Here is a 137,476-nt window from a genome sequence, read left to right as displayed (position 1 = left end):
TATGGACTGATGGCTGGGCCCTCCGTCCACTAAAATCCGTTTGGTAGGATCCATTACGGATCCAAGGGGACGTTTTTTGCATTCAGATCTATCAATGGATTTGAACAGATTTGAACGGATTTATTGAACACTAGAATCCACAACGTGCTGAAGTGGACTTTTTGTACATTTGGATCCATCAATGGATTTTGAGAAACTCCAATATTTACGCTGATCCATCAATGGATTTTATTGAACCCATCAATGTACTATAATAGACTTCAAAACTTACCTGTACCGAACCTACAAAGATCAATTAACGGTTCCTAACTATTCTCCCGACGCAAAAAAGGGGTGTTATAAGTTTGACCGCTATGCGTGTCTGTCTGTGAGTTTACCTGTGTGTCTGTCCGTGACACCGTTGCTCCTAAATGGGTGAACGGATTGGGATGCGGTTTTGTTTGAAAGCTAGTTTTCCAGTGGTTGGTCTTAGACATGTTTCATCATAATCAGTTCAGCCGTTTTGAAGTTATCGGCTATTTTGACACATGCGTCTGGGGAGTTTTTTTTTAAATTTTACTTATTACCACACTTACCTACATACATGGATTTTGGTACGACGACCGCAAAAGGTGGCAAATTACTGGCGATTCAACCTGTCAGAATATTTTGGCCGTTTTTATACTAAGAATGATGAATTTTGTTGAATGCTTATATTTATGTGTACGACTGTATTTAGACTTTTTTACTCAATAAAATTCATTAATTGTGATGTTAAAAATTCATCACTTTCAACGTTTTACATTTTGTTACCTGTCAAATGTCACTTAATGTATTATTTATATGTCAAAACTCTTTCTTCACATGCGGATAAAAAGAGATTTTATCAATAGATAGAATAAACAATAAGGGCAATGAGGTGAAAAATTAATTTTATTTATAGTGTTGAAGCACTCGCTACGCTCAGGATTCTATTTTTGAACCGCTCACTACGCTCGTGGTCAATCATAGAATCATTTCGCTAAATCGTATTTCAAATGAACACTCGCAGGTAAAATACAACTTTCTTCCCTTGTATATAAGGATCGCTGGTTGTCAATAGTTTACATGAATCCATTGATGGATTTTAGGAAACTTTTTGGTTCAACATAATCTATTTGGACCCTAGTCCTCAATAAAGTCTACTCAAATCCATTGATAGATCTGAATGCACAAAACGTCCACTTGGATCCGTAATGGATCCTACCAAACGGATTTTAGTGGACGGAGGGATGGCTGGCTGGAGGGTAACACAGGTGAAATGCACGCACAGTTCAATTGCACTTTTAAACGTGCACTCTGACTGCATCGTTTAGTATTAGGACTTTCTTAATAGTATTTAATCAAATCGTTAAAAAAAATGTAATTTAAAGAAAAGGAGCCACACTTACCATATTTTTCGTCTTTTTTACATATTGAGCTGCGTTTCTTGGCAATAAGAGAGTCTCATCAGCGGAGGCAAGTTTTACACTTTGTAGGTATTTCATTTTAAAACTCACTTTTTGCCTTTGTTCATTATCAACATTCAAACAGCCAATAAATGTGTATTAATAATATGTGGAAACGTTGCACAAATTATAGGGAGCGTGCATGAACTGTAAGAGGCAGCACAGGAGCCGTCAGATTTTTGGCGCGAGGCGTAAATGTGATGTTTATTGTTGCGATGTAGCCCACAAGATGGCAGAATCTACTATGCACAAGAAAACACGTGACGTGTAAATGTACATGTTTATTGTTCCGATTCAGGCCACAAGATGGCAGACCCTCCAACGCGCACGGCCCCTATAAATTGGACAAATGTTATTTGTCACTGACGTTTCCTTTTTTTTATTATTCCATTTTACAAGTTGCCTTATTTTGCCATCAAAGAAAGTTCGGACGCCCCTAAGTGAAATCCCTGACGAAACTGAATAACTTTAGTGAAACTCACATGAAATCAAAAACAACTTTATTAATAATAACAAATTAAATACAGCATACTAATGTAGGTAATGATTTTTAGACGACTGAGGAGCTTCATCAACGCAAATGAAGTTCTTACTGGGTCGGAAGCTTATAAACAATTTTTTTTGACTCGCAAAACTTGGTAGTACACTTCTGGATTCTGAGAAAATCGCTAATGAACACTAAGAGGCTACTTCTAATTTTGGTCCAAGCCATCATAACCCTTGCTTATTACTAGGCGTAGAAATAACAACCCATTAAAGGTTTTATTTAAATAAAGGTTTCACAAAATTACTAACAAACTTTGAATAATAAAAATCTCACAAAATCGCAAACAACTTTATTGATTAAAACACACTAAGCACCACATACAACGGTAACACAATAATTCTTAAACAACAAAGGAGCTTCATCATCTGAGATGAAGTTCCTATCTGGGCGTACGCTAGCAAAACAATTATTTCTTGGTGCGCATAGGACATTGTAGCGCACTGTAGCGCATTCCTGGACCCTAAGAAGGTCACTGGTCAGCTCTGAAAGGGTGTAGGAGGTGATAGCTAAAGGAGATTTCAGCTTAAGGATGCAATTTATAGTGGCAGGCCAGGTGTCCTTCCCGTTGTATGCGGAAGAACGCTGGATGCTTGGGTTGAAGGCACAGACTGAAAAAAAATAATCCTACCTAAGTACAGGTATCAAGTGCAGAATAAAGACGTAGAAAATAAAAATGCTAGAAAGAAATGGAATAAGGTAGATTTCAAATTAAATGATCACGAGATACCCGTGAATCGAGATCACTTGAAGAAAAATGCTGGCCAATAAAGGTTAGTCATTGATTCATTATACTTACTATTCTTTGGGTTAGTCCGTAAGAGAGATGTTAGTTTTTATTAGTTTCAACATCGGTAGAATCTGTTTGGAAAGTTTCTTTCTTTAACACAAAAAACTCCAAAAAAAATGTACAAAGTTAATGAAAATACTTTTTATACATTAGATACGCAGAGATAGGACGCTTAGGGAATTCAATTTATAGGGATTTTGGAATTGTCCAATTCTATGTGCACATAGAGACTCGTATGGGACTGGACATTCGTGGAATTGGATAATCGAGGCCAGAAACGACTCGTATCACAATTATCACATTTATTTGTGGACTACCGCCCCTGGACGAGAAGACTGTCCCATAATTTGACGACCGGTTTGGCCTAGTGGGTAGTGACCCTGCCTACGACGCTGATGGTCCCGGGTTCAAATCCTGGTAAGGGCATTTATTCGTATGATGAGCATGAATATTTGTTCCTGAGTCATGGGTGTTTTCTATGTATTTAAGTATTTATAAAATATTTATATATTATACAGGGTGATTCATGAGACGTGAGCTGGACTAAGCCTACACAATCAGTAAATGTTAATGAATCGTTCACCATCATATTTAAGTAAAACAATCACGCTTTTTATCTGTTATTTAACTTTTTCTTAAGGACAAATTTGATTATCTACAATCATGGACACCCTACAACACTTAATTAACAAAGATAAAACCTCTTTAACCGTTATGACAGCACTTTGATTATGAAGAAAATAAAATGCCACACTTGAGTGAGATACGATTTTATAAAAGTAACCACACTCCGATGACACTCAATTTGTCACTTATTATGGATAAAACAAAGAGGGTGATCATAAATATCGTAAATAAAATAAAACTCTTTTTTTTGAACAGTAAAAATTAAATTAACGTTAATCTCACAAATACTGGTACGAAACAGTTGCTGATAATTTACCGAATATGCAGGCTTGATCCTGCTCACGTCTCCTGAATCATCCTGTATATATCGTTGTCTAAGTACCTACACTCAACACAAGCCTTATTGAGCTTACTGTGGGACTTAGTCAATTTGTGTAATAATGACCTATAATAATATATAATATAAGGCAGAAGGCGGTGATCTTGGACACGGCGCGGATAGTCCGGCGGTTCCTCTCTCTGCAGGCCTGACCACCGGCAGCTTAGGCCCTGCCCCGCTGCTGGCGGCACCCTAGGTTAGGTTTTTTACAATGTGTTTATATGTGTTTTGTATTTTTTTAATGTGTTTTTATATTTTACTTTTATATCCATATTGTAAAAAACCTAAGTCTAAGAAGTAAGAGAAATAAAGGTATAATATAATATAATTGATAAATATCAGGAAGGTAGATGCCTATTCTTAAAATAATGGAGAAGTCGTTGAGTTAGGAATTAAGAGTTACCCAAGTCAGGCACCGTGAAGTCATCGCTCGCCCAGAACTCATGGTAGGTTCGTTTGTCCTGGAAGCCGAATACTACTCGGCGTTTATTCCTTTGGCAGTTTTCGCAGTATCTGCAAAACAGTAAAATGCCCAAAGTAAAGAAACGCCCGCGAAGTAAAATAATCTCCCAGAACAGTTCCTGCTGCAGATTAGATGGATTAAGGTTTGGGCCTACCAGCACCACCCTCATCATCGACTTAGGGATCTGATGTAGGAGTTAAAACCTCCCACTTGTACAAATAAACTGATCTTACCGAGAAGATCCAATGGCGGTATTGGTAGGGTTGCGCCCTCACCATAGATGGTAGGATCGTATAGATGTGCTATACCGCGTGCACCCATGAGGGACAATATACGCGATGCGACAAAATTAAAAACCCGTTTTAACTTTCCTGTCAACATACCAAAAACAACCTACATAATTTGATTGGATTCATTGTTACTCACCATAAAAACAGTAGACAACAAAAAACGTCTACGTCACTTAAGACTCTTTAGAAGCACGCAGAAAGGACCAGTGAGACTATGACAAGGACAAACAATAATAGCACTTTCTCTGCTACTCCTACTGAAAGATACATACTGTTCCGATAGACTATTCCGTTCTGTCAGTTATCCCCACCACTCATGCCCGATCCATACTAAATACTAGATTCATGGCTCCCACCTACGCCACCCTTAGTTCCTCCACCAAAGGCAGTAAACACTACAGTACCTGCAACTTGTACAACTAACCTGATCTTCCCAAGCAGGTCCAGTGGCAAATTCGAAGGGTTCAGGTCCGGGCCTACCAGCACAACCTTAATTTCGTCTACGTTAGGCAGCAGGTGAAGCAGGAATACTTCCCACTTGTTAAGCACGTCGGCTTCGAACTGAAGCTCTGCACCCACAATGTGAAGAGTCAAAGTTTTCTGAAAAGTAAAACATTTTGATGCAAAAACATTTTTCAATTTGCTCCCACTTTACCACTTATTAGATTTAATAATATAACTGTATCGTCGGTTAAATTTGCAAAACTCTTAACTCCATTTGAAGGAGATAAGGAATATACGACCTAATTATGTCTGGTCTGCAATAGATAATGCAATAGGTATTATTGTGCGAAAGGAAGTGGCATCTACAGCATTTCCTAGCCTTACGTTTAATATTTAAGAAATCTACATACTCTTATTTTAACTTACAATCAAGAGACTAGAGCCAGTTTTAAATAACCAGCCCTAGGAACGCCATAAGGAGATGATGAAAAGTATCAAAATCTTGTAAAACCTTAGTGATTCCAGTAGCGGCGTTGGCCCTGTGCTGCAGACAAAAGAGCGCGGTGAGTGGCGCGGTCGCGAGCTGCGTCAACGCTGCATACTCTATATCGCTCATATCTGCAAAGTTAAAGGTGAACGTTAACGCAATCACTACCAGCAACCCGCCAAGCGGGCGCTCTGTCCGTAATCGCTTTTTGCTACATACCACACGTATTTTCCGCGATGTAGCGAAAAGCGCCTACGAAGCGCCTACGTGCAAGTCGATTTTCGTCACTTTAAAATTGGATAACTAGATTTTATATGGTGTAAAATTATCTAGTTTTTACGAGGTTTGATAAAAGTTAGGTTAGAATTATAGTTTGACACAGTGTCCGAGTCTGAGCCTGTAATATTGTGATTACTCCCATTCGATTCCGCATTATTTAGCTTATTTATATACCTAACGTCGCAGTATGGGGGCAACTGCATCAAAGCTATAATTTCTGTTTGGCACAGTGGTTGGCTGGTAGAGAATGCCTGAAGGCATTAAGTCCGCCCATTGTACTTTTTACTTATATTTTACTTATACTTTTTACTTATAAATACATTTTTAAAGTCGGATTGAGACATTTGTACTCGGCGCTCAAAACGCCTATTAATAAATGATAAGTAGGTACTTGCTTGTGAGGTCCAAGTTATACAACATTCTGTTTTTATTTAAAAGCAAGAAATTTCTAAATTTGTCTTGAAATGTTGCACTTAAGTATATAACTTTCATTTACTTTAGTTATCACGCTAATGTCTCGCATCACATGGTAATATTGATTTTAGGTTAGTACCTATTTAACTAATATGATCACGCGCCATATTGCGGAATTTCATTTGAACTACATTTTTCATACTAAACTGAACTGTCATCCAATACATAAGAATAACAGCGCCCTCTTGACAATAATCATATATTTCTGGTCGGGCTTTAGTGTTAAATCAACATATTATTTTACAACTAAAACACTTGAATATACAAATATTTGATGATTTGTTTGTTTTCCTCACCAATCTTCTGTTCATACATCGCTGCCAACACTTCATTGATGTTCTCCGGTAGAGGACTCATCTCCAGCACTCGCGTAGGCAGTTTTGGTTCCAGGCGGCCTTTCGTTTGTTGGTGCTTTACCAGCCCACGATACAGGTTATAGGACTTACACCAACGGGAGTGACTCTTAGAAAGATGGTCTGGATGTTCCGAGCAATACGATATCTGGAGAGATATTAGCGATTTTTACAAATACCGGATTTTATTAATGACATTATAATGATTATTCTCAGTGCATTGTATTGTGTACTTACATTGCGGTATAACAATGTCTGTAAACAAATAAAACAAGACGTTCGTATTTGTTGAGGTACTATAAAAGTTACATGATGCGTCCTCAAAAGACTAAACTTTAATTGGCATCATTGTTAGTTAGGCTACGTATTTGGACTTTAAAAAGATAACGCATTATGTTTTGATACTATTTGTATATAAATATATATGGATAAATACATGCTCTCATAACTCTAGAATTAAGAATAGTACATTATTGCAAAGGCCGGGAAAGGACAATTCGTGGACGAGTTTCGATTCAAAGAAGACGAATCCACGAATTGCTGATCCTGCCGAGCATATATACTTAAAATGCTTTTCTCCGAACATGAGAGCAAATAAGGTAAAATCATAATTTAAGCATCAACCATAACACAAATCGAACCTTCAAAATCAATTTCCCTCTTTAATTATTTAAAACAAGTTAAAGGCACAACTTTACTATTCAATATTCGTTCATTCAATATAATTGTGCGATATAAGCTGTATGTGAATTGTGCACGCATGAGATCCTTAAAAAAAATATGAAAGTTATTCAGTCTTTGATTTTATTAAGCAGTATTCGCACAGTCACACGATGGATTGTAGAACGAGACATGTAAGGTCGTTTATGTTGCTATCTCACTCTATTCTATAGCTTTGACCGGGTCGTGTTGACGCGGCCCGCGGCTATATTCATTGGCTGTTTGCGTTTTTCTTAGTGGATACATGTTTAAAAAGTTTTCGGCAAAAAATTCATTTTTGGTACAAGCTTTTATCGCTGCCTGTACCTTTTTTTCCACAGGCAACTAATACTCTTCAAGACAATTCTAAAAACCCCAAAGGTTGCGTTGTTTTATCACAGATTTCCTGTGACTACCTCCTGTCTCCACCATCACATCAGCTCGATGGTACCATAATATTGCATTGTCACCCGACTTACATATGTATGCAAATTTTCAGCTTCATTGGAAACCGAGATGGGTGGGTCAAATTTAACTTGCAAGATTTGATTACAGACAGACCACGGGACAGGTAAAACTAAATAAAAGCTTGTAAAAAAGGAAAAAAAAATTAAGTAATGAACTTCCCGTCCGTTAAAACACGACGATAATGGTTTGAATTTTTATAATTTGAGTTTGTCCATAATGAACAACTTCCCGTACTATTTTTGCTACAACAAGGTGAACATTTTGAATCATATTGGAGAAAAATGAATATTTCCTTATATGATAACATCCTAGTTAAGAAGAGTCAATCAATGAAGTCGGTTAAAAAGGGTGCAATGTCAACACCCTGTCACACCAAGTTTCCTGAAACTTATTTTTCATCACACTGGTGTACTGAAGGACAAAGGCCTATATTGTTTCCGCGGGAGTTATGGATTGTGAAAAAAAGCTAACTTTATTAATTATAGTGTCACTTATTCATACAAACCAAGTAGCATAATAGTACATTATGATACAAGTGTGCTAAGTTGGTTATTACACACGAGGCGATATTGTGCGCGCGAGCTGTAAGCGAGCGCGCAATAAGAAAGCCGATGTGGGTAATAAGTGAGTTAATAACCAATGCACACGCGTTTCATACGACGTTTTTCAACACACTTGCGAGGAAAAAACAAAACTAATAAATCAGATTTTTTTTCAATGCTTGAAAATGACATATTCGTCAATATATAATACACTAAAAACATGCAAAACTATTCCAATTTTATGACAAATACGGAAAATGGCTGGCGCGTTATTTTTTTGTACGCACGATTCCAATGCGCGCGCAAGGCAAAGGCGCGCACGAATTCGACAAACAGCCAATTAAAAAAACGTAAAAAAGCTAATATTTTCGTATTTCTTTTCGACGGATGGAAATCAAATGGATAAAATGTTATGTTTATTCATTAATGTAATTTACGAGTTAATTTAATCTATCAATTATGTTTGGTGTGATAAAACCTCTTTGAACTAACATTTGAAACCTAATAGTTGATTAGAAAAAAAATGTATTACTCGACCAAATTAAGAAGGCTCCGTTTACATGCATATTATTTGCAATCAGTTACCTTCTTCACTCAGTCGGATAATATAATGAAAAAGCCCAAGTGTTATAATATTCTGAAAAAGCACGGATTATGAGCCAAAAATCGGTGGAATAAAAACGTCGTTTTGAGCAAGTGTGTTGAAATAATACATTACGATACAAGTGCGAAAAATAGGAAATTTGAAACGAGTGGCGATAAATTAAAACACGACACGAAAAAAAATTAAAACAAAAAAAAAAATTTTTTAGGATTTTGTAAATAAGTTACAAACTTGTTTTTTTTTTTTTTTTTTTGAAAATGTATTGTTATTAGTGCCATGTATAATCCGAATTTCAAAGAAATCTAACCATTAGTTTAGCTTAGAAAAATTAAAATGGATTTTATTTATATATTTTTTTTTTATCCAAACTAAGGGGATTCCAGACCAAGACCAATTAACGCTTCTAAGAAAGGAGACATTTCAGCCAGGGGCAGTTTCACTATAGGATTGCGGCTAGACCCTTTAGTTTTTTCTTCGCAAGTGTGATGAAATAGCACATTGTGCAACGAGGGGGGTAAGTGAAATTCTAGATACGAGGGTGGTAATTAAAGACCCGAGTTTGCAATATTCTTACCCCTGGAGTTACACACAATGTTTTTCATCACACTTGCGAAGAAAAAACTAAATTTTAAGCGAAATAATTCTTAAACACGGTGACATATCAAACATTCGCCCGCCATTTTGTAATTTCTTGGCAGGAGAGGTATTGAAGGCACAGACCTATTCGGCATTCACGAGCCACGATTGAAAATTATGTAAAAATATTTTAAGCGGCTGTTAAATTAATCAAATTAAATAATTTTAAACATAAACAAAAATATTAAATTATAAACGCCAGTATTTTAGAAGTATAACTCATTTATGCTACTTGGTTTGTAGGAATAAGTGACATAAGTAAAAAAACCTATAACTCCCTAGGAAGTTACAGCTTTTTTTTTCATAATCCATAACTCCCGCGGGATCAAAATAGGCCTTTGTCCTTCAGCAAACCTGCATGAAATAAGATATTTTTCGAGCAAGTGTAATAAAAAACATTGTGTGTAACTCCGGGGGTAAGAACATTGCAAACTCGGGTCTTTTTTTACCACCCTGTTATCCCAAAATTTCATATGTACTATTATGTCGTTTGTTTTATCTTACCTGCCCGCACCCCTCACAATCCACCAGTTTCCCTTGTCTCCACTCCCTGCAACTAGCGAGAGCACACATCCTGGGGTACAACAGGGCTTCTTGCTCCCACGGTACTAGTCTGCGCTTAAGCACCTTCTCGCATGACACGATCATCTGCATGCGCAGCAGACGGTAGTTGTGACCAGTCACGTTGCGCGAGTCGGCGTAGATAAACTTTTGGTCTATAAATGGAAGACAATCCTTTGAAGTTTGTTGCTAAACATTTACACAAGATTAAGTAACATAAAATAATCAAATAGTTACCTTTCAAATGCACTATTGTCGAAACGGCAAAGCACAATGCTTGATGCTGAGAGTAGTCTTCGTCTTTATGTTTCTGGTTGCAATAGAAAATTAAATTGCAATAGCTACATGGAACTCTCGTCGCTTTCAAATCCTTTTTGCAGACGTGACACGCACATTGTAGAAACACTTTGCGAAAGCTGTACTTATAAATGTAATCTTCATTTTGATTAGTCACACTTATTGATTCATCGGGTTTTTTAAAGTTCAAGAGTTTACTTTTAGACTCTGCCTGAGACTCTTTAAATTTTTTCGGAATTTGTATTTCTACTTGATTTGCGTCTTTTATTTTAACTTTAGCTTGTGTGCAATTTGGCGTTTTATTCTTTTCTTTTTTATAGTCGGTTCTACTCGATGGCACAGGAATGTCGGGGTGGCCTAACAAGTTTTTTGGCGGCGAAATAGGATTTTGTTTTTCTTGTCTACTTTTTTTATCGTCCTCTTGTGGCGCTGTGACGTTGATCTCTGGATTGTTTTGAGTTTCATTCAATCTGGAATTAGCTTCGGTGGCAATAATTTCAAACGTTTTATTTACATCGTCAACACTGGAAGTCATTGCATCTTCAAAATTTTCAATAGGTTGGAATTCAATTTGATAATTTTTCCCAATATTTTCACTCACCATTAAATCGTCATCCTTATTACCTTTGGTTTCACTAGCCTGTTGCTTTTCTTTTCCTTGTGTATTACTAGATGATTGTTCTGTTTTATTAGCTTCTTCGTTTTTATTTTCAGGTTGTGATGACTTTTCAGTTGCCGTAGTATTCGTGGGTGACTGTGCTGATGTGCTTTGTATCGTCGATTCTTGTTTACTTTTCTTCTTAGATTTTCCTTTTCCTTTGTGGTCCTTCCTTGCAGGGCAAACAGGTTGTTTACATGTGGTTACTTCTTCTTCGGCATCTTTACAATCTTCTTTCCTTACCGCAAGCATTTCTAAAGCAGGCCGATTTTCAACTATAAATATTTCTTGCTTGAGATTAAAACTTTTAATCATTTCATCTTTTTCTTTATTCTGTTTTTCCACGTCCTTTTCAGCATCTTTATCACTTTTTTCTAATGATGTCAGTTCCGCTAATGACCTTTCAATAGACATTCTTAATTCCTCCATATCTTTATTTACTTCCAAGACTTTGGATTTAAGGTCAGTTTTTTCTTCAAGGGGTTTATTGTCAGATTCCGTACCTATCACTCTGATTCCGCTTGATACCAATTCTGGACTGCTGATATTAGTACTTTGTATAAACGGAGTTTCGGGTATTATGACAGGTACACTCAAATTCCCATCTGAATTTTGAATTTCTTGAATAACCATATTGTTGTTACTGTCAAGTTGCTCGCTTGAGCATCGTGGATGTTCTATAAAGTCAGGTGTGACTTCGTTAGGTGAAGGCAATGAATCGCTTTTTGGTGTCTCTAGCTCAACAGCAAAAGTTTCTGGTAATAAGTTCACATCTAGTGGCTTAGGAGTTACAGGCGTTTGTACTTCTCCCTGAGTTTCTAAAACGCAGTCTTTTTCAGTAGTACATTTCATTTCTTGTGTAAAAGCCTGTTGAGAAGGTTTAGGAGATTTTTTCCTCTTTTTAGGCTTTTCACATCCATGTTTAACATCTGCTTTTATAGTGTCATTTTTATCAGTGTTTTCTTCACTTGCGATAAAAGAGTCACTGAACTTTTGAGCCTTTTCTTCACTCACAACCTCAGCTTGAATAATTATGATATCATCGATATTTAAAGTATTTTTCTTCTGTTTTTGAGAGCTCTTAGAGCCCGAGGCAACGCTAATAGGTTTTGGTGACTTATTTCTTTTGTGATGCTTTAAATTATCAGGAGTATTAACGCGTCCCACTTCATCTTTCTCTGTCGCCTTTTTCTCATCTTGAACAACTTCGAAAAGCATTTCAGTTTGCATCCTAACTGTATCAAGGCTGGTTGCTGCTGGTAACATTGGCCCGCCGACAGGAGTTAATTCAGATTGTACAATATCTTCCTTTTTCGCAGAACTCGTTGCCTTCTCATCTTTACTTGATGTGTTTGTAGATTTATTTTTATCGTTACCAGAAACTTCTATCTTTCCAGATTCTATTAGTGACATCTTGGATTCATCTTGTTTTTCTTCGAATAAATCGCCTGTTTGTTCGAGCGACTTACTACTTATTTCTACAGATTTAGACATTGCACATAAGGTTGCAGCTGAGATGCCGATTTCTGGCACCCTTTCAATATGCGTTGTAGGTCTAGGAGATTTCTTTCTTTTATCCCTTTTTTTGTTTTCATCCTTGACTTCAATATTTTTCGATTTATTTTCTTGGTGGCCTACCTTTTCTTCTGAAGTATTAACAACTTTTAAGTCCGTATTCACGGCAGGTTTTTCTACTGTCGTCTCTGTAGAGGTGCTACTTATTTCGGATTCAGATTTACCATCAGATCTTATTGTTTCAGTTCTTCGCGAAGGTTTTGGAGAGGTTTTCCTATTTGTATTATTCTCGTGGCTTAGACATTCAAGTTCAAGATCTATTGTGTCATGTTTATCTTCACAGCCGATGACTGGTCCATTGCCTTCTTCTATTTTCACTTCTTCTTGCCAGTCTGGTGCAATATCCGTTAGAGGCACAAGTATTACATCATCTAATTCTTCTATTGGTAAAACGTCGGCAATTGTTGTTTCTTCTCTAGATTCCATTTGAGTAACTTTCACTTCTTCAATTACGACTTTTTCAATATTTTCATTACCTTTTTCTTGCTTCTTTTTTCCGACTGGTTTTGCAATTTTCGGTTTATTTTTTAAACTGTTTTTTTCACCTGCTGTAGAACAAGAGGGCATTGTTTCGTCACTTTCTTGATACTCTGGGGTTTCTTTTACAATTTTTTCACTACTCGTTTCAGAGACGTTACTTGAAATGACAACATTTTCTATTTCATGAGACTCTTGAGTGTTTGCATCAGGAACTGCATGTGGTTTTTTATCTTTTTTATTCTTTTTCTTGTTTTTGTTACCTTCATCTTTTTGCGGTGTTTCTTTTAAAACACTATCAGATGGTATAAAAGCCTGTGGTGATATTTCTACTTCCTTGATGGCAGCTTCTGGAACACTGGTGTCTTTTGTAATGGGTAGTGTGGTAGCTTCAACTTTTGCACTTTCAGACAATAACTTTTGGAATACAGACGTACAAGACACTTCTTCTGCTTTGTCGGATCTTTCAGAGTCATTGCGGCTTTTCTTCTTTTTATTCTTTTTCTTCGCTGACCTAATTTCTTGCTCTGGTTCCTCCTTTACTTTACTTTGTTCTAGATTCTTTGTCTGACCAATACTCTCATCAATTTGAGCATCCTTATCAACTTTAATTTCTTCTACTTTTTCTCCTTGGGTGGATGCCTGTCCCTTTTTATTTTTATTTTTCTTTTTACGCACAGTTGGGGCTATATTGGATTCATCTAATGACTCATTAACCGGTTGTATTTCAGTTCCTACGACAAGCTCTTCACTCTTAACTTCGTCTTCTTTAACACTCTTATCGTCATCAATTTTCTTTTTACCTCTGTTTCTTTTAGGCTTCTTAGGAGTTTCTTCAGTTTCTTTTACTTCTGCGGAAGCATTTTCACTTACAATATTAGGCACACGTTCTTCGACAACACTCTCAATTTCAGCATTTGTCACATCTAATGGACTCGAGGGTTCACTCAACTCTTGTTCCTGAGGAGGGATTGGATTAGGTGGTTTACTTTGACGGTTTTTATTCTTTTTCTTGCTATTCATTATTACAGTGGTTGCTAACTTTCAGGTGAAATTGGCACGTCCGAACAAATCTAAAATCAGTGAGAGTCTGACCGATTTGTGGACGGGACCGCTTTATTCCTGTCTCGAAACATTCGCATGTATTACATAAAATGTCAGTGTCTGTTTGTTCACCACATTATAGTTTTTAATCCCCAAGCGTAAAGTTGCATTTTCGTTGTCTATTTTTAAGTAGATATTTGCTTTGCACTCGCGCGAGACATGAGGAAGTGATGCTTGCCAAAACTGCAGTAATGCACACAGATACGGGTATATTTAGAACAAACGGCTCGAAAATGCAAATTGCATTGTAAAAAATATTGATTACTAAAATGCATTCATGTCATATCAGTTATAATTTACTATACCTAAATGGATACCTATATTATGTTTTGCGTGTAATAGAATATGATAATAATACTAACCAAATTTCAAGGCTCGGAACCGGTTTTTTCTTCATACAAAAAATACCGGTATTATTACGTTCTTTTTCGTTCTTTGGTTTATTATTTCATTTATAATAGGACTATCTAATAATGCGAAGTTGTTACCTAAATATATGATCTAGTCCTACGTAAAGAGTATACAATAAGTAATTAAAAATATTGGGCTATTTCGGGATTTAAAAATAAACCGGTTCCGAGCCCTGCCAAATCTTTTATCAAATGGCATTAAAAATTACAAGTAAATCGAAAATATTTCGAAATTTACTTTTTCAGCCATTGAACTGCGTCAGGAGTAAGTGAGAACAGGTCATCGGGACTTCCAAGATAGGCTCCGAGGGGGCACTCCTGTACCACGTGTTGGACAGTTTAAGATTCAGCGCCACAATCACATCTGGGCGAGTCGATCCGTCCACATAGATGTTTAAAACGTGCAGTACGGCCGAACCCTGTCCGCAATCTGTTAAGCTTGCACCATCCATGTCGCGGGAGGCCGAACTAACCAAATGAATATACCAGACATGGTTGCTATGAATGCAGGTTATATCTTAGTGCTATCACTAGGAGGCCTTACTTTAGTTTTTTTTTTCGTTATTTGCGTAAACTTAAGTAATTAACAATGCGACTTTAAAAATGTATGATCATATTTGAATGAAACAGTCAAAATTAATTGGGAATTATAATATTTATAAATATATTGTTGCGAAGTGCCGCAGATGTGCGTCTATAATTATTGGCAAGGGAAAATACATAATAGACTCAATTTATTACACTTACGAGTATTTAGACTGGCGTAGCAGCATTAAACTATGCATGGCATGACATAATGTCACTTTGCTTGTCGATTGAAATATTAAATTAAATTAAATAAAATTAAATAAACATTTATTTCAGAATTATTTCCATATTATATTATATTAGTAACTTATTAACTAATAAACTAAACCTATATTAATAACTATTTTATTTTATAATGTAATACACTAGCTCGATTATTTATTGATTAAAGTATACAGTTACCATGCTAGATACTCGATCAGATGTGCTCTGCTTTGCTATGCATAGACGTAAATACTAACTGCCATTGGAATAGTTATTCAATTGTTCATCGCATTTCCAATGGCTGTTGCTATGCAGTGCTGTAAAATGTAGTAGCAGAATGGTTCAGAAGTGCTACGTGTCAAACTGGAGGACGTAGCTTCGAATCCTTGCTCATGCACGTAGCAACGAGTAACGGTATCTCAGAAATTAAATAAAAATTGACGTCAGGCAATATTCACTACTGGCTTTCCGATGAAGGAACATTATATAGTCGGACTGAGCCAACTTTGCACTGACTTTGACGTGACAAAGTGTGGTATTGCCTTAATAAATATTATATTTCAAAGAAAGTTAACGTCTATGGTGACACTCCACAGTTTGTGCCGCTGCACAGTTAACTTGGTAGACTCTAGTGATCACCTCACTGCCACAGTCAAGGTCAGTCAAGGCTTGGTTGTGTTGATAAATGAAATGAAAGTCTGTTATGTAGGTAACTACTTATCTTCATGATCACTAATTATCAAATATATTTTAATTTACATTCACCAGCTACTATAATATTGCCCATTACAGAATAAATACATTAACATTATCCCTGAAGTTAAAAGGGGAAACAAACAAAAGTACTTTTGGAATACAATGGCAGCGTTATCTGACACGATCTGTCAAAATTCATGTTTCAAATGACCTAAATAAATCTTGCACGTCAAAATGGTCAGTCAAGCAACCCTATTTTATAATTTTTTCAGAGGGTTAGAATACCAATTTATATTTACTATCGACTAACAAATTCCTGTGCAAATTTGATCTTTAACCCCCTTAGTTAAGGTTTATTATAGGGCTGGATGGTAGCGATATTAGTGTGGTAAAAATTGGAGTGGGCCCAGTTTAAAAATGCTAATGTTAAAGGTTGTCACCCTTTCAGATATAGTACGGGAGGCGCAACCGGTTATTTTTTATTTTTCACGATTGACTTTTTTATTTTGCGAATTCGGGTCACTCGGAATGGTCGAGATGCGTCGGAAGCGTTGGAGTTATATTGAATGTCGACGGCATGAAAGAGTTCATTAAACGTTTTTCGCAAAATTTCCTTTCTGGTACAAGCTTTTATCGCTGACTGTACCTTTCTTTCCACAGGCAACTAATGCTCATCGAGACAATTCTAAAAACCCCAAACACAATTAGGTTGCGTTGTTTTTCACAGAGTTCCTGGGGCTACCTCCTATATCCATCATAAGATCAGCTCGATGGTACCATAATATTGCATTTTCACCCGACTTACATATTTATGCAAATTTTCAGCTTCATTGGAAACCGGGAAGTGGGTCAAATTTAACTTGCAAGATTTGATTACAGACCGACAGACAACGGGACAGGTGAAACTAAACAAAAGCTTGTAAAAATGTGGTCAAGTTTGGTTTTGTTATATACCATGAATCTTAATAAATTGCCGTCAAATCTGCCACAAGTTGAATTAAGATTACATTTTCATTTGTCATGTTCTGAAAGTGGATCATTGTTGTTCTACCAGGTGTGCAGAAAGTGATACGTTTCTGCCGTGGAGAATTTTACATTCAAAGTACGTTATTCAAAATTCGGTTTTAAATGGATTTGTTGGATAGTTTTCATTCTGATATTTAACTCCTCATTCCATAAATATTAATTTAAACTACCCTTAGGAGTATGTAGGTTTATACTTAGTCATATTTTTTTTTAATACACATGTATTTTACTTTCCTCGTATTCGAAATGAAAAGTAGAGTGTTCAACTCGGGTGCCTTTCATCCCTTGGTTAAGAATCTACTATTGTTCAAGAGAATTTTGTGGTTACCGGAAAATACAGTAGTTGTCAGTTTTAGTAGGCCTCAGGGTATATACCTATTTAACAAAATTGAAATCAGTTGCTTACCTAAAAACAAGCCATGAATTGGAATTAATATTACCTATCCTATCCTAAAGCCCATACTTGTTGATTTAAACAAATAGTTCTGTCAACTACTTCACGTAACTTTTTTTCCTATTTATTTGAATGTTGCTGAAAATGATGTCCATTCTCGCTACTTGTAGTCAGACTGCTGACCTATAAATCTGTTAAGTGCGAGCGGGACAGGAGACCCATTACTAATTATAAGTGTGCGTGTGCCGTTAACGAGGGGGCAAGATTTTGTGGAGAAGGATTAAGTTTATTTGGATCTGGTTTTGTATTCTACAAATTATATACCTAGAGCTACGATTTCAAATGATACAATGTATTTCTTTCCAATTTTTGATGTTGTTTTATTTAGATAATAAGAGAAAGGCTGGATTTATACCCGACAAACGAAGGCGTATATACCATTTTCTGCAAACAATACATTTTGCACAATACGCCCAAGTAACACAATCAACAACGATTGTTTTGGCAGTTTTTCGCTTACCTTTTTCCGGATAAAATCTCTTGGCGACGTGCCAACTCGTGTTCTCGGTTGATATATAACACAAGCTTGTTGTTGTGCGAGACTTCACGACACGAACGTAACAATCATCTGATACAGTATACAATAAACAGTTCTCAACGCTATGAATAGTTTGGGAAGCAGAAAATAGTCAGAAACTTTTCATAACTTAAGTAGGTAAGTAGGTACAAAACAATTTACCCGTGTACTCTAACTAAACTCCTTGTTTATATCCCATAGACATTAAGCAATTTTTATTGTTAAAAAATTCCTTTTTAAGACAAGGTTTTATCGTAGACGGCTAATCTAGGAAACCCAAATTTAATAATGTTTCGTTGTTTCATCACAAAGTTGACCAAGTCTGGTGGTGGTAACCTGGATTAGTTAAATGTTATTATCATAACATTGTATTGTCATTTTCACCGGTCTTTCATAACTTAAGTACCTATATAGGTATGCCAAATTTCAGCTCAATCGGATACCTACTCGTACCTAGAAGTGGTCGAAAAATGGGTTACAAGTTTTGAAGACAACTTATAAACAGTACTTACATAGTTAATTACCTACATTAGATCTTTACATACTTTATGTAGTTACATACGAACATTGCAAATTACCTACATAATACATAGCTTGTAAAAAAAAAAGAAAACTTAGTTGCCCTATCTGTGTAGTTATACAGGGTGTTTATTTAGTCACCTGCAATAATTTAAGGGGATGGGACCAACCCTAAAATTGCGAAAAAAAAATTGGCTGTTTCATACATTTTGGCTGTCTGACCTTGACATTTTCTATGGGAGAGTAAAAAAATTTTTTCGCGATTTTGGGGTTGGTCCCATAGTAAAAGTTGCTCAGTATTACCTATATATTCACCCCGTAAATTATTGCAGGTGACTAAATAAACATCCTGTATACTAACTTTGGAATTGCAGGCGTCCCTAGGGTACGGAGACGCTTACCATCAGGCGGGCCGTATGATTGTTTGCCACCGACGTAGTATTAAAAAAATGTCACATTTGTACCGGATATAAAAATTGTGTTTACACACAATAAAACACTTCTCCATGCTCGCCACCCGTGTCGTGTGCCGGCAGCGGCACATGCTTGGCGCGCGGCCCGTATAAGTAGTGCCATAGAGTAATACTCACCTTTGAACGGTTATTTGCAGTGGGTCGTTTTAAGTCGTACTTTGCTGCATATTCACTTAGGTACCGATTGAGACACTGGCATACCAGCCTGCTGCCTCTACCTGCTGCTATAATAATGTGTAAGTATTTTAGAAAGAGAAGAATGTATGGTGGTACTCATATCTATAATATATTGTGGCTGAACCAGTAGCTAGTTTCTTTTATTATAACCTAATTTATAGTCGTTATTTTAATAAGACATCAAATTAAATTTACAAAAATACCCTAAAACATCGGCCAAGAGCATGTCGGGCCATGCTCAGTGTAGGGTTCCGTAGTTACCATTCTGTCAGAATAGGCTAAACGGGAGCTCTCTATTAATATCATGTATATTACAAGCATATAAAGGAGTTCCTTCGTAGCGTTTTGTACGTCTTTTTACTATGAAGAGAAGATCTTTTGCAATAATTCAAAAACGGCTGGACCGATCATAATCGCTATAGTTTAATTGAAAGTATTTATTGAGCTCTTGTTTTACGAGTTTTTTTATGTTTTTTAGACCTACGGTTCAAAAGTTGAAGGGGGAGGGGGGACACATTTTTTTGCAGTTTTCTAGCACTAAGGACATGGCGAAAGTGGCGAAACTGTGAGGGTTCCTAGTTGACTACGGATCCCTAAAACCGAGGTCCAGCATGTTCTTGCGCTTTACATTTTATTTGTGTTGCACTTTTGATTTTAATAGTTGGTTATAGACAGTTCTTAATTGAATTTTAAATTAACAATATCTGTTTTGACGTCTCCGCTGGCTTGGCCATCTCGAAAGGATGGGTGACGATCGGGCAGTCAAGAGGGTTTACTTGGGTCGACCAACTGGACGCCGTCCTGTTGGCCATCCTAAATATCGTTGGGCGGATAGAGTGGAGGCAGACCTCCGTGAGCTCGGCGTCAGCGAAAGCTGGCGTGAGTTCGCTCTGGACCGAGAAAAGTGGCGTGCTCTTGTGTTGGAGGCCAAGACTCATTTTGGGTCATCGCGCCAGCCAAGTAACTAAGTATATTTTGACTAGTCAGGCAACTAGCCTATTGTTCTCCAAGCTCTGTCCTTAAACTACTCTGTATTACTTACTTGGAGTTGTAAAAAGGGTGATACAGACTGTTGAATTATTCGTACCTAGGGTGCACGGTCGGGGGACCGCGGCCCCTGCCTCGGTGGTCTGCCAGTTTTGGCCAGATCTGCCCTGCGGCGCGGCGCTCCGTCAATCTAATGCAAATTGGGTGCGGCTTTTACTAAACTGCGGCGAAACGACTATGCATTTAAAAGTAACATAATTATTATACTATTGTAGTTATTATTTACAGTTACCTAAAACATAATAACCAATCTAACCTCTTCTGTTTTATTCCTACTTATATAGAACACTACGCGGGGCTACGCTCGAATTTTAGCACTCTTCGCAGATATTGTAATCGTCGAATAGTAAAAGACAATTATTAATGTAAGTATTGTTAGAAAGTGTAACCCCATTCACCGATAATCACATCTACAATCAAGTTGTTGTAACTCCTGTACGTTGCATTTTCTCCACATACCAGGAAAAATTAGCTACAAGCTATTAAGTTAGCGGTTAAAGCGTCCTCAATAGTAAATGAATAAATAAATTCATGTAAGGGCCATAAATAAATAATTTCTTGTCGTTTTAAATTTTTTTTAGATTTTGATAAAATTTGGTGCATAAATAAAGTTCCTTATTATGTACAACATAAGCGCAATTTCGTCGTATGTCCTACAAAATCTTCCACTGAGTACCTAACGGAAAACGTATGGAATTTTCCGTAACTCGATGGAAATTTTCATACAATTTTTTGGACCCAAATTTAGATTTCAGGTTTATTCCGACCGTAATAAAGACTTTTCAAATCTACCAATTTTTATCACAAAGTTCACAAACTGGCAAAAAAAATGGCACGTATACATAGAACAATTAGTATACATCCTTAAATTACATGTGTCACTTATGACAGTTATGACACAGATTCATTGTCACGCGTAAAGCTACCGCCAAAGAGTACAGTAATACCGCTACTAAGCCTATATGCCTCTGTTTTTTTATCTATGTATTCTTTTTCAAAATTGGGTGATTCTGTAAACTTTCTATTATATTATTACTCTATCTAGGTCTGTGCGGAAAGAGCATAGGCAGGGCCCGTACATTTCATGCCGTTGACGTAAAAATCACGTAATTTCACATACAGGCAGTTTTTTTAATACATTATACATTTTGGTAACTAACCTATTGACGCGTAAATTGTTTCGTTAAATACACTGTTAAAAATCAAAATTTAATGAACTAACAATCTATTATTTAGTCGAGTGACAATAAGATGAAAGTCAGTTACCTAGACGTTTCTGTACTGATTGTCAAGTATCTATATCAGTTAATTAAACCCAGGCCCCCCGGAAGATCTGTTTAAATTAACACCAGACGCAATCTCGTGGCTTGAGACCCTGAATGTAGATTTATAATTATTTTATTTAGCTATATATTTTTGAAATGTTTATTTTAATACGCCATACGATTAAATAAAAAGTTAATTAAAGAGGTTAACGAATGATTAATTATTACGAAAATACTAATTGAAATCATACTCTATGTAGTGTGACGTAATTTTTCCGTCAACGGCATGACCAAAGCCCGGATGACTGGAGATAATATGTGTTGACGTCTCAATATTGCGAAGACACACATTTTATAAGTCGATGTCGATAAAAAAGCACAATGTACTGGACCACCGTTATGAAATTCAGAAATATTATAGTTGGAAACAAAATAAAAATTAACTGTATGTATTTTTTTAATATTTTATGTAATTTTCATAATATATAATTAACATTTTTTCTAAAATTTTCAATTTTAAACTCCTTCGCCTTGGTGATAAAATCCATTTCAGCCAACTAAAGGACCGTTCTAAATCTACTGTAGTAATCGGGGCAAATTTAAATAATTCATAGTGATTATAAATTACTTCTGTACTACGCAGTTCCACTTCTTTTCCTGATATCAAATTATTTAAGATTTTTAAAGCTGAAACTCCAAAGTTTTTCTTCAACACATTCGGATATTTATTGTGAATAACTTTACCTTGAGGATGTAATCTTAATCTTGACAAGTGCACTTTCAACTTTTGGACTATATTTAAACTGGCTTCCAGGCTTAAATTTTGGTTTTGTAATTGTTTTATGGTACTAGGTATTATTGGCATATTATTGTTTATCCATTTTAGTTCGCTCAATATATTTATATCGTTCATTGCACGTTTTGAGTTTGATCAATAATTTTCGGATTCAAAAATTGTTCGTATGGATGTCGTTAGAATAGTCGATATTTAATTAAGCACTAGGAAAAGTGCATTTTGGCTCCCGTCATCCGGGGTTTGGGCATGACATGTACGGGCCCTGGTCATAGGATTTGAGGGCGTGCCAGTACTATTTTATAGTTTTTGTTATGCTGACAAGACAACACTGTAACGTAGTACGACACTAAAGATCATGATACTTGAATCCCGTTATCCCGGATTTATACTATGAACTAGCACAGACACTAGTTTTCACTACAAGTTCACAAGTGACTGCCATTTCACCTTATTATACCTAGAGGTTAAACAGCAATTTTCATAGCTCAGACATCAGCAAATGTATACATATATATATCCGAAAATAAATAAATATTTGAATTGAAAAACTTTATTTAATTATATTCGAATTCTTAAATCTTATTATTCAATGTCACTTATGATTGAGCTAGCTTCGGTATAACCAGAGAGACTCATAAAAATATCTTCATCTGAATTGGATGTTCTCGAATCTGGTACCTAGATAATAAATTCTTGCATATCATTTGATATCTTTTACTAAATGGTATTATATTCTAGAAACTGTACTTTAAAATATATATAGAGTCTGGCTACCGAAATATTACACAAATCTTTGGCGGGAAATTAAAAAATTCTTGGGCTGGTCACACTTTGTGTAGTAGGAATTATAGTTTTAATACGAGAACATATTTTTGATTTTCTGTGCACACGTAAGGTACCTAAGGAAATCAGTTAAATATACGTTGACGTGCACTCAAGTCAGCTCACATAATTTGTACCACTATGTAAAACACAAAGACATATATAGACATGTTTCGCCAAGATATTTTTATATATTTTATATTGTTCAATCAAATTACTACTGACCAGTCACTTCACTCCACAGATTTCTTCTAAATATTGGTTTTCAGTAGCTCGTTACGTTCCAATGTTTGTAGTTTATTGATATTTTCCAGAACTTCTAGTTTATCCGTTTCTTTACACACTTGACCTGTTCATGAGATTCAGGTATTAATAAATTCACGTACTTAATTAAGGTTATAGGCAAATGTTAAACCTAGTACTTAAAGTGTCAAAATAGTAATAGAGCACCAACCTACTAAATTATTTACGACTTGTAAACATAGCAGTTTTTCGTTATACAACGCTTCACGTCAACTTCGCACATTGTCATAATTATTTACGAGTTTAAATAATAGTTTGCGGACTCCACTCGGTATAGTCATTATTAATATTATTTAAAATAAACCCCTTAAACAGCGAACAATTTGAATGAATGACATAAATTGACAACAGTCTTTAGGTTTTTTTTTAATCATAGACAATTGGTGATACAACAAGGAAAAATCTGTCAACAATATTTGGCTAGCCAGACTCTATGAACATATTATTCATAAAATGGCAAAGTATCAAAACTGTTTGTCAAATACTTTAAAGATCATGACCTGTATATTTATGAAAATAAATTCATTTTGTATGAATATACTTACTTATTTCGTGACGGATATTAATTACTTAGGGGGACAATTGAATAGGTAATATTTTTTTTATTAAATACAATATAAATACCCATCATAGCGGAAACACGATCTGTGACTTTTTGTAAGTTAATAGTGAAGCTTTTAGCCGCTTTTTCGCGCTGACAAAACCAAATAATATTAAACTGTAATTTCCCTTTTTCAACTATATAGGATTTTACCCTTTTATACATAAACCTTGCTGTTTTGTAAATAAAAATACACAATGACATTTAAACAACAGAAGTATGTTTACTTTTTATTAGACAGGTGTCTAATATTTGATTGCCATGTAAAATTGATAATGTTAGTCAAAGAGTAAACGTAAGTATATAGGAAATGTTAGTTCCCATTTCTGCCACGACTCTTCTCTTTCCGCACGCGCACATACTCTATGTATAAAAGTTATCTTGTCCTATTCTATTCGCAACGCTAAGAACGAGCTCATAAAGCTAATTCCAAAAATATACTTGAGCGGAGTTAACCAAAGACAAATATTAAACAAAACTTTTTAACTCAAATAATGACTCGTAGAAATGGGAAAAGTTTGGAGCTAAAACGTACTTGGCGAAATTATTTTCTGAGAAGCGAGATCTGCGTTCATGGACAATCCGTTCAATTCAAATACTTATTATATTAACGTTTGCACCCATAAAGCTCGTATTAAACTGAGTGAATACGACCTACCATCATGTCAACGTATGAAGGTAATAATTAAATTAAATTGTATGACGATAATTTGTGTACATTTGTATGGTATTTGTATAAGTTTCCTTTGTAATTAAATATTTTAAAATTCCTTGAATTGTGTTGTTGGAAGCTTTGAACTATAGAAAAAAACTTGGGAAATACAATAAAATACTTATACACACAATAAAACGTACAATTAATACATTCCAGTCCAGTTGATTTACCTTCGCGATGGCAATCAGAAAAAAAAACAAGCTGAAATTAGGTAACTAAAAATTAAAAGAGAACAACACTTATATATACATAAAGGTGGACAGTGGACTTAATTTGAGAGTTTGCCCTAAATTGTAAGTATCCAAGTGTATTTTAGATGAATTTCAGTATTTAGCTTCCAACTATAAAATAAAACCAGGAATAGCCATTAAAACAAGTTTCATTCAGTGCACCGGCGAAATGTACGAAAACGGTAGTAAGTGTAGAGCGCAACCTGCGAATGTAACCTGACCTATAGTGATATTTCCCGGGCCAGCTGATGTCGTTGACCCCCATCCCGTACCCTCGTTCGAGTGTCCACATTCATCCGATATTCGGTTTTGAACGCCCAATGTAAGTCCAGCTGTACGATACACAGGTTGTCCCAGTAAGAGACGATTACCCATTATTCGGTGACGGCTAGTATTCAGAATTTTCTGAGTTTTCCGGGCCCGTGTTACGTGTGAGACTACCACGAGAATACTACCTACGTACCTTATACATAATACAAAGCTTATAGATTTCATACTTGCTTATAACTCGTATCTTATAACTATAACGAAACAAACCCCGTAAGAAGTTGGTTGCAAACTGCATCGATATGATATAACCTACAAATTTGTTTTATTAAGTATATTAAATCGTTAGATAATAATATAATATACCTGATACTATAACACTAAATATAGTACGAATATCGTTTTTATATTAGAAAGTATTTGCCGATCATTAAAAATATATTCGTATATATTTTACAGTGCTTTCTCAAATATTCTATAATTAATTAATTAATGATTTCAAGTAAGAGCCATTCAAACATTATGAAAAATTCCAATCTATCTCTCCAACTCTAATCTGACTAACTCGAACCTCGATAAGACGAAATCCTCGCTAACACGAAATAAAACGCTATTCCCTTCCCGTCCCTACCCTCATTAAGACGAAGTAACCAATGGTGCATAACTCAAATTTGACCTGTAGGTATACTCTAAAATATAGACGTTATTCATACATATCACCTCTGTATCTCGAAATTATTTATCAACAAACCTGTGTAACTCGAAGAAAATAATAAGACCGTACTTTAAAGGAGTATTTATTTATTTTACCTCTGTAACTCGAAACCTCTTTACAAACTTCACGAACTTCTTGGCGTTGTTTCCCTTCAGATTTGTGCTATCGAGATTCCACAACCACATTGCTATTTAGCTTCAAACCCGTACTGTGGAAACAAACGAACCACCCTCGCCTGGGCTCAAAATGTACAACGCTACCCCTAATAAAGCCATTTCCATGCCAAAAACGACTTTTGCTCCTTCACTTTGAGTTCATTTTTCATGAGCAATTTACCAGCTCGCTCAAATTAAATTGAAACCCGCAATATCAAAATGTACCTTAGGGACTTTCGTTAAGGTTCTACTTTGTTTGGCTACTAGGTCTGTAGATGTAGGTGATACTTCCGTATACACTAGTGCAAGTGAAAAGAAGTCTTATTAACGCTATTTTAAGTTAGATTTTATAATAATGTTGATATGATTGTTCTTTTGCCAAATACACAATATTTTTTCTTCGCTGCGTACCCTAAAGTGCCTTGGAGCATCGTTATTTCTCACATCAACCCCGAGGTAACTGAGGGAAAGACAAGCCTTATACAACACTTAGGTAGGAAAACAATGTAAGCGCCGTTTTTCATGCATCTTTATGAGTCAAATTATCATTACACTAGGAGTACTATGTTTATGTTTAGAGCATTGTTTCCTTACAGGCCGGTACTGCGTCACTTATAACATTCTTCCTTAGCATACTTACATGCCATGTACGAAATTCGTAGCTAAGATATTTGGGGTAGAGTTCATTGAACCCAAGACTTGACCTTGTTATGCGAAACGTGAAAATGTTTGTTGTTTTCAGATATAAAGGGATCATACAAGATAAATATTTGATTTCCGCAAATTTACACATTCAAAATCTGTGAGGAAAATCTAAATAAATCAGTGTACGTTGCATCAAGTAATAATCAGCTCTATAATTCCATGGAGAATAGGGTTGTTTCCATCTACAAATCTTAGGGCAGAATTGTATCCCAATAAATTCTTTTGGATTATAAGAACATGTTAAATTACTTTTAGGGGACCTGTAATGACCATATTTTTGTAAATATTGAATCTAAAATATCTTTGACACTGTTGACAGTTAGGCGATAAACAACAAATGACAAATATCAGTTGACAGCTCGTATCTTCTACGTGTGTATGTAGTTATGTGTCAAGCCGTAAACTGTGACGTCACACAATTTTCAAAGAGCGTTTTGGGCGCGAAAGCATCCGTCAAAATATATTTTGTTAATTTAACATATTTAAAGCCGTTTTTAGTATAAAAGTCTAATTTTAGGGCAACTTTTAGTTAATATAGAACGTATTAACTATTGGAAGAGCGTTGGAACCTTAGCCATAGGGAGTCAGAAATCAGAAATGTTTATTTGCTTAGATTACTGTATCTAGGATGTTACATACATAATATTATTTATAGATGTACTGTGTATTCTGCCTGCATGCAAGCGTAGGTACAAATCAAATCAGTCTTAAATCCAATAATAAAAATAAATAATTGTCCCAATAGTCGATTCAGTGAACGGTCTCATAGCGAAGAGTCTCAACCAACACCTTGAAAGACTCTCGCTACGTGGTTGGATCGTAGGTCAGAGCAGAAGGCGATGATCTTGGACACGGCGCGGATAGTCCGGCGATTCCTCTCGCTACGGCCCTGACCAGCGGCTTGGGCGCTGCCCGCTGCAAGGCAAAGGCAAAAGTTTTAGTTTTTTAAAAAGTGGAACGCAACTGTCATACTTTTCTCGATTTTTAAAGCTCCATATCTCGGAGCCTTATTATCGCGAAAACAAAACGGCCAAGTTTGTCACTAACTTTTGCCGATGTGTGCTTTTCAGTTTAAATACTTGCCGACCGTGATCCCCAGAAAATTAAAATCATTCACGTCATCCACCATTTTATCATTATAATTTTTTTTTTATCCATCCAATGAATCCTGTAACTAGTTTATTATGTCGATTTCAAAAGTAGATCTATTATTACATTTAACTACGAGAATTGTGTCATCGGCGTACAATATTGTTTTTTCTGTAATCTCGCCTTCGACAGGTCGTTAATATAAACGAGAATCAAAAGTGGGCCTAGGATACTTCCCTGTGGGATTCTAATTTTGTTTGTTCTAAATTTAGACCAATAAGTTTTCGTTATAATTTTATTAGATACTGAAATCTATTTTCCAGATACGTTTCAATCCAAACAAGGGCCTTTCCTCTCACTCTCAAGCTTACCAAGGAGTATAGTATGGTTAACAAAATCAAAAGCCTTACCCATGTCTAGGAAGATAGCGGCTACTGGGGTGTTATTGTTCAAGCTTTCGGTGATGTATTTGATGAGATCGAAACATGCTAGTGTCGTTGATCTACCTTTTCGGAAGCCGCATTGCTTGGACCGAAGTATCCCATGCTTGGTCAAGAAATTAACCAATCTCACATACATACAATGCTTTCTCAAACACTTTAGATAATATGGGGATCAAGGTGATTGGCCTGTAGTTACTTGGGTCTAGTCTATCGCCACTCTTTAACAGGGACCTAACTATACACTGTTTTAGTTCTTGTAGGAAGTAACCTTCTAAATATGACAGATTCATAATGTGTGCAAGAGGCTGGCATACATACGTCACGCATAGTTTCAGAACCCTTGTAGTGATGCCCTGGTAACACCATTCCACTTCTAACTACAGTATTTGTAGCCTAGATTTAGTGATAACTATTAAAATCACACCACGACAGCGACACTTCTAATACAATTGCATATGCACTATATGTAGAGAGCCCATCGCCCCATTATCCCAACTGGCGCTACACTTTGTTACAGATAACAATCGAATTCGGAAACAACGGGGTAGCCTGCTATCCAGAGTTCGGAAGTGATGTTAGCGTTACCCATGCAGCTTCAATATTCTTATGTCATCTAAGTGCGACGGCGACGTCGCCAAGTGCCGACTATGTCATCCCTCGAAAGACATTCACTGCTGAACAGCCTCGTCCTACCTAAAATTACCACTAGGGGCTCTGTGACCTGTATACATATAGAGCTCGCGATAAGTTTAATAAATATACAAATTTAAAATACTTACTTTGAGACATTATCACAGCGAACTCACTATTAAGTTCCACAGACTATAGACCCTACTGGCGCTTAAGTCCTTTATACAATTTCCGCCATTTAGAACTTTTTCCAAAACACGAAACGACAGAATAATTGTATCTAACTACCGAACCTGCTCACAAAATTTCACAAGAATCGATTGAGAAATGTGACATGCAGAGAACATCCGGACATACGAAAGCATTTTTGACGAAGCTTAAACGGAAACCTTCGCTAACGCTCGGTCAGTTAGTGTTCCTGCGACGTCTCTAAGATACGTCTAAAGGTACGCGATCGCCACACAAGAACTTTTCTATCCCAGCGACCACAGGTTCTAAAAGCGAGGTAGATTTAGATTGCCATAGAATGTAAACAAGACTTCAATTAATTTGTCCGGGCAAAATATTTTCCGTGAGAGCTATCTTTCATCTTCGCATTTCGATATAAACCACCACGATAAAGCCTTTGCCGGTGGAATTAGCATTTAAATTGTTCCGCAGGGCTGTGACAAGCAAAAAAACATCTGCAAAGATAAAACGAGGTGCGATAACACAAATCAGAAGCTTTGTGGCAATGGAAAAATTGCTATCGCAAAAAAGTCTCCTTATTTAAGGTTCAGCTAGCAGAATTTTTGAAAAATTGTAGCGTTTGCTTAGATCAATATACAATTGTCAAACAATTTAATTTGCAATCTTAAGGCCTTTCTTTAACTTTATCGATTCGAGACCTGATACCGCAATATACATAATAATTTTAAAATTTTAGTTAAATTTCGAATTTTGAAGACAGTTTTGGAGCAAAGTAGGCACATTTTATGGTACCGGTTGCATTCCCTATTATTTTCAGCATCGTACTTTTGTTTGAATTGTAAACATCAATACATACATTAGGCGACCAAATAAATAAATGATAGTGTAGTGGTTCGCTTTTGTCAAATAATTCTTGGATATATTTTAATACAAATAGCTTCTGTGCAACGGCAGCCCTGGCCACCTGGGTGCAGGCTATTTACTTGCAAACCGTGGCAACCGCCTGCATACTGCATGAACTTCCTATTTTTACCCACGACGGTACGGTTAACGTCTAACGGTTGTTTGTGGGTATATATGCGCAAGAACGTTCCCATTTATTTCTAATACGCTTATTCGGGAAGCGTACAAAAAGATTATAGTTACTTTGTAATTCCAACGAAATGGAATTGATAAACGTGGAAGCTCTTCCATGAGGTACTTTTTTAAATTTCCTATCTTATAAAACCAACTGCTTAGTCACAACCTCTTTTTAGGATTTCGTAGTCACCTAGAAACCCATATAGTTTTGGCCATGTCCGTCTGTCCGTCCGTCCGCGGCTTTGCTCCGTGATTGTTAGTGCTAGAAAGCTGCAATTTGGCATGGATATTATAAATTATGCATGATGACAGAACGGTAACATAAAACCTACAAAAAAAAATTAAGGTACCTTCCAAACATAATCATATTTTTTTAATTTTGTTTTGCTTTGACCCAATAGTGTGGGGTATCGTTGAATAGGCCTTTTAAAACGAATAATGGTCTCCAAAAACTATTTTTTTAAAGTTTATATTTTCGGAAATATTCGCTCCGAAAGAAAAAAAATATGTGAAAACTTTTGAAACCCATGTCCAAAAATCGTGTTAAGCTTTTGTACCATTGGAATACGCAAGTAAGGAATCGTAGACATACAACGTGCTACGCCGTAGCTCGTAGCAAGCAGTAAGCGTTCCCGATTTAACTATTTGTTAAAGAAACGTATTCTGATTATTATAACTGGTTATAAATTTGATCTGGATTTGTTATTGATATAACGCTTATAGTCAAAAGTGACATTTCTTCTACCAGAAACGTTACTTTTGACACTGGAATGATATCCATAACAAATTCATAACCTATTATCCCAATCAAAATACGCCTCAAGGTTTGGATCTTAGTTATGATACAACCTAGGTCCTAGACGATAGCTCACGCTGATTAGTGCGTGCGCACGCGCTTATTGGAGTTCTCGTACGTAACGTACGTACGTACGTACTGCAAGTGTTTTAAATTGACACAATCGTCTCAATCGCAATATTTAAGTATTTTGACCAACTTATCCAACTGCCAGTATAAAATGTTTATGTTATTTAGGACTATATTATATTATTATTATTTATTTGTAATTTTCTTGTCAAGTTAATAGTTTAAGCGATAGAACCGAGGCGCCCATATAACGTTACCTCAGTAAAGTTTTCATTTCCACGCTACCGGCACTATTATGGCAATATTACCTTGTGCTTATTAACATAATAAATTTATAGTTTATATAAAAACACTAGAAAAACACGCTAATTATACGATATTCCATCATGGAATGCCAGTGCCTATCTTCCGGCTTCATCGTTATTACAAGACTTTTCTAACAAATCCAAACACAGCTATGATACAATGTTCCATCATCAAGTTCCAGTTCATATCTTCCGGCTCCATCATCATCAGCTCTACAGTACCATATTATTGTATTGTCATCAGAACTACATACAGCTGCCACTTCATGACGCTACGATCCTTGGAAGATGGTTAAATTAGTTACCTTAGATTTCATTACATAGTTACATACAGGTCGACCTAATAAAAGCGTTTTTAATCCGCGAACAATAATCGTTACATCGTTGACAGAAACTTACTTTTAGTCAATGAGGTTAAAGTGCAATAATTCAATGTTCTTCATCAGCATTTGGTATTTCCAATAGAAAATACACTGCATGTTATTATAAGAATATCCGAATCACTTTAGGTGTGCCTATATTTTTTAATGTAAGAATTTTCTCGACTTTTCATATATATATAAACAAAACCGAATACGAACGAAAACGAAATATATATACAAGTATTGCTCGTTTAAAGGTATAAGATTTCGATGAACTAAGAACCTCCTTTTTGAAGTTAGTGAAAAATATGTAAAAAAAAAAAACAAACTATATTGCCCACTGTTGAAAATTGTGTAAGTATAATTAGGACGCAATTTCAATTCTTGGAAAAAATTAAACAGTTAATAGTAATAAAATGTAAGTGCACCCTGGTAAAGCCTTTCTATGTATAATATGCACCTCGCTAACATTGAGAGGAAAATCCTACAATAAATCTGAGCTACACTGATGCGTGATGTTACCAAGATCTGAAATGAAACCCCTTCAATATACTCGTATGAATAATGCATGGCATAAAATTGCCGCGTGTTATGTGACATTTCGCTTTGCATATGGAAATTCAGAAATATTCCAGAGGATGGAAACTCGAGAGACAACGAGAGGTGTTTTCCTTCACACTCTTATTCTGCTATACGACTTTTAGAATGAATTTTGAGTAACATATATTCAGATTGTAAAGGATAATATTTAGATACATACTCACAGCACTATCGCTGCAGTTTTTAAGGACTTTACGTCTTATTTAAATCATAATACCAACTGGATTTAATACTGTGTAATACGCTTTCAATAGAATCTAATGGCTTATATTAACCCACTCCAGTGGTGGCTGGTTCAATTCTCTAAATCGTGAGACCTATAGGTACCTTTTTATAGCCCAAACAAGCAACGACGAAAAAAGCAACAGCGGGAATTGGAAAAAATCTTCATTGAAGTACAAAAGAACGAAAAGAGAGTTGAATTTGAATGAAGTCTCAACAGATGAATACGTTTGGCTTAGTTTCGAAGTGGAGAATATTTTTTTGTCGAAAAAGTGAAACAGTCAGCTGTGCCTGTCAGTGCGCCTATTTCGTTAATTTTCATCAAGTGGTTACAGAGCAAGGAAACATGTTTCTGTGCAATTGTCGAGAAAGATAGGTATACAAGGAATTTAACTTGATCTAGTATCGGAACTTAAGTAAGAGTTTTTGATAAGTTTTCTTGATTCACTAGGATGCTATCCAAACAGAATTTTTATGATTAGCCTGTTATAACGTACAAAATCCTATTTTACTACGTTCGTAGGTATTATTCATTCAAGTAAGTGTCAATGAAAGCAACTCGATAATGAATGTGAAGATGTACATCTTAATATTCGAAATAACGCCACTTCACGCCTAAAAACATGTTAAAGCCCATTGTTACAATATCAAAAAACAATAGGCAATGTGGAAGTCGAGGAAATTCGTGTAATGACAGTTATTGAGCGTTCCGGCAGCCGGCACGGCGCTAAGATGGAGGGCAGAGCGGAACCCGGTTAGGCCAGCATCCCGGGCGGGTCGATGCGGGGTGTATCTGGTTTTTTCGGACACTATACCAACCGGGAGAGGGGTGAACGAACGGCGTTACATAACGCGGTCGATACCAGCCTGCGCGGGTCTGCGCGGGCCACCCCTCGCAATACCGCTCGCGCGCGCTACCCATTCGGACGTACGCGTGTTATTTATTTTACCGCGTTTTTCGTTTCCCTTTCGTTCTTTACGTTTATGATTTGAGCCATCATGTCGAAAGGCGACAGCGAGCAACAGAATGGCTCCGGCGAGGAGTCCAAAACCAATCTCATCATCAACTACCTGCCCCAGAGCATGACTCAGGAGGAGATCCGGAGTCTGTTCTCCAGCATTGGTGAAGTGGAGAGTTGCAAGCTCATCCGGAATAAGGGAGCCGCGTTCCCCGATGCTCTGAACCATGCGCTACACGGCGGCGGCCAGTCGCTCGGCTATGCGTTCGTCAACTACCACCGTCCGGAGGATGCGGAGAAAGCCATCGCGACGCTCAATGGACTTCGCCTCCAGAACAAAACCATCAAAGTATCATACGCGCGACCAAGCAGTGAGGCCATCAAAGGCGCCAATCTCTACGTGTCCGGGCTTCCGAAAACTATGACTCAGAGTGAGTTGGAACGACTCTTCAGCCCTTACGGCCGCATCATCACATCCCGTATTTTGTGCGAAAATTCCGGCGGGCGGCCCTTTACTGGCGGAGAACAGGGTCTCTCTAAAGGCGTGGGATTCATTCGATTTGATCAACGCGTGGAGGCCGAAAGAGCCATTCAGGAACTGAATGGAACAGTGCCTAAGGGAGCGACCGAGCCTATCACAGTGAAGTTTGCGAACAACCCGTCCAACAATGGAAAAGCTCTGGCACCGTTAGCAGCGTACCTGCCGGCGGCGCTTCGATTCCCTGCGCCTCTCGGCCGCTTCAGCTCTGGCAAGTCTCTTCTGGCCATCAACAAGGGATTACAACGCTACAGCCCGCTGGCTGGGGAGCTCCTGGGCGGTGTCCTGCCAGGAGCCGTGGGCTCCGAGTGGTGCATCTTCGTGTACAACCTGGCGCCCGAGACCGAGGAGAACGTGCTCTGGCAACTCTTCGGCCCGTTCGGTGCCGTTCAGAGCGTCAAAGTCATAAGAGACCTGCAGACCAACAAGTGCAAAGGCTATGGGTTCATCACAATGACAAACTACGACGAGGCGGTGGTGGCCATCCAGTCACTGAACGGATACACGCTGGGCAATCGCGTGCTGCAGGTCAGCTTCAAGACCAACAAGATCAAGACGATCTAAGCGCCGCGGGCGCCGCGGCCGCTAGGACGGCACGCGCCAGGCGCGCACCCATACATACCGCGGATACCAGAACAACAAGAGTTAGACTGTCTTCCCGAATAGACCGGACGACGTCCGCATTTTCTACGTTTACTGTAAAGCGAAGGCACCGACCCTTTGTCCGAAGCCGCTCCGGTGACATATATACACGTACGTATGCCTATATACCGAACTGGGTTAAGTGTGTTTCAGGAAACAAAATGGCGGCTCGTACAGGGCGCGGTGCGCAGGTCCGGACTCAGTCCGACTGCACCGACTAGACACGACCTAGGCCGACTCGCATGTCACACGGCCTGACTAACCCATACATATTGGTAATAGTCAATAACAAAATAATGATATTAAACTTCGCTTATGAACGGTTGTGGTTAACGAGAAATAGTTTTCGAATATAATGAATAATTAGCAATAATAGCCTAAATTGTGTAATGCTCCTTTGTGGATTTTATACGCGATCATATCGTCTGTCGTATTGTGCGTGTCACGTCTCCAGCGGGGCGTCACGGCATCCGGGCGGCCCGGCACGGCACAGCCTGGCCCGGCCCGGCCCGGCGCCCGGTCCATGTTTGCCAAATATATATAATACATACATCATTCTGTCGCTCACACAACGTACCTAGCTGTTAGTATTATATCGGACCGGCCAAATGTAATGGAACGAAGCTCGCGCTTCTCAGGCACTTAATCGAAGTAAAATAGTGTTATATTGTTAAAGATTGGAAAATATATATTATCTATATGTATATTTTAATCATATATTAATCTAATTAAGGATGAAAACTAATCAAAAACTGTGATAGGTTTTGATAAAATTTTAAAAAATGATTGAGATCCGCGGAGATGAGTTGACGTCCCGGGCTCGCCCGGCGTGAAAGACGTGTAGGTTAGTTTTTTGAGAAAATTTTGATACGAGAAACTAGGAAGCGGGTTACGGTAGTAGATACCGGTAACGCACACTGACAAGGATCTGACACACTATGGCGTCACCTCCCACTGGGGGGTGGTCGAAGGCGCTCGGGGCCGCTCGGCCGGCGATCGATTGAGCCCGGCCGAGCGCGCCGTCTCGCTTGCGCGCGCTTCCTCGTAGCACGTGAGAGGGGGACAGCACGCGGAGCGACGGAGGACGACAGTCCACCGCGGAACTATGGTGCATACTCTAGTCTAACGATATCGTTTCCAATAATAATCGATGTCTAAACATATGATCGGTACCTGCTATAATAATAATGTATGGATGCGAACCTGCGTCTATTCGAAGTAGGCTTTAATTGTCTTAGTTTAAATGGAAATTTGTAAATAGGAAAAATGTTTAAATAATCCGCAGCGTCTGACACGCCTCAAAACCACTTCGACCCGACAAGACCTATTGAAGAACATCGAACTTGAATAGATTATATTATCGTGCCGTCCTAACGACCCTACGATTTTTGTAAAAAGAATATATACTTAATATTATGTAAAAACAGTTTTGTAACATTTCAGATATTAACTAATAGGTACTCATTACATACCAAAGATGGAGATTAAAATTTACAAGTATTTATATATTTATTATAAATGTAAAACGTGCAATAACTAATAGCCATTAATTTAATAAAAATATATTAACAAATGAGTGGAGGCGACGGGCTAGGCCGACCTGGCCGACCGCAGTTTGTTTGTCTATTTATTGTAATCGCGGCGAAGGCGATGGCCAGCGGCCGACTTAATATTTATTCATTTACTAATTTTTAAAAAAATCGCTTATTTTACATACAGCTTGACTTGCTTGAAATTCCAATTTTAGTCATAATTCGTTTCATTATTATTAGGGATACTGTATTAATTTAGAGAAATTGTGAGTTACCACTTTCGTTACTAGGCCTCGCGTCGGTAGTTGGTACTGGCCAGATGGCAAAAGAAAACACGTGGAGTTGTATGAACGATGGATTACCTAATATTTGTATGTAATTTTATAATTAAAAGTGCTTTACCGAAGCGAGGTGTAGATTTTCGGCGTAAAGTTTGATTATAATTTAAATGATGGTAATTATTAGGGATCGTACGGTTGGCAGCGGTGGAGGGTCGCGAGCACAACTTTTGCTAACCTACTGTACCTAACTATAATGTAGTCGTCTTTAGGTTATAGTGGTTGTTGTGTTTGTGTTGTTTTGCATCAGCATATAAATTTCAACTATTCTAGTTTTTACCCCTTCGCAGGGATTGTATTATTCATAATTGATAATTTATAAGGATAGTTGGAGTTAATGTTGATGATAATAACCGTAATGATAATTTCAAATTTTGTTAGATTTAATGACTCATTAATTTAGTGTACGTGCAATTATTGTATTTTACGTGTATATCTATTAGGTGTGCATTTAACTTATTTAATGTCTAATTTATATCGTAACTTCTCGGTAAGTTAAGCTTACTCAGACCGGCTTTCGCGAGCTTTTCACATGTTGAAGATGGCGGATATCTAACACAGAATACAGTAAATGATGTACCCGATAGGATTATAGATAAGTATCGATTTGCCGGTTTGAGTAATGCTTAAAACACTAAATTGATTTATTTATTAGGAAATTACTATAATGGGCGATTAATCGGGCTCAGGGAGGTAAAGTTTCATTAAATAAAACGTAAATAATTATTCTTTAGGGTAACTTAACCCTAATATGGTTTCAAGTTTGGGATTGCTTTTCGCGTAAATGTAAGATTTAAACTGTCGTTTGAATCGAAACGAAAACACCAAAGTATTCACTGAAAACTCATCGACTTTTTAGATAATAAATAATAATAATAATTGAAGTAAAATTTCAAAAGTATTTTGGAGCGGTTGTTCGTTAGGTATGCAAAGTGACTCACAGCGTGTATTAGTAGAATGTTTTGTGCGTCAACCCTTCTTTCGGTAATAATTAAACAAAATAATAAAAAAGATAATAATAAATTAATAATAGTGCTCAATAGCTTAGTGGGTCGGTAGTTCGTGAACATGAAAAGCAATAAAAGTATTGTGAGTTAAGCACGCTACGTTACACATAATGTTAACTTAATATTTTTATATGTATTTTAAAAATATACTGTAATTCATATCTTCATAGACGTAAGGCAGTCGGCAAAACGTTCTACTAATAGTGGTGTAGACACAGTCAATGTAGGTAACGAACCCAGCCTAGGGAGAAGCACCCTTATTATCAATACCATACGGCTACTTTTTGAACGGTGTTTTGAAACATTTTTTAATGAAAATAAGAAAATATATAAAATAAAGTAATTAATTGGCAACACAGAAACAATACTCTAAATACGCATAGGCTAATTGACATGAGGCTGTGAAATTAGCAAAAAAATAAAAGTAAATAAATACACGTGACGGTCGATCTTAAATTATATTAAAGATTAAGGGAGAGGGATGATGCAGTCGTAGGTTGATGGCCCATAATTAATAAGTAAATCAATTGACAAGAATGCAGCTAACATTAATGACTGTCCAGGAATCGGTGATAAATAGGAAGGCTAAATAGCATTTGTATGCATCAGCGTAGTCGGTAAGGAACCGACCTCGGGCAAGCACAAAGCAGAAATAATGCCAGAGGCCGGAACCGTAGTTAAGTCACAATGAAGAAATGAAATCTTCCATAGGACATAAATCTACATAAGTTAACTTCTCTGCGTGAAAATATTTCAATTATGACTGTGGCACTTAAGGCTGTATTTATTCTAGTCAAATGCTCAATAATTAAAAAAGTCGCAAGTGCCAAATGTGTATCGACAAAATACCATCGATAAATTGAAATATTTTGACGCCACAGAAAACTCGAGACATCGACTAAATGTGTTACTATTAACGTCATACGTCAAAAAGTTTGCACAACACCTACTTCAAAGCTGCAACGGCTATGTTATTGTAAAATTATAAAATCCATTTGCTCAGCCCATACTTCCTCTTTTGGATCTGTTTCTCTAGCATAGCTCTTAGGTACTCTCATCGTAATTTTATATAATATAGCCCGCGGCGTCTTGTCGCTTCCTTTTGCGCATTCGCATGATCATCGTCACCTGGGCGGAACACCGGCGCTGCGCCCGCTCGCGCCGCGAACCAGCGATAAACAACCGAAAGCAATATAATATGTCGATAAGGGACAATAAACTAAGCAATATTTTTAAAGGGATCCTTTTGATCTAAATTTCTGCATTTCACGAGTGATGACCTAGTCCTTATTACCTGAAATGCAGCGCTTTTTCACCAGTTGAACTAAGCTTTAATGGAGTATTTTAAATTTAAAGTTACTCTTATAGCCGTCTTACGCTGGTATTGGGTCGCCGAGCGCTGGCGGGAGTCAGGGAGAGCCGTGTGCTGCCGCACTGTAATTATCATTATAGACAGTGAAAGGCCGGAAAGACACTTGCGTTGAAAACCCCAGACTTCGTCGAACGACGAGTCGAATTTACGCTTAGAGCATTCGCTAAAAAGGTTGCAATAAATATGTAAATATAACAACGGTATCGGACCAGCTACGGAATGCGAATTGTGAATAAATTACCAATAGTTTCGAATTTAAATAAATAAAAAGTAATATCATGTAATATCAATTTCACTGTCTATTTATTAGAAGTTCGTTTTCGGTGTTGATTCCTCTATTAACTGCATAGCACAATGGTTCGTTCCCATTTTTCGGAGGCCGGGGAGCAGGCATGGGCCGGACTCGTGTCCACACACAAGACGCCTCGCGGCTGCCCCTCCGGCCCCATACATGTCAGGTTAAGTGATAGAATGGGGACAAACACAGAATCGTGCAGAGTAGCATGTGATACTCCTAGTACGTAACCGTAGGCAATATTCATTCATATTTCCATATTGTTAGAGACCTGAAAGTATGGACCGTATCATAGATACTTTTTGAGGTCTTTGCGAGTATTTAAAACACAGTAAATCATCCCGACTTCCAACAGACTCGACTAAGGATAGGAAATAATTAGAGCAAATGTGCATCGTAAGATAAGTGTCTCAAAATAAAGTATTGAATAAGTATTTTACCAACTTCAACGTTAAGGTGTACTAGGCAATGAAAGCAATGATATTTATAATTAAATGAGATTATGAAACAGTCAGCCATTTCCTCGTTCGCTAGCTGACTCCACTTTGATACAAATACGTATTTTATAAAACTAATAAAAAACTCGAAAAAAAATAATTAAAAAACACTTAAGATCTTCCGGTATTTAAAATCAATGTTGAAGTTTCTTTTCGTCTTTTTATGGTTACCTATATAAAAATTAAGAAGTAGGTGTCTGTGTTGATCGTATTAACCGATTTAGTTAATATTGTACCTAAAGGTTAGGTATTTCTATATACTTATTGTGTCGGTTTAATAATTACCTCTACTTCATTATAGCTTTTGTGGGGAGTTTGATTTGCACAAGAAATAGTAGATGGAATTAAGAAAACACTAAACCTGGCATCATGTCCCTGGCCGGTCTGCTGCCCGGAGCGGGCGGCGGCGCGCTGCGGCGGCTGCGGCCGCGGCTCCGGCTGGCGAACGGGCGAGGGGGTCGATTCAATTCCAAATATTGATTCAGTTTTAGTGTCTTAGAATTAAATGTTGTTCCCGATAATTTGTAAGATCGTTTAAGGATTTTTGAATTATTGTAAAGTTTTCCAAACACCAATAAGGAGCTTAAACGCTCGGTTCAGGGGACCGAAGCGGTTTTTGGAAAATTGCTACGCGACATCCTTCAAACGGGATAGAAATTTTTAAAATACTCATTCCTATTGTAAGCATTAATAACCAAATATTTACATCAGTAGTGGTTACTTGGCTGTTTTAAGTAATTTATTAATTAATATTTTCACGTAATTTATGTGTCTATAATTATTAATTTATGGGAATTAATTATAATTGAATAAAAAAATATGAAAAAATGTCACATTCTCTTCACTTTATACAATAGTTTTTACAATATGATATTTAATATCCTCAATGGTTGTAACTATACATTTCTTGTTCTAAATATATAAAAAACCCGATGGCAGTTGCTTTCATTTGCATTTTAACCCGAACCCATTAAGTATAAAGTATCGATAAAAACAAATCAGATCTAATTGACCTCACTAATTTCGGTTAAGAATTATAATATTTTTTTAAACAAGTTTACAATACTAAACACGTCTACGGAAAACATTATAGTATTATATTTTATCATCTTGTACTATAGTATTTTTCAAACAACATGGCTACGGTGACAGATGTCATTACAATACTATTTTGCGTTATAAGGTTAATATAAATTGTATTGAGATGACATCTGTCACCGTACCCATGCTGTTGAAAAATACTATAGTATTGGCATATATGTGGGACGCTAATCAAATTTTAATTTCATGTTTTTAATTAAACTGGCTAATACAAAGAAATGTACGAACAAACAAAAGCAACGTTCCTAAAATAAAATAATAATAGTTTGTCTAATTTTGTGCCACCTCCCTTCACTTAACCTCTACCCTTAAAGTTCTACCACCCACACCTCCCCCACAACCCCCGCCCACGAGCCTCAATCTATTTGCAGCGGCGCCACATACAAACGCGCGTATTTCATATTTCGGCAGATAACAATTTCCAATAAACGGCAGACGTTTTAGTCGTTTTCTCAACACCTCGTATCTATGACAATGGGACCCTCGTATTATTTTAGGAACAAGTGACAGTGCTGCCATTGTCGCCGTCCCCCGATCTAATGGTAGGTGCGACGTAGGGATACACGGTATAAATCAAATTTGTATTGTGTTGAAAGATTTTACTTTTGTAGTTTTTAATGGACATGTTGTATTAATTTTAGAGGGTTCCTACAAATATGTTTTTTTTTGGCAAATTTTCAATAGAATACGTCTAATTGAAGATTAAGGTATGACAGGGCCGGGTTTTTTCACGCATTTATCGCTTTTTTATTTTATTTTATTCTTATATACATTGTGTCGAATTCATGCATCATACACTACTACTACATTAAATACTTTAAATAGGATCATATTAAAAATAGTAAATTCACCGTTAAACAACATGACTTCTACAACAATAAGAATAATAAAATGATAATAATAATGTCAACAATTGATAGGTATGTCATTTACAATGTATAAAAGTAATTTAGTAAGTATATTAGTTTTATATAGACAAGTAAATTTTATAATTTAGTTAAACAATTAAAACCTTTCTGAAACATGTAAATTACTAGTAACCTTATTAAATGAATAAATAAAATAATCTTTATTGCAAATTTAAGTTATTACAAAACATTGGTACCTGGCTCTCAAAGTAGGTTTCCCTGTGTCTCAAGAGCCAGTTCCTTCCCGATTACAATGTTAGACATTTTATTATAATAAATTGGAGACAGATACAAACATGTGAAACTATGATGTCTATGTAGGCGCGCGTGTGTGAGTATTATGTGTGTCTACCCTATAATAGTGCTAAGGGTAATATCCCATGAAAACGGTGAAAAGTTTTAAAAACAAATTAAATCCTATTGCAACGTAATAAGGTGGCAAACACTGACCTATCACACATAGACAGTTACTCCTCATAAGGCTAATCTGCCAAAAGTGAAGCCGAAACTCGATCGATGTGTGCATGCGACGCTCGTGTCTTACGCTCAGCGACACACACATATATACAAAAACGGGTTGCCAGAGTTCATTTATTCCCCTTAAAGTAGATGGATTTTAACCACATCCTTATACTTGGCTATCAATCATTTGGGAGTGTGTATGTAGATATTAAATTTGTAGCAAAAGCTTTCAAGGTTTCTTTTAAGGACTTTGCATTTCCGTACTTTGTGAAATAATGTTTAAATAAAAAAACGTTTATTTTTTTTATTTTACAAATGTGCACAGATAATAGCTGGTAGAATTGACTTTGGAATAATGATTTTAAATGATAAATATTTAATGACGATCATTTGGATTTGATTTGGTTTGATTTTATTTGACTAATATTTTCTTCGGGTTAGTGTGGTGAAAAGTTTTGTGTTTCACTTGGGGCAAAATTTGTTTAACTCTCGTAACTTGAAACCCTCGCAACGCTCAAGATTCCATTTTTCGACATTTTGGATCTTTATTTAGCTCGAGTAGCAATATTAGCACGAGCGGTTAAACAACAACTTTTCCACTTGTAAAACAAATAACTATTTATCGTCAGTACTAGTAATTGTACCTGCAGGCCTAGCCAAGGTGGCAATCGCTATTGCTTCGAACAACGAAACGCTTTGTGTCTCTCTATCAGTCTTCCATATAAGTGCGACAGTGACAGTTGCGTTTCGTTTTTACAGACCTTAACTATAACACCTGTGTTCCACAAATAAAATTTACTTTACTTGCTCATCAAAATGGCGAGAGCATATTCGACTATGTTTAGTCGGTTTCCATATTGCATCGTTCCTATTTAATCTAATTTTTTCCGTCCATCTCGCAGACAGAAGCGGATCAGTCGGAAATCTAAAACGAATATCACACAAAATAAAAATATGAATTTAAACTGTAATTTTATAAAAGACAAAACATAATTTGAAATAAAAGAATGAAAAACTAAAAAAGAATATTTTCTATAGTCATACAAGGAACTTAAAGTAAGCATATTAATTTTATCAATGTAATCGTCATGCCTCATTTGGAGGAAAAAAGATTCATATCACCTGGCAACATTTATAAGTAATGGCGGCTGACGAAAATTTGGATTTTTGTATTTACAATTACGTAAAAATATCACATTAAACTGGATACTTACGCATGAAATGTTATATCAGGCGGTTTGTTTTTATTCACTGATGTGTTGTGACACCAATTCACCGCACAAACAACCATCTTTCTTGTATTTTTTAATTTATAACCGGGAGGTGTACACAAACCAACTCGACCTTGAGTACTGCGAGGGCCGATAAGTATATATGTGATTCCACTCTTTTTCTCTTACATGTCAAATGTGACTCGACTCACACATATTAAAAATTATACACATTTAACACAGTTATGTAATAGTACATTACGATACAAGTGCGAAAAATAGGAAATTCGAAACAAGTGGCGATAAATTAAAACACAACACAACATAAAATAAAGACACGAGTTGCGAATTACCTATTCGCACATGTATCGTACAACGTTTTACAGTACATATGGCCCTTTAAATGTTCGACACAGTAACGTAATGTGCTAATTTTCGCACTAGTGCGGTAAAGTTACTGTAAAATGTGTTTTATGAGCGAGTTGCAAAACTGCATGATTGCTTTATCAGACTTATGAATGAATTCGTTTATAAAGAGGCCATGCAATTTATAGAAAATTTTAATGTATGTTACTTTTAAACCCATAGGTACCCCAATGTCGGATACGGGAAATTCAATAAGTATATATTACAAAAGATAGCTGTTTACAAAAAGAGACCGTGCGTGTTGGAGGGTCTGTCATCTTGTGAGTTGTGACCTAAATCGAGAGCGAAAACCATGCGAAAACAATTTACGCTTCTAAGCAGGTGCTGCCCCCTACACTTAATGCTAGCTCTATTTCGCATAGTAAGTCTGCCATCTTTTTTTATACCACGACGGTGGCAAACAAGCATACGGCCCGCCTGATGCTAAGCAGTCACCGCAGCCTATACCGCCTGCAACTCCAGAGGTGTTACACGCGCGTTGCCGACCCTTCAAAAACTATCTACTGTCTTAAACCTAAAAACGGAAACTTGACATAATGCATCGCGCCATAAAGTTAATGCTAGCTCCCTATGGCGTATCTGCCCCACAAGCTATAACCGCCGTAACAACCATTGAAAACCCATATTATATTTTGAAACCGCGCAATTGCTTAACCATCATCCTGGGTAAGTTCCTAGACATCCGAATTTATTACTAAAATAGTCGCTACTTTGAAAAATCTTGTATCTTCATACTGCTATTCAACCACTCATATATAGTTACCACACTTTTCTTTTAATTGACAGAGTATCTAAGACTTTTTTCTAAAACAGTGAAAACATCCTAACAAAGTGAAAGGAAGAGCTAAAGGAAGGAAAATACTACCAAAAAAAAGGAAGATACTACCTATCTTGATAACAACAATTTTATTACAAAAATTTAGACTGAAAATGAACAATTTTAAATATTTTTGCCGCGAGTAGAGTTCGACCTAGCTATCTATAAAATACCTAAATTACCATAAACAATCATTAGTAAGTAGGTATTTTATTCGTATCCCAAACTTTCCCTGACAATGTTTTTTTCATTATAGAACACCCCAAAATCAGAGGTCAATGAACGCGGGGGTGAGGTCAATGAACTGTTGACGTCACGCGTCAAATTTGGGGTCCGATGGGGTGATATGACAGGGGATATGGATACTATGGGATACCAATAGAATAAGAGCGTATAGTTCACTGGATAAAGCTACTTGATTTATGACGTCGGAACAAAAATATACTAAAAACGCATCATGACTTTTAGTAAAGTTCTTTGATAGTCACTGAAGGGAAATCGACTTATAGTAAACGCTTTTGATTTCTATGTCATGTGGACTATTCCGTAAAACCTCCACAAGGAGGTTTTGAAAAGTCATAGCGCTTTTTTAGATCACAATATAGCTGCCAAAAATGTAATTAGCAATCTTGAGGCCTTTCTCGAAGGACTTGATTCGAATCCTGAGTTTTTTACTTTCGCACGATGAAAAAAAATCAGGTTTAAAATGCACTTTAAAAAATTTGGAAAGCTAAGATTATAAAAATTAAGAAAATGCTTCTTAAAATCGACAATATCATGTTCGAGGGAACTTATCGATTACTTTATTTATTTATTTAAGCGTACTAAAATTAAAAATTAAAAACATGATATCCGCGCTCCTGGGTACGCACATCCCTCTCGCTCACGCTTAATGTTCAATGAGAGTAAGAGAAGAACACGAACTTAGTGGGCCTTAATACGATTATAAAAGGACTCACGAACAAGCCACGATTTTGCAGTGATATTTGGGGGAAAAGTGTATTAAGGCGAAGTATGCCTAGTCCGATTTGTGGGTTTCATTTTCTATCCAGCGAACATTATGTACCTATTCTTGTACAGTCAGCAAAACTATTACCTTAGCACCCCTGCGTATAAAAAATATGAAGGGGTGCTAAGCTAATTGTTTTTGTGATTGACTGATTGTACATAAGTATCATCGCAATTTGCTACTCCCAACTATAACAGAACAATAACTAAACTATACGCGACGAAGTTATAATTTGGGGACAAATAAATAAATAAATATTTGGGGGCAATCTTACACAGATCGACCTAGCCCCAAACTAAGCAAAGCTTATGGGTACTCCGCGACAATATACATACTTAAATATATAAAATAGATAAATTCATACTTAGGTACATACATAGACTAACATACATAACTTGGAAACAAAAAGATATTTGTGATAAACACACAAATAAATTATGCCCTTACCGGGTTTCGAACCCGGAAACTCCTGCTTTGTAGGCAGGGTCAATACCGACAAGGCTAGCAGGCCGTTAATAATGGCGCCCATCTATCTAAAGACAAATGCTGGTGTATCATGACGCGATCCTATTTAAGCTATATTTTAAACCAATTTCGAAAAAAAAACAGTACCCCTAGTGTAAATTTATTCAATAGCGAAATTTGACGTACGCGTTTGCGTTAAGTCTCATTTTGTATGGGATTTTGAGTTTCCAAAACGTCCCACTTGGCGCGCTGTTTCTAAATCTCATACTAATGAGACTTAACGTTCGTTCGTTCGTTTCGAAAAGAAAACCAAATTATAACTCCACAGGTAATTAATCCAAATATAAATTCTTACCTAAAACCCATAAAACGAAGTCTTTAGTCATTCAGGACAATGTAATGACTGTAATAATGAGATTATACCATATGAACATGTATCGTAAAGCTTATTGCTAAACGTGAAATTATCATTTTCTCGTAACAAAATTGACAAGATGGGACACTTATGAGATCACCTTGATTTCTGTCTGTCATAGTTATTCATAAAAAGTACAATTTCAAAAATATACGTGCCCGAATTATTAAGTGATATCACATGACGTAGGTGCACTTTTATGAAGTAGTCGTTAATAGAGACCGTGCGCGTTGGAGGGTCTGCCATCTTGTGGTCTGAATCGGAACAATAAACATGTACATTTACACGTCACGTGTTTTCTTGTGCATTGTAGGTTCTGCCATCTTGTGGACTACATCGGAACAATAAACATCAAATTTACGCCTCGCGCCAAAAATCTGACGGCTCCTGTGCTGCCTCCTACAGTTCATGCACGCTCCCTATTGCTATTATAAGTTGTCATGTGGTTGTCATCTAAATGTAAGTATTTCGAATGTACTAATGTATCTGGTAATTAATTATGTATGATAGGTACTAATCAACAAATGTACCACATGGCGTTACATGTGTAATTACTGCACCCCTTGTTTGATCGCTCAAAATGAGGGGAGCAAAATATTGATTCGGCATTTGAAAAGTTTAATTGGATTAAATAAAACTTTTATTTTTTGCCGATTTCTAGAGATGACGACTTTTGTAATGTTGTAATAAAGCATAACGAAGTTTTGGAAAAACTAACGTAATAAATATTAGGGTTCCGTAGCCAAAATGGCAAGAACGGAACCCTTATAGTTTCGTCATGTCCGTCTCTCTGTCCGTATATCACTGGCATATATTTCAAAAAGTAAGTATTTCATGTAAAATTAGTGGCCAAAACTCACTAGCTTTCACTGTAAAAAAAGTTATCACATCTCAGCAAAAGCTATGCTCTGACTTTACTTACACTACACGTTGGCTTTAAAACTATGACTTGGCCGTTTTATAGATCTATAACAGAAGCATACTTTATTTGTTTCGTGGCAAGAGAAACCGTATGAGGAGGAATATCCTTCTATGTAAGAATTTTCAAGTTAATTACATTTATTCGTCAGTTTTATTTTTAATATTATCATTTAATTTAGTTTTAATTTTACCCCACCTAAACTTATGTTTGTTTCGTTTCAACCCCATTGTGTGAGATGACGTCATCAGAGAGATTTTTTTAAAATTATATACAGCTTTGGAAAATATATTTTTTCAGGTCACTGTATTTACGGTTCTATAAAGACGCTTAGGGCCTGTTTCACAATGTCCAAGTAAAGTATTAGATAGCTAATTCAGGACTTTACTTGGATATTGTGAAACAGGCCCTTAGTAGAAGAGAAACAGGAATTGAAAGACTAATTTTATTCAAAAAGGATTTTTTGTTATAAATTTTATGTATAACATCAATTTTAGGACAACATCAGTTTTTTGGCCTCCATGTTTAACCCTTTGAACTTCATATCATAAACACAAACATCACTCAAACGCCAAGCTCCCGGGCGCAAGGGAGCTAAAATAAACCTTACGAAAGTGTGAAGATTACTTTGACAACGTCCGCCATAACACCTATAGGTGTCCTTGACGCTGTGGGCACGACTAGTAACGACGTCCTAAAGGTTCTTGGCGTTCAAAAGGTTAACAACGAACATTATGTGACCAAACAGAGATTTTTTAAAGTACATAAGTACTTTCATACAGCAGCAATTTTTACTGAAGAGAATGGGCCATCTGCTTTTCAGGTCAATTCCACTGCACAAGAAATGTATTCTCGTTGTCATAAGGAGTTTAGAAAAACGATAGTAAAAAAAAGTTGCATAATTTAATACAGCTATTGACAATCTAAGAACTTTCAGTACGCCTTAACTGCCCTAAATATATTACTTATTCTGAATTTCAGAGTTTTTACTTAAGAATCTAAAGTAAAGCGGAACTTAATCGCGTATACAAATCTTTCAATGTCTCGAGAACGACATATCACTCGAGGTGATGATTAAATATGATGGAATAATACTACATGGACGCTAATAAAATATAATTAAAAAAACATACTGCTGTGGCACTTGTATATTTCGCTACGTGCTTGCTCGACTTTAGAGATAGCAATAGCATAAGTATCTTATCTAATTTTTGTAAGATATAATTTCGTTTCTTTTTACATCATGCATATAGCGGAACTTACAAGCCAAAGGAGATTCAAATATATAGTAGGTTCCTAAACAGTAAGAGTAATTATAAGGGTTTGTGTCCAGAAAAATAATATACATAATGAATCTGTTCAAAAATAGTTTTATTACACTAGGATCACTATAAGAATAATTTGCACTTACATATAGTATTGGGCAGTCACAGCAGCTACATACTAAAGGCATTTCTTATCACGCGGTTGCATGCTTCACATTGAAACTGCTCAAGACCTGAAAATGAACATATTATCAGATATTTATAATTACATACCTATGGAGTAAAAAAACATATCTTTATCAATCTATCACAATTTATTGAATCCATCACTGATTTTAAGTTTTATAAAGCTCTATCGTATCAGTATCGGTACCGTAAAGGTATAATTGGGAGAATCAACTTTTTAGCGTCACTCGTTGCCATGGTTACGATTAGTTGTCCAGGGGACAAAAGTTCATTGAAATACTGATTTTATGGTACTTAAATGCATTAAACTTGCGTTTTTGTGGTCGTTATAACCAATGTCCATAATGGGCCCCCTACTAAGCATGTTAATAGAACGGCATACAACGTCTCTTCAAACAAACTGTGCCACTGTTGTCCCTTGGACAACGGAACAGGATAACAAAACAAAAAAAGTTTATTCACCCAATTCCAATTATGAACGCACGCGGCGCAGTTTTTTTTATGTAGGCAGCAAACGAGCAGACGAGCCGCCTGATGGGAAGCAGTCATCACCGCCCATGGACATAAACAACATTGGAGGAGCCACTTATGCGTTGCCAACCATTGAGAACCCTAAATACCTGCTTCTTGAAGAACCCCATGTCATAGTGAAAGGGGGAGTTTTCAGCTGCACTCTAAATTGTACTGTAATTGTATAAGTAAAAGGCTCTATTTTAAGTTAATGGAGACGTGTCCATCAGTACCGGTATATGACAATTTATTGCACTAGCTCGTTTCAAAAACGCGTCGCAGTCACCAACAAAAATATCTGCACTAAACAATTGAGAGTAATCGAGAATATCTGAAAATCGTAGCAACAAGTCCTGCTAGGATATTTGTGAGCAAGTTATTCATCATCTTCCTCGCGTTGTCCCGGCATTTTTCCACGGCTCATGGGAGCCTGGGTTCCGCTTGACAACTAATCCCAAGATTTGGCGTAGGCACTAGTTTTTACGAAAGCGACTACCATCTGACCTTCCAACCCAAAGGGTAAACTAGGCCTTGTTAGGATTAGTCCGGTTTCCTCACGATGTTTTCCTTCGCCGAAAAGCGACTGGTAAATATCAAATGATATTTCGTACATAAGTTAAATCTTTGGTACCAGCCGGGGTTTGAACCCGCGACCTCCGGATTGCAAGTAGCATGCTCTTACCGCTAGGCCACCAGTGCTCGTTTGTGAGCAAGTTATTAATTTCAATATATTATGGCGACTGTGCTACACGTATTACGGTGCTTATATTAGGCTGTTTTGAGCTATACAACAGTATTGCTATAAAATGCTGCTGCTGCCTCACACTCTCCTTTCCTTCGCACTCGCCTTGCGGAAACAAATAGCTATGCTATGGATTTCGAGTAAATTATGTATGTAACAGCTTCTCTCGTCTGCACACGCATCAATGTGTGTAAGCTTAGTTGAAAATATTTTGGCGTAACCACGGTAATGTTGTAGAAAAAAAAAATTCACTTTACTTACTTGAAGAAAAAGAACAGAACGAGCGATTCAACGTGTGCAAAATTCATGCATGCCTTTCTGTCAAGATATCCCTCGCCGCTCACATATCAGCCCTTACCTTAATAAAGCGGGTAAACTGAATATGTCATACAGACGAATATTAAAGCTTGCGGCAATGGTATTTACGCTTAAACAATCTGGAATTCCACCCTATCTCGCGCGTAAACTTGAATGGACGCCTAACCGAAAGTTGAAAGGTTTGCTTGAGCAACAAGAGCGTATCTCCCTTCCACTATTTCGGCTTCAGTCATTTATAGGCAGTTTTCGCTATGCTGCGTCTAAATGCTGGAACAATTTGCCGCCGCCAGTAGTTAACAGTAAGTCCCTGGCGGTTTTCAAACTACGTTACAAGGCATATTTACTGGAGCTCCAAAAGAAAGTAACGTACACTTTTGGTTGAGTGACCTGCTCTATAGATATTTAAATTTAGTTAAGTTACTACTTTTTTATCCACTGCGCATTGTTCGGTTTTGCTATCCTGTCCTATATGTAATAGTGTAAATGTTTCTACTGTTCCTAGCTAAGGATAAAGATAGGATAATACAAATACGGCGGTGGCAGAATAACGCGTCCGTTGCTGGAAGTCTTTAGGGCCGCTGTGCCCCGAGGCCTTTTGGCGCAGACATTAGCTGAACCACTTTCCTTTTCAATTAGTTTGTAAGCATTACTGTGTACTTTTATTATGTACTTATGTTTAAACTTTTTGTATTATTATTAAATTGCCTAGCACCCATATATAATTCTGTCAATAGAATGTCAGCCTAGTGCCGCAGGGTGAGTTAATTCTATTTGGGATGGGGTGTAGCATTTCCGTTCTGTATGATAGTGATAATACTATTACTTATTCTTGACAGCGTTGATGGGTTCGAAATCACTTACTTTGGTGAGTGAGGACGTGTCTTCGGAGATCCCTGATACTAGACCACTTCTCATTGCAAATGCGACACTTGTAGTGGTACTCCACCACCTGTGGAACAAAGCGCAAATATTGTAAAGTGGACACGCAAATCGCCGATGGGCTAGCGGTAACACGTGTGATTCTAATTCAAGAGGTCAAAGGTTTGAAGGCCCGCTTGTACCAATGAGTTTCTTGCAACTGCTGTACGAAATACCATTTATTTATCAGTAACTTTTGGTGATGGAAAACACTGTGAGGAACCCTGCATACATCGCAAAGACAATCAAAATATGTATGTAAAATCCCTAACCTGTTTTGGGCCAGGATAAAGACTATAGCCCAATCCTTCGCTTGCTTGGGAGAAGGCCTGTCCCTAGTAGTGAAACGTATATTATTCGAATTTTCACTTCTAAGTATTTCTTTTTCTATCACTTAGAGTAAATGATAAGTTTTTTATCAACAATTTCATTTTTGGTACAAGCTTTTATCGCTGACTGTACTTTTCTTTCCACAGACAACTAACAAGTACTCATTGAGACAATTCTAACAACCCCAACACAGTTTGCGTTGTTATATCGCATGGTTCCCATAGTCACCTCCTGTCCCCATCATCAGCGGCGGTAGCATGGAATGATTTTTATCGCCTGCCACTATGCCTGTCACTTTCGCACTTACATACTTGTTAGAACGCGCCAGATGATAAAAATGTGACCATGCTAAAACCGCTGATCAACTCCATGTTATCATAATATTGCATTGTCAACCTATTTACATTATGTATGCAAAATTTCAGCTCAAACCCAAATCAGGAAATGGGTCAAATTTAACTTCCAAGATTCGACCCACACTAAATAACAAACATATATACTAACAGGGCAAGTTAAATAATAAGTTTTTGACAAAAAAAATTGTTGGTACCTTTTACCGCTGTCTATACTTTTCTTACCACAGGCAACGAATACTCATTGAGACAATTGGAAAAACCTCAAACACAATTAGGTTGCGTTGTTTCATCACAGAATTCCTCATCAGATCAGTTCGATTGTACGATAATATTGCATTGTCACATTGCATTGGTACATAATGTAAGCAAATTTTTAGCTCAATCAGAAACCAGGAAGTAAAGTTTAGCTTCCGAGATTTGACCCACACTAACATACATACTAACAGGGCAAGTTAAATAAAAGCTTGTAATAAAGGAAACAACTGTATAGTCGGTATATGCCTTGCTACTTACACTAGCCAGAGCCCTGGAGAGCGCCTTTTTGTAGCGCTTCACGTGTTCGTTGCTGTGTGTCTTCACGTGCGCGAGCAGGTTGTACACGCTCACGAATGATCGCTGGCAAATTGGACAGGTCACACTCTCTGAAGAATGATTAAAAAAGTAAAGACTGTTGTTATATTTTACATTTCTAGTAAGAAGCCTGTTGACTAATTAGTATTACAAATAATACTGTCTCATATCATTAATTGCTTTTTGTCATCTCTCTCTTAATGTTAGAACAATGAGAGGTAAAGAAAAATAGCAGCAAAAAACTTTACCAAATTGTTTTTGTTCTAACCCATACTAGATTGATTGATGAGTGTAAGCTCTTATGGAATTAGGTGCATCACCTAAGTGTATTTATGAAAATTAATAAATAAATATTATAAGACATTATTATACAAATTGACTAAGTCCCACAGTAAGCTCAATAAGGCTTTTGTTGTGGGTACTTAGACTAGTGGTGGTCGTTGATTCAACTAACTAGTTGTTAAAACGATCTTTGTTCGTCAGCGAACGGAACGTTTTGTTTAACAGACTCAACTAGTTGACGACTTTAACGTACAAACGTAATCGAAATGGAACGCTAAGCTAAGTTTATGTATCATAATCAACGTAACAACGCCCTTACTCAAAACAAACGTATCAACTCAATGCCTTTTTCTCTTCAGTTAAAGCAAAAACCTTGTTGACGAAATCAACTATTTTTTGACGTTTTCTAAGTTAACGTTTCGTTTCGTGGAAGCGAAAACCGTCAACGACCCACCACTAACTTAGACAATGATATATATAATAGAAATATTTAAATACATAGCAAGCACTCATGACTCAGGAACAAATATCTGTGCTCGTGACACAAAATAATTGCCCTTATCAGGATTTGAACCGAGGACCATTGAATTCATAGGCAAGGTCACACCCACTTAGCCAGACTGATTGTCAAATATAATACTGCTGTAGATTTTCAAGTATATTATGAATTTTTTCAAATGATTTTTACGCTTAAGACCCTAATCTGTTAAACAAAAGTCATAGTCACAGTTATAAGATCATAATTACAAAAGTCCGCTCTTGTGAATCAACCTGTACGATAAGGGCATACTAACTTTTCTTATTATCAGTCTTGTTGTAGCCACGCCATGAGCCTTGGTAACAGGGGGCACATAGTTTGCATGCTGTTAGTTCCTTAAGGTATTTCTTCTTTTCTTCTTCCTTGCTGGGGTCTTCTATTTCACTGCAAGACAAAACATTGACACTTTCAATGGCTAATGGTTAATGGCTGGCTTTAAAAATAATTAACTTTTATACTGTTATACCGCCAAAAAATCTGTTTAGAAACTGAGCTATTAAGACAAACCTATTTACAATAGTAAGGTTGTTTGGAAAAGATCGTTTTTAAGTGATAAGACCGCCTGTTGTTTACCTCTTCTTAATGTGCTGTATTCTTTGTATTGTCTCTGTATTGAGGTGTTCAATAAAGGGTATTTGTATTATATTACTAGGTATGAACCTTCCTATAATGATCCTATTTATTTTAGCCTCTAGTTGGCCAGCCCAAGAACATTGTGAGCTGTATAATAAATAGCTGTATTCGCCAATTTTCTGCAGTATTGACGGGCTTGGAGAAAAGGGCGCCAAAGTATTCAGCTCTTAAGTGTTAATATAGCTGCTTAACAATAAATTCTACAGCTTTAAGTGTAGCTCTAGATGGTTAACAGCTGTATTATTGCTGAATAAGACAAAGTGAAGGCTGATTTACAGCATAAATAAATTCCATAATATCAGCTAATACTCTTTAGCTACACTTTTTATGCCGTTATACATATCAGTAACCTGGTAAGTCTTCAAAAGAGAATTATTTCATTCGTGTTGTGTATCTTAGCCTTTTTGTTATTTATTCTAGTTTGGAACGTCATAATTCAGAAACATCTTGTAAAATATTCGCAATTAAGTGTACAAAAGGAAAGTAAAACAAGTGCATTGAGTAAATGATATTCTGTACCTAGTTTGCTTGGCTTGTTACTTTTATGTGAATGTATATACTAATTGTAAACAAAAAACTCACGCACCCTCGAAATTATAGAGATAATTCAATAATGACTGTATATTGTGATTTACTGGATCAATTTTTTTTTTCCATTTTACTATTTTGTTTTATTGGTGCTTCTCTATTTACAATAAAGTTATTGTACTACATGTAATTAGTAATTACTTAGGTGTTAAAATTGAAAAACACTACAACAAACCCGTTTTAGGATTTTTAAAGATTGTAGGTAATGGTTTTAATGGCATTCGTAATTTTAACAGCATTAGCTCTTCTAGTACTCGATGGTAAAGCTATATGCTGAACCATGGAAAAACTTGAGGGTGTTTAACAGCATCGAGTTCAATAATTGCTGTGGATTAGCATTGAATTATTCTAAATATATAAGCATTGTAGTAGACACGGTATTGATATTACAGCAATTTAATAAGTGTTTACTACACTGATAGTTGAAATACAGCATACATTTTCACTTATGGTGTTAAAATAATAGTTCATTTGTATAATCATCTACAATAAGATTAAAATATGTATAATGTTCTTTTCTTATGCACTAATAAGAGTATTTGCTGTATTATATCTGAAACCTACGCTAATCGCGTCAGCTTTATAAAATAGTAAGAATACCCTTTTAAACAGCTTATAACATTACGTAAAATTCTTGTAAAGGTTATAGCTTTAAAAAGGTTTTCTAGAGAACCATTGATCAGCTATTATACAGTTTAATGTGATGGCGTTATAACCAAGTAGGTTTACACCATTATCTAGATAATAACAACATTGAATATTCTTATTCCACCGTTTCGAAGCTTTAGTTTTCAAAAAATGCTATTATCATATATTTATTACTTTCTGTATTTTGTTGTTGGTGTGATTATATTTTTGTAAAGTTTATTTTTAACATTATATTATAATTTAAATTATTTATATGTATTAGTTTGTAAGATTTTTCTAACACAATATCATATTGTTATAGAAATAAATAAATGAAAAATGAAATCAGCTTTTTACAATATAATATTATAACTTATATTTCAGTATGTGCAATACTTACTTTATTTCCTCAATTAGTTTATAGACTGCACTAAGAGCTTGCTTAGGCTTATAGACCACAAGCACCTCCTCCTTTTCATCCTCCTTGGTCAGCACCACTGTGTCCACATTCCGCACACTCTTTCCCTTCCTGGATACAACCACTGGGAAGTCCAGGACTTTGGCCTCTCTGTATTTGGGTAGTACAGATTGGAACACTTCAGATTTCTTATCTGTTTCACTCTGTGCTGTCAGCTTGCCCCATATTGTTGTTTCACTTTTACCTTAAACATTAAATAATATTGAAGTGCATTCTTAATTCATAATGAACTGCTTTAGATTAGAATACATTATGAACCAGTTTTGTAAGAAGTAATTGTTTCTCCTTTAATATACCTGCACAAGAAGCTTGATTTACCTGTTAATTTATTTTTGACATTCCTCAACACTACAGTTCTTTGAGAGCCCACAGTTTCTCCAGCATCAGGCTTTAAAGTTGTGTCATGATTCCTGTAATGGTTCAAGCATAAATTATTCCAATTCTTCAATTTTCTTGTGTCACTTTCATCCTTCAAAACAGCTTTCACGGGCAAGCAAAGTGGATCTTCAAAGTTTGGAATTTTTAAGCCCAAACCCCTTCTAAACTTTAAATCGTCCGTTTTGTTCGTGATTTGCGTAACCCTTGGTTTACGCTCAACAGCCGATGGTGGTCGTGGAATCGACGTTTGCGTCTTCTTCTTGTAACGACGCGGGCCAGGCATCTCAAAATCATCAGTTGGGTCATAGTCAGAGTCGTCTTCTCTTTTCATCGGCTTTCTTCGCTTATATGTCCTTGCCACAGGTGTTCGCTCCACAAGCAGAGAACCTGAGCTAGACTCCGGTGCTGGCATTTCCACAACATACTTAGGAGACGCCGGTAGTCTATTCAAGGCATCGGACATAGAGCTATCAGCAATTCCTGTTGCTTGCACGCACTGCTGTACAAGCTCTTCATCCTCATCTAAATATTCAATTTCAAAGTCTGATTCAGTCATTATTTTCTCGCTACGATGGAATCAAAAGAGATAAAGAATACAAAACAACTTATTTTGTACTGCAACTCAAAGAGCATTATAATCATGCTTTATGGGTTTATTGGGTTTAATCACGATCAGAAAAATCGAAAACTGTCAATGTCAATTGTCAATCACGGACTTAGAAAATAATCCGGATAGTGTAGTACATTGGCCAAAGAGTGTGTCCACTTGAGAAGTCAAAGTGGGCCGTTGCATCTCTTTCTAATTAGGGTGACCATGAGTTATATGTATGTGGGATATTTGGATAATATTGAATATATTGTTTGGTCACGATCTTTTCTCATTCGTGCATAGTCAGAGAGAATCTTACTATCTTTTCGCTGTGCTAGTATTATGACCCCTGAAAAGGGATGGATATAGTTTTTTCTTCTGTAAAACGCTACACAAAGCCATACTTAATTTAGTATTTCTAAAAGCTGTTACTGATAGGCGTACCGGACCGCCACCATGGTCGATCGTGAGGAAGGTGGTCCGCCGTAACGTATGTCAAGAACACAGGTATGAGTAAGAGAGAGAGAGAGAGAGAGAATGATATGCTGACAGGACTAGGGTCGTGGTCCGCTCCGCCTGTTTATTATAGTTTTTAAAAATGGTCACGTTTTTTCATTTGTAATCTGCCTCTTTCGCACTCATGGTATGGTCATACGTGAGGGCTTACGTTTTGCACACTTTAATCATCAACTCACCTTTGCTGTCTCAAGGGGAACATTTCTCGCTCACTGATAAGAATCAATTTAGTATGACATAAAATGTTAGAGCGTGCTCCACTCACGCTCCACTTTATATCTCCATGTTGTCAATACATTAGCTGACAACTCTGTTTGAGTTACTACCAGGGGGGCGACACTTAGAAATGTAGTTAACATCTTTCTAAGCCATCTTTACTAAGATGGCGGCGATTTCTATTAATGGAATTCGATATCGATAACCTACTTTTGCGTAAAGTTGACTACCGATTGTGCAAACGCTCAGTTGAGAACAAGGCAAGTCAATTATGCGCACATGAAAGAGTTCTAAGTCAGACTGATACACAAGTCATATAGCTTTATACACAAAGATGAACATAGGTAAAAAGAAGAAGAATTCAAGTACTTACAACACCTAGTCTATTACTATCTTGTATAACGAATTGAAAGCAATAAACATATAAGTACTTGCTTTACTAAAACGTATGTTTTTTTTATTCCATTCTGTTGAAAACTTTTCTACATATTAGGTCTACTTGGGCGGCTTACAAGTTAATATTTTGTTTGACATCTTGTAAACCGAAAAACTATCAGAGTTACAAGAAATCAAACAAAATATTAACTTGTAAACCGCCCAAGTACTCCAAGTAGACCTAGTATTAAATAGTAAGAAAGTACCTACACATACGGATGCATATGTAGATGTGCACGCACACATCCATAGCTAGTTTCGGATACAAATTAGAGATAGCGCTTCGAAATTAGTTTCCTTAAAATGCTTCAAGAGGGCTCTCTTTTCCTATAAACTTACTTTACTCTTTGCTCTTCATTCGCCCAAGAATTTTAGCTAATATTACAGAACAGAACATATAAAATAAATTGAATTAATTGCTTTGAATAACAATGTTTTTTTATAGTCTGTCAAAAAACTTTATCAGTAGAATAAGGCGTGAAATTTGAACTTTCTGTCCCGATTTCGGGCCCTGATAAACGTTTTCGTTGCATGGAATATCACGTCACGAAATGTAAAAAACACTTCGTCTCTGATTGCCAAAAATGTTCAATGTTTGATATTTTTGCATATGAACCATTTTTATACATTTCGAATATTGTAAACGATGTGCTGATATGATATTTGGTGAAACTAAAAAATATTATCACTCGGGCCCGAAATCGGGTCTGATTTCAGCCCTGATAAAAGCGCCAATTACATCCACACTAATGAAATGTAAAAAAGTGGTTCATATTCCAAAATATCAAATTATTATCAAACATTGAACCTTTTTGGCAATTAGAGACAAATGGCGTTATTCATAAACGCGTTACTGGCCTGAATTAGCTATGAATCGTTTGTATTTATCAAAGAGCATATCACGTAGTGATTATATGCTCTTTGGAGCATATAATCACGTATTTATCTGTAATTTTGACTTCTGTATTTGTCAGAAAGGATTTACTAAAGAAACAACGAACGATGAAACATAATTAACTAAATCAGGCCCGTAAAGGTTTTTGAATAAGGGGGAAAGTACTTTTCATTTCAAATATTGTTAACGATGTGCTGATATTCCGTGAAACGAAAACGATTATCAGAAGGCCTACCGCGAACCACGTTCGACGTGCAGCCTTTCTGTCGCACTTGTAAATTCGTACGTAAGCGCGACAGGGAGGCAACATGTCGAACGTGGTTCGCGGTAGCCCCTCAGGCCCGAAATCGGGACTGATTTCGAGCCTGAAATCAGGAAGTGTGGATGACCCTAATTTTTAAAATGTGTCTGGATCTGGAATAGTTTAGAAACCATAAGCAACAGTCAAACCATAGATAGACAAATGTAATTTTATTATTTTATTCATCTTGATGTTCTTGATGAAAATATTGTGTCAACATGTCGGATAAGTTAGTAATTTACTTATTTTTCAGAATACCATTATGTTGTAAGGATTTATAAGTGAAAACAGTTTACTGACATTCTCTTTTTATCAGCGAAGTGTTTGGAAATGACAAATTCTCGATTTGAATATGATTTTCTACTAACACACTGCTAGTGATCACGCGTGCTTGGTATTCAAATATGTTATTTGTTTCCAGTGAAGACTTGTTGGCAGACGATTTAGGGGACCATAGCCTTGCAGATTATAACCTTGGCAATGAAGAGGAGGATCAACTCTTAGCTGATGACTACGAAAGCGGTCCCCAGAACGTTCCAACATCGATTGATCCAAACTACAATGATGGAAGTGATATTAGCTCTTCAGAATTCTCAGGACATGGCATGCCATACATTCAAGTAAGCGTTTTATAAGATCACAGAAGTATTTTGTTTTGAATTTCACAACTTAACGAAATATCATTACATATACATCCTTTGATTTGTATTTCAACCTACTTTCTACGGCTATCATCATAGCCTTCCTTTTCTTAATTCAAATTGACAAAGATCTTCGTAGTTATACTTACTTGCTTAACTAACCTTTAACAATGTGATTATAATCACATCATCGTCACATTAATTTTATTAATATTAATAATATTATACATTAGCACATACATATACAAATTGATTCCCATTGAAGTCCCATGGTAAGCCAAGAAAGCTTGTGTTGTGGATACTCAGACAATGATATATATAATATACAAATACTTAAATACATAGAAAACATCCATGACTCAGGAACAAATATGTGTGGTCATCACACAAATAAATGCCCTTACCGAGATTCGAAAACAGGACCATTGGCTTCACTACCCACTAATATAAAACTTAAATAATGGCTTTTCTATGTTTCAGTTTATGGTGTATGTTAAAATATTCAAGGCCCCCACTGTTAAACCTAATAATCAGAAACTATGTATATTAGAAACCAGTTTTTTTTTGTATCAGAGACATTTTGAGTAGCACAACAAGCAACACTCGACTGTTGGTCAAAAAGTAGATTCACCCATACATGTTATTTTTGAAACACAATATTAATAGGATTATGGTACTAATACCTACCACCTCTCTCACTTACCTTTCTATTCTGGGAAGTGGTGTACTAATTTATTATTTACTCCTATCCACAGCAACCATATCAACCTCCTGCAGAAGAATGTGTGGTCCCCAACATAACTGTAGAGGTGCCCAACATTCCAGACAGACCCATCCAGGACCGCTCCACTTATGCCCCTTACGAGCCTCCTGTGTATGAACCAGAGCATGCTGTTGTACCACCTGCAATTGTAAGCCAATTTTATCATTAATTATGCATTTCACTTGCCAAACTTCCCAGTTTTTTTGCATAGCATTGCAAGTTTCATGTAGTTTCATTGCCTTGAATCAAGATATTAAATCCGAAGTTCGATTTAAACAGCAAAAAAAGTTCTTATATTTTCAGCTCCATAGTTCATATCTTTTTGGTTCCTAAATTGCCGGGTCCACATAGAGCAAACATACGCGTGAGGCAATTACCTTGCGCACAAATGTAGATGTGCCTCAGCTGAGGCGGCGCGCGTGTTTTCCGTGCCTGATCGTGCCGCCTATATCTTGCTACCCGTCGAGTCTACCTTAGCCACTTTTAGCTGTCTATGTTGGTGGGCAAAAAAATTGTTTAGTAGATTGTGGACTTGGTTAGTTGCTGATGCTAATCTGATGCTGTTCTGACAGTTACAATGGTGAAAATCTTGTAACCTGATGATTTATCTGATGATTAAGAAAATATGTACAAATAACTGCCTGATTAAGTATTAGAATAATTATAGCATTAACATGGACCAAACTAACCAAATCCACAATCTACTTAACAATTTTTTTAACTACCCACCAACCCCCTACCAACATAGCCTAAAAGTGGTTAAGGTAGAATCCTCAGGTAGCAAGATATCACTCACATCTTAATCTGACATGCTTGAGTAACCCCTCTTAGGCTCCCCTACCACTAGGAGCAGAAAATGTTCAAAAATACCTTGTACCTATATCTTTTTTTTTATTTTTTATTATTATTCATAACAATATACATTGTGTCGAATATGTACAGTACACCTTACTCACTATAATAAAAACATAGTCTAAGATTTTAAAATTACCATTCCATTGCAAGTCAAATACAATACACAAGTCAAACACAAAATATACACACAATTAATAAGTAAAAATTAAACATGTCAAAACAAGGAATAATATTTAATAGTCAGCCATACAATATAATATCTGCTATGGAGTAATAACATTTCTGCAAGAGATACTGTTTGAGTCTTGTACTGAAGATTTTACTATTTGTAATAGACTTGTATTCAGTAGGCAGATTGTTGAACATGAACACAGCCTGATAGTCTGCTGCATGTTTCATAACGTTGAGCCTAGGGATAATGTTGCCTTTTATATCCTTACGTCTGGTAGCCATTCTTTTCTCACTGTCCGATGAGCTCTCATATTTATTTAGATGTTTGATTAAGTCTATTAAGAGTATATAGTGACGGAACAGTAAGGATATTGAGATCAACAAAATGACTCCTGCAAGAAGCTATTTGAGGTATGCGCACTATGGTCCTTATAGTTCTTTTCTGAAGTACGAAGGCAGCTTCTGTGTTATACTGATAGCTGTTTCCCCAAAGTTTGATGCTAAATCGCAATTTCGACTCCACTAGTGCATGGTAAACAGCTTTAAGTCGATTTTTGTCAATAAAATCGCGCAGACTTCGCAGGGCATAGCAGGCTGAACACAAGGAATTGTTTAATGTCTGGAGTTCTTGTTTCCAATTTAGTAATGATTCGATATAGACTCCCAAAAACTTCACAACCTCTGTCTGTACAATTTTGCTGCCATTTAAGGTGATACTTAAAGTGTCAGATTTCCTTGATGTAGCGGAAAACAAAATAACATTGGTTTTATGCGTGTTTAATTTTAAATTATTAGCCGTGAACCATTTATTACAAGCCACTAATGCCGCATTTGCTGTATCATTCAACTCAAACATGCTTTCCGCCGAAACTACAACATTAGTATCGTCAGCAAACATTACTAGTTTTGTTTGCGGCACTGTATTCTGTACGAAAGGGATCAAGTCATTTACAAACACAAGAAAAAATAAAGGACCCAGTATTGAGCCCTGCGGGACTCTGCGTCTGATCATCATTGTTTTTGACCTGGCCGCCCTTACAGTGACACCCACAATTGAACTTAGTTCAATAAATTGTGTCCTGTTCGCTAAATAAGACTCAAATATTTTGAACATACTGCCTCTAATTCCGTAGTGCTCCAGCTTTCGTAACAAAATATTGTGGTCCACAGTATCGAAAGCAGAGCTAAGATCCAGAAAAATTCCAGCTACTTTGAGTTTGTCATTTAATTGTGTCATCATGTCATGAATCAAGGTGCTTATAGCCTCATTAGTTCCAATACTTTTTTGATACCCAAATTGCCTTTTATTTAGGATATCATGCATGCCCAGATGGCGCAGCAATCTTGACTTTAACAGCTTTTCAAAAATTTTTGAGACAGTAGGTAAAAGAGATATAGGCCTATAGTTATTTGGATCACTCCTACAACCTTTTTTATAGATAGGCAGAATTTTGGCAGTTTTTAAATGATCCGGAAACAGGCCTGACTCAAGACAGTTATTAAAGAACTGTGCAAGAGGTTCCGATAAAAGATCTATATTTTCCTTTATAATAGTTATGGGTATTTCGTCATGACCCGCCGATAACTTGGGTTTCATATTAATAACCAATTTTGATATTTCTTGTGGCGTCACTCTATCAAAAACCATTTCAGTATTTACCCTCTCCGTGTTATCTTCGAGCATTTTCAGAGCAAGGGTAATATCACTTGTAACTGACGAACCGCCGTGATCGAAAACTTTAGAGAAAATATCCGCCTGTTCCTGTGGATCTACGATGACCTTATCTGTTTTAAGGATAAGTCTCTCAGTAGTCCTAGCCTTCGACTTGTTTCTGTGCCTATTCACTATTTTCCATATTTCTCTATTGCTATTGACCGCTCTGTCCATTTCCAAATTAACGGCATGTCTTTTTGCATGCCTAATAACACGTCTGAAAATAGTTATATCTTTCTTCCTATACTCGTCCACAGAATCGTTACACCTTTCCTTGTCAAAATTATTCAGAAATCGCTTCATTTTGCTTGAAGTTTTAATACCCTCCGTAATCCACGATACTTTAGCGTCATTTTGCATCAGCCTTTTTTTCTTTTTCTTAAAACAACCATTATAAAGATCGCTGAATTTACTAAGAAAGGTAGTAATTTCACTATTGTACCAATTTTGTTGAGATAGTATTTGCCTGAAAGCTAGCTTATTGTTGAAAGCTAGCTTATTATCACCTCAACTTGTTACCTAGGTACTAAACACTGTGTATTATAAAGAGCCAGCAAACAGAGTTGAAAAAGCAAATGCAGTATGTTTTTGCACTAGTTGACAACATTATTTTGTCTATTTTTACAGCCTGCAGCACCTATTGAATCTCCGCAAATAGTGCCATCAGAACTGAGTGTTACTGTCCCAAGTAAGTTTTATGGCCTTTCGTTTAAGGCTTATTTTTTGCAAGTTTTAACAATATTTATTTATATATTGTTTATTATTTATTTTTGTAACAATAAAAAAGTAATCTATGAGTTTAATCAAAAATAAAATTACGCATTTTTAGAATAGAATAGAATAATTTTTATTCATAGACACAAACCAGACACATTAAATTTTTAGAAGCAATATCCATATTTTAAGCTTTTGTGCAAAAATGGTTAGTTTTTCACGGTGTGTTTAATTAGAGAAAAAAATTGCTGATTAAATTTTTGGTAACCATATTGAGATCTAAAAAAGTGTGCCTTAAATCATGTTGATAGGGGGGCGTCCATTAATCGCGTCATACGTTTTTGGCTTGTTTTAGACCCCCCCCTCCCCCATGGTGATCTTTGGTGATATTTTCAGGACCCCCCCCCCCATCCAATATGACGTGTAGTTTTTTCGATAACTAAAGAACAGTTTTCTAACAAATGAACCTAAGTACACGTGTTTTGACAGTTTGGTTAATTGAAGGGCGGAAAACTATTATTATTGACTATAATACAGTATAGCACAGATGAAAAAAAAATACACGTGATACGTGTCCATACCCCCCCGACCCCTGTGGTGATCATTGGTGATTTTTTGCTGACCCCCTCCCCCCCCTATACAATATGACGCGATTAATGGACGCCCCCTAGCCAACAATTGAACTCAAGAGGTATCACGGATTCACTGTCAGTTCTTTAAAAATCTGTACACTGATTTTATTTAGAATCCTATAGCTGTGTGTACACAACCCCCTAATTATGAGAAAACAGCGCATAACTACCACCTTTTGTAACCTGTTTTCTACGCGAACTGTAGGTTGAAACACAAATGAATAATATTATTTATTTATTATTTGTAAAACAAGCAGGTAATATTGTTTTGCCATCAGGCTGCTTAATTTTTTAATTTGTTCTTTTTAGATGGCGAGAACCGCGAACGGTTTTTATCTGAGCGGCCTCCCGGTGCCCAGCGAACACCACAACTTCGTGATATTCCTGATTCTCTAGGTGAATAATAATCGTTTTGTTTCCTCCTCTTGACCGTGGCGAACTGTGATTGCCAAATTTCATTATAGTTGACTAAACCGTTTCGAAATGAATATTATAGTTGAGTTGGGAGCCCATATTTGAAAGTACCCAATTACAGTTTGGTTTACGAAATCTTAATTCAACCATTACAATCGACAAGTAGAAAAAATATCTTGTAAAAATTTAATTTTCACCACACCAACTGGTAAAGGCCTTCTTGATGGTTCAAAAATGAATGAGAAAGTTGCATTTTATCCACATGTGGGGCAAAGTAATCAGATGCAAATTTTGAGTTGTTTCCTTATGTTAGCTAGTAGAATTGACTTTTAAATGATGATTTTTTTATTAAGTATGTTCATTTGGATTTGATTTCATTTGAATTTTTTGGTATTTCATAGTTAGTAGTTTCCTCGTCTTGGTGTGGTGAAAAATGTTGTGTTTCACTCGGAGGCAAAGTCTGTTTAACCCTCGTGCATTGAAACCCTCGCAACTCGCTACGCTCTTGGTTCAATTTTGGAATCTTTCGCTTGCTCGGGTATCATTATTAGCACGAGCGCTTAAACACTTTGCCCCCTTGTAAAACAAATAACTATTATGGGGTAATCATGGGCTGTTGTGAAATAAAGTGGCGTGTAATGCAATTCAATACTACTGCTCGTGGTGTACTATTTTATAAGTAAAATTGCAACTAAGTTTGGTGCCTTTGCAATGTTACTAAACCGTTAATAATAAAGTGTAGTCTGTAAGATTTTAGTTAATGTTGCAGACAAGGTGTTCGTCCCGCGCGGCGGGTACGGCGGCGCGCGCGGGCGCACGTCGTGGCGCAGCGCGCAGTTCCAGGCGCGCTTCCCGCCGCCCTACAACAACGCCTACCGCCGCCACAACCTGCACCGCGTGAGTCCCGCTGCCGAGCCGAGCCGCTGCATCTACCTACACCAACATTCACGGCCACTGCTAAATATCACCCGACTACACTCTTCATATTGGTTGCTCAGAACTCAATTTACTACTTATTCGGGGGCATGTCGCAAGTTATAGAATTCTAATGTATCTTGAAAATTAGCTCTTACACAATACACTAGAGTTATCTTCGTCTAAAGCCTGACCAGTAATATATGATCACGCGCCATATTGCGGAATTTCATTAGAACTAAATTTTTCACACTAAACTGAACTGTTACCATGAGAATGACAGTGCTCTCTTGACAATGATCATATATTTCTGGTCGGGCTTTACTTAACTCTATCCATGGAGTAAACATTGCAGGTTGCTTGTAAGGAATGAATATTTTTTATTGCAGACTTAATTGTTTCAGGGCAATTTCCTTCAACAACGTCCTTCATTCCCTCCGCCGCAAGTCCGACCAACGCCTCCTCAAATCAGACCTGAACCAAGGCCAGAACAAATACGGCCAGATATTGGACCTGACCAAATCAGACCACCTGTGAGACATGAGCAAATCCGCCCAGACATTCGGCCCGATAACAGGCCTAGACCTGAAATGAGACCGGAACCCATGCCACCCATGGGACCAGAGATTTCCCCAGAAAGACCAATAATCCAAGAACCATTTAGGCCCATGGAAAATCGGCCTCCATTCCAGAACTTTCAAAGATTCCCATTCAGGCCAAACATGGAGGAGCCGCGTCCGAACTTCGGACCAATAAGACCTAACTATGAGCCCAGATTCTTCCAGAGACCTCTATTTAATCCGAGACCATTCGGCCCCCCAGTCAGAGAAGTCGTTCCTAACAGCCAACACATGCCTCAGATTACGATTAGGCAACCGCTGCCAGGCTTGCCACTGCCCGCTAACGTACCTAAGCTGGATGAATTTGGGCCAAAACCGCCAGGAAGAGAACCCGAAGTGAGGATGTTACCGGTCCAACTGCCGCCCACCTTGCCTGGAGCATTGGCTGGGAAGAAAGTTCTTATCAATCCGCATTTTAAAGGAAATTTTCAACCTCCCGTTGAAGGTAAGGTTTTTACTGTTCTCTCTTTAACTCTATACCAATTTAACATGTCTCGACTCATAAGGTCCTGGCTTAAACATGGTCATCTATCCATTATCTTATGAAACATTAAATGAAGGCGCCATATTGAGACATTATTGCGAGTTGCTCATGCGGTGTTTGTTGTAACCAGCCACGATGCGTGCAGGGTTGGCGCTGCCCACGTACATTCCCACGCGCATTCAAAAGTCGCCACCCTTGAGCCCTACGCTGGAAAACAAATTCGGTAACTAGTTAAGTAGTGCATGCTGTGATTTATATATTATTCATGGGAAAGGCCGTTAAAAGCTGATAGAGATAGAGAGCGCTCTATATAGTTCCTATTTATGTATGGACTTCGACGACAATGCCATAGACAATCATTGACAGCCTTCACCATTAAAACACGCGCTACAAAACTTCATGGGCACATTATGAGTTCACAATGGGGCCATGCAATTTTGCAGCTAGGTGTACATAGTAGAAACCACAATCTTTTTTCATGATAACGTCATCGCTGTTTTTTACACTGCATGATGCGTTTTCTCTGTTATAAGGGCTTGTGCTGACAAGTTAAACAATTTGTCTTATTTCTCCCTTCTTTACTTCAGAATAATTAGAATGCACTACTTTATAGTAAATACATTGTAGTAATAATTACAAACTAAGTTTATGTGTTTCTTGGGTATTCAATATTCGAAGATAATTTGTTTTTACTGTGAAGAATGTTTTATTCGAATGTTTGCTTGAAATGTGTTTTAGTTTTGTTGACATGCCACTTAGTCTAATCAATTATCATAGTCCACTTTCCATTTGCGTTCAAATATCCATCACTTTCGATTGTTTAGTCAGATTAACCCTTGGGACGCCTAGTGTCTGATCCGTACCAGTCCTGTCAATTGCCGGAGGATCTTAAATTTTTGTACCCGTCAACTGCCTAGTCCTGGATCTGTACAAACTGTCTTAACTGCCTTGTGCCTTATCAGTCACCAAATTTATTCCATCATATTTTTTACAATTTTGAGATCTAAACACTTAAAAATAGAGTTTTATATTACTTGCATTTTAATGCAGTTTAAGTCGCGGCAGTCAACGGGTGCACGTACGCGAGCCTATCCGGAGTGTGAGGGGTTGAAACCAGTGAACGGAAAACATGGAATCCGCGTTTGAGAACATTACCGTTCAAATTCTCGGGACAATTAGCACACATACACAAGTACGCCTACATTTAAATAAGACGATACGCTTACAGAGCCTGTAATCAAAACTGATAAACGACATAATAGTCATCTCTATTACACTTATGTACACAACTAAGTGTAGATGAAATGCATATAATGTCAACAACTACCAATCAGCGACATTAATCCGCTAATAACCTTCTTGCTGTACGTACTGGCAGCTGAGAGTTTGCGGTTCATATTTTGATTAGAATATGACGTGGACAGGGATAGGTTTATGCCATAATAGTTTGAAGAACCAGTCAAATAATCCACGAATAATAATTTTGTACAGATTAAAAGATAACTAGTTAAAATGTTGTTATGAAATCAGAGACTAACACAACATAAGTAAATATTCATTGATGTGTTAACATATTCCGCTATAATAAGTATTTTTAGGCTAGATAAATTTTATTATCAATCTGTATGGCAGAGCGTAGTCACGTTCAGGTACTTCAGGTACAGTCAGCAAAATTTACATGGGTACACGAATCGGGTCAAAAATATTTGAAAAAGCTGGCACATCCCCAGTTCAGTTCCAGTATTTTTGTTGGAAATTGTGACCTCTGCATGCTTTGTCTAAATTTAAGGCGGAGGAATAATTTCTGGGCAACTGCAAGTGAAAATGCACAACGTAAGAAAGATTCGACAAAAAGTATATATGTATATAGAGGGTGGATTCAAATGATCCACATTTTCAGATAATGTGTGTATTTGTTAAACAAATTCTTTGAAAGAGTGACAGAATAAATATCTACATATACTACATATAGGAAACCGGGTATGGTTATCTCACGGGTTGGTTGTCACAGAGCGGCCGTAACAAACCATTGAACGAACAGCGGTTTTATTAAGTTGTGTGAACCCTTTTATGACATGTTGAAATCTTCATCTTTGAAATCAATAAAACATATTCAAGATCTCTTGCCAGGCATCCAATCAATTTCATGTCTCTAATTGGACAGCTTTTTTCCATAATCTTCTTTCCATGCGAATAGCATCTTGTGGGAATCGGATTGTACCTAAAGTATGACAAATACTACAATGTAAAATGACAATACCAAATTTGATTATTAATTTGAAATAACTAGGTAGTTTTTTATAGCTGCATCCCATGAAAGATAAAAGGATAATACAAATCTGTAATAAGGAGTTTTTGACAATATAGAAAATATCTAAATCAAACATAAGTTAATAAAATAATCTACTTCATTTGGCATAACATCATCCCTATTATCAGTCGAGCTGAATTTGCCAATCGAGTAGTTTGTATATTCTGTTTTTTTATTCCGTAGACTAAAATGACATTTCATGTGGTACTAAGAAATGTCATATGGAACGTCATTTTAGTCTACGGAATAAAAAAACAGACCTTAAGGCCGCCTTAGGGTAGATTACGTTGGGCTATAATTGAGCGGTCAGAATGCTTCCATGTTTTATTTCCGTTCACTGGATGGGACGAATCCGGCACTAGGCATCTGACGGGTACAAGTACGTTTGTCGGTTCGGCGTTCCAGGGGTTAATAGCAAGCATTTGTTACCCAGGTCCCATCAAGGATATTGACGACGCCGCAGAGCGGTTCATCGCGGAACAGAGAAACGCGCTGGCGCGGGCAGCCAATAGAAAGTTCCCTAGGCGATCTCCTCAAAGGTAAGAATTGATTACCAGTCTGGTCTGTTTTTTTATTTTATTATTTGTCTGAATACCTGCTGGGTAAAAGCTTTCTCTTCCTCGCCATTTGGTCCTATCTAATGCACATTCCCACCACTCGTTATAATATGGTTCCAGGTCGTCTCATTGTCTCTTTCATGGTCTTTATTTGCCCCTTAGTCCAACCTGTGGAATCCAGTTTGTATATGGACCTAATAAAATTAAATATATACATATTGGTTTTAGAATTCAGAAGGGAAGGGAAACTAAACCATGTTGATTGTTATATTTTGGTGTAATTTTGCAGATACATAGAGAACACGACGATAGAGATCGAGAACGAGCTGGCTCCCGAAGCGAGCTCGTGGCGAGGCGACGACGACCTGCTGCGGCGCCAGGAGGAGTTCATCAACGCCAACCGGCAGGGCCTGCGGCGCCGGTAGAGTACCACCGCTATGTAGTAGATAGATATGTGATCAATTACACTTTATATACCTTGGAGTTACCCTAAGGGTTATGTTTGCCCGAGAGCCACAGAACGCACACTCCGATCCACCATGCCTTAGTTATACATTTGTTTAGCGTGTATGCGTGCGTGTTTAGCGTGCACGTTCGAAGCTTGCGTTTAGTTGCCGAGGTACGGATCTTACAGGACGACCCAACAATCTGATTTGCGCAGAGGATACTTCTCCGACAGATATGACGGATCCAAGTGATTCATCTTTGAATATCCTAAGATAAAATTGTGTAGCCAGTAGCGAACAAATCACTGCGTGTGGGCCGTATACTGTGCAATGTGCGTCAAGTTAGGTGGGTGAGTTGGTAAAAATTTACTTAGTTCTGTGGTTTTTATTTGTGATCGTTAACAGGGGGAATTTTTAAACGGAGCACCGAGGGCAACTAGTTACAATTGCTCCAGGAGACCTTTCGTAATTTTTAAATTAAGTTACATTGCTATTTACAGTTCTTGGAAAAATGTAGTCAGTGAAAAAATCGTCAATTTTAAACAATAAATAAACTTTGTGCCAATCGATTCCATTCCTATCCAAGATCAAAAGCTTCTTAGAGACAAACCTAGTCGGGGTAGGAGAAACGCCACAAATAAATAAAAAATGTTTTCCATAGGCTATTGAGTGAGCATGAAAGTGGGCATTCGTTATAGTGTTATATGCGTATTGCAGCATGCGGTCCCCGACGCCGCCGCGCCGCTCGCCGCCGCCGCCGCCGCCGCGCCACAGCCCCGAGCGGCGCCGCGCCGACCGGCCCGAGCGCCCGGAGCGGCCCGAGCCGAGGCGCCCGCCTGACGAGGTAATACATACATACATGCGGTCTCCGACGCCGCCGCCGCGCCACAGCCCCGAGCGGCGCCGCGCCGACCGGCCCGAGCGCCCGGAGCGGCCCGAGCCGAGGCGCCCGCCTGACGAGGTAATACATACATACATGCGGTCTCCGACGCCGCCGCCGCGCCACAGCCCCGAGCGGCGCCGCGCCGACCGGCCCGAGCGCCCGGAGCGGCCCGAGCCGAGGCGCCCGCCTGACGAGGTAATACATACATACATGCGGTCTCCGACGCCGCCGCCGCGCCACAGCCCCGAGCGGCGCCGCGCCGACCGGCCCGAGCGCCCGGAGCGGCCCGAGCCGAGGCGCCCGCCTGACGAGGTAATACATACATACATGCGGTCTCCGACGCCGCCGCCGCGCCACAGCCCCGAGCGGCGCCGCGCCGACCGGCCCGAGCCGAGGCGCCCGCCTGACGAGGTAATACATACATACATGCGGTCTCCGACGCCGCCGCCGCGCCACAGCCCCGAGCGGCGCCGCGCCGACCGGCCCGAGCCGAGGCGCCCGCCTGACGAGGTAATACATACATACATGCGGTCTCCGACGCCGCCGCCGCGCCACAGCCCCGAGCGGCGCCGCCCCGACCGGCCCGAGCGCCCGGAGCGGCCCGAGCCGAGGCGCCCGCCTGACGAGGTAATACATACATACATGCGGTCTCCGACGCCGCCGCCGCGCCACAGCCCCGAGCGGCGCCGCGCCGACCGGCCCAAGCCGAGGCGCCCGCCTGACGAGGTAATACATACATACATGCGGTCTCCGACGCCGCCGCCGCGCCACAGCCCCGAGCGGCGCCGCGCCGACCGGCCCGAGCCGAGGCGCCCGCCTGACGAGGTAATACATACATACATGCGGTCTCCGACGCCGCCGCCGCGCCACAGCCCCGAGCGGCGCCGCGCCGACCGGCCCGAGCGCCCGGAGCGGCCCGAGCCGAGGCGCCCGCCTGACGAGGTAATACATACATACATGCGGTCTCCGACGCCGCCGCCGCGCCACAGCCCCGAGCGGCGCCGCGCCGACCGGCCCGAGCGCCCGGAGCGGCCCGAGCCGAGGCGCCCGCCTGACGAGGTAATACATACATACATGCGGTCTCCGACGCCGCCGCCGCGCCACAGCCCCGAGCGGCGCCGCGCCGACCGGCCCGAGCGCCCGGAGCGGCCCGAGCCGAGGCGCCCGTCCGACGAGGTAATACATACATACATACGTACATGATGCACTATAATAGTACTTTTTCTACTCGTTGACTGTAATGGTTGGATTAAGATTTCGTTTACTAAACTATAATTGTGTAATTTCCATTCAACTATAAGATTAATTTCGATACGCTGTAATCACCTGTAAAAAAGAATACCAATCACGTGCCGCTGCGCTCCCATAGAAAAGACTAAACGGACGCGGGACGGGAGTCGCCCGTTTGTCTATTGAGATACTTACCAATTTTTATTAATTATGTAGGTTTTATAGTAAAAAAAAGTATTATTTTAGGTGACTCGTAGAAAAAGTATTGTCTAAAATACAATACTAATCAAACTTTTCAGTCCCGTACTCGGCAAGCTTCGTTGCCTAAACACGGTACTCCACTGGAAAAGTCTTTATTACTTATATCACGATTGTATAAAATACTATTATGTGACTGGATACATAATGAAAGGAATTCAAATATGAGTGAACCCACACTTATACATTTCATAAAAAGTTCACACCAGTGTTTTAATGCCGAAAAACTAGAGTCAGGGGCCGACTACCATATTATTTGATACCAACTATAGTCGGAGGAAGGTACGAAGTAAATTTTGACAGTTATGAATTGCCCTTATAATATATAATGCAAAAGTTATTAGTTAAGGGTAGGGTCTTAGCTTTCAATAAATCAATAAAAAAAAAAACAATTCTATTAATCAATCATAAAATTCATAAAACTGTTAAAATTTACTTCTTGCCTTCCTCCGACTATAACATGCGAGATTTGTCAATATTGTTTACAATTGACAATTATTTTCATATCTACTGATATTAGAAGAGGGGTCAAATCAAATTACTTTGCTACACTATCCCATCAACTGTTATGATAGCTGTACCGTTATTATAAATAAATTTACGCAATAATAATAAATTCTCAGACAGTAAATTTGTTGTAACAAAACAGTTCATCTTTTAATGCTGACCGTTATTTGCGGTTTTTGAACGTATTATAAGGGGGTTATGATATATATGTAGATGAAAAATATACTTGTTGGATATTTAGAATCCTGACAGAATGCTTTAGAACTTTCCGATATTTTGGTCTGCATTGATCAAGTCGTAATTGTTATAAATTATTGTATGTAATTATAGTAAAGCTAGACCTATAATCTTGATTCGATTTTCTCAATCGAGTGAACTATGTACAATCGTATTACTATTATAGCAATGTCACATTTTAAGTTCATGATTAAATCCAGTCGATAGAGTCAAGCCTAAGGGTGGCATTCCACCTGTCCAATTTCTTGGTCCAATCCAATGTCATTGCGTCTCACTCTCTCATTATACAACATGTGAGACGCAAATACACATCAGGCCAAGATAGTGGATAGGTGGATTACATTACAATCCTAACACTTGACCGCCACTGTTCTTCAGGAGAGCGAATACCGGCGGCGCGTGCGCGAGCAGGAGAGCCTGCGCGAGCGCGTGCTGCGCGCCAAGGAGGTGCGCCGCAGGAAGAACGCCGTGCAGCTGCATAAGCAGCTGCAGGACAAGTACGTACACTTATGTCGTTAATCCGGAGATCCCATTAACACATTCACTGCCAGGGACGGGTTAGATAGGGTTCTCTGTTCGTAGGCGCTTTTTGCTACAAACGGGAACAACCGAGTTATCGGTTACGCTCGTTGTGCGTAGCTCGCGCTGGCAGTGAATATCTTACAAAATGTTTCAAATAATTTCGCTTGACGCTGACAGCATCATACATTTGTTTTTCACATTGTCTTGAAGCTTGTGCGGATAAACTAGTCGTGTGTGGATGTATGGCTTATCCATGAATTATCGTAAGATCCTACCCATAACTATCCGCAATTTTATTTTTGGCCGGAGTCAGCTACGCTGTGTCTTTCCGTGTTCCGTAACCTAAGTAACTTTAACCTTAGTAATTTTGTTGCTCCCTATACAATACATATAGATAACAATTATTTTCAAATTCGTGAATGAGTAATTACATCTTCTATATTAATGCAAATTTTTCAGAGAGCGCGAACGCAACGAAACCAAAGATCCCAAGCCTGATCCGACGCCAGAAAGTAAACCTGTTGCTTCCCCCGACAAACCTTCAACTACCAGCCCAGAGCTAGATAAACCTGATACGACACGGTCTTCCCCGGAAAGGAAGGAAAAATCTGAAGTTGTGAAGAGAGACCGGTCTCCAGTGAAGGAGGAAGAGGCGGAAGTCAATTCCACTTGCGGTAAGTGATCAAATACCCATATATAAGTAAAAATGCTAAAAGTTATTTTTGCAATCTAAAATTTCTAGAATTTGGACGCATAAGGGCTCATTTACACGGTGAGAGAACTCTCATGCGAGTGTCATTACTTATACTTACATTGCGGTATTTGTCCGCATTGTAACTAAACTCGCATGCGAGTTCACGCGCCGTCTAAATATTCATATTCATATCATTTATTGCATACATGTGTTTACAGTAGGTCTTTATTTATATCTTAGGTTACAACATGCACCCGTTAGGGCATAGCAACATTGTTGTTACTTAAATAATACTTAATCTAATAATTAAAATATAACATTTTGACATTACTAGTATTATATTCGATTTATTTAAAAATATCATTTAAAAAATCGTTTAAATCTGTTCTGTTGCCCCACAGCATGATTCTATGACTTAACCTCGAGTGTGCTAATGCATGATAGGCCGACAAAGCAGTTTTTAAGTCTGTTGTCCTACGAAAACCTTCGTACAGTGCATATAGGAAGCTTGAGATTTTGGTTTTAGTTACTTCTATATGTTTTTTCCAGTTTATGTTACTGTCCTAGCATGTTAAGTGTTTATGTTAAGTGTCCACTTCCACAATGTTGATGTTATTTATTATTATGTTAAGTTCTAATGGTTTGTGAAGTCTGTGATGGAATTGAATTAATTTAGTTTTGTTAAGATTAATTTCGAGATTTTGAACTTCTAGCCAGTTATTGATTTCGTGAAGACATTTTCTGATTGTATCGTTATGACATTTGCCTTTATCAATTTCAAACAGTAACGAAATGTCATCTGCATATAAGATGTTGGGTGTGGGGGTGGGTGTATTAACTAAAGGAAGGCCGTTTATGGATATCAAGAATAGCACGCAACCTAAAACACTACCTTGTGGTATTGATCTTAGTAAATGTCGCTTTTCCGAACGTGTCTCGGTGATTTCATTTGTGTGTGGGTTATGATATTTAATTTGCACATATTGAATACGGTTTAGCAGGTAGGATCTAAACTAATCGTGGACTATGCCTCTAATCCCTGAATTATTAAGTTTTTTAAGTATAATTTTGTGAGATACTCTATTGTATGCTTTACTTAAGTTTAATAACGGGTGATAACAAAAAAATATAATTAATTTCTGTAGACTTATAAACAAAACTGTCTACATAAACAAATAAAACCGGCCAAGAGCATGTCGGGCCACGCTCAGTGTAGGGTTCCGTAGTTACTCTTCCGTCACAATAAGCTAAACTGGAGCTTAAAGTATAGTAAATTGTTAACCAAGGGATGAAACGGTACCTTTCATGCGAGTTAAACAAATAGGCAAATTTGCATAATCAGTACCTAATTAAAGTAAGTCTTTTTACTATGAAGGGGAAACTTTTTGCGATAACTCAAAATCAGCTAAACTGATCATGTCCGCTATAGTTTTCATTTATGCTCTACTTCCACGATTTTTTTCATATTTTTTGGACCTGTGGTTCAAAAGTTAGAGGGGGGGGGGGACACATTTTTTTTTTCTTTCGGAGCGATTATCTCCGAATATATTCACTTTATCAAAAATGTTTATTGAAGACCCCTATTAGTTTTGAAAGACCTTTCCAACGATACCCCACACTGTAGGGTTGAAGCAAAACAAAATTCGACCCCACTTTACGTGTAGGGGAGGTACCCTCAAAAAAATTAAATGTTTAGATTTTTTTGTACGACTTTGTCGGCTTTATTGATATCCATGCCGAATTTCAGCTTTCTAGCACTAACAACCACGGAGCATTCGGAGCAAAGCCTCGGACAGACAGACAGACAGACAGACAGACAGACAGACGGACATGGCGAAACTATAAGGGTTCCTAGTTGACTACGGAACCCTAAAAATGACTAAGACTTGTGTTACGAAAATGGACAAAAACGGTGTCCAAAGGTCTTATTCGAACTTTATATCTATACTACGTGAAAAAGCTGACCACGTTTTGGGGGTTCCCCATACTCGTACTTTAGAACTGAAACTCAAAAAATCTTTTTTCATCAAACCCATACGTGTGGGGTATCTATGGATAGGTCTTTAAAAATGATATTGAGGTATCTAATATCATTTTTTTTCTAAACTGAATTTTTAATACGTCATAAAATTTAAAAAAAAATTTTTTTTTTCATCAAACCCATACGTGTGGGGTATCTATGGATAGGTCTTCAAAAATGATATGTAGGTTCCTAATATCATTTTTTTCTAAACTGAATAGTTTGCGCGAGAGACACTTCCAAAGTGAAAAAATGTGTGGCCCCCCTGTAACTTCTAAAATAACAGAATTAAAAATCTAAAAAAATATATGATATACATTACCATGCAAACTTCCACCGAAAATTAGTTTGAACGAGATCTAGTAAGTAGTTTTTTTTTAATACGTCATAAATGGTACGGAACCCTTCATGGGCGAGTCCGACTCGCACTTGGCCGCATTTTTTTGTTATCACCCGTTAGAAGGCCAACGGCGTGTTTTTTTCCTATCTAATATTATTACAGCATTCTGTATGTAATTAGTCACAGCGACTGCTGTAGATCGGTTTTTTCTAAATCCATACTGATTTGCATGAAGCACATTGTTAGTTTCTAAAAAATGGCTTTTTCGTATATTTTCGATAAAGATGATAACAAAGCAATAGGTCGGTAATTACAAGGGTCTGTGTCATCGCCTTTCTTAAACAACGGTTTGATTACAGCTATTTTTAGGTCATCCGGGAACGTTCCATTAGCATAGTGATTGGTAGTGTCAGTTCCATATTACAAATTTTCAATAAAGTAACTCGTCAATTCCCGAGCTATGCTTAGTTTTGAATCCCTTAATTATTTTAAAGATTTCCTGGTCACTGACAGGTTGCAGAAACATAGATTTTTCAACCGGTTCGTTATCCTTATATTTTTGTACAGCAGTCTTAGTTGGGTTATTATTAGAATTTACCGATTTAGCTTTATAGACATTAGCAAAATAATCATTTAAAACATTAACTACTTCCTTTGGTGACTGTACAATTTTATTATGAGTTAGGCTTATAATTTTTATATTCTTTTTTACAAAGTTTGTTGATCTCCCGCTTTTCTTATTTATAATTCGCCACATAGTTTTGCTCTTGTTCGTAGAATTTTTCGTCAGTGACTTTTTTTAGAGTAATTTATGCATTTTTTGAGAATTTTGTTATAAGAATTGTAGTATGTTTTTAATGTATTAAGACCATTTGTTTTAATTTGTATTCTAAGTAATCTTTTATTTTTGCATGATTTATGTAGACCCTTTGTTAGCCAATTTTTTTTCTTTGTTGTTCTAATTTTAATGTATGTTAGAGGAATCGTTTTATCCAGTATTTCTGCTAAAATGTTTTGGAATGCCTTGAAATTACTATTAGCGTCTTTATATATTAGTATACTACTCCAGTCTACAGTTGTAATAGCTTCTTTAAAAGCCAATTGGTTTGATTGACTGTATACACGTTTTAATGTCTTCCAAATCGTATCCTTAACAACTATAGTTTTTAAATGCACTTCAAAACTGTAAACTATTCCTTTGTGGTCTGAAATTCCGAATTCCGGAACTTCGAGGTTAAATAGTGTATTATTTGTAAATAACAAGTCTATGCACGTTTCTGATTGGGCGGCTATTCTAGTTGGCTCTTTAACAACTTGCACTAAATTAACGCTGAGTATTAGATCTGTGAGACGTTTAGATAGCTTACTTTTTCGAATCATATCTATATTTAAATCACCTCCCAGTATAATGTCTGTTTTGTGCCTTGTTTTAATTATCTGTAATATTTTCTCTAGACAACCATAAAATGTTTCTGTTTCATGATTTGGTCTGTAAAGACAGATCAAAATAACATTCAATTTCGGTATTTCTATAGAACAACATTCTACAACATATTCTAGTGATAAATTTACAATTTCTTTCTATAAATTCTATGCCATCTCTAAGCATAATAGGCCTGTGTCGTAAATTTCAAAAATGGCTTATTTCGATAGTTTAGTACCTGTATTACCCCAAAAAAATAATATTTCATGATAAAAATTATATTTAAAACACATATTTTAAGTTTGAAAAAAATATTTTTAAACTGACGTAAAAACACAAGAAAGTGTCATGGCGTCGTGAATGACGTCACATAGTTGCAAGCGATTGTGTTCACTTACGGCGAAAGTTTGTATTGTTTAAATAAAAATGGAAACTTCGTATTTTAAAAACTGTATAGTGCCCCAGTGTATAAATACAAGTATAAAAACTCCGACTAAGTTATTCATACGTGTTCCGGTCCCTTCGGCCGCGTACGCAACCAGAGCTTCGTAACCAGATGCGATCGAAAACTATTTCTGCCTTGTACGAAACCGGTTGCGATCAAAAACTAATTTCGTCTTACCCGTAACCAGTTACGATCGAACACTTCTCGTTCTTATACGAAACCAATGTCTGGGCCATCTAGCTATAGGTTTTTTTTTCAAATATTTTGTCATGATACTCATGATAATTTCTTATCCTGAATGTCAGTGCTCCATGTCTCTTAAGCCAGTGTCTTTTAAGGAACAAGGTTACATTGTATTTGCCAACAAAGTATTTGAATATTATCAACTGGTACAATTTTTGTGTTCTGATTTTTGACTAGATATATAACGTGTACAGTACTTATACTGTATAACAAGGTGTATAAATATAATCTTAGCTGACTTTATCAACGGTCGAAAGGTTTCGTACAACAAAGAAAAGTGTTCGATCGTAACTGATAACTAGTAAGACGGAATTAGTTTTTGATCGCAACCGGTTTCGTACAAGGCAGAAATAGTTTTCGATCGCATCTGGTTACGAAGCTCTGGTTGCGTACGCGGCCGAAGGGGTTCCGGTCAAGGAAAAAATGCGAAGAAAGTGGTTAAAACTGGCAAGGAGGAAAGATGCTCATTGTTTATCAACAACATCGAGAATTTATTTTTGTGAAGATCATTTCGATGTATTGTATTATTAAAAAAAGTAGTGACTACATATTCAACTCGTAAATCTTAAGAAAAACCAAAGCTTTTTTTGTTGCCCTGGGAGCAAACAAACAATTATTTTCTAATTCTTACTTTCGAAATAGGCAATTAAAAACCCACTATTCCACAAACTTGCGATAGGGCTTAAGACACTAAGACAAAGTAATGTCTTTACAATATCATCTCTCTATATTTACATTGTAATTCTAACCTCAAAACCAATTAATTTGCAATTGTTATACATTCCTTCAAATAATAATTGACTGCGTGCTAAAGTGAAATATACGTGAAAATGATAATAAGCAGTATTTTAGTATTGTTTATACTTACATAGAAGTTTTAACATTACGAAATTCCGATGAACAAAAGTCAGTGTTCGACGCGAAAAATCGGCCTAGCATAACAGCGTCAATTTTGGGTAAATTATTGCTGTTCGCTTTGATAAATCCAGGTTCCATGGCAGTTTATGCTAGTATTATCCGATATGGGTGGAAATAACACTCTCAACTTGTCGAAAAATGCTAATAATAGAAAAAAAACGAAGTGACTTGTGCTGTTGTATGACAATCATAACCAAACGTCAACAACAACAATGGCGCATATCACCATGTGACGTAATACGTTCTAATTGGCGTTCACGGCGGAGGGGCCAGGGGGGTATTTTTTGATTTTAATTTGTAAAAATAACTTTAATCTTATTTTTTTATGAGGAATTATTTCGGTTTTCCTTGATTAAATATTACAATTTACGCCTAGAAACATTCATCCATTGGTTTCATTGTTAGTTGACACAAGCCTATTGCCACCCCTCCACCATTGTGCTCTTGTCGGTTAAAAGCTGTTGCTATTGTATAGCCAGAGACGTGAACTAGATCCTCTTGAGACTTTTGGATCCAGGTATCAGTCAAACATAGGGCATCATAAGGGTTGTCGGTCAGAAATTCTTCCACTACTTTATTTTTGAGACTCTGCATATTTTGGAAGTAAACTTCGAAAGGTATGATTTGTGTTAGTATCCGAAGTGTCTTCTTTGTTAGGGTTTTAGTGTTCTTCTGCTGAAATAATTGTACTTGTTTCAGTTACAGTGCAATCTTCTAGTATTGGTAATCGGGTGCTTGTAGACGTGTCGCTAAGATTTTGTTCAAAGAACTTTTCTTGTGTTTCATACGTCGGGATATATTTTTCTCCGTTGATGTATAAATTGTTTTTCCGTAAAACAGCATATTTTCCACTTTTCCGTGCATTTATAAGCTGTAGTATTTATGAAATGAGACCTTAAGGTAACTAGTAATATAAGGTGATGATTAAATACTCAGCTAGACATAAGGATAGCCTAGCTAGGTGTTTGATAAGTTATCACAACAATACAGCCATAAAAAACTCTACGGCATCTTCGGACTAGCCCTGTGTGGCTCCTCCATCAGATAAATATTATAGGGCAATCATACACAAATATGACAAGAACTTGTAAAAGATCCTGAATGTTAGAAATACGTTTTGTTTGTTTCGTAGCGTGCCGACTAATAGCCGTGTTTTTTTTTATATATTAACACTTCCATTTAAAATTGCTGGTATTGCAAGATTAGAAAGCTGACATATTTATTAGAAGTGGCAATGTATAATAGATGAATGTTAATTTCAGAAAACCTGACGCCACCTTGCGCGTCGCCCTCGCGCGCCCTGACACCGCCGCTGCCCGCCCTCAGCAGGGAGCTGCCCGCCCTCAGCAGGGAGCTGCCCGCCCTCAGCAGGGAGCTGCCCGCCCTCAGCAGGGAGCTGCCCGCCCTCAGCAGGGAGCGGCGCTGCAGCGAGGACGACGACCTCGCCTTCCTGCTCGGCGACATCGACGACATGCTCAGCGACGACGAGGACAGCGGCCGCTTCAAGGAGAAACCTAACAAGTCAGTTCTGCCATTTGTGTCACTTCTAAATTATTTTGGAACCCCTGAAATTCCCATAACACCCAGAGCAAGTCTGTCAAATGCTCACTAGTAGGTTTCGATCATTATCACGTGGATAACCCTGTCCACCATGCACTGGCTGGATATACAATTAAAACAATTGTTTGTTTATGCGGTGCAGTTTGTTCTACTTGTCATGTTTAAAAAAAAATTGTTTTGGTTATTGTCTGGATAACTTTATTTACAAAATGTGAATTTGTCTCTATGTATTTCCTTGTACATAGATGGTAGGATCAACTGGATGTGCTATACGCGTGCGCCCGTGAGGGACAGAACATAGCAATGCGCCAAATTAAAAACACGTTTAACATTCCTGACAACATTCCAAAAACAACCTACGTAATTTGGTCGGGTTATTTGTTACCCACCATAAACCATACTAAAATTTACAGTGGGGAATAAAAAAAAGAGACTGACAAACAATTATAGCGTTTTCTCTGTTACTCCTACTGAAAGTGACATTAGAGCATCTCGTTCGGTGAGAAGCATCTCTACCATTTCATCTCTATACTTATTGTACGGTCAACCAATTTGATTCCTAGGCCACTAAAGAACCATGTCATAATGACTTCTACGACAGTGCTTATTGAGTGATGCATGTCATGTATAGAGTAGTTAAAGCGACAAGGTTCTATAGTGAACTAGGATTAAAATTGGTTGACTGTACCTCTATGGCCTTCTATGTCCGCCTTGTCAGCTTGTATGGCGTTGTTGTTGTGTGTTGTATATATGTGGTAATGTATTACTGTCGTGAAGCAGAGAGGAGGTAGCCCCGCCCAAGCCGGCGCTGGACCTGCGCTCCAAGCTGCCGCCGCGCCCGCCGCGCCAGAAGATCGTCTTCGACGACGACAAGCCCAAGAAGAGGAGAGGTAACACCACAAACATGTACATTTATTACTTTGACACTCCAACCCTTTGTATAATTTTAATTGGTAACATAAGCTATAGAATCTTAAAGCACGGATATTGTATTAATGTTGTTTTTTATCAGGATAATAATGACTAAATGACACTAATACCTGATTATTCATCTTTCCTACATCCCGTAAACCCTTAAATCTTAATTGTTGACTTTTTAATAATTACTATGGGTTATTGACCAGAATTATCCTTTACGGGCGCGTTTTGACCAAATATGTGCGAGCATGAGTTGCCAGGGATGTGCTTGTCAAGAACCAATATAATCTCTTCATTTGTTTTGCTCATTCAGCGTGCAGTGGTTCTATTGGTTCTTAAAAACACATCCCTCGCAACGCATGCTCACACATTTCTAGTCGAAACGCACCCTTAAGTTACCTAAAACACCCACTGTTAATTACTACTAATCTTAATACGTAGTAATCTAACAAAAATTTAAATATTGCAGAAAAATCTTCTCCAGCTAAGAAACCGACTGTGACAAGCTCTACCAAAATCGATACTGAGATTCCTCAGAAAAAAGTTGTTAAGGTAAATCTCGCAAAGTAATATTAAATTAACGAACAATCAATTATAAAATGCGCTTAGTCTTTCCATATTCGGAAAAGTTTATCAACTGTGTTTTTGGTTTCAGCCGAAACAAACGATGGATCCGAGTACGAACAAATCTCGACAAAGAATAATATTTGAAAACAAAGAGGTAAGCTACAATCCAATACTTCAGTTTTTCTCTATAATAATAAAACCAATCTTCTACAGAGCTTGTCTCATTGTAAACTTAACTATAAATTTTCCAGCTTGAAAAAGAAAAAGAGGAGGACAAATCCAAGGCATTCACGCGCCGCGTCGTCCTACAGCGTAAAGTGACACAGAGTAAAGAGAAGTCCGTGTTCTCGCGCATCGAGGTGAACGACCCCAGCAAGCCCAACCCGGGCATCTTCAGCCGCGCCGTGCGCACCGCCATCGGCTCCGACAAGCCGCGCATCGTGCTCAAGCGCGACGAGCCCGAGATCGAGTACGACAGCGGCTCCGACGACGAGCGCCTGCTCGACCAGCACGGCGGCCTCGTCGCCGCCGTCTCCAACCTGCCGCACGGCATGACCGACACCAGGTTGAAGACGTTGGCGGGCAGTGACGTGCAGGTAATCCTTATATACAGATGTCGCTTTGGTACAGAGTTGTGGCAGTTATGGCAGTTGGACCCCGTTATGGTTTACACGAAAATGATAATACCTTTCACCATATAATCTATTGTCTCTGTATGAAATATATTTACACCTGTTATCATGCATTCAGAAATCAATGTTGCAATTAGCTTTGAGTTTCTAATATCTAGTACAAACATGGATTTTATGCAATTCTTAGGCTCATTTCGACGGTGCGCGAGCTGCCATTCGAGTTTAGTTACATTGCGGACTGTTGAGATTACATCCAATTCAGCCGACCGATCAAATACCACAGTAGTTCCAGTGATACAAAACTTTGAAATGGCAGGGACTTTCTAATGAGGTTTAACGTAGAGCTCTATGCAAATGGCACAGCTTTACGAAAAACCTTGCCGAATTCGAACGCCAAGTCTCTAATATAATCTAATTATTGATTATGGCAAAAAAACTTCTTCATAGTGCTCTCTTTAGTCAGTAATTGGCAGTTGCAACCCGCGCTACTTGTTCACATTCCCAAGTCACGTCTTATAAATATGGACTTTGAACGCCATCTGTCAGATATCAATTTTCTAGTATATGCATGAGCTTATTATAATATTAGTGATTCGACTTAGAATGAAGAAACGTGCATTATAGACTTGGTTATCACGTTGATTAGGTGTGCAACTGTCATAAATGTCGCTAAGAACTCTCCCAGCGATATATCAAGTGCTGTTGGTGTTGTAGGTAGAAAAACCCGTAATATGAAATAACTGCTTATATCCATCTTTTTGCACAGTTGCGCAATAGATAGGATATTTGTTGTTTATGTAACTTATATATTTACTACTATCCTTTTAACCTCTTTAGAGAGTATATTCTTATATTAGCACTTAGTACTTGTCATAGTCTAGTCATTGGCATCTTGTTTTCTTTTGAGATTTTAACTTATAATAAATTGCTTACAGCTGAGAGGACACCGATAATGCTTTAGTGTTTGTTACATGGGCTTCACAATATTTATCAAGAACCTCTTAATTAACGGTCCAGATGTAAAAAAATACATGATTTAAACCAAACCTCATCGCCTCCTTAAAGCCCAAAAAAATATACATAAGAAAAAAAACAAAAATATAATATTGTGGGGTGGTCATTTTTGTCATATAATATCTAAAGTTGCCCTATAAAGGGTTAACGTAAACCAAGAACATTCATTTTCAAATTACAATTCGAAGCACCTAAACAAGACATTCTTCAGTATTCAATAGTTTCTTAATTGCCTTTGTATGAACAAGCTGAAGTTTTGATTAAATGAAAATTGATGAACGAGATACAAAAATGAATGTATTCTTCCTTGATTGGTGGGCTCAGAAATAAATATTATAGGACATTATTACACAAATTGACTAAGTCCCACAGTAAGCTCAATAAGGCTTGTGTTGAGGGTACTTAGACAACGATATATATTCCTTATTATTTTAACACGTGCCAAAGTTTCTAAATTAGTTTACCCTACCCGTTAGTTACCCCATGAAACATGGTATGGTAACGCTCTACATCCAGCAAAACTATCGTGATTTCTATAGTTTTTTTCAAACGCGAAGCGTAGGGTGACATTCCAATTTTTTTCATTCTATGCCATTGACGTTTCAGACCATCCGTTTAAAAAAAATAACTTGAATCCTAACAGGACAAAAACTATATATCTTCGTAGCTTAGAATATCCCTTTATAATAGACACAAATCTATATATTACTATGGTGTAAAAATAAAAAGATTTATTTTTATATCCTTGAGTTTCATTATGTAAAACGGAACTCAATTGCAATGGAGTGTCTCTACTTATCAACCGAATCGATTCCGCTCGTCTCAAATCGTTTCAGTCGCGTCCAGTTGTGATGGTACGTTTACTCAAAAATATAAATCAACACCAATAGAATCGATTATATGGCCCATGCAGATTTAATTGAGAAACTGAAAAAAAAAAAATGTTTCTAATTTGCCCACCACCCTATTATTGCTTTTTAACATGTTTCAGCCTACCCTATAGTATCATATGAATTTTAATAGCAGTTTACTCTTTGAGACAAGATCACGTAGGCAACGTTTTTTATTGTTTATATGACGTTTGTATAGAATTATAGTAGAATAAAATGTGGTTTGATTTTTATCTAAAGCACCAACAGCTACTTTTCCCTTGTAGTATTTTAAGGTTTGTTTGTATTACTTTACTTTCTTGAGCAAATTGACTGTTTTACATACTGTGATTATGAGCTGTGATATTTATTTGTGTATAATATCTTTATATAATAAATACCTATAGTAGATAAGATTTAATATATTATTTTTTATGATATGTTTATTGATGTTGGAAATGAATTGATTTCTGAACTTTGTGAATGTAATGCTCGATATTGAGAATTATTTAATAGTCAAGTGCATTTAGATGGTAACAAATGACATTTAAAAACATATGACAACTGTCACCATACCCAAGCTGTGTGAAAATATTATAATCATGTTCGCAGTTCAGCTATATTCGAGTCATCTTTGTTCGGATATATAAATGATCTTGACTATGTTTGGCTCTTGGGTAACACTGAAAGTTTTAAAAATATATTATTAAGTATTGCACCTTTTTTTAGGGTTCCGTGCCCAAAAGGGTAAAACGGGAGCGGACCCTATTACTAAGACTCCACTGTCCGTTCGTCTGTCACCAGGCTGTATGTCATGGACCGTGATAGCTAGACAGTTAAAATTTTCACACATGATGTACTTCTGTTGCCGCTATAACATCAAATACTAAAAAGGACGGAACCCTCGGTTGGCGAGTCTGATTCACACTTGTCCGATTTTTTATTTCTATTAACTCAATCCGACAACGCGTATACATTGTTTTACTAAAGAACCAATCTGAATAGCACGTAACGAACGTTTAGTTTGACGATTTGGTATTGCGGTTATGACATTTTTTTTTATACTAAGACCATATTCATACCCATAGTTTTACAAAGAGATAAGAAGTCTCTATTGAAAACGTCCAACATGATCCATCATTATTTTCTCAATTATCATCATAATTATTTTTCTAATAGTCGCAGGAAAAGTAACAAGGTCTACTACTAAGGAAAAATACCGACCACTGTTCTAACTTTCTTCTTCCATTCGTCAAAAAATATTCTTCTAATTTTATCCTTAAAAATCAAATCCCAGTCGAATGGATGGCATGGGTTAAATGCATCTCAAATAATAGGCAGCTTTTCAAAAACTAAAATCGTTTTTATTGCAGTATCTAGCCATTTTTAAAAACTTTCAGTGTGACTCATGTACATGTGCTTATGCAATAATATGAACAGTAAATGTTACGGAGAGAGTTATGTAAAAAAAAAGTATACTAAGGCGAACACTAATTGCAATTGACATAATTTACATCTATCGCCAATTTTTATTAATGGCATTTTGCACTTATACCAAGTTCCGATATTGGAAGCCTTATTAGATAAAAATAATAATATATCATGAATTATTTATCTACTTTAATTTGTACATATTATAACTATAAAGCTCTAACCCAAGAATGAGCATGTCTAAGGCTACATTGGCTGATCTTCATTTTGACCTCGTTGTAAAGGACTAAAATAGTAAAGAAGACTTTACAAACTTTGCCTATATCAATTTGCAATTATGTTCATATGTGTATTATAAAATCGGTAAACCTTTTTATAAAAATGCTTTTTTGTCACCTATCCGAATTATTCAGGTCAAAACAAATGCATGTTGTATCCTGTAAATCATTTTGTATTATACAATTACAACCTGATAATACTTAACCAGACCATCAGCATAATTGTAACTGTCGAGTACGATCGATTTTGATTTTATAGTTGTGACATTTAAATTATTGCTTCTATAAGTTCATGTTGAGATTGTATGCTGGAAATAGGAAAAGTGTTAAGTGCTTAAGACAAAGTAATAAATAGGGTCGCACTACAACCATACATAGGTCACTAGATAAATTTTGCAATAGGCAAATATGAAAAAAAAGAAGTGGCCTATCACATATACCTTTTTAAAACTATATTTACTTATATATACGGAAAAATATTGACTGTCTTTTTAAAAGTACTTATAAAAAAATAGATGTAAACTTTAAAACTGGCGGCGTGGGCTAAAGACGATTTACGAATATTTTAAACATTTTCGTTTCATACAAATTTTAAATGTATTTTTATTAAGTACATTTAAAGAGAAAGTAACTCCCGCCAAACATTGTCTACAGAAATATAGTTTTAAAAAGTATATGTGATAGCCTGATAGGTCACCTCTTCTAGCGATCTATGTAAAAATATTTGAAAGGATGTAGAGATGATATAAATAATGTTCATTATTCAATGTACCTATAGCAATCTCAAATAGTACATTACTATAGAGGACGGGAAACGAAGGGTTGCAGGCCAAGTAGATATCGACGGCCGAGCGTAGCGAGGTCGGCTAGGGATACGCGGCCGGTAACCCTGTTTCTCGCCGAGATTTGTATAGTGCTTTTCTCAAACCTGCAATGAAATAATAATTTAAACAAAAAAAGATGATGATTGTTTCATGTCCTAATGTGATAGGTTATTCAGTGTGTGAGGTATTGAAGAGGAACAAAAATGTGATTATTTTGGCGCTACGATACGACGCACGCCATTACGCTTTTTTCTTTTCTTTTTCTTTTTTGTGTTTTTTATTATTACTTGTATAAGGTGTCGGAAGGGGAACGAAAATTGAATTATTTTAGCGCTACGACGCAAGTTTGAGAAAAAATATTTTTCAGTTAGCTTGGTACGGTGATCTGTTGTGCATATTCGTTGCTAAGCAACGGCGGTGGCACATCGCGCAGGCGCGCGGACTTACACGCGTAAGGCACCGCCGGTAGAGTGGCGAGCCGAGTAGTTCGCCACAAAACAAATTGACTACAATTTTTTGTTTTAATTGCAAGTTTGAGAAAAGCACTATACAAATCTCGGCGAGATACGGGGTTGCCGGCCGCGTATCTCTATCTACTATACCTATACCTACTTGGCCTGCAACCCTACGTTTCCCGGCCTCTATAGTAACGTACCTAATACCTATGTGTTATTTCACAATGAGATACTATAATATTAAACTTAGTGTTGGTTGGTCCTTTGAGTCCTCTACTTTAAGACTCGACTCAGTTTTCAGACTCTAGTCATCAAGTCGAAACTCGAGTCCTTATCGAGAAATAAGTCTTTTGTAAAGACTTGAGGCCTTTAAAGAGAACTCAAATTATGTACCCAAGTTTTCTATGGCATTGTTTCCACATTGAGTTCATGGGTTATGCACAAATGATTAAAAATGACCATTTTCCTTTGTGTTACTCGTAGATAAAACCTATAACATTTTTTACGAAGTCTTTTTTCGAAGACTCGAGTCCGTTTAAGTTACACTTAAAAAACTCGAGACTTATAATACATGGAAATCGTACCAAAAAACAGGTGTTGCCTTACATCAGATGAGGTAGTTCTGTTTTTATGTATGTTATTAGTGATGAAATAGTAATGACAAATCCAAGTTTTCGACCTCGTAAGCCCTTCGGATCATTGTGTGTATAATATATCTGTCCTCTGAATCCACACCACTTCTTCGTCAACCTGATCAGGCAGGTCGAAATCGTCACCTGATGGTGGATCATCAATGAATGGTTTTTGAATGTCTGCACACATCTCCGGTCTGGTATATTCTCGCAGGATTGACCATTGCTGTAGTTGCAAACAGCTGAGCATTTGAGTCTTGCTTCCCTGCAACCACAACTGCTGGTACAACCTTTTTTGCAGTTACAGTTAGTTCAAAAATTTGCAAACCTTTGAGAAGCCGTAGAAACTATTTGGCTCACTAAGAATAGATTATATTGTCAATTAATTGCAAATTTCACTTGCCGTAGCACGTGACTTTTGCCGTAACTCCGGTTCTCGGTAGATTTTTTTTTACAAAAACTGAAAAAGTCCTAAAATTGAATGGTTTTTCATGTACTTTACAATGATCCCAAGGGCTTCTGAGGTCGAAACTTGGATTTATTATTACCATTTCATCACTACCAACATATTAAAAAAAACAGAACTACCTCATTTGATGTTAGGTATAATATACCAATTCCATGGACTATTAAGTCTCGGAGGTTTTTAAGCGCAGTGTCGCGTAATAACGACTTGAGTTGTTTAAATTTAGACTTAAGACTGGAGTTCTTACCAACTCTGCTACGAGTATTTGTCATAAACTGATAACTGATTCAAAGTAGCTATTGTTACACGGCCCTTGGCCATTAAACGTTTAAAAACTTTATACTAGTTTCTTGTTGTTATATTCTAGTATTACCTAGCTGTATTGTATTTATTTAAGCTACCTAACATTTTTCTTAATTTCCCTCTAATGTCTAGTCAGGTGTAAGTAATATTTATGTAAGTAAGTTACGAGAAATACCAGCACCTCGAAATCCTGGGTTAAATGTTCCAGAGCTTAATTTTGGACAAGGAAGATCGCAGCGCCAAGATCACTTTCAAGAGCACCGTGGCGGCCGGCGCCTTCCGCAAGAAGTTCAACAACAAAATGGTGGCCGCCAGCCGCCTTACCGTCACCTTGCTTTAGTCACACTACTTCTTACCTTATTTCAATACATTATATGCTATTTTGACATTTAATTGCGAAGTTTGATTGTATTCTAGAATTAATTAAATCATTTAATAAAAACTATTTAGAGGCACAACTATTTCAATCAGTTGTACCTATCTAAATGTCACCTAGATGTATCTAACATAATATTGATTTTAAGATAGTAGGACGTAGGTTCTTCTTTTTATCAGATATATATATTTTTCAGATATATGTAACACTTTAACACCAAAGTGAGATGTGCTGTAAAATAAAATAACATTTTTAAGAAACCTTTAATAAAAGAATGTATGTACCTAGTAAAAAAAATATTTTTATGTAAATTGTTATTTACGTCTGCTTTTACCAAACCCAACACTGACTTGGAATCAATTTTTGAAGTGTATACTGAAATTCATTACATGGTCATATTATAACGTTGTATGTCATATTATAACCATTTTAGTATTCGAAAGAATATATATAATAGAATGAATAGTAAAAACATTAATATTCGTCAACAACGCCCAACAGACAGATTTTGTAAAATTAAGCCTTAGGGCAATCTAATTCCAATAAACTTTTGGGTTATTACTGACGTCTGATGAAACATTATAGACATTTTTTTATTAGTTCCTAGATCATTGTAGTATTATCGCATTTTTTGTCTTTGCGAAAATTATGGCACACAAGTATAGTACATTACTACAATTCATCTGTTTTGCATAAGTGTGCGATTAAAACACAAATACTAATAAGAGGTTAGGCCTCATTACGTGGCTTTTGGTGACGCATAGCTTAATTGTGTCATGTTACATTGTTATAAGGCATGTATGTTGTCCAACTCAAATCATGAAAAAAATGTATGTTTTGCATATTTTATGGTCTAATTTCCTACTGTATTGTACATATCTTAATGTAGGTAAATTACCTCTAGTTTATGATTGACAGGTGTTTTTATCCATTAGATTTCCAGTCTTAGTGCATACTTAACAAGGTCGATATTTATAACCCATTGCCCAATAGTTTGAGGCTTGTAATATGACGCCAAATTTTTTTCTGCCTAAATATACTTAAATCGTGTGTCAATCGCAAATTAGTTGTAACCAAGTTATACATGTACCATTCATTCAGTAAGAATATATTTGAATTTCTATGTTAATGTATAGAATACGAGTTTGTTTCATAAGATTTAGCGAATCTATTTTTTCATAGCTATCTGCACACCAATAAGTAAATCGTATTCGGTCTCAAAATAAATACTAAATTTGTATTAGTAACTCAAACTAGGTCTATTCCTTTCTTACCAATTTATTAAAGGGCATAGCTATTTTTATTTGACAAATGTTATTTCTCAGTCTCAGTCCGAATATAAAAGTAACATAAATAAAGTTTATTTAGATGACTATAATTATTTGTGCAAAATTATTTATTAGTTTATAGTTCATACAATAATTTGTTGTATCTAGTTTAACAAAAATATTAACAAAAAATGGTTAACACTTAAAATAAATAGTGAGTATTGTGTTTGTATCTGTTACATAAATTGTATATCAATCATGACACTTAAGAATAGTTGCTGTGCCTCGTTATGTTTTGCTATGAAGTTTAGCAACAATACACATTATAATTTATATTTTGGATACCATCATTTCGTTAATTCAGTGTGAAGATGAAAGTTGCATTTATAAAAAAAGTTTACAACGTGTCTCTGTTTCTGGGCACAACTACAAAATGTCAGTGAATGTAGGAAGAACGATATTGATTCCGTATTATTCCAGCAATTACCTAATCACTTTAGCACGGCTGCTGTGGATTTTTAATAAGCACCACGCTTGTTTTCGTTGCAACGACTACTGTAGTCTGTGTTACTGCGTTAATACAAGTACTATATTCGATTTATCAATTAATTGATAAAACGTTACATAGAGTTTTATTGATTGCATGATTTGTCCAAAGGCTTACGTTGTATACCTCATTCAATTAACCCTTTACCAGGCCGCACAAATCTACAAGGTTTTCCCAAGAAATCCAAATATATTCCAATTAATCCAGGTTTGATGATTCATTTGAAGACAAGTAACATTTCCTGAAAGTGTAATCTAATTTGAACCTTAAATCGGAATGCTTAAGTTGAAATTCTAATGGCGCGTGTGTGGTCGATAAATCGTACTATGCCTGGAAAAGGGTTAACTGTCAACAGAACGTGCAATTAGCTATTTTTATATAATTTAGTTTGCAGGGACTATTCGACTTTAGTTTAATGTCAATATGTTAGATTTTAAGACGTTTGATTTTGTTGTAAAGCATTATGAAAATGCAAGTTTTTAATGTAAGTTTAAAATATATCTTGCTGTGAGGAGACAGACAAAGAACATTTGTGTCAACACGAAGTTAGTGTTGCATTAGGCGTACAGATGTAATACATAGTTGCTTCCACATGTAACCGCTGTTCAATAAACCAGTATGTTCACTATATTGTTGTTATTTTGAAAGCGCCTACAGGTTCCGTGCTTTAGTGTTTGGCGCCAGTATAAAGCATCTGTCCTTGTCATATTATTAGTGCGACAGGGACAGAGGCTATTTGTCGGCCTTTGACACTGATGGCCAGACTTGCAGGCGAACAAAATGTACAGATCTCAAATAAAATTGAAAAAGTTCTAAATCGTGTTTTTATTGCTACTTGACCCTGGAAATATGTATACAAATTAAGTTGTAATGCTACGTTTGCGTTATGTATGCACTAAATATGTGTTGTAGTCAAAGGTCCCACTTTGCTCGCTTACCATAAGGACCAGATTTGCTTGTGTCTTTATACGAATAACCTGTTAAAGCATCCTTATGGCAAGCGACAAAGTGGAACTTTTTGCTTAGAAACCACACATATGACATTGAAATAGAAGGTGCAATCGATTGGTCTCATAGAGATGATTGAATTGTCGCCTTATGTCTATTTAACCCTTTGAATGCCAAGATCCCTTAAAGACGTCGTAAGAAATCATGCCCGTGGCGCCAAGAACGCTTTTAAGTCCTATAGCGTCGTTTGTCAAAGTAACCCTCAACGTTTCCAGTACGGTTTATGTTTGCCAGCTTTTGCCAGAGATATTGGCGTGAGCATGACGTTCTTGAGTTTGACAGATGGCGTTCAAAAGGTTAAAGGTCATTAAGTTTGTGATTTAAATTAAAAAGACTGAAAATTTAAATAAAAAGCTTTCTAAAATTATTTTTTCTTTTATTTTTAAAATTATTTCCCTTAATTTTAAATATATAAGTATTAACTGTAGATTGAGAATTACTCGTAAATATCTTTATATAAATATTAAACATTTTTACTAACTAGGTACTACTAGTGCTATTCCAATCCGGCTGCTTTGAGACTATCTTATCAAGTGTCACGGGTGATAATACCACAGGTGTAGTAACACGAAGACGGATCAATAGGTGGTACCTACTGTTGTCTTATCATTATCACTTGCGAATAGGATAGCTTGATGGTTTGTAACTTTACAAAAACGGCAACCTTACTTCAACATGAAAGAGTGTTCTTCGTTTGTATCAGACGTTCTCGGTCGTGATGCGTATGTTGGTGCAAACACCAATCATAATAAATTACAAACAAAAATAGAAAAAATACTTAGGTACATAAGTACGTATATATAGTTAATATTCTAATTTAGGAGGGTCGGTCTTAAAGTGTTCAGCTATTTTTTTAAGTGACTTTAAAATTATTATCTAATTATGAGGGATCTTTCAGTCTTACCGAAGCGTTCTCAAATCAACTAGTCCATGCTTCATGAACAACGATTATGACGATCGGTTTAACTTAAATTTCTAACCATTAAGATTCCAAATTCGTTTAATTGAAAACAAATCCAAATTTACCGTTTTTTTTATAAACTCTTGCTCCATTAAAATCGAGTAAAATGACTACTGCGAATAAATTGTCGTAAGATTTTCCTTGAGAATGATAGATTCTGAAAAATCCCACACAATAGTATAAATAATATTCAGATCGCATTGCTCTGGCTCTGGGCAAAACCTGTAGACCGGTCCTCCTATAACTTACTACATTAAGATAACCAGTATAAAACTTGAGCAACTTCGTCAACAACGTTCACAATTCAAATTCGTTTAATTTTCGCCACACACGAAAAGTTGCTATCCCTTTCGCCACCAATTGCAACTGCATACGTAGTTGTAAGAGTACGACCTGGCTTGCATGGCGTGGCGGTGCCACATCGCTGTTATTTCCTTGGCGGCGAAAAGGTTAAATACTATAATTTAACTACTCTTTGTGTGGTAACTTAATTTGAACATAATATATAGAGCAATAGGTACAATGTAGCTGACATTAGCTGTCAAAGTCATAGCAGGAACTTGCTTGCTTCTACAATCAATGAATCTTTGGCATCTTGCATTTGCTGCTGTTCGCTTGCAGGCAAAGGCGATGAAGTTATATTATTACCTTTTTAAATCATTTTAGAAGGCGAGGTATTCCTAATTACTCGTATCGGCAAGCTCTCCGTGTTAAAATGCTAGACATGACGGCCTAAACTCCTGGTACTCGCAGATGTTGAATCCATAGTAAGAGATATTTGGCAAACTAGAAAGCATAGTTATTCCGTATGGATATCGAGCTGTCGATGTTGAAGTAATCGGGCACGGCGTCGAGTAATTGTTGGTACTCGCGCGTGAACAGCTCGGGGTGCTGCTTCTTGTGCGCGTGCTGCGCGATGTCCAGCAGCACCTGCGACTGCTGGGCCACTGGCACCTGTCAAACACACAAATTACAATTTTGTACAATCGCCACCCGGGGGCCTATTTCACCACGCTGAAATTTCACACCTGGCACTGACATTTTCCTCCCTATTTCTCATACTATCCATAAATCGGATTATGATTTTGAACACTAACTACTGATAAAAAAAAGCGACAATAAACCAAAGCAATAAGCAAATATAAAATAAGGGAGTTTAGATTATTCGAGAACAACGGTGTTTCCGCAGTTCAATGAAGAAACCCAAATTGGCAACTTGCCTCCAAAGTGATCCAGAAATACTGCGTGTCGAACGGATGTTGGTAAGTGGCGGAGGCCTGCACGATGGTGTAGGCGGGGCGGTCGTTCTGCACGAAGGACGGGTCGGTGGGCGCGGCGAACGACCACGCCGCCAGGCGGCCCGAGCGCGGCCACAGGGTCAACGTGTTGTGGGCCGGCCCTAAAACATATCTTTACAGTACATATGGTGCTACTTTACCGCACTAGTGCGAAAATTAGCATATTACGTTACTGTGTCGAATATTTAAAGGGCCATATGTACTGTAAAACGTTGTACGATACATGTCCGAATAGGTAATTTGCAACTCGTGTCGATTTAAAACTCCCTTCGGTCGTGTTTTAATATATGGCCACTCGTTTCGAATTTCCTATTTTTCGCACTTGTATCGTAATGTACTATTATATGTTCTGCGAGCTTCCTCCAATGGGTGAGAGGAAATGACGTAGGTATGCTGTCTTAAAGCGGGTTGAGGTCTTCACTATAATAATGAGATCAATAAATTGACAGTCTGAGATTTTATAAACTAGCGCCCACAAACGGTAGAGTCAGACCAAGATAAGTTGGCAGCGATTTCGACATCCCGGGACGTGCAAGCGTCATTTTAAACGTCAAACTTCTATGAAATTATGACGTTTACTTAACACATGCCCAGGCTGGGCTATCTTACTCTATCTTAATTACGAACGAATTTTAATTAGTACCTAACTCCATAACATAAATGCAGAGTTATTATGAACCTTACGCGTAGGAGGTAAGTTCAGAACGGAATGGATTGTCCACCATTAAAGTGTTCAGACGTAGCGGGCGCCGTCGGTAAACCTTGCGTCTAGCGCGCTTAAGATAAGGTTCTATATCGTATGATCATGGTGACTCACCGTCAAAAGCGAAGTGAAGCGTGCAGTTGGTTCCTGAGCACACCTTGCTTTCGAGCCATAAGCTAGGCATCGTGGAAAACGCCGTGGGCGGTGGCATTTCGATGAACAGGGCTTCCGCGCTGGAAATAAGGATTAAAGTTGAATGGCTTACTAGACTCATTGCTTCGATTGGAACGTAAGATCAATATAAAACATTTAACAATTAGATAAAATGTAGTACCTGTAACGACTTTATAATACATAGATATTATTACCCAGTTTCAGAATTCAGATTAACATTTACTTGCCCTTGGACTAGAAAATATGACACGAAAGATTTTATTTTATTTATTTATGTACTTACAAACTGCTTTCTTCAGTCTGCAGTGTCTTATTCGGCATACTACTTTAGCGGGGTAACTCATAACGAAAGCTAATTCTTATTAGAAACTTCGGCACCACACTGATATAGCACAGTACACAATCTAACGATTAATTTGTCAAATATACGAATAAATATATAGCATACATACTAGGAATTGGGCAACCTGGTCCTGAACATCGGCAGGTTGCAGAAAATGTATTGCGCGCAGTCCTCCGTTAAGTCAGCTTTCACTGTCAAGAGTAAAAACTCATTAAATGAAGTATAGTACAGTCCAATATGCACTACTCAAGTGCATTTATATGTGTGTGTGTGCATAAATAATCTAATTCTGGATTTTCGGAAAAATAAATAAAGAGCGTCAAATACGTAGGTATTTAATTTAGGTATATGAATAAACTTACTTGTACGTGTTGCAATAGGTACTTAACTGTATAAAGACTGGAATAAATTATGTATATTTTTAATAACAAGATATATAATGTGCCAGTCTTATATCTATAACAGTTATTTATGAGAAGAAAGCTATCAGTTTAACTGGTTCTGTAAAATGGGCAATGGGTTTGTAGAAAAACTGACACTTTTATTTCATCACTATCACGTCGATTACCGCGTCCATTATACACTAGCAGCCATTAGAGTGGCTTTTTTCACACCTATAAGCTGAACCAGCACAAATGAACATAAATAGGTACACAGATTTATAATTGTGTACCTGTGTAATTAAGGCCGGAGTCCTCCAGGGCCCTCCGCACCCGGTCGATGGTGTAGAGGTCAATCTTGGTGACGGTAACGCCAGAAATGCTGGTCGGGGGGGTCACCGTGTGATTTATTATTTCTGTGTGCTGAAAGTGGAAAACGGCGAGATGAGAAAACTTAATATCAATATAAATTTTACTTAATTAAATAGGTCAGTACATTAGATATGTTTTGCAACAGACAAATATAAAACAAAGAATAGCCTATCAAATATACTTTTTTATATTTCCATAGACAATGTTAGACGGGAAAAAATTACTTTCTTTTTCAATTTACTTATTAAAAAATTGATTTAAACTTATAAATATCGGCGTGGGCTAAAGGCGATTTACGAATATATTATAAAACATTTTCATATCATACAATTTTTAAATCAATTTTTTAATAAGGGCTGGTTTGAATCCAGCAAGCTGTACTCGCACCCTTTCCATTACTTACACAAATTGTTGCACGTTGTTGAGATTAATACTTACCTACTCTTTGTACTTGAGACGGACTACTTACCTACCTAACATTTATACCTATGAACTGCTGTAAAAAGTAATGAAAAATGAAAATGTTTTATTTGTTAATGATACAGGGTTCAATTGTAAAGGTTGGAGTCTTCTAGTAAGTATAAAATACCTGTGACAGAAGACCCCGCTCTTCCATAACAACACGTGTAGAATTGAATTAACAAATAGTATAAACAACAAGCAGTTTTGCTGAGTAAAAAGAACAAATATAACAATCTTGATATTTATAATATCAATACATTTAATCTTAATTTTACTAATACATTTAACTTTGAGTAAATTGTAATCTAATGTGATACAAATTTCCTAAACTGTGTGTGTGTGTGCGTGTGTGTGCGTGTGCGTGCGTGTGTGTGTGCGTGTGCGTGTGTGTGTGTGTGTGTATGTGTGTGTGTGTATATGTTATGTATGTATATGCTAGTTGGCCTATTCTCTATTTGTTGTGTATATTATAATATGAGAGTCTCCACTTCATCATAGCTTTGTAATTTTAACCATTCTGTCACAACTTTTTTACATTTAAATAACTGCAAAGGATAGATATCAATTTTATTATTAATTTTATTATACAGATGAGCTGAGACTCTACTATACTGAATCTTGGCAAATCGTGACTTAGTCGGGGGTATCGGTGCAACATTTTGCTTACGTCTCCCTATAGTTATGAGATTGGTTTGGATTGGATATGGTAAGGACTTATGTAATTTTAAAATTGATTGCAAGACAAATAGCTTTCTAATTGAAAGTAGTTCGGAAAATTTGTAAAGCTCTTCAGTTGGATATCTATAAGGTTTAAAATACATTAACTTAATTAAACTTCTCTGTCCTCTCTCTACTTCGAGGAATTTCGTTTTGGCTGCCCCACCCCAAACCGTAATACAGTAGCACATTACAGATTGGGCTAGAGCAGTATAAAGTTGATTAAGTAATGGCTTTGAAGCTACATGTCGAAGAGTTTTAAAAATCCAGTTAAGTTTCCTAATCCTATTATTTACGTATTCAATATGTGAGTACCATGGAAGGCGTTGGTCAATTAGAATGCCAAGGTATTTAGTAGAGCTAACTTTTTCTATTTGCGTGCAATTACAATCGTTGGTGTTAATAAGATCACACGTATGTATTTTTAGAGTGTGATTATCAGATGGCTGAGTAATTATGGTTTTTGTAAAACAGGTATAAGTTGTTTTAGGTGTGTTTAGCGTTAAGAGATTACATTTTAGCCAATTACTTATTTTGCTTAAACCAATTTCGGCGCTATTGTAGACTCTATCCCAAGACTTCCCGTTAAACACTACAACCGTGTCATCTGCATATGAAAACACTTGTCCATCTTTTACAAGCAGGTTGGTCAGATCATTTATGTAAATCAAGAATAACGTCGGCCCCAGTACACTGCCTTGAGGAACACCATAGGATATGTCTGAGTCGTGGCTTACATAATCCTCAATTTTAACACGCTGTTGCCGATTTTGCAGGTAATCACTCATCAGATCCAAAGGTTTACCTCTAATTCCAATCAGCTCTAATTTGTGCACAAGAGTGGGAATCGAGACGGTGTCAAAGGCTTTTTTAAGGTCTAAGAAGACTGCCATACAACGGTCGCCTCTATCTACATGCTTAGTTATTACTGAAGTGAGCGCTAGCACTGCATCCTCAGTAGACTTACCCTTTCTGAAGCCAAATTGGGAACTAGATAAAATTTTATATTTATCTAAATATGAAATCAATCTAGTATTAATTAGTTTTTCTAAAATTTTGGAGATTGCAGGGAGAACGGAAATAGGTCTGTAGTTGTTGACGTCATCTCTTTTCCCACTCTTATACACAGGCGTGATTACAGCTTTCTTAAGAGCTGATGGAAAAACTCCATTTATAAAACATTGGTTAGCCAAGTGACTGATTACTGGGACCACGAGATGCCTGGAGAGTTTTAGAAATTCTGTGGGGATATTGTCTAGTCCGGGAGCACTTTTGGTCTTTAGGTTCATAAGTAATTTGTCCACTTCATGAGGATCAGTGCTACTAAGAAAAAATGAGGAAAGGTTGGATTTTATTGGGTGAGCTACACTACTAGGGGAGGAATTTGATTCTGCGATATTGATTTCTCCGGCTAAGTTTCTACCAACATTAGCAAAATAGTTATTTACATAATTAACTGCATTTAAAGGGGTAGATTTACATTTTAATAGTTCATTATTATTATTTTTAGCTTTTTTATAGTGAGTAATTGACTTGATTGAGTCCCAAAGTGCTTTGGAGTCTTTCATCGAACTTGCAAGTTTTTCTCTTTCATAATTCCGCTTTATTTTTTTAATAAGATTATTGCAATAGTTACGGTATCTAGTAAACGTAGTCTTCAAGATTATATTTAGTGGGTCAGAACGAAGTTTAAGTTGCATTTTATTTCTATTGTGGATACAGCGCAAGATTCCAGGAGTAATCCATGGTTTTATTATTCTACGACTTTTAGGTATGAGTTTGATATTTTTACTTGCGTCCAATGAATTTTGAATAGTGTTTGTTAATTGATCAAGGATAAAATTAGGATCATTACTTAATAGCAAAAAGTCTAGATTTTTATTTTGTAAGTTTGCGAGGGCTTTATTATAGTCGTAAGTTGTTAGAATTTTAGGGGTTTTTTCAAAAGCTTTGTAACCCGTTAAACATAGAAAAATGGTATTGTGGTCCGTCACAGTAGTATTAAGAACAGCCACAGAGGCAGTTAGTTTGTCACTTTGTATTTTTAATATAAAATGGTCTAAACAGTTGTTCATACGAGTAGGTAGTGAGTGAGCAGAAAGTAAGCCATAGGTGGAGAGCATAGTTAGATATTGGTGTCTGTTTAAACATTCCTGTGGGGAATCTTGGTGACGGGAAATAAGATTTATGTTGATGTCCCCGGTTATTATTATGTTGTTAAACGATTTAATAATATCTAAATAGTTGCTAAGAGAGTTGATAAAAATATTTGCATTTGTATTTGAAGGTGACCGGTAAATACCTAGTATTATCATGTTATTTATTTTAATGTATATACCAGAAGCTTGTTCAAGCTCTAGTTCGCCTAAAGCCGCCTTTAAATGGTTTTTTACAAACACCACAACTCCGTCGTTCTGATTTAGGTTATTTTTAGTTGATAATGCAGTATAGTTAGGTAAGTAGGGTAATGGTTTCGTGTCGTTTAATCTACATTCCGTTAATATAATTACATCGGTTTTAAACTCTAGCTCTGAAAGTGTAATAATAAAATTATCGAAGTTGCAGTAAATACTCCTAATGTTCTGCGATATTATAGTAAAACTGTTATCGAAAATTGTGATGTGTTTGTTTAAGTCTTGAATGTCACATTGAACTGACGTCGATATTTCAGAAGTATCTAAGTCACTTATTGTTGTAAGTATATTATTCATATTAAGTTGAAATTGTGAACAAGGGGTTTTAAAAGAGTCATAATGTTACTTACCTTATAGATGGTAGTAGAATGTGCAAAGACAAAAGTTTTATTATGTAGAATGTAGAGCGGTTTTATGTTGGTGTGTGTTTTAGGTGAATATCGTGTAAGTAAAGCAACCGACTGATTGTTTGGTAGAGTTTTTAAAGTGAGAATGAATAGCAAATTTGTACTAGGAACCCATAGATGACAGATGGGTGTAGTAAGCTTGATTTGTAATGATGCTATTACCAGAGAGAAATTAAATTTAAAGATTCTGTGTGTGTGAAGAGTGTAAAGTGTATTAGAAATACTAATAATATTTAAAGCTAGTCTTAATACTAAGTGATACGAGCGTAAGTTAGTACCAGGATAACATGCAAGTGTATAGGCGAGAAACATGAATACAAGTAAGTATGATAGTCACATATTCTGGGTCGCGCTTTCGTCTAGCTCAAGGGCTGGGGTATCCTTGACGGTTGATTGGTCGGTCTGGGTTCTGGTGGTAGGGGGTCTATTGATATTAAATAAACAAGCCTGCGGGTCCTCCTTGCTTAGTCTTTCGACTTGTTCTTCATTGTTTACGAGTATGATCTGAGAGTGGTCATCTTTGCGTAGGTAAACTCTGCCATAGTTTGTCCAACAATATTTGTAAAGGTTTCTTTTCTTTAGCTCCCTGGCAAGGAAATATAGTCTTGACGCCTTTGCAGTCAGTTGCTCAGCAACAAAAACCGGAGGGTTCCCTGGAGCTTGTAGTCTTAGATGCGAGGCACGTAGACTGCCCTTTTGCTTAATATTGTGTGCTTTGCACATTTTGAGGAAATCGTTTTTTATCAGATTGGATGATAATTCGATGATAATTGGCGTGTTGATTGTTCCTCCTTGTTTCGGGCGTACTCTATAAATATCTTTGATGTCCGTTTTGGTAATTGGACTCAAGATCGTTTTTGAAAGTTCAATAGTCATGTTCAGTAAGTCTTCTTTGGTCTCCTTTGGTGTTTTTGGGACATTTCTTAGTTCTAGGTTGGTTTTGCGGGATTCTCGCTGGATGTCCTCGAGTTTGCATTCAAGGTCTTGTATGTGTGTCCTGTACTCGGTAATTTGGCACTCAAGGTTGTCTATTTTATTTTTAAAATCTTCATATTTTGCGGACAGAAATGTCACGGAGTCCTCTATTTTCTTGTTTGTTTCTTTGATTTCTCGTAAAGTTTCGTTGTTTTTTCTGATTTCACTGAGCTGCTCGCCCAACAAGGTCTTAATCATTTTTTTCATTTCTTCTTTGAATGCGGCTAAGTCTGTTGCTATGTCATCCCCATGCTTTCTTTTTGCCCTTGCTGTGATGTAAGTATTTGGCGGTGTAGTATTATTTTCATCTCTATTTAATAAATCATCATCTGACGCTGCCCGCTTTTCGTCTAAGTGGCTCATGGTTACTAGGGCGACAGAGAATAGCGGAGGTCAATAACCAGTAACTTGCCCGATAAATAAATAAATAAATAAACGTATTTGTATTTGCAAAAAGAAATTAAATATTTTCCCGACAAATATTGCCTATGGAAATATAGTTTTAAAAAGTATATGTGGTAGGCCACCTCTTTGGGTTATATTTGTTTATTGCAAAACTTATCTAGCGACCTATGTAGAAATTTCCAACTAAGTAATTCTATCCTATAAGTAGATGGCCTTGGAGGACCGTGGCAAGAATGTCAGAATTTTGGAGAACAGTTAGCGAGATGGACCGAAGACATCGCCAGTGGTTAGGAAGAACTGGAGACAAAATGCCAAAATTGCTTAGGTTAACCCAACCTTAGGTCACTGATAACAGTGATAACCCAAAAGTGAGTAAAAAAAATACAAGGCCGCCGGTAATCGAGGCTGCATTTGAATCAGCATCTCCAGCTTTCACTGTGGCGTCATAGTCTGTAGAATGTAGCCCCTAGAGGCATCGTCTGCATTTCTCCACTACATGCAATGTAATATGCAACAGAGTACATGCACAGTTAGGTATCTAGATATTAAGGGAAGGTACTCACAAACCAGTAATGCCGCTGCAGCCCGGTGCCCGCGGCGTCGTAGGGCGCCAAGGGCAGGAACATGAAGACGAGCGACGCTAGGCCCGCCAGCGCCGTTGGCAGCCACAGGCGCTTCCGGGAGAACAGGAGCTCGATGCCCGACTGTAATCAATGTGATATGTTTAGGGGAGAATATATGATAATGGATAATTGGTAGCAGATAATAGTAATCTACGTCACAATCTAAATAATTTAACCCTTTTATCTACACACATATAATAAACCCTCTATGATGCCTTCAAAATCATTCTTCATTCGGTTGCATGGTCGCATTATTATTGCCTTTCACGTTCTCACAAATATGTAAGTGCGAAAGTGACACAAGATATAACGGGCAATAAAAACGAGACCATGCTACCGCCGCTGGAGTTGAAACACACATTGGATCTTACATAATCAAAGAATATTTGCAATACGAGTGTTACTACGAAAGTTTTTAGCTGCTCCGGCTCGACTCATGCGATTACAATATTATGCGAAAGATATTTTAATGCTAATTGTGTCCATTTTTTTAAAGTTTTATATTGAGTTAGAAATCACTAAGTAAAAAACCGGCCAAGAGCATATCGGGCCATGCTCAATGTAGGGTTCCGTAGTTACCCTTCCGTCACAATAGGCTAAACTGGAGCTATTAGTATAGTATATTGTTAACCAATAATAATTAAAGTAATAGACGTATGGCCATATTTTTTTCCTTAGGATTTACTTGCAATCGGATACTTTACATGTCTAAAGATGAAATATGCCTTAGCGAAAAACGTTTAGAAAGTTACATATATATATAGATGACAAAACACATATTTTAGCAAACTGCAGTAATTTTATAATGATTTTGTTCATTAAAGTATGAAAAAGAAAAGTATAGTAATAAGTGGACTTATTAATAATAGGTCCTAGACATAATGCATTGTACATGAGTGCAATAATCAAAAATGAAAATGCATATAAAATTTGCGAGATTGCCTCTTACTTTTTATTTTTTTATTGTTTTGTTCCAAAACTGCCAATAATCAACGGCATTATATTTAATTTTATATGTTAAAGCACATTTTTTTAATATCTGAAATTACTACTTTTGATGGAATTATTGAAACCTTTTAAGTCATAGTTATGTTTACTCAACCAACATGATTTATACGTAAAAAAATGGTCGAGATTCGCAATTAGCAGCACCTAAAAAAATCTTAGATATTTTTTAAACTAATAATGTTTATTAAATGATACCACACATAATGGAGTCTCAATTACTGATCATAGTGGTCATCCTGGCTGAAGTTTAGGTTTCGGCACGTAAAGTAAAAAATAAAATTTAAAAAACTATGCGTTTTCTAAAAATGAATTGACGTCAACTCTATAAGTGCTGAAATATCCCTCACAATGGTACAAATAATATTGTAATCGCATGAGTAGCTGGAGCAGCTAACAACTTTCGTGGCAATCCTTGTAAACTAAGCAAAGCTTATAATATATGGATATTAGGCGACTAAAATAGGTGCATTGCTTAGAAATAAAGGAAAAGTGGAGAAAATCGTGGTTGGTATAGGTACATATTTTCATTGATAGATCCAGGAACAAATATTCGTGTATTTTAGTTACCTGGATGCAAGCCCGGCCTCCAGCTTCGCAAGTAAGGACTAGCATAAATTAGTATTATGTTTTGGTAAGCTATAACGCTCGTTGCTTTTGTGGTTGTAAATATCTACTTTATGAAGATTTCATTCGTTTATAAAAACAACGTTTAGAATTAGAACATGAGAGGCAAAAAAAAAGTATGCAAGGAATTAGCCTCCATGAACAAAATTAAACAAATGCAGAAAAACTATGTATATCAAAAATATAAACAAATTTAAATACATCAGATCAACAAAAATATATTTGCGCCCAACGTGGGGCTCGAACCCACGACCCTGAGATTAAGAGTCTCATGCTCTACCGACTGAGCTAGCCGGGCTGTGGTCGCTACGTCGAAATTGACTTCCTAATATTTTTGTTCATTTCTAAGTATGTTTCAGTTATAAATAAATATAAATATACTCATGGTAACGAGTTCAAACTTAGAGTAATTAACCAACTGGAGAAGTCTTCTATGTAATTTTTTGTTCAAAACAGTCTGCCGATTTTTGAGAGGCACGTCAAATGTATGGCTATGTCAGATAAACGTCAGTCCATACAATAAGTACGATGTGAGTATGACCATTGGCCGAGGTGTTCGACGGAGGGGTCAGCTCTTAAAGGCGACTCCGGTTGGTTATACTTATAAGAGCATACAAAACATCAGAAAAGTGTGCTATTTTTGTCATTTTAAAGGCTGTAAATGTGCATGGCGTCTTTATCAATGAATTCATTCATAATTTCTCCATGCAATTTCGCAGCTCACTGCATGTACCTCCCTAACTGCTAAAATGAATATCAATAGCGGCGATTAGCTTAAAAAATTATCATGTCAAAGAAAATAACCATTTACAGTACATATGGGGCTACTTTATAGCACTAGTGCGAGAAGTAGCATATTACGTTACTGTGTCGAACATTTAAAGGGCCATATGTACTGTAAAACGTTGTACGATACATGTGCGAATAGGTAATTCGCAACTCGTGTCGATTTAAAACACTCCCTTCGGTCGTGTTTTAATTTATCGCCACTCGTTTCGAATTTCCTATTTTTCGCACTTGTATCGTAATGTACTATTATATACATATATAATAAAATTATTTTCTTACACGTGTTTTAAGGCTCCTCCTCTCGCAAAATACCGTAAAACTAAGTTACTCTGAACCATTTTTAGGGTTCCGTAGCCAAATGGCAAAAAACGGAACCCTTATAGATTCGTCATGTCCGTCTGTCTGTCCGATTATGTCACAGCCACTTTTTTTAATATTAAATATGGCACTTTCTGAGCAGAAAACAATATACATATAACAATCTACAAGATATAAGCAATGACATGGTTTTTCTGAAAATCTATTTTAATTTAAATAAGTGAAGAAAAAAAATCTTGAAGCCATCTCTATTTCTTTCAGTTGTAACCTTATTACTACTACAACTTTTCTCGAAAATATATGAAACTTAATAATCTTTCTCACAAAACACTTTAAAATGATTTGGTTTTCTTTATTTATGCAAATTCATAAACCTGTGCCTCAATTTCTAAAAAAATAAGCCTTAATCCCGCCTTAGTTCCTACCACTACCCCGATCTCGTCCGTATAGTCAGTGCGGAGCAAGTTGTGTTGCTAGACGGACCTGTGCTGCATTGCGCGCGCGAGCAAGCGAAATTCAATTAACGAAACGCATAGTTTTGCCTGCTCGATCTTTTGCAGCGGGTGGGGCGGTGAGGGGTATAAGTTCCGCTCAAACACGCGAGGCCGTTTGCGTGGGGTGCAGCCTTAAGTACATTTAATAACCTATAAATTAGCAAATTAGGTTTTAAAATTTATTGAAATTACTTAATATGTGTCAGGATTTCATGTTATCTGGCTCGACTTAGAGAAAAAAAAAAAAACAATTTTTGAAAATGTGTAGAGGCACCCCTTTCACCCCCGGTAAAGTCACACCCCGCGTTTCACATCTTTCATTTATATTGTAAATAAATACACACGCAAGGTGTACTCTTTTATTTTAAAATCTACGAGTACGTCATTTAGGATCTACGTAAATTCTTATTTTTTTTAAAGTGAAAACTTCTTCAGGCGCGTCGGCCATTTTTTGAGATGGGAAAAAACCATTGAACTCGTGATGCTGTTACCGTTACCGTAACCGACACATCTGAGTATAAGTATCTACATAATTATATTGTGTACGTACGTACATAGATATGCATGTTGGCATATTTCCTGACGATTCAAAAAAGTTTTCACTTCTGTCGGCACTCCCGGAGTGCCACTTTTTTTTTCTCTCAGAAACTATAGTCTGTCAGTAGCAATGTACAGCAAAGTGAAGTAGGGCACTAGGGCAACACTCAAAAAGCACTATTGAGTTGGTATCGCGCTAAGAAAAGCAGCAATGTACATCGACCCAAAACATGTTATTATCATAACTAGGCATCGGAATTTTTATCGCATGGTCAAATAGCGAGCTATGGAGTCGACATTAGCAATAAAATTCAACTCCTAAAAATACTCATACTCATTTACTTCACTTATTAAATAGATGAATGAATATGAGTAAGAATATGAGTTGAATTTTATTGCTAATGTCGACTCCATAGCTCGCTATTAGTCTTACCATGCGATAAAAACTCCGATGCCTAATCATAACCTCAAATTTTACAAATATTTACGATCAACGAGCGTGATCATATATTGTAGGCACCTTGACTTTGCTTAAGTTCATGCACAAGCCTATTTAATATATAGGTATTTAATGGTGACAGCAGAAATTTATCTTGAAATAGCAACGATTCATAATGTAAACAAACATGATGGCTGTCATTCACTATCCACATTCCACAGATTTTTTTTTTATACCACGACGGTGGCAAACAATCATACGGCCCGCCTGATGGTAAGCAGTCACCGCAGCCTATGGACGCCTGCAACTCCAGAGGTGTTACATGCGCGTTGCCGACCCTTTAAAAACCTGTACACTCCTTTTTGAAGAACCCCATACTGTAGACCCTCGGGAAAACCTCGGAAGGGAGCTCATTCCACAGCCGGAGCGTCCGCGGGAGGAAATTCCTCTTGAACCGCACAGTACGCGACCATTTAGGTTCTAAGGTGTGAGGATGAACTCCCTGCCGACGGCGAGCGGTGCGGTGATAGAAAGTGGCCGTTGGCATCATGTCAAACAATTCCTCAGAACACAGCCCATTGTACAAGCGGTAGAACTCACACAAGGAGGCAAAGTCTCTCCTTAGACTTAAAGGTTCAATACCGCTTGTGAGTTTGGGATCGTCAACGATTCGCACAGATAAAACACAGATGACACGCGATTTTAGATTTATTCAAAAACAGTGTTGCTAACCCGCGATTTTTAAATTTGCCGCCTTTTGCTACTGACAAGTTTTGCTTGTCCAAATATATGTATGCTGGAACCGCTGATAAAGACCATAAAATGATAGCAACTTGAATTTTTTTGTGAAGTCAGCTCAGAAGTCAGAAGCGAACTCAACATCAATTGACAAAACGAAACTCAAGTAGTAACGAAACTAAGTACCACCGCGCTAGTGACGAGTGCTGCCAGTCCAAGATTAAGCAGCCCCACAAAGAAGTCAGGGGTGTTGCTGGCGCTGCGGCCCATCACGGGCAGCATCAGCGAGTTCATGCGCAGGCACATCGTGAACAAGAACATCAGCACCGGAACGGATACCAGCATTTCCACGAACAGCTGCTGCCATGCTGCAACAAACAATGCAATGGATACTAACTTTCGCGAGAAGATAAGTTAAATAAAAATCATGTCATATCATTTAGGACGGTACATCCTGAACAGGGAACGTACAATAAAGGACACTCAAGATACTACTTACAGTTGTTGAGGAGAAAAATATTTTTACACAATCTGATAGATATTATATTAATTCATATAATATTTTCTATCGATAATTATCAGCCAGAAAATGTAGACTACGTTTTTATGGAAAGGCTGTTTAGCGCGGTTTTCCACTTTGGGCTTAAACTTATTTAATAGGCAAATATGACACTTACCCGGTATCCTTAGATACCGCGCCAGCCACCATCACGGAGAAGACAGACATGAGGAACAGCGGCACCGAGAACACGTAGCGCATGGTCTTCAGCGCGGGGATGCATGTCATGATCAGGAGAATCACGTACGGTGAGAATGAAGCGTGTCGCCGCTGAAGCTTGCAGCGCGGTGAGCGATGGGTTTAGACCTGATCAATACGCAAATATGACACTTACCCGGTACTCGTAGATACCTCGCCAGCATGAGAAGGATCACGGATAAGACAGAGATGAGGAACAGTGGCACCGTGAATACGTAGCGCATGGTCGCCAGCGCGGGAATGCGTGTCATGATCAGGAGGATCACGGCGAGAATGAAGCGTGTCACCGCTGAAGCTTGCAGCGCAGGGAGCGATCGGTTTAGATCTGATCAGTACGCAAATATGACATTTACCTGGTACTCGTAGATACCTCGCCAGCATGAGAGGGATCACGGAAAAGACAGACATGAGGAACAGCGGCACCGAAAACGAGTAGCGCATGGTCGTCAGCGCGGGGATGCATGTCATGATCAGGAGGATCACGGCGAGAATGAAGCGTGTCGCAGCTGAAGCTTGCAGCGCGCGGAATGACCGGTTAAGTCCTGACTGGAAAAACAGTTTCATTTTCGTCAATTCATCTGCCGCGATGCATCTAGATACGTCTCAAAGTGGAATGTCGTAGGTACTTTAACTTTTTGTACTCTGTACTGCACTGTTAAGTCTAACAAGACTATATTTAGCCCTGAGATAGGGTCGCTAGCAGCTTCATGCGTCTTCAGCGCCATGTATAGTCAAATAAACTGTCAGTACCCGTCATGTCAACAACTAATATCAAAACATTACTTATTTATTGAAATGCTACACAATCTTTCGACCTTTTATTGATGTTAATGTTTCATTATATTCAAAATATTTTTCTTGCCTCTTTGACAATCTTCTTTGGCGTTTATGTGGTCAAGTCGCTTATAATTGCGAAACCTTTTCTTCTTGTTTACATCGGTGACATTTGAAGACTTTCAACGTCTGTCGTCAAAGAGGCTGCTTACCAGAAAAAATTTTTGTCCCACTGAAAATCCGAAACATGGCCAAGGCCAAATAAAACCTTGTCATGGTAAATGACGCTCCTACAAATTATTAAAGTTCTTCGTATTTTGAATATGATCGAGCAGCGTGAAAGCAGTGTGATCTGGTTTTTTAATAAAAAGTATAGGATTTTTGTGGCCTTCAAAGTACAAACCTTTCTGCTACTCCAGGCATCATAGAGTTGGGATGTTATCATGGCCACAATGACATAGGGTATCCAGTATAACGGGACGGTTATCCACTGATGGGAAAGATATCTGCAACAATTGAATGAAATATAACAATATACATAATGGATATATACAGATGATTACTATAACTAGCTTATATCAAATATAGGCCCTTGAGGCAATGTACCAAGGATGCTGGCGGCATTTCCTCGTTGTATCGCAATACTGATACGTTGTGCGAGGAAGCCGCCAGCTATTCGGTCACTAGTTACGTCAATCAGACGTTTCGCGATTTGTCCAAAAAACTTGTGCGCGCTGGGACCCCATGGACCTAGAGTTTCAACGCCAAATGGTACAAAATGGTACTCTCTACCGACCAAAGATTACTTAGTTTTTATTGCGTTAAACCGGACTTAATTATCGCGTGTTTATATATATTCAACGCGCAATGTTATCTTCTCCAGACCGACGATTTTATATTTATATACGCGGCGAAGACGCTGTCCTTGCTTCTATTACCCATTTACGACCATGCCATATAAATGCGTATGCGGTTGCGCAAAAAGTGTGACAGGCAACGTATCTAGTTTACATCACAATTGCGGATGTGCCGTCGGAACGTTGCCGAAATTTCCTCGTATTTTTGTATGAGTACTCGAAATTTCCCGTTTCCAAAATGAAATTATCATTCATTTCCTACGTTCGGCAACTTGCACATGTGTAATCACAATTCGGTAGATGCAGCAAGGAATTTGAAGATAAGTGATGTAAAAATGCCAATTTCAATGCGTGCGTACGTCTGGGCTTTCGTCATCATGCTCGGTCAGACTATGCAACACTATGCAAATTTGAATCTATAAAACAGTCGGGACATATCGTACCTATACGATGTTAGTACCTGAGTTGCGTGGCGATGGCGCTCATGGTGAGCATGAACAAGAGCCTCTCGGCGAACGCGGCCAGCGTGCACAGCAAGCGGCCCAGCACCGCCCAAGCTAAGCCACGGAATGTAGACTTGTCCACGAGATATAAAACACTCGGGACATGCGTACGATGTTAGAGCATCAGTACCCGAGTTGCGTGGCAATGGCGCTCATGATGACCATGAACAAGAGCCTCTCGCCGAACGCGGCCAGCGTGCACAGCAAGCGGCCCAGCACCGTCCAAGCTAAGCCACGGAACGTAGACTTGTCTACGAAATATAAAACAGTCGGGACATGCATACGATGCTAGTGCATCAGTACCTGAGTTGCGTGGTTGTGGCGTTCATGATGAGCACGAACACGAGCCCCACGCCGAACGCGACCAGCGTGCACAGCAAGCGGCCCAGCACGGCCCAAGCTAAGCCACGGAATGTAGACTTGCCTGCAATATCATAAATTATACTTTGTTTAATAAAAATGAAACAATATTATCTACACAACCTTGAAAAAATTCACAGATTTGGAGTAACCAACAAGAAAATCGAAAAGGAAAAGAAATGTCCTAACAAACGTAGGTAAAATGGTCTTTTGATAAATAATCAATTGTTTGGGTTTATACAGGTTGAAATTGTTATATTTGACCATACGCTGAGAGGTGAATATGTGGGTCATACTGAACAACTTTTACTATGGGGTCAACCCCGAAATCGCGTAAAAAAAAGTCCCGCGGGACAAAATAGGCCTTTTTCCTTCAGTAAACCTGCATAAAATAAGATGTTTTTATAACAACTGTGATATAAAATAAATAACCCTTTGCTTATCCTTAAATCTTATTTACAGACGCGTTATAGCCTCAAAAATGCTGCTTACATAGGTAACCCTAAGGTACCCTATGGTATGGTAGGTATGTAGTATGTACACAGATATATTGTATACTCACGCACGCCAACCACAAAGACAAAGTAGCCCACACACGCGCCACGTAGCCGAACAGCGCATCCACTAAGTATGCCGTCCACAGCGAGTACGCGATAATGAATACATATCGAGGCCTCGTGGCATTTAGGTAGCATTTGACGTTTCTGACAGACTAGTGATGTACCCGTATTTTTACAAGTAAGTACGAGTGAGGTACAAGTCGAGAAAAGAACATCAATTAGAAAAAAAATCAACCATTTAATATATGACATTCGTGATACACATGTTTCAGAAGTACTGTATACTCACGCACACAAAGTAGTCCACAGTCATGAGCGCCACGACGGCGAACAGCGCGTTCACTAAGTACGCCGCCCACAGCGGGTACACCATGAAACAGTTCAGGTAGTCGTTACACCTTCGTAGCTCCGCTTGTCATTCAGAAGTACTGTGTTGTAGGTATACTCACGCACGCCGACCACGAACACAAAGTAGCCCACACTCATGAGCGCCACGACGGCGAACAGCGCGTTCACTAAGTACGCCGCCCACAGCGGGTACACCATGAAACAGTTCAGGTAGTCGTTACACCTTCGTAGCTCCGCTTGTCATTCAGAAGTACTGTGTTGTAGGTATACTCACGCACGCCGACCACGAACACAAAGTAGCCCACACTCATGAGCGCCACGACGCCGAACAGCGCGTCTACTAAGTACGCCGCCCACAGCGGGTACGCGAACATGAAGCTGTTCAGGTAGTCGTAGTACACCATCGTGGTCGGCTCCGCCTGTCATCATTTAGTTAAATCAGTCAAAGTTGCAATACACACAAAAAGCCCAAAAAAAAGTAGGAGTCTGATTACAAAGATTTGACTGTAATTAGAATAGTAATAGTCATGATGAAAAAAATGCAGGGTTGTCATGCTTAAATGGTCCTTATTCTCCATGTGCATAAGGACCTTTCTCAGATGGAATGCCACAAATATATTCTTACTACTAGGGGAAAAGGTACAAAGTCTAAGAAAAACTTGTGCCTCAAATTGATTGCTAAACTAAAATACATACATATGGCTGTAGGATCCCGTACATAATGGGGCTTACGACTTGCGACCGCGTCGTCCACAATCATATTTCTTCACCTTCTTAACTTGTCATTATTGTCACATGGTCCAATATTCTGATTCGTCAACATTCCTATATCGTCACTTTCCTATCTTATCCACATTCTTATATGGTCCGCAGTGCACACTGGTAACTCGTCCACATTCCTATAAATATGGTCCACTGTGATGGCATCGGTGAAGGTCAAAATGACAGGCCAGTTACCACAAAATAAAGTGGCATCTAGTTCGGATATCAATCACGATTTTTTAGACTTTACACCTATTCAACTATCAATACCTTTTTGCTAAAAGTCGCAATAGAACCTATGCGGAGAAAAAAAAATCCTTCGATTATTTGAGATGTAGATATTTACCTTTTCGACAAGTTCAGGCATATCGGCCATGTTGCTGGCGAGGTTGAGGAGCATGTCCCCGGCCGCCTGCAGCACGCCGGGCTGCAGGTTCGTGGGGTTGTCGTTGCGCGTGTGGTACACGTTGCCCCATTTGACGAACGCGATGTCGATGCCTGACACAGGAAAGGGTTAAGAAAACTCCGTTGCTATCCCATGCTCCCTTATCATTCCAGATATCGCTATTAATGTTGCGATTTCACCTTTTGGAACGAATTTATTTTATATCTGCACATTTCGCTGTTATATGGCTTTTTAAGGTGAAACGGGATCTCGCCTACTGCATGCTACGAGTATATTATAGTTTGACAAGTGTCGCTTAGACAGAGAGGCTCATACTGCCTCTTACCTAGATATCAGGTGCTATCCTAGTATAATACAGGTATTATAACCCCAAAAAGAGCTCAACGAGGGTGCGGTGTGTTAGGGTCCGCAACGCGCATTAACTCCTCTGGAGTTGCAAGCGTACATAGGCTACGGAGACTGCTTACTATCAGGCGGGCCGTATGCTTGTTTGCCACCGACGTAGTATAAAAATAATATATAGTTTTTTTGTTTTACCTACTGTTACTGAAAACATTAGTTTGCCATACTACAGTTTAATAGCGTTATTCATGAACGCTCTGCAAGCATCAATTAGCTATCAGTCATTTTGACTTACGTATTACGTATCTGTCATTTTGACTTACGTATTTGTAAGAAAAGGATAAAACATAAATTAATTAATTAAGACTTGTAAAATTCTATGCACGATTTTGTAACTTATTCTAATGAGCGATCCCCATCCTTACCGTAGAACTGTCCGTAGTCGCGCCATATCCTGAAGTCGGTGTCGGACGGCACGAGCCCCGACCCGAACAGGAACTCTCCGAACGACTGCGCTGAAGGCCGGTTCGTGGACTTGGCGTAGGCGCGGGCAAGCCGCGAGTCCAATGTCTACAATAAACATTAAATTATAATAACAATATCGTTTGTCACTACAAATTTTCTTTATTATAATTGAAATTATATAAGGACCGAAACAAGAGATTAATTCATTTCATTATTGGACTATATAAGTGATAAAGAAAAATCGTATCATAAAAGTAAACAATTAGGTTTCAGATTCAAATGAAGCTCCTCCCTCGAAGGCTCCGCCTGTGGAAGGAGCGATAAGCCGTGGCTCCCCTTAGACTACAAAAGTATTATCTACTCGTAAGATTTACAAGCATCCTTGACGGTTTGACATAACCCGAGTTTGCACTATAATATAAAACTTAGACCCATCCTCGCGACATGGTCGTTCTTTAACACAAGACTGTCATAGAAATCAGCGCTTACGTCTACAGTAAACGGAGAAGTCAGTAATTTTTCATTTCTCATGCTCTGAAAAAGGGTCATTGTTGTTCTAAAGAAGAAAGTGATACGTTTCTGCACTAGAGCATTTTACTTTTTTTTTCTTTTTTTACGATAAGGAATGAAAATTTGGTTTTAAATGGATTTGTTACGCAATTCCTATTCTGATATTTAACTACTCATCCTATAAATAACGATATTCTACCTAAATTATTAATCGAAATTCAAGAAATACTACTGAAGTTTATACTTAGTCGTCTTTTTTTAAATGCACATGTATTTTACTGTCCTCGTATTCGAAATGAAAAATAGAGTGTTAACTCGGGTGAAAGGCATCATTTCAGCCTCCGACCATCGGCGCTCGAACGCACCTCGGCAGAAATGAATGCCTTTCATCCTTTGGTTAACAATCTACTATATCGTAATTACTTGGAAGATGTTGGCTTTCCCGTTCATGCCGCCCGCATCCAGGTTGACGACGGTGGTGATGTTCCGCGCCCACGGATGCTGTAGAAACGCGTGCGCGCCCTGCGAACAGCCAACAATCGATGTTGTACTTCTTGGTAAAGGTCGGATATCATTACTTACTTCTATTATTAAAAAAGAGGACCTCTTCTCGCCTGCAAACTAGAGTTAGACCAAGCTACGTTGGCAGTGATTTTTAGTGTTATTTAAAACTCATAATTTTATAATTCGATGTTTAAAATAACACTTGCACCGTTTGGGCTGTCAAAATCGCTTGGTCTTACTCTAAAACCTTAATTGATTTGAAAAAAAAAGTTTCATTGAAATGGGATAGGGAGAATTTTGAAAAGAGCATGGGCATGGAATCATTTCAATGCACTCGTAAAGTAAGTCTTCCCATCAAGTCTATAGTAAGTCACTGAACTTATTTATTTACGAGACGTTTACTTTGAAATTGACGCTTTAAATGTATGTCTTGGTTCTATGTATAATGTGTATACCTGGAGAGCATTCTCCTCGGCACCGTTGAAGAGGAAGATGAGGTTGTGCTTAAACTTGGTGGTTCTCTGCGCCAGCCGGTGTAGAACCTCCGCCATGATTGCGCAGAAAGCTACGTTGTCGGATGCTCCTGTAAATACACAGCACTAATCAGTCATAGAAGTCAGAAAAATTAATAATTTTAGTAAATAAAATGAATCGTGAAATAAACATAATCTTGAACAGGCATCGGCAGACGTGAGTAAACGGGCGAGGCAAAGTGTTCAAAATGATATAAGGTCAGGTGCGGTAACACAAGTTTACTTTGCGCACGGCAAGAGAAACAGTATGAGGGTTCCCTAACTAGAATTTTTCCTAACCTAACCTTTCCTAACATTCATCAATTGAAACGTAAGTTATCTTATTTTTTGATCTCAATTGTGCCACACGAAATAGACCTTCTTACCTAGTGCAAAAGGCACAGAGTCGTAATGACAGTTGAGCAGCAGGGTAGTGCCGAGCTCGCCGTTCGCTCGCACCCCGCTCTCGCCCTCCAGCAACGCGGCGATGTTGGACGCGTTGTAGTACCACCCCAAATAAGGTATCTCGTGGTCTAATTTGAAGGCGCCTAGAAGGGAAATAGATAAAACATTTATATTTATACTGGAAAGTATTTTGAAATTAGAAAAGTTTAAGAACTTTGTCTAGGACTTAAGTACCAAGTTCAAGAGCAAAACCGTGCCATACGAAAATGGAAAAGTCTATAAGATGATTAATTACAAAATAGGTATCCCAATTAAAAAGGTATATCTTAATCTGCGGTAGAGCTACATCGCAAAAAATATGTCACGGAATATTGAAGGCACACACGAGTTATTTTACCTCTTTCTCACTGAGGAGTTTTTTCAAAGAATCTCAGCAATGGTGCAAATTAAAAAACCGCCACTCACCACTGCCCGTCTGCCACACCACCGTGACCGGGAGCGTGGCATCGCTGGTGAGGTTGAGCAGCAAGTCGCGCACCACCTCCGTCTGCCGCAGGTGGTACTCGGTGCCGGCCACGCGGGGCTTGTCCCCCATTATTGTGTACAAGTATTGCAGAGCCGTCTCTTCACTGAAGGCTATTCTGTTCTGTTAACGTTAGGATAGTTTAACGTGACGCAAACTAAAACTATAATATGGGTTATATTGCTAATTGCGAACGTCCTATAGCTAAATATCGTACATGTTTAGATTAAGTTAGGTTAGGTTAGTTTTCATTGCCCAAATAATACTGTTCGAGCTACGTAGACAAGATGCCAATCTTGCACGCTCCGTAGCGTAGTTAACTCTCTCTCTCTCTCTCTACTATCACTCTTCCATATTAGTGCGATACAGACAGTTGCGTTTATCCGCTACGGAGCGTTAACGATTGGCATCTTGTCTACGCAGCTAGATCCGTTTTCGTCTAAGCTGAGTCACGATTGCTCGTAACAAAGATTGGAGATATACTTTCTAAATATTTTTTTAAAAGAATAAAGTGGTGGTTGTAAGATCATGCCCGTAATGCCCCATTATGCATTGCGTACAAACGCCGTTTAAAATAATTAAATAAGGTGATTGAGACAGTATAAAACCTTGTGATGGCCCGCATTCTTTGCTGTTGCATATTGAACCGTCTTACAGTTTCTAAAAGTAAACTCACGTCTCTCTTGAGATCAGCATCCGTCACAGGTCGAGGCATGTCATCCTCCACCAGCTGCGTCGAGTACGCCAACAGGAGATAGAAACCCAGCACGAGGATGATGAAGTAACTGGGAACCTGATTCAAAAATTGTATGCTATCTGAAATTGACTGTTATGAATATTATTAGGCGCATCTGAAAGGCTACTGGGAATATCGTAATTGGATGATCCTCCGCATTCGAATGATTTTAGAGTCATAGCGATGAAGATAGATTTTGATATCACGGTAACCAAGTTGCAACAAATATACTTTGTACAGCTTTACCAACGTCATTTCGTGCAAAAGTCATAAACATGCTTCACATGCTTGTACCTATATGTATCAAGTTATATGGTATGCAACCTTTAGCGCCGGAGTTGAACAGTAAAAATATAAACATGTACCTGAAATCTAGAAAAGTAGGTGTGTAAAATGCCTGTACAGTAGTCAGAGTCACATATTTTACGCATGCGAGACCAAAAATGTAGATATTGAAATAATATGTGACTGCGGCCGGCAAAACCTCCCATTTTGTCGCTTGCCGTAAGGACGAGACTTGCTTGTATCTTTATACGAATAACCTGACAAGGCGTCAATACGGCAAGCGACAAAGTGGAGGTTTCGCCGGCCGCAATCACATATCGTTCAATGAACACGACCTTTTTTATCTAGGATAGACACATGTCACCGAAGTTTCTGTCGTAGAATTGTGATGTATGATTGTCCTTGACATCACATTTTAATAGCGGCAGATGTATGATGGTGGCTACACTGCATATGTCAGCAGCCTGAGGCAGTATCCACCAGGGTGTGATGACTATTGAGAGTTGATGAAATCTAAAGTATAGGTACTAGGCTATTGGGTATAAAAGCAATGGATCGAAGGTACTTAACATCTTATTTTATGAAAGCGATACGTGTGAAGATACAAATGATGTAATTGTAACTAACAAGCATACTGAATGTTTAATAATACCGGCCATTCTTAAGTCATGCGCGGAATGAACGATACAAAAGCAAACTACTACAGGCAGCTTCATGCATAATCAGAGATCACGTATTTAGCCCGGACACGCATGACAACCCTGCGTTACATTTCTCACTAAAATGGAGTTATTTTCCAATGTAACATAGGGTTGTAATGTCTGGTAAATCGATAGTACAAACACAAATACCTTCACCAGGACAGAATGTCTTAGCGCGGTATTAGTCAGCTAGTACCGTATTAATGAATGGAGTATTATTAACCCGCTGCCATGGCTTCTCCCGGCGGTCCTCCGGATCCGGAACCTCATAGTTAATATGTGGACGATTCTGCAAAATTGGATCTTGTCATTAATGAAGTATAGTTGACAGCCACTTAGATATGTGTTTATGTTCAGTTTTTAAAGAGATGAAATAAACACATAATTAGTTCCTGTAAATCGAAATCTAATGATTAATAGATTAGGTACAAACTTTTCATCGTAAGAGCGGAGTTTTGAAATCACTGGAGACCAAGTTATTTGACATTCAGAATGTTAATTTTCTAATAAACAAGCGAATTAAAGTAAATCAGAATCATATTTAGGATAGATAAGGAGCTGCCTTTTACTGTTTACTCGAATACAATAGAAACAATTAAATAAACACTAAATCATTCAGTGTATTGCTGTATTGTCAAGGGCACAGCGCATGATCATTAGATTTCTATACTTTTCGTCGGAACGGTGAACACCGCCACCGCCCATATCAGCAGTGGCGTTATCCGCCACACATATCTTATGATAGCACTTATAAGAATGATCCGAATTAATTCCATAATTATTTGCAGATTAAATGCAACACTAATTAACACTTAAGGAATTGATAGCCGATTTGATTATAGTATAGCTTAGATTTTATTTTTATATTAATAATTTTACACTATTCGAATCAATAGATATTGACACAGAAAAAGACAACTAATTCCATTCGGGTAAAGTATTAATTTTAACAATTGCAAAGGCCACAGGTGTTAATAAAACGTGACGGTTCCAACGTAAAGTAGTCATACATTGCAATTTCATTAATAAATTAATTAAAAAAACTAGCGGAAAATCACAAATCATCTTACATGTTTATGCGCCTTGCCCATTTTTATAGCGATAAGCGTTAATTGTACGGTCTTAACGGCTTACGCCCACTGACTAACTGGCTATCTTTGAACTTCGTAAATCAGATTACTGCACGATATCGTGAAAATCAATATGAATTCCGGTGAGAAATATGACATCCGTTATCAAGTAGGGCAGCAATAAGTCAAAAGTCACTTTATCAACACAATGTACTCAGTACCACTAGTGTAAATTTATTCGATGGCGAGACGTGACGTACGCGTTTGCGTTAAGTCTCATTTTGCATGGGATTTTTGAGTTTCCAATACGTCCCGCTTGGCGCGCTGTTTCTAAATTGATGACTTCAATATCCCTATACCAAACCGGATCCAGCCGGCCGGGTTAAGGCCAAAATCCGGCCGGATCCAGTTTTTTCAAATTCGATTTCAAAAAACGATTGTCGCTCTTGCATATTCGAGCGATAGAGAGGCAGATAAAGAAATTTCATTTTTCGCGGTAGGGCCTCGGGTAGTCCTATTTTTTATTTTCACCTGTCGACTATTTCGGGCTTTAACCCTTAAATGCATAATGATGTATATATGCATCGTATATTTGATGGTCCGTGGCTCAATATGCATATATTTTACTCATTTTTCCCTAAATCTATACAACATGACACATCTATTTCAATTTATTAAAAAGTTATACAAAAAATCATGCATTTAAGGGTTAAAGTGAGCCATCCAGTGAGATCGGTGACTCTGCTGAAGTTGTGGCTGACTGAAGGACCCTACCCTTGACGCGCGACCAAATGCCACTGGCTACATTGAACCATATAGCCAAAAGCGTTGCCCATTTTTGTGTAAGGTACTGGCAGAATACCAGCGATGTGGCTTATGCTGAGTCAGCGCCTTTTCTGTGCCACGACACATGGCGTATTAATGAACTAAAAAATGTTTTTATTAAATTAAGTTTGCATGTTTTTATTTTACACTTTTCTTTTTTGTTTATTTTGATGCTCATGCCATGTATGTTGTGGGTATGAATAAAGAATGTATCTATCTATCTATCTATCTATCTATCTCGCTTGCTTGCAAACTTGTCTTGCATATGAAGTATTAAAAAAAAAAAAAATATATATATATATATATATATATATATCACTACGTACTTTTAATTCATTAAAGGGCTGACAGAAAAAATAATTACTTACGTATATGTATTACAGATTTCAATAATTTTGAAACCTTGAACACTTAAGTAAGGTTACAGCTTAAAGATTGTACTGGGTGTTCATTTTTCTACGAGTACCTAAAGTAATAATACATTTCATACATATTATATGTACCTTTTTTTTAACGTTAGGAAAATGCTTTTACGCATGCCACCTACTCCGGGGGAAACCAGTGGCGATGACGGACTAGAGGGCTACCGTCTAAAACCACCAACGAATGCCGGCTCCGCCTTAGATGGGGTGCCGCAGGGTCGCTATCAGCATTCGACCGCGTGCATATATTATATGTACCTACTATTCATGGAATTATTTACTCACTGACATAATATGTTGCTGCGTAACATAAAATAAACATGGGCCCTTCCTTATACCTAGAGGCGTGCCTGAGGTTTTGCGTACACATGAATGCCTCTAAGAATTTCAGTGATTCATTTCGTATAGGTACTACATAGTCACAAAATACATATAATTAATTGAATAAATAAATATTATAGGACATTTGACTCCCGACGGGGCACCTTAAGCTGCTTGGGAAAATGGATTTAAAGCTTTAGTAAGCATTTCGTGGTTTTTGAGATAATCCAAATTTTCTTTCTTTTTTTATAGTTATAACCTTACTTCACTTTAATTAATGACCGTCTAGTCCGTATCGTTATTTGTGTAGATGTAAATAGCATGTGTTGTACGATTTTTTTATCTGCCTCTCTATCGCTCGAATATGCAAGAGCGACAATCGTTTTTTGAAGTATAATAAGAAGGCCTACTGCGGTAACAACGAAAATCGAACGAAAGAACGACGTGGGTCGCAGTAGGCCCTCAGATACACGGCGCGTGAATATGGTGCGGGATTGGCGGGCATAGGGATAATCAGGCCGGATCCGGCACTTTTCAGGAGCTACCGGATTCGGACCGGATCCGGTAAAATAAAATAAAAACGCCTAAATACAGCACGCACTGTGCATTTTAGATGAGGAAAAGGCGACGGATGAGAGGTATGAAGTTGAACAGAGCATAAAACGAATGAAAAACTTGTCCTTTCTAGGAGTTCCAATTCCCACCCCACATCTCATTACCGGGCTTTGGAAAATGATAAAAATTATAATTGTTAACGAAAATTTGAGCACTTTGTGAATGGTACGTATTACGCAAAAAACTAGAAAAATATGTCATTTAATTAACTTTAATATCCCTATACCAAACCGGATCCGGCCGGCCGGGTTAAGGCCAAAATCCGGCCGGATTGAAAATCAATCCGGTTTGCAATCCCTAGGCGGGTACAACAACGCGGGATGGGCATCGCGCTTTAAGTGTTGTTGCAGCTGCACAAAGTCTAAGCAAGAACCACAAGCAGGCTGTAGTGAGCTACAGTGATTTTAAAGAAGATAATAGACGTGGCGAATGAGGTTACTATCCTAAAATCATAAATGATAACTTATTAACTTAATGCGGCGTATACCTCAATAGTGAGGGTCGTGATCTCCCTTATGTATCACTTTCTCTCTTATGATCTTTCTCCATCTGTTTCTGTCACTGGCGGTGTGGAGAGCCATGAGAACTGTGGAGTCAAGAGCGGTGCGGATCTGGTCAGACCAACGTATTGGACTTCGCCCGCGTTCAGGCCTTTTCCCGTCTACTTTGCCGGTCACAATCAGCTTTTCGAGGTCGCCATCGTCTTTTCTTGGAATGTGACTAAAGTATTCAAGGACTCTGCGTAGACATTCGGATGACAGCTGCGATGAGATTTCGAGTTCTTGTGATGGAGGCGTTAGAGATACGGAGCATCTTCCTCTACCACCACATCTCGAAGGCGTCAATGACGTCACCAGGTTTCAATGTCCAAGTCTCAGCGCCATTCGAAAAGATCGAAAATATTAGAGACTGTACCAGTTTGGTTTTGGTTTTTACGGAAATGTTGTGATCTCTTCAGATATTTCTAAGCTGACACATGGCGCTCTTAGTCATGCCAATTGTCCTGCGCACTTCCTTCTCGCACGAACCATTGTTGCTGATGTTGGAGCCTAGGTAGATAAGATTTTCGACTGACTCTAGGCTCAAACCAGTGAGTTCCATCTTCCCAGTACTATCCAACACCATGACCTTGGTTTTGGACCTGTTTACGGAAAGTCCCATCTCCTTGCTGATCCGCTCCATTTGGTTTAGAAGTGCAGCCATTTCCGACTCATTTGCTGCCAGAAGAGTAGTGTCATCGGCGTAGCGTTAGTTGGTGACTTTCACACCACCAACTGTGATGCCTCCCTCCCAGTTCTCTAGTACATCTCACAATGTGCTCTCCAAAGGCGTTGAACAAAATGGGCGATAAAATGCATCCCTGTCGTACTCCCTGGTGAAATTTAAAAGGCCTTGAGGTTATTTTATCGACTCTTACGACTCCTGGGCTTGAGCCATACAGGGTTCGAAGCAGAGCGAAATGACCTTTCATAAGCAAGCAGTCGAAAGCTTTGCTGTAGTCGACAGAACACATTATCACTGGCGTACCAATATCAAACTCGTATGCTTTTTCAAGAGATGTCTGACATTGAGAATCTGCTCCCGAGTGCCCTTGGCCTTCACAAGATCCGCTTGCTCTTGCGGAATTTGCCAATCCAGGCAGAGTCTGTGCGGAAAGAGAAGAGTCGTAGAATGTATGAGATTCCTTACATTCCACGACTCTTCTCTTTCCGCAAAGACTGTAGTAGCCGAAGCGATTGTTGATAATATGGAGCAAGATTTTGCCGGCATGTGAGATGAGGGACAAGGTTCGATTCATTTTTATTTATTTTCATTTTCGTGCACGAAGTTTTTAAATACATTTGCGAAAAAATCACAAAAACCTCACCAAATATCACCAAGGGGAGAGGGGAGTCCAACAATAGCCAAAAAACCTCGCGTAATTTGTGTATAGGGTTTGAGATCCGCATATCCGGATATCCGAAATATCCGGATATCCGAAATATCCGGATATCCGTCAAATATAGGATCGGTCCGGATATTACGGATCCGTTAAATACGGCCATAGACCTATAGCAGAAACAATTTTCGAATGATTTGAATTTCTTTCATTTTTAGTTTCCGAGATACTGAAAGTGCATAAGGTCGGATTTCATGATTTTTCTTATTTTCGTGAAACACAAAGCATTGTTTTCACACCCGTCTTTTTCCATACGTTTGCCTCTCAATTGTTTCGATTTTGTGGTTGGCGTTACTTTGAGACTTTATGCATCTATAATGTTGTCATATTGTGAGGTGTTTATTAGATACAATACTACGATTCGAATCTGAACTTAAGACTTTATTCCTAAAATAATCAAAGTATTGAATGTAAGTTAATACGACTTTATGCCTCCCTTTCACTGTTCAATTGGGAAAAAAAATTATCGGGTCTAATGTTTAGTATAAATACCGCCTTTTTAGGGTTCCGTAGTCAACTAGGAACCCTTATAGTTTCGCCATGTATGTCCGTCCGTCCGTCCGTCCGTCTGTCTGTCTGTCTGTCTGTCTGTCTGTCTGTCTGTCTGTCTGTCTGTCTGTCTGTCTGTCTGTCTGTCTGTCTGTCTGTCTATTTATTTCTGTCTATTATCTGAATATTTATTTATTTGCTGACATGTCCACTCACTACTTAGTTTAATTAAATTATAAGTAAATATGTAATTAGTTCGTAAGTTTTCTAACACAATATATTATTGTTAAAGATTGACTTACCTAAAGATTACGACTAACAATCCTAAATAATGAGCAAATTCTAATTAGAGTAGGTACATATGGTGCTACTTTTCCGCACTAGTGCGTAAATTAGCACATTATTTAACTATGTCGAAAATTTAAAGGGTCATATGTACTGTAAAACGTAAGTGCGAATAGGTAAGTCGCAACTCGTACACCCGTACTCGTACTCCCTTCGGTCGTGTTTTAATTTATCGCCACTCGTTACGACTTCCTATTTTTCGCACCTGTATCGTAAATAACTATTACAGTACCACACGGCAGCTCTTATCCATTATAGGTGTAATAAAACTCAATGATTGTACAATAATTTATATTATCGAAAGGTTGTAAAAGTTATAAATATAAGTTAAGGTCACACTGAGGCCACACACGAGCGTACCTTTTTTTTCAACCGTGGCAAAAAAAAAAACAATCTGCGTTTGATTGCTGAAACTTAGCAATCGCTGCTTTGTCGATGCAATGTCATACAAAAAAAACGCTCCTTATATTCTACATTCATAATTTTCTTGTAATCATGTAATTTTGGATGGAAAATTCTGTGCTGGGTATTCATTGCTCTTGAGTGTAGATAGTAAGTATCTATGTTTTGTTTGATTGCGGTTTAACCATAAATAAAATAAAAATAAAATTTAACCATAAATTGAGCAGTTACAAGACATTGCACTGCTTCCACAGATGTTTATGTGTTTTGCCATTTCCGAGCTTTGCTGTACCATATATAGTTTCTATTTTTCTCCGTGAGCTTCTACGGATTATCGTCTTATCTATTGTTTAAAAACTGCAAAGGCGCGTGCCACTATGAAAAAAGCGGCCAAGTGCGAGTCGGACTCGCGCATGAAGGGTTCCGTCCCATTTAAGACGTATTTAAAAAAAATCTACTTACTTTTTTTCTATTTTTGTGTAAACATCATAATGCGGTTCATAGAATACATCTACTTACCAAGTTTGAACAGTATAGCTTTTATAGTTTCGGAAAAAAGTGGCTGTGACAGAATCGGACAGACAGACGGACATGACGAATCTATAAGGGTTCCGTTTTTTGCCATTTGGCTACGGAACCCTAAAAATGGTCAAGCCGCATAGGTAGCGTTTATTGAATTAAATAGTGTTATGTTTTATCTCTTTAAATTAAAGAACGTAAAACCACCCAAATATATTTGTGTGAAAATCCGGCCCTGTTTTTTACCTGCTCCTCGAGAAACATAACATAGCTTCCCAGTGCAAGCGAGGTCTTCGAATACGTATCTTTGTTTCGGATCGCAGTGTCACAAGTTAAGCTTGTTTGAGAGCGTTTAGTCGCCTACCTTAGACGCACCAATAGAGATCAGACAGCTATTCTGTTAGAATTCTGTATTAGTTCATAATGAATCTTATTCCGTGCTCAATAGAGTAGTAATTTAATAAACGCTACCTATGCGGCTTGACCATTTTTTCATAGTGGCACGCGCCTTTGCGGTTTTTAAACAATAGATAAAACGATAATCCGTAGAAGCTCACGGAGAAAAATAGAAACTATACCTATTTACTTTACCTACTTGATTTTAAAAAAAAGAACATAAAGTAAAAACAGGACAATCAACTTTAAAATTGACCAGGAGTGAGATTCCAAATCAAGCTTTTATTTTACCGGTGCAATCTAAGTAATCTAACCAAAAGAAATGTGTTACCGAACTTACCGAAGCTGGCGACTCTTCTGACTCTTCAAAATTTTCTCGTCTTTCTTTTCTGTTTAGTTACTTATACCTAGTTACAGAACTCTGTGTAGTCCAACTCTCATCTTAACGATTTTTTGTAAATCGGTTACGTTATTTTTAATTATTTCAAGTCGATTATTATGATTTAATTCGTACCTATAAGTATGCAGATAGTTTATTTATTTTTAGAGTTCTCATTGTCATTGCCATTGTACCGCGAAATGCCAGGTGTTATCAATAAAGACTGAGCCAGAGTTAAGATAGGAAGGTTGTTAAAATTTATAGCACACGTAATATATCAAATATTTATTGGTTTCTGCGCTAATATATTTTTTATTAATCTATTTATGACTGTTTTGAATCAACACATCAAATATCCGGAATGTACTTAAATAAATATGGACTGTAATACGTGATGTGAGTTAGGTTAGGCCCGTAACACACTTGGCCGTACTTGTGCAAATATTTGTGCTCCTGCATGTCTGTCATACAAAAGACATAACAACTTGCCTATTTCAAGTTTGTCATTACTCATTACAGAATTACCCATTATCATAGCATTTATTCGTGAGAAACTATGACATACAAAAGTATAACAACAAAACAAAAGAAAGAAACATAGAATAAATAAATAGTTTACCACGAAATGGTCCCGCGTCAGCATTAATGCTAACTCAAAAGTCAGCGCTGATCTTCCGGCGAGACCATTTGTGGGTCACGAACGCAGCTGTACGACACGGCATAAAACTGAATGGCTGTGACATAATCGGACAGACAGACGGACATGACGAATCTAAAAGGGTTCCGTTTTTTGCCATTTGGCTACGGAACCCTAAAAAGGAAAATAAATAAATGAGGGCTTCTGCACAAATCACGCGAGGTTTTTTCGGCTAGTTTTTGACCCCCCTCCCCCTTGGTGATATTTGTTGAGATTCTTGGCGAACCCCCCCTCCCCCACATAACCTCACCCCAGATGGTGTAACTAATCCTCTACCAACCGAAGTATCTCTCTCATCTTAGCGTTTATCCTTCAGCGACTGCTTATATACCCACTACTTACCTACCTAGCTAGTTTACCTTACCTAGTTTTTCTCAGTTACGCAAAAAATATCTAACATGAGATGTGAGTTGATTAGATAACAATTTATCTCAAACTGCTACCATCCAATATTGTCAATCTTTTGATTATCTTAAAGAACAACACATAAAAGGATGGCGCTTTGTGTTTCTCATACAATAATGTTGATTTTATATTGTAAGATAAGACAATTTAAGAAGCACCTAATAAACATGTACCTATACTTGATTTCAGTAATAGCTAATAATATATTATATATATGGGCATTATCACTTAAAAGTTGTACCTTTTAATTTTTCGATAAAATATCGACTTTTAGGGTATATCGACTCAGAATCATGAGGACTATAAATTTAAAAAGGAATAAAAGTGTCCCAAAAAAAAGACAAATTTGTGACTTGTCAGTTTTGTAACGCATTTTCACATACATTTTGTATGGACTGTTTCAAAACTGACACCCAATATGTGTATGATAATCTGGGGACACTTTAGAGTTTATTACAAACTATAATCAGTTATACCTACAATCGAAATAAATAAAATCTCCACAAAAATTTATTGTTTACATACAATTTAGCTACTTGTAGTTCAAGCAGAGTTTTTATCAAGTAGATTTCTGAAATTATCAGAGAAATAATCTGTTCAAAATTCTTACATGTAACATTACATGTTCTTACATTCTCTCTTACTCAACTATTGATAATTTTCTCAAATACTAGTGACCCCCAGCTTTGTTTGTAATTTGTGTCTATTTTTTGTGAGTAATATTTTGAAGTTGATGACAAAGTTTACATAAAGCATATTTTAAATGATTAATAAGTTTTAAAAAATTATAGGTGAGATGAAGTTTCAAAAAACCTTTATAATAAAGATGAAGAGAATTAGTTATTTTTTTTTACATGTTTACACTTTCAATAAAATTGGCGGAACTGACTTTACCAAAACTGGCAAGATGTCCCACTTTGTTGCTTGCCATAAGGATGAGATTTGCTTGTATCTTAATATGCATAACCTGTCAAGGCATCCCTGTCAGGCTACAAAGTGGGAAGATTTGCCTGTTTCTGACACATATATTTTTGCAAACAAAACTTGGAGTGATGTCTGTATAGGAGACAAGCATTGATAATTAATTTTAACAGTATAGGAACTCCCTACCTGTCATTAAATTCTGCCCTCAAATTCTGAGGTCTGGTTATTATAAGACCTAAGAAAAATCCCGCAAAATATGCATTAACAAAGATTCTAAAACATTTTGAGTATTGTAAAATCAAAATGTTAGTATTAATTTTTTTTTAATTTTTTGACCTGATGGTGAGAAGTAAAGAAAAATAAAACTTAAAAATTATCATTGTAAATTCATAACACTCTTTTGAAATCCAAAGTTCATACTTTAAATTTGATGGTGGTCCATTTGTCTGACCAGTGTAACCAATCTATAACCAGAGAACATACCTACAATCATTCTTTTGGTGTGTTGAATGCTCTATTACCAAGCAACACATTTTTCTTTCAAATTTATCAAAACTGCATCAATTTGATAATAATCTAACAATACATTGAATATTACTACATAATGCCCAAAAGAGTCTAACACAGAGTCTACAGGAAATGTGACCTCCATGGCCTACATAGTAAATAAGCCTAATAATAAATATATAACAAATAAAAACTGATAGACAAATAATTAAAGAAAAACTTACACAACGGGAGTAATTGTGGTAAGCCATTATAAGAACAATACATAATTATATTTAAATTTAACACTTTTAACCAACATTGTGAATACAGTAAATTCTTAAGTTTATTCATTACCCAGTCACTTTATATACACACTGGATTTGCAAACTGTCATAAATAAAAAAAAATAAAAACATTAACACATTCAAAGAGTAAAGCTTTTGAAATTTAAAAAAGTAATTGAATGAATACCTACCTTTTGCGACCGGCAGACTAATTAAATTGTGATAAAAAAAAACTATATAATTTGATGAAATAACAACCAGTCTTTTACGTGCGTTAAATTGTAGGGAAAAAACCTAATTATCTAGTAAAAGATCTCACCTTAGTCCTATTTTTCAGGTTGAAACTGTCATCTTGATCATCTTCGAACTTCATTTTATTATTTGCAAAGGCACTCCGGTTTTATAAACATACAAAGTGTTTGTAAAACTGGTAATTTTTTTTTGTGCACTCTATTTAAAATAGCAGTTCGCAACCGCTATATCCAAAGCATAAGACTGGATTTGCCGCGCTTAGTTCGCCCAATAAATAAAAAGTTCCTAATCTAGATTGTTATCAAAAAGTTAAATTGAGATTGAGCCAATAATATTTCCAATTGTATGTAGCATAGAATGACATTAAACTGACATTGACAATTTTGACAGATATAGTGTTACCAGCAGTAGATTAAAAACTTCCCTGGTTGTTCCATTGGCACCGTGCGAAGTGCAAGGTGAGAGTAAGTAAAGCGATCGCAGCGCATAAGGTGGTACAAATAGGCACTAACGGATTTTATCGTCTTTAACATTTCATACAAGTTATATGCCTCGAAATGGAACTTTAATTTACGATTACTCATGAATTATTAATTTAAATTGTATAGTGTAACTGTAAGGGAACATTGTAATCTGAATGAAATGCTTAATATAATTATTACTACTGTATCCGAATAAGTAGCTTTGCAAATACCACATATTATGAAATCTTTTTTGTAAAAGATAAGAATGGGTATAGTAAGTTATTCTTACTATACACCATCTCCGAGTTTTTTTTATTTTTGTAGACCAATGTAAGAGAGACAATAGGGTTGTTTCCATCTACAAATCTTAGGGCAGAATTGTATCCCAATAAATCCTTTTGGATTATAAGAACATGTTAAACTACTTTTAGGGGACCTTTAATGACCATATTTTTGTTAATATTGAATTTCAAATATCTTTTGGCACACGTCACGTGACCAAACTCGAAACGTCATTGAAGATTCTGATGACGTCACAACTCTCGGATTGACACTGTTGACAGTTAGGCGGTAAACAACAAATGACAGATGTCAGTTCACAGTTCGTATCTTCTACGTGTGTACGTAGTTATGTGTCAAACCGTAAACTGTGACGTCACACAATTTTCAAAGAGCGTTTTGGGCGCCAAAGCATATGTCAAAATATATTTTGTTAATTTAACATATTTAAAGCCGTTTTTAGTATAAAAGTTGAATTTTAGGACAACTTTTAGTTAATATAGAACGTAATACAAGCGTTTCAAAAAATTGGAAACAACCCTATTCCACCATACATTGTGTCGTTATATCTCAAACGGATCGGGCAGCATTTCCAATTAATGCTCTTAGCCTGCGTCTTTTTTTTCTGCCTTGATTAGCAAATATCGTCATATTTCAGCCAATTTACACAAAACCTTAACAAATTATACGCCTTAGGGTCTCCCCAAACCAGTCGACGCGGAGTCGGCTTTCGCCGAGTGTTTTACACCACACTATTCGCATTTAGCCGATCGACCGTCTCCGCGGTTGGACACCTGCGTTTAGCAGTCTCATCCTCCTTGCGGCCGTAGAGACGCCCGATCGCCTGCGACTTGCTATCGCAACAGTTGTAAAGCGACGGTCGGCTCTCCCGTGCTCCGTCCTGCCGTCGAGACGTCAGACAGCACACGTACAGCCGTTGAGTCCGACGAACAGATGTAGGACAGCGGGTGATCGGCAATCGTAAATCTCATTTTTGGAGACTGGTTGTTAGTAACAACCTGAGTTTGAAATTGAACAGACCTGTAAGATTATTTTCCTTGGTAATTGTTAAATATTATATAATAACCTGTGATGATGGATACTTTACGTAGATGGGCATGAAAAAAAGGCTTACCAGCATTTTTATCGTAGCCTACTTGTTGGAAGAGCTAGAACAGCAGCAAAAGCGGAGGCGACAGTGGGTTGATTCTTTGTGGCAATATAGATTAAGTGAAGGTGAATTTAATTTACGATATCCTCGTTTGAGACTCGATCCAAAAATGTTTTACGATTATTATGGCCGTCATCGGCTCTGTTCGGCCGTCGTCAGCTATGTTCGGCCGTCGAAGACGCTGATCGGCTTCCGCCAGCTCTGACCGGTCCTTATCGTAGGTACTCGGCCGTGATCAGAGCCGTTCAACTCTTTCCGGCACCGTACGGCGGTATAAGGAGATTTATGAATGCGAACGTGTGCGGTAGGCTGCAAACAGCGTCGTACGAATGCGAACAGCTTTACGGCAAAACGCCGTTTTCCCGTCGAAAGACGTCGTTTTGCGTGGGCCGAGCCGATTTACGACTTATTCGCTCTTATTGCGTTGACATAAAGCTTTTTCCGTACGCGATTTGCCGAAACGGCGTCGACTAGTTTGGGGAGACCCTTAGCCTTTCTTAAGATTCTTGAGTCAATAATCACTCTATTCATAGGTTAAAACCACATGAAAATCCATTTAGTGGTTTTTGCTGAAATTATTACGATTTACTTACTACTCGCTTAATAGTTGTGAATGTTGTGATAAAATAGCCTATAGTTGCAACACTTGCAACCGCTGTGTGGTGCTGTCATCGTGCACGGTCCCAATACCAGATAATGTATGTTGTTCTAGACTGGAATAGACTATCGTGAGCCCCTCTCACGATATGGTATTTCTAGTGTAAATTAAAGAAAATAAAATTTAATTCAATAATGCATCAGTGCTGCGTATTTGGATGTATAGTGATTAATTTCCGAAAGACAAAAATGTACGAAAACTATGTGTGACTCCGTTGTCTGACAAGGTGGTAAATAAAATACAGATTGTGATCGTGTGCTTGCAACCAGCCATCCGCCCGCCATGACACTTCCCAACGGACTGTCGACTTGCAGGTAGTTGGCATTGGCAACCACACATTTATTGTGTAAATGTCGCATCTCTTCCTTTTTATCACTAAATAAAAATACATCACCTGATATTACATTCCACGCGTAAGCATCGAGTTTAATATGATATTTTTACGTAATTGTGAATACTAAAATCCAAATCTTCGTCAGCCGCCATTGCTTATAAATGTTGCCAGTTAAATGAATCATTTTTCCTCCACATGAGGTATGACGTTGACATTCTAAAATAAGTACGCTTACTTTAAGTTCCTTGTATTATTAAAGGAAATTAAAACAAAATAACCTCTCCGACTACAGACCTATAGCTCTCCTACCCTCATTCTCTAAAATTTATGAAAAATGCATAGCCAGCCGTTTTTACACTTTCTTAGAGAAATTTCAACTTCTAGACAAAAATCAGTTTGGCTTCCGTAAGCAACACTCCACCACCTTAGCCGTATATAACTATATTCAAAATATACTAGATTGTCTCAAAAATAGAAATTATGCTATCGGGTTGATGTTGGATATGTCAAAAGCTTATGACAGAGTTTCGCATCCAATCCTATTAAATAAGCTATACGAAATTGGTATTCGCGGAAACGCTTATAATTGGGTTAAATCTTACCTGAAAGATAAGAAACAGTGCGTGGAAATTAAATACCTACAGGAAGACTCCGGGCAACTACTGAAAACGGCGCAATCAAGAATGGTGACAGTCAACAGCTCCATCCCACAGGGAAGCGTCTTGGGATGTGTGCTATTTTTAGTGTACATTAATGACCTTCCTAAGATTACCAACCAAAAGTGTGTTCTATTCGCTGATGACATCTCGCTGCTGTTTTGCCATCCCAATAACTCTAGCGATTTCACCATCATGAAAGAAACCTTTAGTAAAATTTCCGAATGGCTGCAAGATCATAACCTAGTACTAAATACAAATAAAACACACATAATACAATTTAGGCCATACCAGAAACATTCTATCGACTTAAAACCACTGTTAGAGGAACTTAAAATCAACGAAACGACAGACGCCACCCTACTTGGATTGACAATCGATTCACACCTCGACTGGAAAAAACATGCAGCCAAGGTCAAAGCAAAACTATCCTCGTTCCTCTATGCATTAAGTATACTAAGGGCTAACACTCATACAGAATGTGCACTCTCCGCTTATCATGCATACGCTCAAGCCTGCTTACGCTACGGTGTCATGCTATGGGGAAATAGCACCGACGCACATGACATATTTTTAACGCAGAAAAAATGTATTCGCATACTTGCAAATATTCCTCAACTCGTAAGCTGCAAGCCACACTTTATTAACTTAAAAATTCTTACTTTACCGTCTTTATATATTCTGGAAATAGCCACTTTTGTCAGGAACAACCTTCATTTATTTAAATTTTATAATAGCGTACGTCGGAATGATAAACTCATCCCTCCAGAACCGATACTAAATATCTACAAAAAAGGCCCATATTACAGCTCAATATTAATATATAACCAAATACCAATTAATGTACGAAATACCACAACTAATAACTTATTTACTACAAAATTAAAAAGGCTATTAATTCAGAAAGCCTACTATTCTGTTGCAGAGTTCCTGGAGGATAAGTACCTATAATGTAAGAATTGTTATCACCCCATTACATTTGTTTTAAGAACTAGCTTTAAGAATAATTTTTAAGTATATACTTGCTATACCCTGTCCGGGTCCATGTGATACTCTAATCTTTTGTAACAACATATGTACCATGGTTTGCAATAAAGGAAAATAAAATAAATAAAATTATATTTTTCGTTATTTTATTTAAAAAAAAATATTTTTTTAAGTAATATTTCAGTTTAATTTTTATTTCATGCAATGATCGATTTAGAAATCCGACACTATAGCGCCAATACTGAACAGAGTCAGCTTGTGAGGTACCTCATTGTTTGTACACTTGTAAAATGTATTCAAATATGCTATTTTTTTCATATTTGGAAAATAAAAATAAAATAGTAAAAGCTTATTTATTTAAACCTTATTGCCAAAAAACAGGCGTGGCTCTCTCAGCGATTTCGTCGCGTTGCTATTTTTATTGAATTTGCATGCCAATAGGCACGACATAGTGATACCAAAATATTTATGTACTTAACATCTTGTAATCTACCTATGTTGTACAACTAAAATCTTTGAATCTTACAAGTCCACGTCCGGACCAATTTTGGTGTCTAGCAGTGGTTGCCGCGCACCGCTATAGAACGGGTAATTATTGATACATTTTTATTAGGGTTCCGTACCCAAAGGGTAAAACGGGACCCTATTATTAAGACTCCGCTGTCCGTCCATCCGTCCGTCCGTCTGTATCTCATGAACTGTGATAGCTAGACAGTTGAAATTTGCACAGATGCTGCTACTGCACTACCACAACAAATACTAAAAACAAATACTAAAAAGATATAACAACAACAACACTATAACAACAAATACTAAAAAGTACGGAACCCTCGGTGGGCAAGTCCGACTCGCACTTGTCCGGTTTTATAGACTAATTTGATAGATTTCGTATTAAGTAAATGACCTAATGTATTTGACATTTCCTTCAGTAATGCGGTCGATACTTCACACACATCACACTAAATTTTTGAGGGTTCAATGTAATAATGGAACCCTAAAAAGCTTTTTGTTAACCCTAAAAAGCTTTTTGTTACAAAATTAAAAATCTACACACTTTAAAATTATTGATAACCAAGTATAAGAATGTTGTTAAAATACCCCTACTCTGACGGGAATAAATAAATACTGGCAACCCGTTTTTGTATACTTGTGTACGTTTCTGAGCGTAAGACACGAGCGTCGCACGCACACGTCGATCATGTTTCGGCTTCACTTATACACACAATATCAGACGCACAACTGTCATAGAGCTATTTTAGCCAATAGCAGAATTGATCGGACTGTTTTTTTTTTAATTGTGAGAGAAATTTTGGGCAAAGGGGCTAAACGTAAAGAGCCTTTTTAGGTAGTAGTACCAGTTGCTTTGAAAATTAATTATAAAACCTAAAAAGAAATACATGACATTTACCCTGCACAGTAATGTGCAAGGCGCAAGGTCATGTATTTCTGCCTAGGTTTTACATGGGAAATTAAATTTAGAAATAATACATCGTACTTATTAGTTATTTTTTAACTTTTTTCTGTGCTTTATCAAAGCTTTTCTTTGAGTTACAGGTAGTCGTTTCCCTAATCGACAAATATCTGTGCCTTTCAGTATTTTATTGATTATATTGCACCAGTTGAATATTGCAAATTTCACACTGACGGTTAATACCATTTCAAGCACAACTGTTTTGTGAGCCGCGCATTTCAGAAAATCAAATGAATACTTGGAGAGGATATGCTGTTTTATATTTTCTGAAATATTATTTATGTGGGGCTTCCTCTCCAGATATTCATTTGACTCCTTTACAATGTCTCCAAACATCCTCACGACATACTCTGATGGGTACGACAATTTCTTACAACTATTATTAAGCAGATTTTTTATTTTTTTATTTTATTTTATTATGGCAACAAACAGTCATTACATCAAAAGATACAATAAATGGACTACGGAGAAGACAAGCAGTGCCGAAACATTTTTCAAGTTATATTGTGGACACATAGGAGTTGATACTGAGTGGTAAATAGATTCATCGTGCAACACAACAGACAGGTTTACAGCATTTAAACTGATCTATTACTTTATATACATATATGTATATAATATATTTATATTGGAAACCTTCCGCTGTCAGTTAAGTTGCTGAAGAAATCCGGTTAACAGTGTCATTAAATGACAATAAATAGGAAATATTAAATGGTAAAAAAATTGTAAAATGGTTGATTTTGTAAACAGTATGACGACAACGTTCTAAGATCATCCTGCAAGTCCCAACAATCTTTGATTGAGGTAACTATTTTAAATAGCTTCGTGTCGTCAGTATATAATAAGTGATTGGAATTATTAAGTGTTTTACCGATATCATTGATATAAATTGTAAATAATAGGGGCCCCAGGTGGGATCCCTGAGGAATACCAGAAGGCACGCTAAGATAATTAGAACCGTACCCTGTAACACATACGGCTTGTAAAATTATTCTTGTAACACATTTTGTCAGGCATGTCATCGTTCATCGTTTTATTTTTGACATAAGCCCAAAAGTATTTAGGGTGCTTATTTATTTTTTCTTCACTAAAATTAATTTAATTGGTGTAGCAATCACGTTCCATTTTTTTAAATCTTTTTCTTAAAGTGGCGTAGGTCAAATAATCTTTTCCATTACCGTATATTTTCCATTTTTTATGCATTTTTTGTTTTTCTTTTTTTTATTTAAGAAGGGACTTTGTGAACCAGGGGGGGAGCTTATTACTATTATTTGATATAAGTCTACACGGAACATGTTTCTCTATAAGTTCGTTGAGAGTATTATAAAATTAAAAATCCGTCGTCGTTAATTCAACACATTTGTGAGCTGCTCATATACTACAGCGCACCAAGATATTGTTTCAAGAACTATAGTAAATTAAGTGTATCATAAATTACCGGTGAACAAACATTCAGCACTACACAGCAATATGCGTGACAGTTTATTTACTATACGTATAACTTCAATGTAGTTTTACACGCTTTATTGATGTCACAGTCGTTATAAAAGTTTTTTTTAATAACCTACTTTACCGTACTTGGCTTAATTGTTTTTCACTGACTCGTGTTTTGAAAAATAATATCATTCAATAGTATTTAAACTGAATAAGACGTTGATATGTGCCTTATAGTAAAACTATTAGCGTAAACATAGTTTATGTGCTCAGGGCTATAAATAAAACCACAACGGGTAATCATACCTGTGCTATTTTGGGTCACACTTCTCCTTTCCTTTTAATGAAAAAGTAATTTAAAATATAACTTTTTATCGGTCAT

At 37.4% G+C, this 137,476-nt stretch overlaps 5 protein-coding genes and 1 non-coding gene across 12 annotated transcripts; 2 read left to right on the top strand and 4 right to left on the bottom strand.

Moving 5' to 3' along the window:
• Positions 1-1,951: 1,951 nt before the first annotated feature.
• On the bottom strand, positions 1,952-14,277 carry LOC133516231 (titin). Of its 2 annotated transcripts, XM_061849047.1 has the most exons (8): positions 10,344-14,277; positions 10,050-10,261; positions 6,834-6,851; positions 6,540-6,744; positions 5,515-5,621; positions 4,984-5,159; positions 4,210-4,319; positions 1,952-2,621 (listed from the first exon to the last, which is right to left on the bottom strand). In XM_061849047.1, the coding sequence occupies exons 1-8, from the start codon at positions 14,134-14,136 to the stop codon at positions 2,320-2,322; spliced, it is 4,923 nt and encodes a 1,640-aa protein (XP_061705031.1). In that variant the 5' UTR covers positions 14,137-14,277; the 3' UTR covers positions 1,952-2,319. The 2 variants fall into 2 exon arrangements, with proteins under 2 accessions (XP_061705031.1, XP_061705032.1); XM_061849048.1 differs by lacking the exon at positions 6,834-6,851 and having other exon boundaries at positions 10,344-14,275.
• Positions 14,278-32,188: 17,911 nt separating this feature from the next.
• LOC133516230 (ELAV-like protein 4) lies at positions 32,189-40,800 on the top strand. The gene has a single exon (XM_061849046.1). The coding sequence runs from the start codon at positions 33,687-33,689 to the stop codon at positions 34,746-34,748; it is 1,062 nt and encodes a 353-aa protein (XP_061705030.1). The 5' UTR covers positions 32,189-33,686; the 3' UTR covers positions 34,749-40,800.
• Positions 40,801-48,950: 8,150 nt separating this feature from the next.
• LOC133516229 (transcriptional repressor CTCF-like) lies at positions 48,951-57,009 on the bottom strand. The gene is made up of 6 exons (XM_061849045.1): positions 56,260-57,009; positions 55,864-56,125; positions 53,872-53,999; positions 52,739-52,866; positions 51,483-51,570; positions 48,951-49,098 (listed from the first exon to the last, which is right to left on the bottom strand). Exons 1-6 carry the CDS (start codon positions 56,873-56,875, stop codon positions 49,037-49,039), a joined length of 1,284 nt encoding a protein of 427 aa, XP_061705029.1. The 5' UTR covers positions 56,876-57,009; the 3' UTR covers positions 48,951-49,036.
• A 2,387-nt stretch (positions 57,010-59,396) lies between these two features.
• LOC133516654 (serine/arginine repetitive matrix protein 1-like) lies at positions 59,397-92,993 on the top strand. The gene is made up of 19 exons (XM_061849672.1): positions 59,397-59,500; positions 59,693-59,891; positions 60,668-60,823; positions 64,043-64,103; positions 65,071-65,157; positions 65,945-66,072; positions 66,495-67,155; positions 67,325-67,417; positions 69,939-70,044; positions 70,352-70,483; positions 71,226-72,450; positions 74,002-74,120; positions 74,605-74,819; positions 81,491-81,749; positions 82,569-82,678; positions 83,176-83,258; positions 83,362-83,427; positions 83,525-83,869; positions 90,386-92,993. Exons 1-19 carry the CDS (start codon positions 59,490-59,492, stop codon positions 90,515-90,517), a joined length of 4,188 nt encoding a protein of 1,395 aa, XP_061705656.1. The 5' UTR covers positions 59,397-59,489; the 3' UTR covers positions 90,518-92,993.
• A 185-nt stretch (positions 92,994-93,178) lies between these two features.
• LOC133516239 (endoplasmic reticulum metallopeptidase 1-like) lies at positions 93,179-130,036 on the bottom strand. 6 transcript variants are annotated; one of them, XM_061849063.1, is made up of 20 exons: positions 129,708-130,036; positions 119,064-119,156; positions 117,822-117,938; positions 117,088-117,268; positions 116,604-116,765; positions 116,161-116,288; positions 115,625-115,723; positions 114,652-114,796; positions 113,825-113,976; positions 112,991-113,135; positions 111,752-111,872; positions 110,492-110,594; positions 109,668-109,860; positions 108,744-108,925; positions 103,551-103,691; positions 97,529-97,658; positions 96,965-97,046; positions 96,453-96,571; positions 95,558-95,736; positions 93,179-95,291 (listed from the first exon to the last, which is right to left on the bottom strand). In XM_061849063.1, the coding sequence occupies exons 1-20, from the start codon at positions 129,759-129,761 to the stop codon at positions 95,124-95,126; spliced, it is 2,694 nt and encodes an 897-aa protein (XP_061705047.1). In that variant the 5' UTR covers positions 129,762-130,036; the 3' UTR covers positions 93,179-95,123. The 6 variants fall into 6 exon arrangements, with proteins under 6 accessions (XP_061705047.1, XP_061705049.1, XP_061705050.1 ...); XM_061849065.1 differs by having other exon boundaries at positions 119,091-119,156; positions 129,708-130,035; XM_061849066.1 differs by lacking the exon at positions 129,708-130,036 and adding an exon at positions 119,938-120,269.
• On the bottom strand, positions 105,468-105,540 carry Trnak-cuu (transfer RNA lysine (anticodon CUU)). Its single transcript has one exon. It is a non-coding gene; the product is annotated as a tRNA-Lys (tRNA).
• Positions 130,037-137,476: the final 7,440 nt, after the last annotated feature.

The sequence above is a fragment of the Cydia pomonella genome, chromosome 3, assembly GCF_033807575.1.
Source record: "Cydia pomonella isolate Wapato2018A chromosome 3, ilCydPomo1, whole genome shotgun sequence".
Lineage (NCBI taxonomy): Eukaryota > Metazoa > Arthropoda > Insecta > Lepidoptera > Tortricidae > Cydia > Cydia pomonella.
Note: the sequence above shows the minus strand (reverse complement) of the source record. Positions and strands in the feature narration are given on the sequence as shown.

Coding starts and splice junctions, on each gene's coding strand:
- LOC133516231 (XM_061849047.1), bottom strand. CDS start 14,136: ATGAATAGCAAGAAAAAGAATAAAAACCGTCAAAGTAAACCACCTAAT. Junction 10,262..10,343: donor GACAATAGTGCATTTGAAAG/GTAACTATTTGA, acceptor TTCCATTTATAG/ACCAAAAGTTTATCTACGCC. Junction 4,320..4,983: donor GACCTGCTTGGGAAGATCAG/GTTAGTTGTACA, acceptor ACTGTTTTGCAG/ATACTGCGAAAACTGCCAAA.
- LOC133516230 (XM_061849046.1), top strand. CDS start 33,687: ATGTCGAAAGGCGACAGCGAGCAACAGAATGGCTCCGGCGAGGAGTCC.
- LOC133516229 (XM_061849045.1), bottom strand. CDS start 56,875: ATGACTGAATCAGACTTTGAAATTGAATATTTAGATGAGGATGAAGAG. Junction 56,126..56,259: donor TGTCAAAAATAAATTAACAG/GTAAATCAAGCT, acceptor TTAATGTTTAAG/GTAAAAGTGAAACAACAATA. Junction 52,867..53,871: donor CAAGACTGATAATAAGAAAA/GTTAGTATGCCC, acceptor ATCATTCTTCAG/AGAGTGTGACCTGTCCAATT.
- LOC133516654 (XM_061849672.1), top strand. Junction 60,824..64,042: donor CTGTTGTACCACCTGCAATT/GTAAGCCAATTT, acceptor CTATTTTTACAG/CCTGCAGCACCTATTGAATC. Junction 83,870..90,385: donor TGGCGGGCAGTGACGTGCAG/GTAATCCTTATA, acceptor TAAATGTTCCAG/AGCTTAATTTTGGACAAGGA.
- LOC133516239 (XM_061849063.1), bottom strand. CDS start 129,761: ATGAAGTTCGAAGATGATCAAGATGACAGTTTCAACCTGAAAAATAGG. Junction 110,595..111,751: donor GCCACAACCACGCAACTCAG/GTACTGATGCAC, acceptor CAATTGTTGCAG/ATATCTTTCCCATCAGTGGA. Junction 97,659..103,550: donor TGCAGCGGCATTACTGGTTT/GTGAGTACCTTC, acceptor TTCCACTTTCAG/CACACAGAAATAATAAATCA.